The following is a 142,355-nucleotide window of genomic DNA, read 5'->3' as shown; positions in this document are numbered from 1 at the left end:
CCTGAGTTTATTCTATGAATGATCAAAGGATATGAGAATCAAGATTAATGATCTTCTAGTTTTAAGTATTACAAGGAGATAAAAGATACTTAGAGTAGTATATGTCTCTTTTCTTATTCTTTTTATCGTACTATAAAGAGGAACTAAGATTAGTAGCTTGATCTAGTTGAATCTAGACTTGGTTAGATGCATATTTGTGAAGTTGTAGCACTAGGTAGCTTAGAGAATTCTATGATTGAGATGTCGAGAATTTAGAGCTCAAGAAAGTTTGAATTGGACGGACTCAGAAAAATTTATTCTTAGCGGATGGTCCGATGCTCGATGAGTTAAACTTGCCGGAGCATTCTTGGCTCAGGTCAGATTGATGATAAGTACACCGGATGGTCCGACGATCAACAAGTTACTCTTATCGGAGCATTTTTGGCTAGAAAAAAAATTTCAAGTCGACACTGGATAGTCCGGTGTTAGAGTGAAGAGAACACAGAAGTATTTTATAGGACTTGTGCAAATTCACAAAAGATGAAGTTGAATACACCAGATGGTCTGGTGTTCAATGGGATGCAACACCGGAGCATATTCTAGGAGAATTGTTTTTTGGCACAACGGAGATGCTAATCACTGGATGGTTTGGTGTGTGGACAGCAGGAGCGTCGGAGCATTTATTAGTAGTAACGGCTAATGACAGGTGGCACAGTGTGGGCTTTGAAAATTGTACACACTGGATGATCCGATGTGTGTGAGATGGTGTACACCGGATCATCCGGCATTCACAGGAAACATGAGTGGCTATGCAACGACTAGATTTAGATCTCTAGCCTATAAATACCCCCTTATTTCGTCTTATTAAGCACTCTTGCTTACCCAGGGGAGCCTATGCACCGTGTGTGTCATCAAGAAACAAGATAGTGCACTAGAGTGATTTGCAAAGTTCTTAATTTAATATTAAGGATATAATTAGTGCATATAGAGTAGCAAGTATGCATCTAGCTATAGTTTATGCTTGATTTTGGTCAAATGAAGCTATTGACTTGTTACTCTTGATGATTGACAACACCTACCCAGATGATTAGAGGTATCTTGGTAAGCTTTTAAAGTTCTTGTGGGAGTCCTAAGAAGAGTGATGCATTTGGTTTGATGCCTGCCAATCTGGAGATGGAGAAGTGACAATTATGAGAGAGCACTTGAGTCTTGGTGGCTCAAGAGGGAGCAATATCCTTAGTGGATGCTCCAATGAGGACTAGGAGGAGTGCTCCAATGGTTCCTGATTGCTTGAGTTACTTCTATATACTGGAGGACAACTCGGTCTGGATCGCGACCCACTCTTGCTTTCTCGCTCATATAGTCATACACCTCCTCCTGATCGAAGCCGCCCCTCTCGTCCTCAATTATCATGTTATGCATTATGACACATGCGATCATAATATTGTGAAGTGTATTTTGCTTCCAAATTCTACCTAGACAGCGAATTATGGTGAACCTCGGCTGCAGGATGCCAAATGCACATTCAACATCTTTCCTTGTTGATGCTTGCATGATGGAGAAATGCACGCTCTTGTTTCCCCTTGGTGTTGAAATTGCCTTCACTATGGTCGTTCATGCGGGGTAAATTTCATCGCCTAGGTAGTAGCCTATGTCATACGTGTTACCGTAATGGTGTATGACACATGCGGCATAGTCACCTCCGTAAGCCTGCCAAAATAGTTAGAGCGGTGCAAAACATTTATGTCATTCAGATTACCGAGCACTCCAAAGAAAACATGCATATCCACAGATCGTATGACGCAACTGCCTTCAAAAGTTTGAGCGTATGACTGATATATGCGTCATGACATGCTTTCGAGCAATTTTTTCAAACCCAATGCATGTGGCCGATGCTCCCCAACATCCCGGGAACCCTCTCTGTTCACCAATGGCTAGTAGTCGAGCAGTATCCTCTGTAGTGAGAGTGTGGAGGCACTGATTGGAGAAAAGCAAGACAATAACTTCCACAAAATTTGTCAGCGCGAGCATCGCTGTGCTAGCCCTGATCCAAACATACTCGTCCACTGCGTTTGCACCGACTCCATATGTCAGTTGTTGTATGGCGACTATCATCATTTGGAGGGGGCTTAGGCCTAGCTTTCCAGTGACATCCCTCTTCTGCCGAAATCATGGGTCGTAGTCCTTCACAGCAACAGCAATTTTTAAGAACAATGGCCGACTCATCCGAAACCTTAGGGGATGACCAATTGTTACTACTCGTCAAAAGCTATAAAATGTGTTAGTATTGTAGATGGTCTCACCTGTCATGGAACAATGTATGACCATACATTGAGACATCGGAGAAGTAGTCTCGGAATAGACTAGCAGCATCTTCCTGATACCCACAGTCTATGACCGCATATCCAAGCACGGAGCCACGATGATGCGTGCGACCTTAGCTAGCAAGATCTTCCTCGATGGTGATCAACAACATCAATTCGTCATCATCGTCGAGTCTAATGAGAACGATATGAACGGATCTCCGAACATATATGAGCTCATTGTGTAAATGTGAAATACGAAGGCAATTGTGCCTACTTAGGCAGCCACCCTCTTTTATAGCTACGACAGTCTTCTTGGGCAGGCAATCCGCGTCTAGCTTCTCATGCAATCTAACAGGCATGTGCTTCCTAGCTTCCACAGGAAGAATTGTGATCATATAGATAGCAAGCATATGTTTCATAGCTTCCATGGAAAGAATTGTGCCCACGAAGCTAGTAGGGAATTGAGACGAAATTAAAGGCTATTTACGTACAAAATATATATACGGTGTATACGTATCACATATTTCAGTCGTATTATATGCATCATGATAGTTATAGAAAATGATAAAATATTAAAAGTATATTTAAAAAAATAAGAAAAAGAATACTACTAAAGTAAAAATAGGAGTGAGAAGAGAATAAAATGAAAAAAAATCATTAGATGGTCTAATAAACAAAGAGCAAGACACACACACTTCGCTTCCTCGTTTATCTCGCCTCACTCCTCTCACATTCTCTCTCCCTCGCCTTCCTGTCCTCTTCGCGAGGCGCCGACGAAGCCCGGCAGATGTTGACCCGGCTCCCCATGCCTCCTCGCCTGGTAGCCCAGTAGTCCCACTCCCGGCAGCTCGATCCTACCAGGGCGCGGTTCGGCGCTCGGATCCGGCTGTCTCGTGCCGAGGAGCCGCAGATCCGAACAAATCCCAGTCCTTCCCGGTAACCTCTTCCCTCCAGCCGCAGTTCTTTAGCTGCGTAAGAGGTTTCGCTTGCTACCTGAGCTCGCATTTGTGCAATAAGGTGCTTTAGGGTTTGTTTTGGGTTTTTTCCTCTTCCCTTCGATTCACTCGCACAGTCACAAGCGTGCATATGCTGGTTGCTCGAACTTCACCTAGCTGCATCATTAGACTCCTTGAGTGCTTGTTCTACTGTTTGTGGTTGCTGGCCACTTGCATGCGATTATTGGTGTGTTAGACGCCCAGGATCATCAGGAGCTTTGTTGCTGCTGCGGCCATGGCATTGCTGTGAGGAATCTGGAGAAAAGATGTGGAAACAGTTCCTGACCAAGCTGCCTAGGAAGTCCTCTGCCTATGGGAAGGCCGAGCACGTCTCGGGCTCCAGTCCAGGAGGCAATGCTGCCGGGAACGGGAGCACAATACGGCGCACAAGTAGCTGCCCCAGCACTGGGTCTGCCCGCTCGGCATCCAGCGTGAAGCGAATGTCCTCTGCGGTCTTCCCTTCGAGTGTGGTGGCTGGCATTGAGCCTCTTGTTTCATTCAAGGATGTCCCGAACGGGGAGAAGCAGAATCTGTTTGTCAGCAAGGTGAGCCTGTGCTGTGTTGTCTTTGATTTCTCAGACCCGAACAAGAATTTGGCGGAGAAGGATTTCAAAAGGCAGGCGTTGGTTGATCTTGTGGATTATGTGGATTCTGCAAGCTCCCGCTTCACAGAGCCAATGGTTGCTGCTTGCAGTAGGATGTTTGCCATCAACTTATTCAGGGTGTTCCCTCCCAATTACCGGTCCAGTTCATCTGGCGGTGGCGAGGGTGAAGAGGAGGAGCCAATGTTCGACCCTGCATGGCCCCATCTGCAGCTCGTGTACGACCTGCTACTGAAATTTATTGGTTCCTCATCTCTGGATGCAAAGGTAGGAAAGAAGTATTTTGACCACTCATTCATTGTGAAGCTGCTTGAGCTATTCGATTCTGAGGACCCAAGAGAAAGGGATTGCTTGAAAACAATATTGCATCGGATCTATGGAAAGTTCATGGTGCACCGTCCTATAATCCGCAAAGCAGTGAGCAATATATTCTACCACTTAGTGTTTGAAACTGATCGCCATAACGGTATTGCTGAACTGTTGGAGGTTTTTGGGAGTGTTATTAGTGGCTTTGCATTGCCACTGAAGGAAGAACACAAAATCTTTCTTTGGAGGATTCTAATTCCTTTGCACAAGCCAAAAACAGTTGGTGTGTATCTGCAGCAGTTAACCTACTGTGTGACCCAGTTTGTAGAGAAGGAACCAGAGCTTGCAAGTTCAGTGATACTTGGCTTGCTCAGATACTGGCCGATAACAAATAGCCAGAAAGAGGTAATGTTTCTGAGTGAGATTGAAGAGGTCCTGGAGGCAACCAACATGGGCGAATTCCAGAAATGCATGGTTCCGTTGTTCCGACGAATTGCTCACTGCATCAACAGTTCCCACTTCCAGGTAACTTTTTTGAATGGTCTGTCCTAAATTTTGTTGAGCCTTACCTTAGTTTTGAGAAAATGAATTGTATGTTGTGCTTTAAATTTACATTCACATGTCCATATTGTAGCCTGCATGCATTTTAGCCCTCTATTTACATAATGTGTTTTTGCCATATATGCAAAAAATGATGTACCAATGAAGAGTATACAAGTGAATGACTTACAACCACTCATTGAAGCTTTCGTCTAATTCATTTCTGACACTCCCATTGGTAAATGCCAAAGAACCAGACATCCAATTGGAACCGTTCTTGACCACAGAACAGATTTATCGTAACCACTGATTGCCCATGCATGGCTAGGTTCTTTTGAGTTTCTTGATGCGTGAAATGTATACGACTTGTAGGCAAGCGAAATGGGTTATAAATAACTGCTAATTTCAGAAAGATGTGGACAAAGGATCGTAGGCTAGCGTGCCATCGCCAATCATGACATGGATATGGGAGATATTCATAGTTGATATGATGTTTCCCCCTGTTTTAAGAAATTGAATGATGAAACTTTATGTATAGCATCAGCCATAGCAATGTGTGGTTGGTAACTGGCCATGTATGGTATGGCAAGTTTTGGCCAGATTGATGTTAAGGAAGTAAAAGTTGAATAAAATAGAAAGAAAACCAGAATGGTTAATTCAGTTATCTGGGAAACTGACCGGCTTCTGGCATTCTATTCATGGTGGCCAGATTGATGTTAAGGAAGCAAAAGCTGAATAAAATGGAAAGAAAACCAGAATCGTTAATTCAGTTAACTGGGAAAGTGACCTGTTTCTGGCATTCTATTCATGGTGGCCAGATTGATGTTAAGGAAGCAAAAGCTGAATAAAATGGAAAGAAAACCAGAATGGTTAATTCAGTTAACTGGGTAACTGACCGGTTTATGGCGTTCTATTCATGGTGGGTTCCCCCCAAAATGGAGAAATTAAAACTTCTCCACGAGAAAAAGCAAGTTCTGGCCCTGTTGTCTTGTCTATGCATGCTATTCATCATTCACTAGTTTTTTGTTCTTGTTACTTATTAGTATGTCTAGCCTTTCAAATGGTTGAGTGAACTGAACAAATTGTTTCTTTCAGGTTTCAGAACGAGCACTCTTCATGTGGAACAACGATCACATCATTAGCTTGGTTGCACAGAATCGGCAAGTGCTTGTGCCCATTGTCACTCCAGCATTGGAAGAAAATATCCACAATCACTGGAACCTTTCAGTCCTAAATCTGGCAGCTAATGTGAAGAAGATGCTGTCAGAAATGGACGAGGAGCTCTTTTCAGCCTGTCTTGCCAAGTACAAGGAGGACGAAGAGAAGCGGGTGTCGCTGGAACAGAAGCGGAGATTAGCCTGGGAGCGGCTAGAATCCGCGGCGGCTTTCCAGCCTGTGACCGGCAACACAGCCGTCCTGGTGAGTCGCTAGGCATCATCAACGAATTTTGTTGCCAGCGGAGGAGGGACTCTGCTCCTCTTCCTCCTCCCCCTTCTTGGTGAAATGGGCCAAGTGCTGAACAGCTCGTGGTCACCAGTTTCCCCTTGCTTGTTCAGTTTGTTCGTACCAGTAGTGTCGTGCTGTAAGTTTTAACTATTGCCGGATCTCTCCGCCTGTGCTATGATAAGAGGCATGCCTGATTCTTGCATCTGTGCCTGTTTTACGAGCAGTGCCCTACAGTTATTATATTCTGCCCGTGCATGTTCACATGTTAAGCTGCACTCGGAAACGGCTTCCCAGGCTAAATATCAAACCTGGAGATGATCTCATTGTACCAAACTAAATAAACATAACAATGAACGTTACTAGCTAAGTATATATGTACTGTAACGAAAATATAAATATTGGATACGAAAATATAAATATTAGATACGGTAATATCACGTATAAACTTAAAATATGGAGATGTGGATGCGTTATGATAGTGTCGTCGAATGAATATTCAAGAGTAATAACGTAGTTTGATTTTAAATAGGATTTAAAAAAGAGATTATCTACTAATTGTCTTTCTAATTTCTTCATCTATTTTTATTAGTAAAACAAATCATATTCGGTAACGAGATGGGAAGACTAGAGGGCAAGTGTGGATAGCAAAAGTAGGTAAATTATTTAAATTTTAAGGGTTTTTATTAGATGAGAGAAGAGTACAGAAAGATATAACACTGAAACTAATTTGTGTTTTATATAGTAGAAATAAAAAAAAGCCATCAGGCTAGCATTGTCATTTGCCACTGCCCTTGTCCCTCTCCTCTGCCTCTAGCAACCTCACTAGCGGTGAGTCTACCCTTCATTAAAGGTACGGTGTGCCAAAGTTCCTTATATAGCATTGAATTCCTCCACCTTTTCTCCAGCAACGTGCATGGAAGGTTAGCTTTTTCCCATATCTTTGCAGTAAGGTTGGAGAACTTCATCATCCCCTTATACGGATTGCGGTTTTGGGTCGATAGCTTCATCGTCGTTGACTACGGATTTTGTTCCAAGGTTACTGAATCTAGTGAATCAATGGAAGGTGGCGTTAGATTTAATTATTTACCTCTTTTGATGATGACATCGCCGATGTTTATTCAAAGTCTCAGAAGCATCTTGATACTGGATAAGACATTGGCTATTGTGACTATCCAAGATTGGGGTTTCTCGTTAGAGTTGTATAAGGTTTCAACCTTCTACTTCGCTTATCTACTTCATGAAGAGGTGAAGAACAAAGAAGGTTATTGAATATGAAGAAGATGATCTTGTTATATTATTTTATTCTGCAAGGACCTCTCTATAATATGAGAATGTATTTCTTCCAAATTTAATATAATTCTAGCCCTATTCGCCAAAAAAAGAATGTTACATAAAAAATAAGACCAGTGTAAAAAGCCGTGCAGCTTACACTGAGCCCAAACGAGCTTTTGCTCATAAGAACTAATGCATAGACCAATATATCGCCTGAGTAATAAATAACAAAGTAAGAAACGCTAAATGTTCCTAAATAAGAAGAAGCGTTTACAGCCAATCATGGATACAGAGGAGCCAGATAGGGGGAGTCTTCCAGTTGTAGGGGATGATCTGTAGCTGATTAAAAACCAAAAATATTCCGTTGCCGGGACTCGAACCCGGGTCTCTCGGGTGAGAGCCGAGTATCCTAACCAGCTAGACTACAACGGATATCGTGCTCCAATGTTATTTTCGTACAACACTATTTGTACCTCACTGGGATAGAAGGAGAAAGACGCGTACCTGATTGAGTGAGTGACTTCAAATGCACACTTCGCAGGTGCCACCAATTTGAAGAAGTCCATTTTACGTCCCTCGACCATCTCAAGAGTCCGATTTTCATGTTGGTTTTTGCCAGTCTTGTTTCACCTCTCAACTACCAGAACTAGTGCGAACTCAACCTTCATGGTGGTTTTTGCCAGTCTTGTTTTGTGCTGACATAGCACCACAATGTACATTACATGATTTGAGTTAACACCGACTAGGATTCCATATAAGCATACACTTGTTTACATGGCAAAAAGAGGCGGCCAACATGGCATAAAACCACCACGAAAACAAGGTTTGGAAAATTTGCACTGATTTTAATAGGCGAGGGGTGAAAGTTGAACAGTTTCACAGTTGAGGGTGAAAATTAGACTTTTGCAATAGCTGAGGGTGGTAAATCGGACTCGTTCCTTTTCTTAAATAGACTAGCTTATTGCTCGTGTGTTGCAATGGAAACACAAAGTTTGCGCAAGGCATGCCAATATTATGCAAAACAACATACCAAAAGTGGGGTGGTAACGAATATCTACAGGCCAATATAGTTAAATACCCATGCGTTGTAACAGGAGCTGAAATTTTGCATAAGGTAATATAGTTACTAAGCGTCACATTACAGTTGTAACGAAGTCTATCTTGCACCACACAATATTCATGTTTTATAAAGCACAAATAACGCGCGAGCACTTGGGCAAAGTATGGCGTTCAGACGAGCATTTTCGTTACATCTATCCCTACGAATCTCTTGGTTTATGATGCATCACAAACACCCTTTTTCGGTACGCGTTGCAAACACTTTTATGCTCATCGTCTCTGCCCATTTTGTTTCCATTTCTTCATAAAGTAAACTCGCACTAGAGGACTGAACTGACAATAATCAACAAAAAAAGATAGTGACACAATAAAAAAATTGGAAACCAATCAATTCATCACAAAGAACAACATTGAATTCATGTATGTGTCTTTTAGATCACCTGAATTTTCACACTCGTATAATATGCATAGAGATTTTCACAGCTCGCAAGAAAATGTTTATTGATTCACAACCCAACATGGAGATTTAGAACTAAATGCCCTCTAGCGTTATCTTGCTTACTTGCATTCCAAGGATTCTTTGAGGTTTCTTCAAATGAAACATATGGGCAAGTTCTACTGTGCGTGGCTGCCTTTACCTCTGCAACACAAAATGAAATGGTCAGCACCAAACAAAATGTCATGCGAGACACATATACAGCTTGTAATGATATTGTCTTCTAGGAAAAAAAAAACTTGTAATCATATGCCTTGCCAAGTTATGTAGAAGAGGGGTTTCTTTTTTTTTCACATCTGAATCTTTCCTGCCGCCAAGGAACTGAGAAGAGGAGGGTTGAGCTGTGGATTTGTGCTTACCAAGTTGGGGAACATGTTCCTGAGGGGAGTCATCCGATTTTTTTCCACCATACACTTTCATGACGCAACATATATCTGTGTGCCACTTGTGCTCGAAGGATCACAACTATCTCACCTGGCTAAAGAGGGCAACGCCCTTCTTTTCTCTTCTACAGTGCCAGTGGCCATAGATGGGATCCATTCTGCATGCGAAGTTGCAAACACAAAAGAAAATATATTTGTTAGAATAGTATAATGTGTGTGCTTCATATTTTCTTTTTAATTCAAACATGACAGTTTTTTCAAGATTGGCGAGACTTGTAGCACATTGGCCATTCTTTCTACCTATAAGCTGTCATCATCGCCTTCTCCTCCCGTGTGCCAGCAAAATCACAAAAGGAAAGGCCCGCCATTCCTTTCTCAAATATCAAATGAAGAGCCCTTTAAAAGGAAGTGACAATATTTGATTATGAAATGAACTTATGATTGTCAAATGTCAACTTCAGCTAAGTCGGATAAAAGATTAGCTTACATGTATGGATTTACGCTATCAGTTCAGTTCCTCATCCTAGCTGCAAGCTTATCAGCCATTTCTTTAATATCGGCTAGGAACTTTAGCGCGTGATAGTTTACTCTGCATCTGAGCTGGTTAATCTCCATTGGAACATTATCATACCTAAAATTGAAGCTTCATATTAGGTTTAGATTGTTCAATTCATATGGGAAGATATAATAGATTGTACAGCCTTCCTTTTACAACATCATAGAAGCTGATAGGATATTCTGAATTACAAAATTAAATGAACAGAAAATTGCCAAAATAGTTTCATTCAAAAGTTTACTTACCCCAACCTGTCAATAAATGGCTTAATAAACAGTATCTTTTTCTCTTTGATCCTCGGAAGTACATTATCAATATAAAATTGGGCAGATGCATACTTTGGGATGTTCTTCACAGTACAACTATTATAGATACATAATTCAATATGTATTATGAAAAGATGAATATTCATTCAAACAGAGTGGAAACCCCAGTGAAATAAAAGATGACTAAAATAGACTCAGTTGATCTCAAACACTCAAATTACTCTGTTAGAAGTAAATATGCACAATGGGAATTTTTTTTTTAAATAGTTGACATGAAATAAGACAAGGAAAGGTAGCAGCTAATGACAAATAAAAACAATACCAACAATATATGAGTCTCCATTTTCATTTCGCATGAAGGAAACCAACAAATAGGTGTGTTGATCTACATGTTGGTCAATCCATGTAAAAGCACATTGTTTGAAGATCCGTTTAACTGATCATGTACAATTCACTCCATCTAGTTAGATATAAAAACACAGTTTGTATGGTGATTTTAAACACTATCCATCCAATCGAACAATTAATGTGAGCATGTCACGTTTCATACATATTTTATTTTGAGAAAGAAATACATTACCATCTAAGGAAAGACTATCTCAAATCTTAAAATTAAATAAATGAACCTCAAAAAAATCAGCTAAGAATGCACGAGAAATTAAGAATGACATTGTAACAACATCAACATAGACTTAAATTTTTCCCACACCTATCAAGATGATATAACCAAAATCATAAATAAGTACTCCTCGTGACAGAAAATAGTCTAATAGTAAATTAGTAATACAAAGTTCACTGTTGACGATGTTTGCATATTGTAACATCAATTTCTAAAAGTTTGAGGTAGTTATGACAATATGTAAGCCAAAATGTAGCACCTATTTTATGCTGGTGAAAAGCTCATCTTTCTTTATGAACCAGGTTGGGATGTCTCGCATAATGCGCATATCATCCTACAAATAGTTTATAAAATGATCAACATCAAAGATATCTTCAAAATTCCTACAAAGTGTATAAATGTTCTCATAATGAAGGCAATATGGCAGAAAGCAAAACACAATGCATGTAAGGGCTAAAAAAGACAAGAACTATACAAAAAGAGAGAAAAGAAGAGGGGGGAGGCTTATACACGCAGGTAGAGCCAGGAAGAGACCATAAATCTATAGAAAATTAGAGTTCTAGTGAGTCTATAGAAATTAGAGTTCCAGTGGGCCAGATATTATAAAACTATCTAGTAAATAACAGCGAATAAATAGATGTAGAAGAAATCAAAATAGAAAACAACACTTATGCTATCTGCAGAACTGGTAAAATAAGTGTCGCGCTCATTATCTTAGCAATAGCAACATGATCACATATCTGCAGAAGCCAGAACACCAAGTATGGGAAATTAACTGATGGGTCTCTGATGTAACTGGAACTTCTTTCTTTTTTTTTCTTTTCTTTTGAGAGGAGTAGTTGAAACTCTATGCCATCTTAGAAAGCTAATAAACACAACTCAAGAAATCAACATGACCTGCTTCAGAAAGACCCTAATATGTATTAAACAACAGTTTTTTTTATAAAAACAATCAATCCTTAGTAGGTCATGGCAAACATAAGCAATCAAAAGGAATTACAAGCTTATATTGAAGTATATTGCAATTACACTTGTGCAACAAAGTTGCTAATAGGAAAAGAATTCTCAAGTAACAAAAATTGGACATAAACAGGTAGCAACAAATCTGAGCTTAGACATCAAAATACATTGCACCATCAAAGCAAATATTTAGCGCTCACGCACAGCTAGGAGAGGAAGGTTGAGAGAAACATAAGTGCATACATACATCTACGCGTTGCTGGTTTAGTCCGCCCTCAGCATGAATAAAAATATACCCAAAGGTTTGGTTCTCCCGAGGGACATATGTGTGACAAAGAAATATATATTATCATCAGTCATTAGGACCCAATCACAAAAGAAAACATATGGTAGATGATCCTTGAAGGCACATTTGATACGCATAACAAGGTGTGCATGCCTCATAAATCTGCCATCTAACATGGAACAAATTTGATAAGTTCTCAAGGAACACTGGATAATCAGATTTTAGAAAGCCAATCAAATTGCATACCACACATCATAGTCACTCCATGATGTCAAAATTTGCACAATCTAGGTTACTGACCTGACGCTAATTGGGTGCCATATGAAAAAACGATGTGTAGGACCGAAAGTGGCGACTAGAGGAGGGGTGGATAGGCGCTTCAACAATTTCTTACGAAATAGATGACCTTCTCCTATTGTTAATCACCCAATGCACCTCAAAGCTTGAGCGGAAGCAAAATACTCAAAGAGACAAAGCGAGATGAAAAGTTTCAAGGCATTATGACTCCACGGATGGAATATGAACCATATGTTCAATTCAAAAATATTCTATGTGTCTTTGTGCCCAAAAGCTCGCAACTGTGAAGATGAACAAAACGGAGACGAGATCATTAGGCAAATAAACTCTCTAAGATAATGGTCTAGAGGCCAGGAAATTCAAAACCCCATCACATATGCATGTGTATGTGAATTATATGCCTCTAGCATCAAGAAAATCAATTTCCCAAGGTGTTCAAATTACAGCTCAAAAAGGAAAAACAAAAATCAACAACAGAACACCAAAAACTTGCAAACTTGCAAGGGAACCAATAGAAGTAAACTAAAAGGAGGGGAATTTAAGCATATGCAAAAACTTAAACTTCATTACTCAAAGTGGTTAGCCCTATTTTAGACGGATTACAAAGATTTATCTCTCAAAACTCTCACCTATTACAAAGGCGAAGCACTCCTCTCCCTCTCTTCTAAAACCCTAACACAAAGCTCTCATAAGGATGGCTCAAAGGGATGGCTTCCCAACCAGCTAAACCCCTCTATTTATAGCCTAGGAAACTTGACCCCTAAGTTTCCTTGACTGTTTCTAAAATATCCCTCTCTTGTAATACATTCCTACCTACCATCAGAGGTATTTTGGTCTATTTTCTTCTCCATCCATCGGACGACTGTGATGCCTTCATGACTTAGCTTCGACTTGACGTAATCTTCACGATGATGCCACGTGCACTCCATCTGCCCACGGTTTTGTGGCCAAATCGGGAAACCGACTCGCATGCTTCTTAAGGCATGACTCACAGCTACTTGCTTTGACCTCAAGTAAGTCTTCCGATGTTGACGCGTGTCCTTCATCTTGCGATCTTGACCACCGGTAAATCTCTCTCACTCCTGATCCCTCGGACCGCCTTGTTACTTGCACCACCGGCATCCCCTTCGCTTGACTTTGTCAACACGTCACCTTCATCAACATTCATCTCTTACCTTTCTTGACCTCCACGTGTACCACTAGGATCATCCTTGACTCTGCCTGGCCTCCTTGATCGTCCAGCACCAAGCACCCTGCTTAGCCCCAATCACCCACCATCGACCATCAAGTTGCATCCATCAACTGCACACCATAAGACCAGCAAACATGCATCTCCAGAACCATATAACATCATCACATGTTAGTCCAAATCGAAATCAAGTTGAAAAAGATCAGACGTAACAAAAATGTGAACATCGGATGGTCCAGCGTTCACACCAGTGCAACACCGGACCATCCAGTGAGTACAACTCCACTGGAACCCGGTTTGCATTCCTCTTTGGAAACATTAGTCCAGTGATCACAAAATCCCAACACCAGACAATCCTATGAATACCTCAACATTTGCCTCAGAACTAAAAATCTCTGGTGATACTTTCTGGTGTTCACGCGCCCATCACCTGACCATCCGGTGAGTACATCTTCACTGACACTTAGTTTTTCAACCTCTCTAGAAATCTTTGTGTGGTGAAGTCTCCAGTGATCACCCGTGCACACACTGGACCATCCGGTGAGGCTACCGCACCAGACTTTCATATTTGCATCCTTCTCTGGAAAAATTAGTCTGGTGCTCAATCTCACCCATATCGGACCTTCCGGTGAATGAATTTATCTCTACCTCTGCGCTGAAAAGCTCTGATGCTCACATCTACCACACACTAGACTATACGGTGAGATCAAAAACCCTCACACCGGACTATCCAATGAGTGTTCCTGCACCGAGACATCGATACAAACTTCAATTCTTTTCAACTTTGGTTAGATAAAATCAACAATGCAATATATAACCAAGCATATGCTAACCAACAAAAGCCACATAAACGTCAATCACTCATCACACAAGATAAACTAAGGCACATCTCAACTTGGTTTCTCAATCTCCCCCTTAATGAGTGCACTGGCAACATCACAAAGAACAAAGGAAGGTTTGAAGATCGCACAAGAAGCTCATCCAAGTGACAAAAACTCAAAAAAGAGCAAGAACATGTCACTTGATATAAGAAGATTGCAAATGCTCGATGAGGAGAAGAGACTAGCCAAAAAAGCAAATAAAAACGCAAAATGCAAAAGATGTTATCCCTATGCTCCCCCTGATGAATGCACATGTTACATTTTCTCCCCCTTTGAGACTTGCTTTCATGATTTCTTCCCCTTTGACAATGCAAACATCAAGGATAAAATATTATGCAATGCATGAAAATGCAATCCTAATGAACTTTCACAAATATACCACAAAGCATTTGCAAGATCTAGAATTGTTAAAGAGTTACGAAACTGAGAAGGTGTAGCTCACAATTGCTTATAGGCTCAAAAAGAGACAGTGACACAAGAACATAAAGTATTACAAGCTAAACCTGAAGAATTAGTTGGCGCATTGAAGTTCACATAGCCGAATCATATTCAAAATGACCATCACATAAGCATCCACTCATGACGAGGCAATACAAGCATGAAGAACTAGCCAATTGCAACCTCAAACAAGACAAACAAGAGTTCAGGATATAGGGCTTTGCAAACACTCACATATAAACCAAGACTTAGAGAGATCAAGTGGTTAAAAAAGATTAACATTTAGAAACATTTATCTCTTTTTCAATTTATCCTCAAGTTGCCTCTTATTCAAGCAAAGTGTCGCGCGACTGGGTACGGCAAATATCTTGAGGCTTCAAAACAACCGTATTGGATCACATTTTAGCACAAGATACTTGATTTTTCATGATTATTCAATTTACACAAGATATCAAGATGGTCACAAGATCAAATTTAAGTAGTGCATTTGTGACACAAGGAACACATGTTCCCCCAAGGTTCTATCATTAGCTAAATATTTAACAAAGATAGAAAATATAGTACAATATTCCCCAATCCACTGTCTTGAACCATAAAGTCCTAGAGCAAGATATTCATCAAACTAGTCTTAACACAAGCATTGACTAAGCCTAAGCAAATATGAACATGGTGATCAAGAAAGTGGCATTTTATAGCCTACATGATTCATAAAATTGCCAAATTTCATCTAAGAAAAAGCTTAGCCCCGATCACCTGCCATCGACCGTTAAGTTGCATCCATCACCTGCACACCATAAGACCAGCAAACATGCATCTCCAGAACCATATAACATCATCACATGTTAGTCCAAAACGAAATCAAGTTGAAAAAGATCAGACGTAACAAAAATATGAACACCGGATGGTCCGGCGTTCACACTAGTGCAACATCGTACCATCCAGTGAGTACAACTCCACTGGAACCCAGTTTGCATTCCTCTATAGAAAAATTAGTCCAGTGATCACAAAATTCCAACACTAGACAATCCTGTGAACACCTCAATATTTGCCTCCGAACTAAAAAGCTCTGGTGATACTTTCCAGTGTTCACACGCCCATCACCTGACCATCCGGTGAGTAAGTCTTCACTGAAACTTAGTTTTTCAATCTCTCTGGAAATCTTTGTCTGGTGAAGTCTCCGGTGATCACCCATGCACACACAGGACCATCCGGTGAGGCTACCGCATCAGACTTTAACATTTGCACCCTTCTCTAGAAAAATTAGTTTGGTGCTCACTCTCACTCACACCAGACCTTCCGGTGAATGAATTTATCTCTGTCTCTGCGCTGAAAAGCCCCAGTGCTCACATCTACCATACACCGGACTATCCGATGAGGTCAAAAACCCTCACACTGGACTATCCGGTGAGTGCAAACTTCCTGCACTGAGACACTGATACAAACTTCAATTCTTTTCAACTTTGGTTAGACAAAATCAACAATGCAATATATAACCAAGCATATGCTAACCAACAAAAGCTACACAAATGCCAATCACTCATCACACAAGATAAACCACACATCTCAACTTGGTTTTTCACGATGCAATATATGGTATATTGTTGTCTTCAAGCACCGTCAATGGTGGACTTTCCTAAGGGCTCATCGTTGTGTCGCTCTGCGCAAGGCTTCCAGGAGGTAGTGGCAGCACGTGGATTCTCCCATGGCGAGGGGGGTTCCTTTGTCTGCACCCAAAGCAAGAATTAGTCAGACCACCTGACGCAAGCACGACTACATGAGTACCAAAATGAGTGGTGCGTGTCCTTGCAGTCATCGTCGTAGCCACTGTGGTGGCCGCAGACGAAGGGAGAGGCGAGGAAAGGGGATGACACGGCGGAGGCGTCGAAGTCGCGCTTCGCGAGGGAGTTGGACGCGCGCACTACCATCAAGTGCCATAGCTCCGCAATGGGCGCCGGGGCCGGCTGTGACATCCTGAGTTTGACATGCTAAATAGTTGCAAATTTCACTCCCAATTAAAAATTTTATGGTTAATTAAGCAAAATAAAGTCAAGAAAATGTGTGTACTTATACTAGTATGTATACATTCATATATGTTAAATGGACTAAGTATTCCAAATGCACAAAATTTATTTTTAAATAAATCCCTGCATTGAATTGGTTCATATAAATTGGTTTACGGTTTTTGTGGATCTTTTTGTGGAGAATTGAAATTGAATATTTCTCAATTTCAAATATATTCGTAGATTCTATCCGGCTTAATTCTGATTTGAATTCAAATCTTTTGATTCAAATCATCTTCAAGATCTCAAGATTCAAATCCAAATCACAATTCAAATGTCCCCATTTGAATTTATCTCAAGACCAAACTCAAATCCAAGTCCAAAAACTCCCTTTTGAAATTATCCCAAAACCCTTCTCTTTTCCTTTTTCTTTTCCCTTTCCTTTTTATCCCAGGCCGAAATTCCCCTCCCTTCTCTCCTTCTCAGCCCATCCATCCAGCCTAGCTAGCTATTCTTTCTCTCCCTTGCACGGCCCACGGCACCTGGCCCGGCCTCCTTTCCCTTTCTCTCTTTCTCCCTTTCCTCCCACGCGCTCGACCCACTCGCTCGTGCTGCCAGCCTAGATCGCTCGTGCGCCGGTTTGCCTGCCCGCTAGTGTGCCCGTGCAAGCGTGGCCGTCTGCGTGTTGGCCATCTGCCGCTCGGTCGCCCAAGCTCTCTCGTTCCTCCTCCAACGCGATGTCACGCCCCTCCAAGAAATATCGTCACGACACCCCTCTGCTCTCTCTCTCTCTCTCTTCTCTCTTCACCCATGCTCACGTCGCCCATGCCTCTACGATGCGTGACTTCCGCACCCACGCACACGTGTGGACGGCGCATCATGCCCATGCCGCGGGAAGAATGGTGGGCGTCGCTCCGCCACCTCACCATCGCACAACCAAATGCGCTACACCACCTTACTGCTCCACCTCCCTCTATAAATAGAGCCGTCCGACCCCTCTCTCTCTCTCTCTCTCTCTCTCTCTCTCTCTCTCTCTCTCTCTCTCTCTCTCTCTTTGTTTCTCCATTTTGCCACCACCACAGCACCGGCTCCATCGCCATTTTCCCCGCTGTGACCTTGTCATTGACGTTCTACCCCCACGAGCTGCCGAGGAGCACCCAGAGGACGCTACCAACCCCTTGCCACTCTCCATTGACCATAAGTCCGGCGAGAGCCTGCCCACGCCAGTAGCTGAGCCACCACCACTCCGTCGCATCATCGGCTACCATCCAGGTTCTCACCATTTCTGAGCTCGGTGAGCTTCCCGCCCCCTCGCACAACCCCCCTAGCTAGCATGTTGCCCCCCCCCCCCCAATGCTCTCTCTTAGAGCGTAGCCTCGTGCTGCCCATGTCCTTGCTCCGCCGTCGTGAAATCACTCACCGCCGGTGGGCTTGTGCCTCTACATGTGGTCCGGTTATCGTGCTGTGTAGTCCAGGGAGCCTTAGACTCCTTTTTTTCTTGCAGGGCAATTGCGCATAGACTAGAGGAGGCATTGCCCATTTTTCTTTCATCACCACCGTTTCCTCCAATCACCACCTGGTGTCATTCCCGCCGCCAGCCACCATCGATGTGCTCCTAACCAAGTTCCCCATCACCCGTAGATGTCCGGCGTTAGATTCCCACCGCGGAACCCTGGCGACAACGTGTTCCATGAGAATTCTCCAGCGCGGCTCCGCCGATTCGCTCGTCACAGCCCTGTTCGCCCGCTCGCTCCACGCGCGTGGCTGGGCCATCGTTCGCCCGAGCGACCTGGCTAAGTCAGACCACAATTCAGCTCAAACGTCATTGGCCTACCAGGCTGGCCCAGTCGCCCAAAGGCTGCACCCTAGTGGGCCGGCCCAGCTTCACAGCCCGCTAAACTGGCCAGCCCAACCCGAGTGGGCCAGTACTATGTAGCCCAGTATTATGCAGCCAAAACCTGACCCCGGCCCAATCTAAGCCCACTTCGGCCCAACTAGTAATGTTCATGTGGGTCCCACCCATGGGCCCCACTTTTGAATAGTTTAAATTTGTAATTTCCCGATTTAATTTTAGATTAAATCTTCCAGGAGTCATAACTTCTCTGTTCTAGCTCCGATTTCGGTGATTATTTCACCGAAATTTATCTAACTTCAAGATCTATATATCCGTCATAGTGTGATATACATTAGGGATAATTTGGATTTCCATTTGATATTATTTGATTCTTCCCTAGTATAGCCTGTTAATGATCGTAATCATAATTGTAGAGCTACCAGAATTTTACGAGTGCTGCGCAAGAAGCATCAAGAGTGAGGAAGATCCTGACTACAACCAAGACCTTCAACAAAACCTCGAAGAAGGCAAGTCATATCTCCTTGATCATATTGGATCTATATTTTCAAATAATCTACATGATCAACTAAAACTTAACCTATTATCGTATGTGCTATGTATTGCGCTTTTACAAACTGTTTATGGTAGTTAATCCTATCAAACACTTGCTATGCCTGAAATATCATCATTCAGAACACATATCACCCTAGGATTAACGGTTGTTATCTATATTAATGATAGATGACGTCTTGATATCTAGCATGCTTATGATTGAATACCTCTCCTCGGAGACATCGCTTTTAAAACACCTCTCCTCGAAGATAAGATTTACGGTTATCAATGATAACTCATATATCATGAATCCTTGATGGTTGTGAATTCTGTGATGGTTATGAAATCTTTAATATCATGTGGGATATGGTGTATGGTGTGTAAAACTGGATGAAAACTATTTTGGCAGGGGCAGGTGAGTAGTACTCTGGATAAGGATGCTCCCGGGGGCTTGATTCACATCTATGGTGTTCATTGCCAGAAGATATCTGCCCTGGCCGCTTAAGGACTGAATCTTGCGCCGTCATGCTTAGCCACACCCATGCAACCATGTGTTCTGAATGGGTAGGACTTGACTTTTCTTTCACCGGACTGAGTTGGGCATCATACTAGGAAGTTGAGAGTAGTGAGCAGTCAAGTGGCCATATGTCCCTCTGTTTGGAGGTTTCTAGTATCGACCTAGGCTTAAAAAGGGGACTACCATTCAAAAGATGGACTCTGGCGCTTGGGGGTAAATCTCGTAGAAAAGACCGGCAGAAAAGGTGATTGGAGAGTCTCGGTATGATTCGCTCCTTCGCTTGCAACGGTTGGAGACTGTGCATATCGCGTGGGTACAGTGTACAACCTCTGAAGAGTGTAAACCTATTCGAATAGTCGTGTCCACGGCCATAGGCATGCAAAGATATGGTCATGCTTGAATAGACTCCGGGTGCATATATCTTGATGAGTGAGTGTGTAGACTAGATATCCGTGTGATGAGGTTCCTGACTCAATCCACTAGAAGCTATGTGGTACTAGAGGTGATGATAGGGACTACGGAGTAAGGTGTAGCCCCTCCCAGGACCCAAAAATCCTCGGATATAGCTTGGCACCTGGTTTCAAACTATTTAAAATATTTTGAAGTCAATCTAGCTGATACAATTGGATACCTACATAAACTGTTTTACGCTTAAAACTAAACCGTAAAACCTTATCCTTGAATCGCCCCCTTTATACATCTATCAACATCTTGAAGTAGTACAGTGCTTGTTGAGTACCTTCTGTACTCTTGCTGTCATCCAGATGAAGAAGTTGACACAAACTTCGCTGGAGGTGAAGCCGAGAATAAAGAGTAGTCTTAAAAGCCACGTTCGCACACTTGTCGCTTGTGGATTGGGTTTTTGCTTTCCGCTGTGTTTTATTGACTGTTAGGCTAGGCTTGTAATATACAGTATGGTTTATAACATTTTATTTTCAGAACCTTAATGTTTATGCACGAAGTTTAACTGTGATACTGTAAATGTTATATTGTGTGTATCAGCTACTTAATCTAGGGACTGATATAGGAGGCATATGAGATCCTGAGAACGGGGGTCTTACACCGACGGTGGCTGTGAGGGGCGGGGCACGCGGGAATGGGAGTCACCCGCCGGCAACAGATCGAACGGGGGAGGCAGGCCTCCAGACTCCAATGGTCCGGTCTCGGGAGGGAGGCCGACACGAGCTCTCATGAATGCGGTGGAGGTGCTTGCCGGAGGAGGAAGAAGCCTGCCCGCCTCGTGCATGCGCCGCTCGTCCAACAGTCACTCCTCCGCTCGTCCAACCACCACTCCACCTCCTCCACTCGTCTAGCCGGCGGATCTGCCCACCCCAAGCTCAAGGGCCGTCGAATATGGCCGCCTCGAGCTCGGGAGATGTCGGATCTAGCCACCCCCGATGCGCGTCGTGGGACAAAAGGAGAGAGAGAGAGTAGAGGGGTACGCGACGGCGCGACTGTGTAGGGACGACTACGTGTGAGCTAGGGTAGGAGGGCACAATTGTTGCAGCAGTGGCACTAGGCGAGGGCAGGAGGGTGTGGGCGCTGGGTAGGAGGGCATGGGAGTGCGGACGAAGGGCATAGGCGTCCGAGCGGGCAAACGGGTAGAGGAATCGTTGGATCTGGTGGGCGAACAGAACACGCCTTACGGTTTTTTTAAGTAAGAGAGATAGCAAAAGTTGATATACCTGAAATTTACACGTTTAGGATATAGTTGAACTAGAGTGTGAGAAACAATAGGCCATTGGTGTTTGATTGACATAGGTTGTCTCATAAAGATCAGAGATCCCAAGCTCCACCGTAGGGTCAGGAATTCCATTTCAGCTGTACATCAGGATTCAACTGCCCCATATAGGACTCCTCTCTTCATCTATGTCAATGACCAGCAGGTGGTCTGGTTTTGAACCATTCGGTCCCTCTTTGTATAATGTGGGCAAATATGCGTGGTACGCTGGTAGGTAGCGTGATACAAAATCCATAACCTGCAAAAAAAAAAAAAATGCCACCTCTTACATTTTCGTAGATAATCAACAGCATTTGGAAAACATTAAAGTAAATGCATGTCTGGTTCAGAAGGGCTTCCAAAGAATAAGGTAAAAATGGATTGCCGAGGGAGTAGCAGATAATTTCTTGTCCAACTCTTAGGTTCAGACTTCAGAGTCTCAGGGGAATGTGATACACTAACTGTTTTGCTTTCTAGTAAATTTTGCTCAACTATTTTGATTGAACGACGAACTGTCCAGCATCAAGTTTGGTCACAATGCATAACTGTTAACTCAGAAAGAGTAATTCCTATTTCGTGGCAAGCTTCCGTTAGGCTTTGAGGGGGTCACAACTCAGAATTCACGACGCTAAAGCAATTCACTTTTCCCGACCACTAGTAATGCTCCAACAAATAATCTAACTAGGGCAACAATGGGGTTATTCTAAAGTGTGCTTTGCCAGAGAATGCACCTCCTCATTGGACATTCCAGGTTTTCCATCTGCTCTCATAGCTATCTCTGCCTGCAAATCCAAATAGCAACCTCAGAAGTTGCAATGCATTGTTTGTGACGAATTCTTTAGCACAACTTGTCAGATAATCTAGTAATGACCTGCAGCCTCCACTGGTATACACAATTGGGCTCCTTTATTTTTATAACGATCCATGACTCGATGAACCTGTCCCAAGCATCATAGTACGCTTGAAGGTTCTTGTTAACCACCTCGAGCTGAAGATAACAAAATTAGTGTCATACTATTACTGTAGCTAAAACAGCTAAATGTGGAATAAGAGGAACCATATTAGTAAATTCAAGTTGACATTGCCAATTTATCCATAACTTCTGTCCTCAAAAACTTGCCTGAGTATCCACTGCTTTCACAACTTCATTTGGCAGAGGTTTAAACCCAAGCATCCATCCTTCAAAGAGAACCACCTGTGACAGCAAAGCAGACATACAATAAGTTGAGAATCACATACTTCTGAACTCAAATGCTGCAGCTAAACAGGAGGCTACCTCTAAAGGCCCTTCAACCTCCGGCCACAGTGAAGGATCAGCCCGATCACCTCTTCCACCAAAAGCAGACTACATGGACACGTGACATGTATCATGCAGCTGCTCAACTATAAATATCAGCTAGAGGAAGGTTAACTGCAACCTTTTACCTTGTCATACCGTGGAAGCTTCATCTTCATATCTAAATGTTGTCAAAACACTAGTCAGTTCATTATACGCTATTTTACAAACAAATAATGGACGTAAAACCTTTTGCTAAAATTTTCCAAAAAGGTAAAGAAGAGTAGCCTTATGTGCAAATTATCATCAAGAAGAAACAGAAATAGTTTGAAGACGGTCCAAATACTTATTTTGAACCAGTACCTTCCTTTGTTAGTTTGATCAGTGACTCTAGTGTTTCAACTGAGAATTGGAGATCGTGGCTTCCTGCATTTCCACGGAACTGGAAAGATTTGGTCAGTCACTCTCAGTTCATCATGAAACACAGCCTAGTAGCCTACTGGAATGGAGGGAGTTCTTGTACCTCTAAAATAGAATTTCCAGGATTTCTGTCCCTCAATTCATTCTGGACATAAAAATATGCGCGTCAACCATTTTCAAAACTTATTCTCAAGAAAAGGAGACTATTTTTCAATAAAGGATTGATGATTTTTCCATATCTAATTGAAGTTCACACCTGTTCTTTTGCTGTCAAATAGAAGTCATCAATTGACAATGTAGCGGAATTCCTGTGGCACATAGAAGTTTGATTATAAAAATTCATTCGTGCGGCAGACCAGGGGCACTATGATCAGTTTTGATAAGAACAACTCACCTACCAGCAACCCGAAAAAGGTAATCAAGTGCAAAAACCAGAGTGGTCTTTCCACTGCCTTGGGGAGCGCTGACCCCAATCTGCATTGCAGAAAGATGGCTCATTTATGAAATGGGAACCGAAACGGCTAAGTTTGTTCCGACCCAGCTTGTTAAACAAAAAAACTTCTTTAACGATCCTCTTGATCCTCAAACACAATATCAGATGCGTATTTTTATTAAATGTGTCTCATCGAAAGCATATGCTTCTCTCATTTTGCTAAGGGGAGTGCAGAATCATCCACTGTGTGTGTGGTGGAAGCATAATTCAGAAGAACATGTTCTCTTGTGTCCACTGTCCAGCTGGTGGAACATGCCATAAGACTTGAGAGCTTTGGATTCTCTCCACACCAGAGGAGAAAGTTTTATGGCAGATTCACCAGTTTCTATGAGATGATGAACTACCGATGTAAGTCCATTGCCTACTTCTACTTGACATGAAAACAATTAGTACTGTTATCATCTAAGCAGATGTTGATGCAAGTGCGTACCACCAATGGCGGGATGTCATCGCCCTCGTTGTACTTGGCCCTGTGCTCGATGACCTGGTCCTCGCACCAGAGGAAGACGGGGATGTAGAAGTGGTATATCCTAGCCTTCTCGGCCTCCGACAGCTGGAGCTCGTTGAGGCGGAACAGGCGGGCCACCTGCACGCCACTGCGCAGCCACCGATCGATGGACTCGGCGATCTTCTCCTTGGTGTACCCGATCCTGTCCACCAGCGGGCCGCTGCAGATGAAGTCGTACAGGTCTTGCACGGACGAGACGAGCGCCGGGGACGACGATGGCGCTACCCGCCCGGCCCGCGGCGGGGCGGCCGCCGGGCTGTGATCCGGGCATGCCAGGAACGCTGGTCCAAAGAAACGAGAAATCTGCGTCAGTGAACATGGCAGGCTGAATCTTGTCTTATTAGAGTCTCCACTGGCTAAGCCGATCTGCGGTGAGCTGACAACCAACTGTCTCTCTTTCCTACACGCTTGGTGAAGATAGATTAGATTACCGTCCATGCAGTTGGTTCAAGAACCTGAGAAATCGAATAATCGATGGCCTAGCTAGGTGGAGTAACAGAGACCAGATCGATCTGAGGAGGACTGAGTCGGTTGAGATGCACACCAAGATGTGCTAGAATTTTTTATGTCATCGAACATTGCTCCGCTGGACGAAAATAATAAGAAAATGGTTGCCGAAGTCACACGCAGGCAAGTGCTGGTATCCAACACCAGAACGAACGAACGATCGCCTCCACACTCCACAGTCCAAGCATCCTTATCCGCCTCCCGGTAGTTGCGCAACAAGGAAAAGACGTGGCTAAAAACAGGAAACAAAAGCGGCAGACGCCGCAAAGCGCACAGACCAACACCAACCCAAACCAAACCGAGCCAAGAACGACTATTTCGACAGTACGCACGGTTGCGCAAGCGCAATTGTCCCTCCCTGGTATGCATGAAGATAAAGAGCTAGAAGCGGGAGCGGCGCGGCCAACCTTTTCTTGACGGAGCGGCGGCGGTCACAGTGAGGGAGCAGGAGGACGGCGCCCTGCGGTGGTGGTACGGTCTGGGGAGGAAGAGCGGGGGGGCGGAGGAGGAAGAGACCGCCGCGGCGGCGGCTGAGGCGGAGGGCGGCGGAGGGGCGGCGTGGAGCGGCGCCATTCTCTCTGCCCACCCCGAGGACCCAGCGATCGAGGAGGCCAGAGAAGAGACGTAGGGAGGAGGGGGCGGGCTGCGGAGGGGATTATTCCGGATTGGGCGCGGGGCGCAGGCAGCCTCTCGATGCACTGCGCGCCGCGCGGCCGGTCGCTTTCGCCGTTTCGCGTCTCTCAATTCTCTCAAACCGCACGCCCTGGCCTGGTGGTGCTGGAGCTATGGCGCACGTAGACATGGAGATGACGTGGTCGGTCTGAAAGTGTTCCCGCTTGCCTCTGGTTGGGTCGCGCCGGTCCAGCCTCCAGCGTGACTCCGTGCCAAGAAAACTGGGAAACGGCACGGCACGGCGTGATGAGTTCAATGCCGTTGTCAGCACCATAGAGCAGTGGCCGAGCCAGAAAATTTTGACAGCAAAATTCACACTACCAGCCCAACTTCGGTTTTAGTTGGACTGAAGCTACCAAAGTCCAGTTGGATAGTAGTCTATTCTCCATGTGATAACCGCCGTGGAGCCGGGCAACGGTCCAAGGTCGTCGGGCACTAGCTCCGGCTATGGCAAGGAGTAACAAGCGTCGAGTATTTTTTATTTTTCTATTTTTAATTAAAAATTTAAATAAATAGACTCCTCATGATAAGATTTGTAAGACGTCTACCCTCTAAAAGTGCTGCAGCCTTTTCACACCTTTACCGTCCTCTGAGAGTGCGGTTAGGTCCCTTGCCGCCCTCTCAGTGGGCGGTTATAGGGTCAGCCCCGCCCCCCTCCTCTGTATAAACCTAAAAAATGAGGGAAAATTCTCATTTTATTCTGGAAAAAGAGAAAGGGAGAGGAGAAGAGAGGGAGGCAGCGCGGCGAAGCCCTACTATTTTCGATCGGCGGATTTTGAAGCGCGTTTTCCGATAAATTTTTTATACTCATGTTTTTATTAGTAAGTAAAATACCATTAGATCTAGTGTTTAGCGGTATAACAATAGCTATATTAAATATGACCTAGGGTTTAGAAATGTAGAAAATGTTGATTTTGTAGTATATTGTAAATATTAATTACGACGTGGTAGGATAGTCATTAGATTTATAGTAATATTTATAGTATGGTAGTTTCGAATATCTAGATTGTATAGAATAATGATGCAAGTAATAATTATGGGTAATTAGAAAATTTATTAAGTAGACGAATAGTTAATTAGTTTAATTAGTTTAGTTTGCTTAGGGGCAAAATTAAAAAAACCTATTGTTAGCCGATAATCAGTGTCGGTAATTTTGTTATAGTTTCGATAATCAGAAATATAGTTTTTCGGTCTTAACATTGGATATATTTTCGAATATTTCCAGTGATGTTAGATAAATTATATTTTCAGATATATTATGGTGAAGGTCAAATTAGTTATGGTTCTAATGGTGTAGATCTTTCTGGGTTTTAGCATGTCGTTAAGGGACTTAGTAGAGCCAATAAGAGTACCATAGTGGATGTGTGCAAGTGGCTGATGCGTCATTTTCAACTGCATCCCCAGCAACATGATCTTAAGCTGAGAGCTATGCTAAGCCGTGCTAATCAGAGCTACTTTAGCGAGCTCGTCCCGATCAATGTGACATCTACTTTAGCGAGCTCGTCCCGATCAATGTGACATCTACTTGGAGGCAGTATGTAGATATATCATGTGACTGTGGGCTTCCTCTGATTTTGTTAGCTGAGGCGTACCAGAAGGATCCAACAGAGATAAATTCTGCGGAAGCAATAGCGGGAACAAGTTAGATAGTGGTAGATGAATCAGACCCGGTAAATGTCGAGGATAGGCAAGATGTTGGGGATATGCGTGAGATGCAACCGAGGGGTGTAGCCGATGAGGCGGAGCACATCCCTAGTATAATTGAAGAGATGGAGATGGAGGATCAAGAGCTAGAGGAAGCCATTGCCGATGAGGATTCATCCGAAGAGGAGGGAAATGCTCCTATTCCTGCAGAGTGGAGGAATCAGGAATTTTCGAAACTAGTGATTAGTGAGGCTGATCGGACACCGTTGGAGTATCATGAGAACGAGGTGTCTCAGGGTGATATGTACCTTACTAAGGAGTCTATTATTGATGCAGTTAAATTATGGTCGATGTCTCTTCAGAGGCAGTTCAAGGTTGTGAAGTCGAGTAAAAGGGAGTACGACGTGAAGTGTTTGGTGCCTGATTGTCCTTAGTGGGTGCATGCATTCAGGGGGAAGTGGGTTGACTACTGGCAATGCTCAATAGTCGGTGAACATAATTGTCACATTGAGGAAATAGAGTTCTCCCATTGAAACATGTCATCTGCTTTTGTTGCCAATATTATGTATGGGGAGATTGTGTACAACCTAAAGTATGAGCCACGATCAATAATCTGTGGTATTGAGCAAAGGTTCTAGTATATAATAAACTATACGAAGGCATGGAGGGCGAAACAGAAGGCTATTGAGATAAGGTTTGGGACATATGAAGATTCATATCACAATCTATCGCGTCAATTAGCCACAATATGTGCAAGAAACACTGGAAGTTACTATAACATCAAGCATTACCCCTTGACTGATGTGGAGTATAGCGGGAAATGAGTATTGCAACGTACTTTCTTTGCATTTGCGGCAACCATCAAAGCATTAGGCACTGTCAACCCATCATTTGCCTGGACGAGACGTTCCTCACTGGAAAGTATAAAGGATAGATATTGTCTGCAATTGTGGTCGACGGGAACAACCAAGTCCTACCACTGGGGTTTGCCTTCGTGGAGAGTGAGAACGGGGATAGCTGGTATTGGATCCTTGAGCGGGTGAAGCATGCTATCATTTTAGACCGGCCAGATGTTTGTTTGATTTATGATAGACATACGGTGTTGTTGCAAGTTTTGTTGTATGTGCAATATGGGAGTGTTCAACGGTGTGTTACAGCAAAGTAGTCCGACTTGAAGAGTAGGTGGTGCATGCGGCATATGGGTGCAAACTTTTACAGATAATTCAAAAACAAGAACTTGATGAAGCTTTTCAAAAAATTATGCAGTCAGAACCAGCAGAGAAAGTTCAATGCCCTATGAGCAAGACTAGATGAACTAACCATAAAGCAGACAGCTGAGCTACCAGTCACAGGTGATGAACCGATTGCTTTTGGACCTCTCCCAACAGATACTCCTCAGATAGTAAGGAGGTCAGGGTCAGCTATCAGGAACTTTTCGCAGTGGATACAAAATGAGCCAAAAGAAAAATGGGCTTTGATGTACGACAGTGGTGGGGCAAGGTATGGGATAATGACAACTAATCTTGCTGAGGTCTACAACTGGGTCATGCGTGGTATGAGGTCCTTCCCACTTGTTGGAATTGTATAAGATATTATGCATGAGACTTGCAGATATTTTATTGATCACTACATAGTTTCTTTGAAGGCAATGGAACATAACCATATGCTTTATGAATCGATGCTATGTGAGTACATGAAAAAGGCCACAAAGAAGACACACATGCACCACGCTAATCAAGAGGGGACTGCGGAGCATAGGTTCAGTGTCTTGTGCCGGGATAAGAGTCGTAGGGGTAGAAGACGTGAGTGGCATGTGCAAGAGTGTGTGCTTAGGACTAGCTCATGCATTTGTACATGCCAGAAGCCACAATTGCTACACAGGCCATGTACACACTTCATAGCTATATGTGCGGAGCACAATATGCTTCCCAGGCAATATGTTTCTAAGTACTTTATGAAGGATCAGATATTGTACACATGGAACCATGAGCTGTATGGCTACGGCATTGTTGATACATTTACAAGTAATCCAGGTCCCTCACGAATCTATGTGCCAGATTTCGAAAGAATGAAGAACGCACCGGAACATCGACAAACTCGCTGTATTCGAAACGATATGGATGAATCCGAGGCGGGTCCAAGGGTGAAGCGATGCAGCTAGTGCAATAAAACATGTCACACATACAAGTATTATCCGAAAAATGTACCTACTGTGTAGGTGGGGACATGACCGCGGTTTAGTGTGAATGTATTTAGCGTATCTTGCTGTTATATTTGTACGGTCTTAGCCTTAGTTACCTATGTTGCATTTGGACCTTACATTTGTATCTACATGTTGCAATATATTCATGTAAATTTTCGTGCGTGTATGTAATATGTTGTTCACGTAACTATGTGTATATTTTCATGTAACCGATTGTACATATTATTCATGTATATGTAGTTGCAATGTATATTTGGATTCAATATATATTCTTCTTGTCTACATGTTGTAATATATTCATGTACATTTGGTTTCAATGCAGATATGACGCACCCTCCGACCCCCGAGCTTCTTGACCCTGCAGTGGACAAGAGGCACCGCAGCTTCTTGTCTGTCATTCACCGGACGGAGTTAGGGGTATTCCGACCACGTGGCCCTGGGGAGCTACTTACGATCGACGATCATTGGAAGCACCGGTATGTCGCTAATTAGCTACGTATGTGCCGACTTATTTATGTATTGCATGCCCCACATTCACGTTCTATCCCAGTGGTGCAGGTTGGCAGTATCTGGACTCCTACCGCTTTGTCGTTTGATGGAGGCCCGAGCAACAGAGAACCCTGAGGCAGCGGCGAGACGAGAAGTTGCGGTGATCGCTCGCTAATCGCTGCCTTGGTTGACCGATGGAGGCCTGAGACCCATACTTTCCACCTCCCTGCAGTGAGATGGCTCCGACGTTGCAGGATGTAGCCTACCTGTTAGGCTTACTTTGCGCTGGAGCTGCCGTTAGAGTTGTCAACATGGATGCGGACTGGATGAACGTCATGCATCAACGGTTCTCCCCTGTTCAGCGGACTGACGACGCACCCCCCTACGTGCTTGAGTTCATGTCGAATCCACGAGGGCCCACGAAGAAGTGGATCCTACAGTTCCAGGTACCTTCCAATTTAACTTCCCAATTACTTTACGATTTTTCAGATATTTTACTCATCATCATTCGCATACTTGTAGCCTGCATACATGCACCCGAAGGCCATCTTGTACTCGGTCTCGAGGCACTTGGAGGTCTACCTGCTTTGGTTGTTTAGCTGGGTTATGTTCACCAGCGAACAAGGTCACTTGGTGTCGAGAACCCTTGTTATGTACGCTACGTGGATAGCGGATGCGGAGCTCGATGATGTCCCACGTTTGAGTTGGGCCTCCGCTGTTCTTGCTGTGACATATCGGGTGTTGTGCAACGCGTGCACGAAGAATAAGCCACTAACCACATTTGCTGGGTGCCTACTACTGCTGCAGTTGTGGTCTTACAAGCAGTTCGCGATAGGCCGACCAGTTGTGGGCCACTCCCCGTACCCTGAGGAATGGTACGGCAAGCCCAAGGAGGACAGACCCACCATGGCCTCGCTGTGGTGTCGACGTCGGGTACGTACATAATATTTGAATGCTTTACTTGTCACATGTTTTTGTTCTGGATTCTGACTATGTTTCTCCACAGCCGCACTGGGCGCATGAGCAGGCCCATAGCGTGTACGAGCTTTTTATGTTGCAGTTCGACCGTCTTTGTCCAGACGACGTGGTCTGGACCCCCTACAGCTACTTGTCCATCCAAGCCAATGCGTCTATGGGTCTGTCTCCGTTGTGTACCCGCGACAAAGAGTACTGGCTTATGAAGACACCACTCGTCTTCGACATCTACGTCGAGGAGTACTCACCTCACCGCGTCATGAGGCAATTCGGGCGCTACCAGTCTTTCCCCTTCGTCAACGTTCGCACGGTTCCAGGCCACGTCCACAGGTAACTAAAATCAAGTAAATAATTCATAGCATTCATTTCATTGTCAGTCTATTTAACGTGGTTGACTTGCAGGTATACACGAAATGGACAGCTAGGTGGCAACCTCTAGGCAGATCGCTTGGGGTCGTACGTCTCAGCATGATCACATGCCCTTGAGGATGTCGTGGAGAAGGCTCGTCCTTTCGACGAGCGGATCTTCGAGGAGTACTTGCGGTGGTACGTGTCACATACACGTACACGGGTCACCTTCACCATAGACATTGTCCGGCACCACGTCGCGTCGACTACGGAGGCCTACCCGAGCCATTGGGATGAGGACCCTACATTAGCGGTATGTGTAATTAACATCTCATTTAATTTGCATATAATCCCATAAGAACGACTATAAACTGAAATTCTCTTTTCTTGTTTGTTTCCACAAGCCAATATCATTTATGATATCCATAGGGACACAGCTGGAACTATGGACCGTCTCAGGCAAGGGGTGCAGCTCAGTGCGGCGGATGTAGCGGGGTTTGTCAAGCGATTTTTCGACAAGACCACGCGGGCCCTGAAGCTTACCTCTTGCCGGTCCAAAGCAGATGTCACCAGGGCTCCTCCCAGGTCGAGTGGGGTCCACGCAGAGTCGTCCAGGAGGTCTAAAGTGCAATGCCGTCCATCGGGGCCGGCACCCACACGGCCACCTGGACCATGACCTACAGGTCCGGACACAATATGTACGGATATTTCATACACACGGTATTTAGAGATATTCGTTTGTTACCGATGCATTAATTTCAAACAAATATTAGGTGCACCTACACACGTCTCGACGCTGCCACCTAGACCGAGACCAGTGCCAACACCCTCACCTCTTGCAGACCACTCAGATAATGGGCGACACTACATTGTCGTATTCAATATATTCAATAGTATATCTAATATTGTCTGTAGGTTACTACGGAGATGAGGCCGGGCCGTCTTCAGCTGCACCTCGACCGGTCCCACCACCACCGTTCGCCCCCTACTACGGCACGCATGCCTGGCCATCTACTGTTGCACCTACATACCACACAGGTACAATATTGCATTTTATACAAATACTTTCATATGCACATTTTCTGTATCTAATAAATTCATCTGTTCGTAGGCCCCTCCAGTCAGTACACATGGACGACGGCGGAACCTTCGCAGTTGTCATACCCAAGTCAGGAGGATGAGCCTGGGCCAGACCCCCCGTTCGACCTCGTGAGGGACTTCTTCCAGGGCACACCGGACTACGACGTCGTCCCGCAATCCCAACTGTCCAGTGCTCCACTTCGGACACATCACACCCAGGAGGAGGCCTCGACACCTTTGATCCATTCTAGGCCTACCAGGCAAGTTGGTCCACCCGACGCCCTGACCTACTCTAGGGGGCACGTGAGGGCCAACCAGTGGCAGCGGCACCGGGACCATGATGGTGGGAACGACCGACGTCAGCGGGGGAGACAGCAGTAGGATTGTACATTTGCTTTTGTAACTTACATATGCATCTTCGATTAGCGAACTATTCTTATATATTCGGACGTGTCTACTCTCTATGGTCTACTTACCATGTCATAACTGCATTTCTTATTCCAATGTGACCACACGCTAGTTGTATTTCTTAATCCAACGTGACCACACACTACTTTCTATCATCCTCGGCTTTGTATGAACCGTTCACGATAGACTTAGAAAAGTTTTTCTTACAAAGCTACTTATACACGAAGTGACCACTCGAAACCTCTGTCGGGAGTCTAGCTTTAGACACGAAGTGACCACACGACTCAACTTTAACCATTAAATGACAACACCTCTATCCTGGCGTAATCTGCAGACATGAAGTGACCGCATGACTCAACTTTAACCATGAAATGAAAACACATTTGTCCTTGCGCAGGCTGTAGACAAGAAGTGACCACACGGGAGAGCTTTAACCATAAATTAAATGACAACACATATATCTTGATGCATGGAATCTCTGTCCAGTATCAATGCCACAACTTTTCCATTCTTCAAGAGGGAATCCAATGCTTCAGCCCCCCGCCAAGCCCATACACCCACTCCATGCACTTGCCCTCCGCCACCATAAATAACCCCACCTTTATACATGGATACACCACTCATTTCTCATTTCTCTCAATTGTAATGTCCTCCTCAGCTCCACCAAGCCCATCCAAGAAATATTGGGAGATTTTCATCCCCTAGGGGGTCGAACTACCGATGTGCTTCTGTGGCGACCTTTGTAGGCTTCGCAAGTCCCAGGATATCTTCTACACATATGGCCTTAGCTTCTTCATGTGTGCCAACTACCAATACAGCAAGCCTCAACATGTACTATATGAGTACCCACCGGTATAGCGACAAAGATCAACCACATCTTTCCCGATTTCACGCACTGTTTTACTAATCTCTCATCTTGTTTTATTTGTTCAATCTCCTCCACCTATATGTGACTTCATTGAATGGCTCGACATTGAGCAAAATGAAGATCAGAAGCGGTGGGTCGACATGACCATGCGGTGGAGGAGGGAAGCTTACGCACGCCGGGAGTACGAGCAATAGCAAGAGGAACTACGGCTGAAGCGGCAGGAAGAAGAGCGCATAAGGAAGGCAACGCAGGACCATATCGCGGCTTAGGCCCTCGAAGCTAAGAGGGCTCGTCGCGCTAATGCGGCAGGTCCCGATGCCCTGAGAAAGGACAAATATCCTAAGTGCACTCATTAGAGAGTATCTAATGTAACCTGGCATGTTTTCACTCCCTAAGGCATGTTATGATTAGGAGAGGCACGCTATTAGATAGGTCTTTATACGTATCGTACATGCCACTTTTTTGTCGTCGTGTCTTCGTGGTCAGGGTCACATGTAATGTTTTCCACCGTATGTCCCATGTAATGTTTGTCGCCGTTTGTAACCTCATTACCGCTTAATATGCTGCGAGTGTTTCACATCTATAATTTGTTCACAAAAATTGATTTTGCATCCTCCCAATAATACGTAAACTAGTCCAAAATATCGACAAATTTACAAAGATCCATATTTTCCAAAATATCACTACTCCATTATGCCGTATTGGTCACTTTTTTACCATTTTGATCCAAAATTTGCAACATATCAATTTCAAATATTTTTCATCGAACGAATGTGCACTATTTTTAATATTGAGCAATACAAACGTAAAATAAAAAAAAATCAATTTCACCGTACCTAGGCCTACCCGCCCCCTGGGAGGGCGATTAGCCCCACCCGCCCTTTCAGAGAGTGGTAAGAGGTCCACTGCCACCGTAGGAGGGCGGTAGGTGTCTATTTTTGCAAATCTTATCGCGAGGAGTCTATTTATTTAAATTTTTAATTGAAAAATATAAAAATAAAAAAACTCACAAGCAGTCCTCGCCAACATCACAGCTCTTTCCTGAGGCTAAAGTCCCTTAACCGAGCGGAAGCATGAGATTAATCACTACACGGTCTACGCAAACGACTAGACCCACAACCTATTTTCTCGTTGGGCACCACCATCTTCTCCACCTCTGGTGGCTTGTCACCAGCATCACCCTTACAGCCGTCGACACCTCACCTTCATCGTGCCTACTTGTGGTGCAACCGCCTCTCCTTCGACCATCGATGGCCGGCGCCGCCCGCCACCACTTCCAATCTAGCCTTCACTCTAAAGCTATTGAAAGGAGCCACCATCTCGAATCTTAACCTTAACCCTAACCCAAATGCGACAAGGAAGGAGGAAGGATCCATCCGCTACCTCATGCACGAATCTTAAAGTTGAAGAGCGTGAAGACTGGGCTCGGGTGACCAATATGTAGCGATTTCCCTCTTTTGTTGGCTCAATCGATGGTCAATGAAGAATATTTTTATTTGTATATTTTTATTTTTTAATATTTATAAAAATACATATCTATTTTAAAATATTACATATTTAGCATATCGTCATCCGTTGGAAACGACACTTCTAACATGCGATGGTAGCATAGCCGTGTAATATTTTAAAATGAACATATATTTTTATAAATATTAAAAATATATAAATATATAAATAAAAAGGCCCGCGTGGACACAACCCAAACAAATCCTAAATCCCAACCACACTGACGACAGCACAGGAAGAGCGCAGAGGCAAAGATCAGACCCGGCGGCGCGGCAAGTGCCGCAGGACCAGGCGCGGCGCCCGGCCAGGGCGCGCCACGAGTGAGCACGGGCGAGGGGAGGAGTGCCGCGAGCCAGCGAGCGCGAGGAGGGCGCGGCCGTCCCTCCACGAGCGGCGCTACCGGGTTCGTCCTAAGCTACTCCCACCTGTGATCTACCCCGTGCTTCGCTACGATCCGACTAGGAGAGCTCTCGTTCAGGTGGTTCTGAATCTGTGACGCGGGACGCGCTCCACGATTGTTTGGCTGGGTCGTGCTCAGGGGCTGCTTGGTTGTGCTTGTGGTGGATGTGTGGATTAGGCTGTAGCTAATGTTGAGGTTAATTTGTTCTGTTTAACTGAATCACAGTTTGTGTGTCAAATGGTGAATGTTGAATCCGACCGACATTTTTGTACCTTAAATTCTTTCTAAATTCCAGCAGTCACATTCAGATCTTTCTTAAGACCTAGTAGTCGTGCTGAACACCATGCTTTCAATGAAAGCAGAGTTATTTCTTTCTGTGATTGATACTCCAATCCTTCTAGTTAGTTGTGATTTGTTTGCCGCGTGGTGGAGTATAGATGCTGGCTTCTTTTCCAAAACTGTTGTGGATTGACCTCGAGTCCGCCCCTTTCTGGATGTTTGTCAGCAAGTTCTAGCTGCTCGTCCTGTGGAGGCAGCACTATAAGTTAACGATAACAGATTAGTATGATACTATGATTGTCGAGACACATTCTTCTTGCATCTGGGTCCAACGATTAGCTATTGTTTCGATTACTATTGATTAATTGTTGATATTGGAAGAGTATTGCCCATGAAGTATCACTTTTTCATGGAAACATTTGAGGAAAGATAAGTTAATACATATCATTTTGTGCGCTTACTTATTACTAATCCAAATAATTAGAAACTGGTCACCTGTGGAAATATTCCCTATCCTTCCTCCTGTTCGAAATAGTATAGTTTGGGAAAACAAAGGGGCTCTGGACATAGTAATTTATTTCAATGTGGCATATACCTGTTCTTGGGCCATTCCATTTCGTTAAAAACGAAGTGAAATAACACCATTGACCTGGGAATATCAGTGGCATCACACGGAAAAGTATGATATAACCAAGTCCGAAGCCCCAACATACAAGTGTACACCTAGTAACATAGATATTCTAAACTGGAAATCCAAATGGCATTAGCATGCTTAACATGTCAAGCTTGATAATAATGTTTGAGAATCGACTTCTTTCTCTTCTAGCTTCTGATGTTTTTATGCTCATTTTATTTGCAGGCAAACGAATGGTTGATCTTATTTCAAGATATTCCTGAAGACCTATATTACAGTCATGAAGTCGTCAGACAAGCAAGAGACACTGCCAAAACCACGGCTCATTGTCCGTCTTGGCATATTCCTTGCATCTCACCACATTTTCTTCAGGTTCATTCTCATTTCTCCCATGCTGATGTCTTAATCCTTCCTTTCTCGTTCCCCCTAACTCATTCTTGACCATTTGGGGTCAGTGTTATTTGCTGTTTTGCAGGCATTATCGCGCTCCTCCTCCTCCCTTCACTTGCCAAAAACACATACCTCTCGGAGAATGCTCTTATACCTGGTAATTGAACCCCCCCGGCCTGATCCCATGAAGCATATATGCCAGCTGTTGTTTGCCACCGTGAACGGTGTGTCTGTCTGGGGGCTTTGCAGCCGGATATTCAGATTATGCATTGTAGATATTGTAAAATAATTCACTGTAGCGTTCTAAACATGATTTGTCTGAAGCAACATATCAACACTGCTAAATATCCTGGTGATTTTTGGGTGTTCAACATAGCTTTGGCCTCATTGAATTTTTCATGTACCAATGAAATACCTTAGGAAATTAAATGGCTAAGTGTAATATCATAGTGGGCTTTGAACTTTTGATCTTTTCCTGTTTGCTATCAAATAATGGAGGTGTGCCATTCATATCCACTATGGTTGCAAGAAAATTACGCACTGTACCGAGCTTGTGTAGCAGAATACCAGTGGTGTTATAACCACGCAAAGGTGGAACATATGTCAATAAATGATAATAATATACTTTTCATTTATGCCTCTCTTTTGGAACTTCTGTACTTCCACGATCTTCTCTAAAAGTAAAGCCTTTTGTATGTAGGCTCTGCCAATCCATTATTTTCCACTGAAGATGTCATCGAAGCAAACAGATTTATGAAAGGAATTGAAGCTGTGGCTAGGGACTCAAGAGGTGGAATGTATGTTGCTATTTCCTTCAGAGCTAGTGGACTTTAACATGCATCTGCATCTATGTTTGTACATATAGTTCAATTATTCAAGCCTGCTGTTGAGAGGCTTACTATGATGAAATACATGCTTACGACTGCTTCTTAGTTATACTATGAAGCATACACATAGAATCCAATTAACTTCAGTTTTTCTTTTCACAGCCAAAGATCTGAAGTTTAGTTTTTCATAAGAAACATGACTACACCGTCTTCTGCATTAAGTTAATTAGACTAAACTCACATTTTTAAGGACATGCAAATGGCAGTATGCACATGGAATAAGTGATAATAAATCAAAGAATAGGTAGTAATCCGAGGATTGTAAAGAGTAAATAGTTTTAGCTGATTTTGCTCCAATATTCATTTTTTTGTGCAATGTTACAGGGAGGCAGCAAAGTTCATAGCACAACAAATAGAACATCTGGGTGCAGAAGTGTGTTACCATAAGTTCCTCCCTCATAGCAAGCATTTTCATCCTCTGAAGTTCTTCACTTCCATGACAAATAATTTGGCAATTCAACCTAATGGCACCGACACCAATTTTGGTATAAACACTATTGGCATTATACGAGCTCCTCGGGGTGATGGGAAAGAAGCAATAGTGCTTGTTACTCCTTATAATTCTCAGAGAGTTCAGTCAAATGAACTATTGTCACTGGCCCTTGGTTTCTCTGTATTCTCCCTCTTAAGTCGAGCAGCATGGCTGTCCAAGGATATTGTGTGGCTATCCGCGGACTCACAGTTTGGAGAGTATGCTGCAGTCTCTATATGGTTAAACCAGTACCATAATCCTGTGTTTTCGAGTCATTCAGTGATATTAGATACCAAGATGCATGGTGCATACCATGTATATGATGGCAACACAGAAAAGACAGAATTTAAGGTTTTCAAACGTGCTGGAACAATGGCTGCTGCTCTCATATTTAAAGTGGGGGAAACCAGAAAATATGGTGACAGAGATAGTGTTAGGATGTATGCAGAGGCATCTAACGGACAAATGCCAAATTTGGACCTTCTGAATGTGGTACACTATTTAGCTGTTCATAGGCAAGGTTTTCTTGTGAACATTGCGGCATTTAGCTCTTTGTTAAGCTCTGCATGGCTTAGGGTTATTGCTGATTTTTTTCAAACTCTTGGGAGCGTGTTAAGAAAAATAAATCCTGACTGGAAGCTTGATGTTGCGGTCCCTGATTATGTAGAGGGGACTGCAAACCTTGCTAACTCTATGTACAACCAGGTAACTGAATTTATCATTTTCATTACACTACCTTTGTAATTCTACAATCCCTTCTTATTGGGGTTTGTCTCATGCAGGCTCTTGGAGTGCCCACAGGATCCCATGGCGCTTTTCGCGATTATCAAGTTGATGCAGTTTCCTTAGAATTTTCACCAACATTTCATGTCAGAAATGAGAATGCTAAATCTTCATTTCTTCTAAGGGGTGGAAGGTCTGTTCGTATTATGTTTAATTTTTGTTGTTACAATTGATAGGTGTCTTGTGATTGTTGATTTGTGATGGATAGTTAATGAGAGGACTATGCATAAGGTCATTGAATGTGTTTGGTAGTCAGATACAACATAACAAACACACTGTGAAGGTTGTAGCCACTCTAGGCTATGCCATTCTTGTTACTGTATTGTTTTTCGCTGATAACTAAAGCTATTTACCTTTGTCGTGCATTGAGGCATGCAACTGTTTGTAACTTTATGTCAAAACTTTACAGCAATGAGTCTTATTCTGCAAAAGTTTGTTTTTAAGGTATATATAACAACTTCTGAAGTTGTAGAATCTCAAGGAACAAATAACAGATTGGAAATAGTTCTGTTTCCGCCATGGTATTGCAAGTTATTGTAGAAAATCATTTCATGAGAGATGAATACATGTAAGAATCAAATGACAGGCAAAGATTTACTTGATTTGAGCCTGTGGACCATTTCATAGCTGCAAGATTTACTAATAATTTTAGCATATTGCAATCTTATCAATGACGTACATAGAAGTGAAGAATGAGAATACTAACATGAACTGGTAAAACTAGGAACACTAGAATGAATTGGTCTTGCCTACATTTTTTGCATAACTAAATCAACCCAATGGAACATATGTCCATGGATGGAGATGTTTATGCAAGTTTGGACTGAACTGAGCAAAGGAGCAGGATCTTATGTCTTAGGTTGCCACGGACCAATAATCTTAGCGTGTTAACAAGCTTCACTTTCATTTTTCTACAAAAGTTGCCTGCTCTGCATTTTATAGTGTGTAGTTTATGTTGGTCTCACCAGAAGTTTTTTAACATGTATGACAATTCTATCGATTCAGGCTAATTGAAGGAGTTGTGCGTTCTGTGAATAACCTGCTTGAGAAGTTCCATCAGTCATTTTTCCTGTACTTCCTTACAGCTCCAAGCAAGTTCATTTCGGTTGGTGTGTATATGATTCCGTTTGCACTGCTTGTGGCACCCCTCCCAATAGTTGCTGCCGCTCTTGCTGCTGGCAGTAAAAGCATGGAAAAATCAGCAGATAAGTCGATAGATGACAGTAAGGCAAATGGTAGTGCTGATATTCTGCAAAGCAAGGGTGGATCATGGAAATGGCTTCAAGCTGCAAAAGTATTGCTTGTTATCCAACTTTGGGCAGTTCTTGTTTCACTACTTCCATATTACATTACTCAAGTTCCCGAAGCCACACCAATACAAAGTGCACTGATTTGGGCCGTGCTCTCCATAGTTCTATTGATCACCTTGTATTTTATCTTCGGCTCACCATACTCAGCTGGTGATGAATGGAAATTACTGAAAGCCACAATGATCACTTCCATCACCATCGGTCTGGGGCTCATGTCCATCATAAATTTCGCCACTGCTCAACTTGGGGCTCTGATATTGATCCCAATGTGTTTGTTTTCTCGGCCGCTGAAGGCACACTCTGGAATGAATTTCCTTCCTCAGGCAGTACTGTTGGCTTCAAACATAACTCTTGCTGTGTTGGGTTTTCCTCCAGTTGCATTGCTGATTATAAAAGGGCTGTCCAAGGGGTCGTGGACAGTAGATGTTGGAGATTTCTGGGTGTGGATGGAGTTCTTGTGGGAATGGAGTAGCGCCACATATCTGTACCTATTTCTTGTCCATCTTCCCTGCTGGCTTCTATGTATCCATGTGTTGCTGCACCCATGCCGCCAAGCGGAATCAAAGGTGAAGCAGGAGTAGCCTGTTTGGTCTCTGAAATTTTTGGGTGGTCTATAGAACAGTGTAAACGACATTTTTGGCCTGCTGACCATTTGCTGAAAAGTTTCGAACTTATTTCCTGAGGTGTAATGGGACTGTAACATAGAAGAATTCATCACTGGTAAGAGCAACGGTTGGGAGTTGGGACAGTAACGCCTAACTACTGTAACATGGTTGCTGGAAGGCCGAAGCATTCTGGTTATCCCAGCTGCTGCAGATCTGTAGCATAGCATTCTAGAGATATGCCGTTCTGTTTATCCTCGCTTGGAAATGGGGTGAACTAGCAAATGTATCTTCAGCCTAAGCACATTTTCGCTGCAGGGCTTCCCGTACATGTGCAGCCATCTCATCGGTTTGCGCTCACATGCGTTGCAGGACCAAAGTTGGCGACCGTCTCAGGCAGGAGACCGGCCGGCGCATAAGCACAACCTGATGCAGCAACCAAGGGCCCCTTTCATCCACACAGCCCCACATGTAATACGCGCGAGATTTGAAACCTAGTCTCGGTGCAACCTTCTCGCAAGGTCTTGCGTTCGGTTGTACTGTTGTACAAAAATGATTGGACATGTCAAGAACAATATTGCTTCCACGTTAGAATGACTGGGGGCTAAACCGTGGTGATATATCCATGAAACAGTATTTGGTACCCTGAGAACAAAATGCTAAACAGGGTAGGTCTCCAAAGAAAAGCACTATCTCCGAAGTAATATCTTGCCACGTAATCCAGAGTAGACAATACATCCAGAGTTACAACTATCCTTGTCGACAAAGTTCAGTGGTACAAAATCCTGACCGTTCGAGCAGCAGCTAGCAGCTCCTTAAAGCGTTACTATCCCATCTAAAATTCTAGATCAGGCCTTGGCGCTGCAGGTCAGTGTAGGTCTTCTTGTTGTAGATGTTGCCTTCCTGATCTTCGTACTCTTCTTCCAATTCTGGCCTCCACTTAACCACCCCTTGCCGTGCTTGTATTTTCTCCCAGAGATCTTTCGCCTCCTGACAATAGAAATCAGAGATCTCATAGCAGTTCATGACAAAGCAAATGATTAAATGGAAATGTACATATACATAACACACCCCATGTTCAACATGAATTCGAACAACAATTTATGGATAGTGGATGGCATTCATCTGCATTTCATTTTATACAAGTCGAAAAGCAGATAAATCAACAAAAAGAATATTAAAACCAAGAACAAAGAAAAGAAAAGCATGGTAAAGAACGAAAACACTTTGTTAATTTGAAGCTCCAACTCCAGGGTCTATGTATCGAAACTTTAAATAAAAAAACGATATAATTTGTGCATGCTGATTTCCCTTTCCACAATCTAATTTTATTTAGTTTGGCCATGTCGATATCCCCTTCCACAACCACCATAACTAATGGCAACAGTTGGCGAGAGTACATACTTCAAGTGAAGCTAAGGTGATAAACATGTCCTATGGTACAGGCAACCCTACATTACTACTTATTCAAGATAAATAATTTTGAAAATGTGAAGCACAAGTGAAAAAAGCAAGTTCAAGCAAAAGACTGACTGACTGAGCCATGAACACTTGCAAACATCCTTTTTTAGGACTAGTATTTCCAGCATGCAGCAAGAATTATATCAACAAGACCACAGATGATGATGATGATGACGACGACGACGACGACAACATACCTGGATGGACGTGATTTCATTGAAGTTTTTAGTATTAGGAATACCAAGACATCGCATCCCGTGCTGATGACGCCACTCCTTGAAATGACGCTCATAAGCCCTTCGCCCCCAATAACTGTGGTTTCCACATATCTCACACTTAAATTCCTGATGACAAATCATAGCAGTTCAAACATGTCAGTGGTACAATACCAAATTTTATTCAAATATATAGGAATAAAGGGGTAAGGACGCCTTGATGTTCAGTTCAGGGTATTATTGAACGAGGGAAAATGCAATAACAAATGTAAACCTACAATAATTAATGCAAATACAACTAGTCAGATGCATCACACAATAAAATTTAGCATCTAGTTGGGTAAAACAGAACATTTTGTAGCTTTAAATATAGACAGTAGTATTAGCTAAAAAGAAAACACAACCCTAATTTGGTGGACAATACTCTCAAATTACAGAACATGGATAATTGGCGAATATTAATACCCCGGTGAACACTGAACACAAGATTTGATAGTCGTCATATATATAATGCTAAATTGGTTGGCACCTCCCACCAGCAAATTTATTTTGCAAAACAGAAAGACATCATAAACATGACAGAAGAACATCTTTATTAAGATGACACAAGAATGGTTAATCAGAGTCAAAAGGATTGATGGAGTGTACCCCATCTCGCCTACAAGAGGAAAAAGGCTACAGGATAAAAGCTATCTGATTAAAGAAAGTTCCCAGACATGCACTGACAAGATTAGTTACCTGCCCAAGACCATGTAGCTTGTATAGCCAGTAGGGGATAGGTTTCCCATCCCAACCCATTGGTAATTTGAGAGGGTTGTAGATTTGTTGCTCTTCATCATCACTTTCGGTATCAGCCTGTACCTCCTCCTATAAGAAAAATACATAAGCTGGTAGTTAAGAACTGGAACGGTATTTAGTATTTTACTTCCATAAAAGCAGGAGACAGGAAAGGTTCAGCCAAGTCATAGGCTCGTGAAAAAAATTGAAGAAAACAAGCGAAGAATGATATGAACAAGCTAAATGACAACATCTACATACTTTTACAACGTACTTCTACCAGGAAAAGCTAATCTGAATTCAACATTTTTAGACTCATATGGTATGAGGCTTAAATCAGTAATAAGTGTCATGTGATAGCAGTATAATCAGCACTTCCAAAAAAGTGGAAGTTACAACAAAGAATTACAAAACCATTGTAAAAAGAGAAGACATGTTAGTGGTACGGACGGTAACCTGGACACTAAAAACAAAGATGGCATAACAAGTTCTAGATTCTGGGGATATTGCAAATAACAAAAATGCCACGATTTAGGGCACATCCATACAAAGCACTCCAAAACAGAGCAGATATGACATAATTTGCTCATAAGAGAAGTACCTCTTCCCGTTCTGCTTCCATCTCTTCATAAGTCAAAGTTAGCTTCTTCTCTGCATTTTCTTTTGTCCGTACAATGACCTACATGAAGAAAAAATATTTTATGCACTGGGTTAACTGTAAAATAGACAAAAAAAAACATGTAGTGAATACTGGTAGTCCTTGTACAGTATGCAGTTTGGTTTACAAGAAAATTTTCAATACGTAACACACTAAAAATGAAATGTGATGGTACTAGACTACTAGTGACTTGGTGAGCGGAGCATACACCGTATTAACTTTCGCTATTCTTGGTAGGTAGGCAATAAAACCACAGAGCACTTGTAATATATTTCTTTTACATGTATTAAAGTTCATTAATTTTTAAAACACCGTTCCGAAGCATGAGTCTTTATGGTATGCTAATTTCTATGGTGATTACAAGACAAGTTGGGGAAGTACAAGGATGATAACATGACTGCAGTGAACACCTGCATATCGCATACATAATATATCGACGATCTTACCACCCCACAATTGCCAGTTGAGGAATAGGGTAATGCCAACATGGAACACCCACCAAAAAAAGAATGAATTCTTTATTTATAGCCAGAACCAATCCAGTCCTCCAACCAAATGTTATGATCCGACATCATAACGGGGATAAATATCTACCAGGAGGATAGCCAAGCAGCGCTGCTAGGGATGAGAGATTTAGACTATATGTGAGGAAGACTTAGAATATTGGAGGAGATATAGATTAATTCTCATTGCTTGCTTCCTAATACACAGCTATTGCCAACTATATATAGTCAGCCAACTAACAGAGTCCCAATATGAATCCAACTCTACTTATCTCCGTCCTGATTTTGAACTAAATCTAACTCTCTCCAATCTTAACTAATCCGGACTTCCTAACTTATCTCAATTTGGACTTGACTTCTAGATCTAATTTATTTCCTTCCCAATTTATCTAAGCCGATTTATCTCCTACCTTAACTCTCGCACATGACATTACACCACTCCTTTTGAGCAGCTCGTCCTCAAGCTACAGTGTGACGGCCTGGTTGTAATTCTTGAAATCCCCACGTTGACAAACAATTGTAGCACCAGCGTGAAATGTTTGAGCATGACACAACGGAAGGTGCAGGCCAGTGCATGCATGACATCCATTTCCTGAACAGATGAGGACGTTTGCGTGGTAACTGTTGATAGACACTGAAACTTGAGCCTCCTTAACATGCCCGATGCATGCCTTTGCCATCCCACGCAAGACGACATTGGAACTGGTGGATGTTTGTGGCGAGCAGCAATGGAGGTGGGCATGACGTGGCAGTGACTACTGGTAGGGTTGCCTTCAGTGAAGGTGTCGCTGCACTGGGTGATGTACCACTTTGCAGGATGCCTGACATGTTGATGGTTGTCGCCGACAAAGGCGCTGACACACTGGAGGTCGTGCCGCTGTGTAGCATCGGTGGCTGGTTGGCAGTGTCCAACGAGCGTTGTTCCACCACCGAAAGTCGAGAGGACGTGGTGGCCAACTGCTGAACCACCTCGCCTAACTGCTCCTTGGTGTCGGCTAAGGTATTATTGATGGTGGTAAAGCCCTCCTTGATCTCCTTCTGCAATCGCTCTTCCTGCGCGGGCAAGAAGCGCCTTTAATTGCTTGCTCTCAGCAACAGAAGACGTGGTCTCTGATACCAAGTTGTTATGATCAGAGATCATAACGGGGATAAACATCCGCTGGGAGGATAGCCGAGCGGCGTCAGCTGCTAGGGATGAGAGATCTAGACTATAGATGAGGAAGACGTAGAATATTAGGGGAGATATAGATTAATTCTCATTGCTTGCTTCCTAATACACAACTATGGCCAACTACATATAGCCGGCCAACTAACAGAGTCACAATATGGATCCAACTATACTTATCTCTTTCCTAATTCCGAACTGAATCTAGCTCTCTCCAATCTTAACTAAGCCGGACTCCCTAACTTATCTCAATTTGGACTTGACTTCTAATTCTAATTTATTTCCTTCCTAATTTATCTAAACCGATTTATTTCCTACCTTAACTAATTCCGAACTGAATCTAGCTCTCTCCAATCTTAACTAAGCCGGACTCCCTAACTTATCTCAATTTGGACTTGACTTCTAATTCTAATTTATTTCCTTCCTAATTTATCTAAACCGATTTATTTCCTACCTTACTTAACTCTCGCACACGACACAAATGAGATGTGCCTGGCCAAACAAATTCATATCCCATGCACAACAGACAAATCTATCATAGGAAAAAGGCCATTCCTCAAGCTAAACAAGCCTTATCTTCACACGTTTGGCTATCAAAAAATTGAAGTGGCTCACAAATATGTTTGACTGCACATTCTATTGGATTTTATGAATGAAAAATAGGCCATGCAGCTATAATGCACGCAGACACACAGAGGGAGCAAGGAAGAGCTGACCTCATCTAGCAGCTCACAAAGACGACGCATCTTCACTTCCATCAAAGCAATTTCCTTCTTCAAATCGTCCTTGAAATTGTTGCCATTTGAAGGTATGTTTGAGACAGAATTACGTGAAACTTTGGCAAAATGCTTACGGTCCAATTGTGCCAAAGGTGTATGCTGCAAAATATAGTAATCAACAATAAGTTTAAAAGAAATGATAAATAGCAAAAAAAAAAAGGTCAACTGAGTATTTGGTAGCACTAGTATTTACTAATCACCTTCAACAAGAAAAGACGCTCCGCGCGTTGTTGAACAGTACCACCACTTTTCAATCCATGAGAAGCTAAAGCCTGACACAAATGTAAATGGATCAATAGAACTCATGCAAGTCAAGTGAAGGATGACATAAGGATACAGAACAAAAGTATGTTGGGTAATAGCATTATGTGGCAAGAGCAGACCTCCTTCAACTTTTCTGGCCCAAGCTCAATAAGTTCATCAACTGTGCTATAGTAATCAAGGTCTATTTCAGACTCTTGTGGCACAGGTGATTCGCCATTGGCCCATCGTTCCCCAAACTCACTTTCCAACTGTACAAATGTAGATGTTATTGGCATGTTGATTGCTACTTATATGAGGAGATAAGCTAATATGGGTATCCAGTGATGCTATGTTATTGATCAAATTATATATTATTGTTGAACCCACAATTGGCAGATCCAAAATGAATATAACAGCGAAAATCATGATTAAAAGCAGCTTGTAAGTTAAGGAGGACCTTTTAAGTAAAAATACTACGTCATCACATCAGCCTGTGGATGCACAAAAGAAAGGCAAGATACTAGGTGAAATCAGACTGACCTTTGTAAAAATTTTCTCAGTATCTTGCAATGGCTCTGTTCGATACATAAATGATGTCAAATATTCCAAAATATGCTCCAAGTAATCTTTGTATTGCCTGTCAAATTAAAGAAAATGGAAGATAAACATTGTTATCCCACTTATAAAATTGGCAATAGATAAAATGAATGTTAGACAAGTTAAACAGCTGAGTAAATTTTGATTAATCATGAACAAATATCACTCTATGATCCCATCATTCTAGGTAATTTCCCTGCGAGTGCCTCTCACCCCCAAACCACCACCAAAGTACAAGCCTTAGAGAAAATGCATATGGCATACCTTGTAGCCTTATGGTTCTGCGTAATCTTATCCGTCTGGGAAAATGTGCCAACATATGCTGAGTACTCCATTGGAGCTCCAAACTTGGAATTTATGAACTCGTTATAAAGCTCATGCAAGTCTAGGTACCGGCCAAAAGCTTCCTATCAAAATGCAGAACCAGAACATTAGCAAACTTAAATATAACTATTACGAGAATAGTAAAACATCAACACCAACAAAGTGGTTAACATGAAACATGGATCTGGCAGGATTCAAACTACACAGCAAATAATTATCAAGTTATTGTTCATGCTCCACCGCAACACATCATTGCCTAAATCTTACCATACATACCACCGAGATCCTACAAGAGGAATCAAACAATCCTGCAGAAATTGAAGTACACGTATCACAATGGAGATACCCTCAACTTCAAGACTACTGTACCAAAAAGGAAAATGAAAGGCACTAATGGACTCCACAAAGTTTGCAGCAGACAAACTCCATTTATGATTACCTAACTTGCGCATGTTCAGATAGAGACAATAAGACGGTGTGGCCAGTTGGCTACCTGTTCTACTTTGTTTCAAAGAATTCATGAAAGAAATATCTAGATAAGCAGCAACAAATTTTAAAGACTCGAATAGCAGGGTGCCTCATTGCATGTGTATAAAGCATCTATAGTCAGGACAACTAAACGCAGGTAACAGTAATTCGGATTAAAATGGTATAGCTTAGAATAGAAAGGCACACCACATTATCTCAGGCAGGACTACAAGTTGAAAAAATGGAATGGGAGAATACCTCGCCAGTGAATTCAATAACTGGCTCCTCCTTTAGAAGCTCTTCGTAATCGCCAGTTGTACTGACGAAACGGGCAGAAGCGTTCCGCCTATGATAATCACGAATCTGCAAACATGGAACAAAATATACTTAAAACAAAAAACAAAAAATAGGATCAGAAAGAGAAGAGATTTGCATGAGGGATATTTGTTTGCTAACAGACTCAAATTCTTCAACAACAAATTAGTTTTGGTTTGCATGTCAAGGCTACAACAGGGGGGCAATGGAAACAGGGGGGCACAATAACAGGGAAACTGACCAGCATGTGGATAGTACGATTTCCATGGGTTGCTTTTGGACAGCAGAAACCTACTCCCCTCAAATATTTCTCTCTTTTTTTTGTTCAGTGTTCATTGCATAAGAATATCTATCTTGTAGTCAAATCATTTGGTTTTCCAATTTTTAATTTTTTAGCATGTATACTAGTTCTGAAGTCAATTAGTTTAGAGGGCACAACCATTGAAAAACAATAACTGTCAATACCATGCTCTTTTATTAATATTTAATACATCAACTGCAGCATCATGTGCTTAGTTAGAGTTTCGACCATTTCTATTCCATGACACGCCTATATTACCAGCATTTATATGATTTCAACACAATCATGCAAGGTGTACAAGGCTATTAACCTCTTTGAGCCTTTCATAGTACTTGCTAAACATTCCACTTTGCGTGGGCGCAGTAAGATGGGTGGAGATATCATCCTTCCTAGCATTGTCCTTGTCCTCGTAGATTTCCACCTAAACAAGAAACATGTCACATTATCAAAGTGAAATCATCGCTGATTCACCTTAAACGAAAAGCTTGACACTCACATAGGTTCTACCAACAAAAAGAGAACCTAACAAACATCTTTCAAGCTCAAATTCGGAGTTCCACAGGATTGACATGCACCAGAAAGACTGAAAGACCGATTCAACAAAATAAAGAGAAGTGGATCTCAAATTCCACAGCCTCCCGGAGCCGACCCTAAGCATTCCCACTCTCCAATTCAACAGATATGACAAATTTTGAACAATCCCAAGCCTAACCTAGCTAATGAAAACTTAAGAGGCCAAAACCTAGCAGCACATAGATCAGGCATGACAATAGGGGCTACAGCCGTAAATCAAGCGCGAACCCTAGAGAGGGAAGTGGGCGTAGGGGCGTACGAGCTTGTCGGAGGTGGATACGACGAGGTCGAGCATGTGGCGGACGCGGTGGGACTGGAAGAGGCGGTCCCGCGCATTGGCGGGGTCCCGCTGCAGCTCGCGCACAGCGAGCCGCTCCAGCCTCTCCAGATCCTCGTGAGCCGCCCGCGTCGCCTCCAGCACCGTTGACGCCATCGCCGCCCTCTCGGCTACCCCTCCTCTGGTACCCGAAGAGCCCGCGCGGCGGCGGCAGAGGGGCGGAAAGGGGTCGCGGCGATGGGGAGCTAGGGTTTTCGGGGGGCTTCGATTTCGCGGTCGAGACCGTGAGGAGGACGACGACAAGAAGTGGCGACGCCGGGGGCCGATTCGGCTTTGTCCCTCTCAGATTGGCGGTTGGTGGTATGGGCGCTGCAATGTGTACGGCTCGGATGCGATTAAGCGGTGGGTTGGGCCTCTGCGCCGGCGAAAGGCTTGGGCCGGGCAAGAAAACGTTCGAGTTTTTTCGGCCAGTTTCTTCTCAGTTCACAGCATAGAATTGGTAAACCTGGCTGGCTACTAAGCCCCGTTTGATTAGACTTTGTTTAGCTTCTTATCCTTAGAAGCCGAAAGCTCAACCAAATGGGTCGCTCTTAAAATGGCTTTTTAAAAGTTGGGGCACCTAAAAGCCGGATTTGAACTACGCGTGAGAAGCAAGCATAGGTGTGCTATTCAAATTTTTGCAGGATGTATTTTAAGAGTGGGGCTCAACTTCGAGTGAATTTACCCACAAATGATATCGTATATAAGGCTACCCTCCGCGCTCCCTTGCTCTCATCGTGCTTGCCCGATCTCGCATATCCCTGCGCTCTCGCGACGGCTGCAACCTAGGATTTCCCCACCAGTCCACCGCCGCCGACCAGCCCTCACCGGTCCGCCGTCACCGACCCACCCGCGCAGGTCCGCTGCCCCTGGCGTGGATGCCACCTCCTCCGATTGACTCCAGCATCTCCAATTGACTTTGTCCCACCTGGTCAACGCCTCCTCCTCTGTCGTCGATTCTAACAGCCAAGGTTGTTCCCGCTGCTGCTAAGCTTCGATTCACGTAGCTGCTGAGCATCTATTCACACCACCAATGTCATCCCTGCCGCTCCGAGTGTCAATTCCTTTCTGCAAGGTGTCCCTTCTATTGTACCATGCAAACTCTACAATGTATTCGATCTAGTACCTTTTCTTCATATGTTCAAATGTCTATGGTTTTTACCCCCACATTTTTGTCCCTTTATGCTTGGCTGATGTTATGAACATGCTAATGTGTGTCCCTTTTATGTGACAAAACGATGGATGGTTATCAGAGATGAAAAAGGTCAAGACATCCATTCAGCAAAGAAATCTTAATTAATTGGCTCTCGGCTAAACAAGTATTAAGCTAAGATGCTCATTGGATGTGCAAGCGGAAATGAGCTCCAGCTCCAAATGCAGTTAATGTTTTTTTTTTATTTGACACACTTATTCCCCATCTTTTTTTGTTACCTGATCATACTTGCTATTATGAATTTATCTATGTGCTTGGCTGCAAGTATTAGCTAAAAGAATTATATTTGTGTTGGATACAGCTGACCTCTAAGAGGACGTGGCATTTGAGTTACTTCTTTCATGGATATATAATTCATTACATGTGTGATAGAGCCATAAGAAGATGACAACTTTCAGTGATGAATTGTCCTCTTTCATGTATGCTAGCAAATCCATCTCTTTTTGAATGTGTCAATTACTAGATGTTGCTGCTGGGTAGTTGTGCGCAGACCTGCAATATACTCTACAAGTTGGCTGCTAGGTGGATGAAAAATCACAGCAGTTTTCAATTGGTCGTTTCTTGTTATAGTTTAGGTCACCTAATTCAGTGATCAGGAAGTGTTGCCGCTTTCTATGCAGCAAGTATAGACTCTAGAAGCACCAGATTACATACCAATTGCTGCTCCCTGTTGATAGATAACTGCTCCAATCTCAAACCCCAAAACCCTTTTACTTTTACAACATCACTATTATTGCCCTATGCTAGTGGTTCAGTTGGTGATAGATTACTTGAAATCGGTGTGTGTAGTGCAGCTGTTCAATGAGATCCTTCATCGCACTATTATGTACATCACTGCTTGTGCATTGGTCTTCAGGACTGTTATGATAATTTTTGCAATTTTGTCGACACAAACCAATATATGGGGCTATAGGCCTTGCCATGATCTGTCATGAGCCTTTTTTCCCCTGAAGATTATTAATGTTGCATGAAAATGAATGATGGTGGTAAGAAACATTATTGTTTACCTCATGACAGATAATTTCTGAATGTTAAAAAAAATCGGCTGGTACATGATTTGGCAACAGTGAGAAATTAAAATCGAGAAGTGTTGCAAGGGAGAAGGCGATGGTGCTTGCTCTGCTAAATACTTGTCTTCATGCATGCAAATAAACATTGTTATTCACATAAGGGCAGCATGGTATAAGTGAGGAATTTCTTTTTGATGTTTGTATTGAGATGGTGGACAAAAATAAAGGGAGATGTGTGTACTAACATACTGAAAATTTATATTATATGAATATTACATGTGGTTGTGTGTGTGCTCTGCTCGTATTGATCTCAGAAAAAATTATCTAAATTTGTGTCTTAGTGATCCAAGTAGCCAAGTGAGTTGGTTCAGAGATACGATATGACAAGTTCAGAAACTCACTTGTTCAGAGATGAATTGGTTCTCTTTGTGGAACTGAACAAAAGATGTGGATTTGTTGTTTTTTAGTTGAACCATTTAACTTGTACATGTTCGCATCTTTGATACGAATTGTTTTCATGAAGCAAGCAATAGTTGTTACATACTTGATATATTTTGGGACTCACAAATATTTTGAAGAATTATAGTATATAGATTATAAACTATTTACATATTCCAATAATACTACATACATGTACATACACTTTTATATATTATTTTTTATCCATAAATATTTAAAAAATCACTAAAACAATTTATATTTATAATAAAACTAAAACAATCACTAATACAACCAGTAAATATTATTAGTATTTACTAAAATAATTTACATAAACGAATACATTCACTCTATATCGTCAGTGGCATTATAAACATTGCACATTCCATTCAATTCAAAAGCTATTAGTCAGACAGAATAACCAAACGACCTATCAACTTCTCCAAAACCATCAAACAGAAACAAAGCCATAAGTCAGGAACAATTTTTGAAAAAATCCTAGCGCAACAAAACACATCATAGCCCATTTCCCCGATCACGAGTCACCACGCTTTGTCCCTTCTGTTGTACCCGAAGAGCCCGCGCGACGACGTCAGAGGGGCGGAAAGGGGTCACGGCGATGGGGAGCTAGGGTTTTGGGGGGACTTCGATTTCGCAGTCGAGGCCGTGAGGAGAATGACAACGAGAAGTGGCGACGCCGGGGGCCAATTCGGCTTTGTCCCTCTCAGATTGGCGGTTGGTGGTATGGGTGCTGCAATGTGTACGGCTCGGATGCGATTAAGTGTGGGTTGGGCCTCTGCGCCGGCGAAAGGCTTGGGCCGTGCAAGAAAACGTTCGAGTTTTCTCGGCCGGTTTCTTCGCAGTTCCCAGCACAGATTTGGGGCCCCACGTTTGGATACATAAACCTGGCTGGCTACTAAGGCCCCGTTTGGTTGGGCTTTTTTCTAGCTTCTCATCCTAGAAGTCGGAAGCTCAACCAAACCGGCCGCTCTTAAAGTGGCTTTTTAAAAGCTGGGGCACCCCAAAAGCCGGATTTGAACTACGCGTGAGAAGCAAGCATAGTTGTGCTTTTCAAGCTTTTGCAGGATGTATTTCGAGAGTGGGGCTCAAGTTCGGGTGAAATTACCCACAAATGATATCGTATATAAGGCTACCCTCTACGCTCGCTTGCTCTCATCACGCTTGCCCTATCTAGCATGTCCCTACACTCTCGCGACGGCTGCAACCTACGGTTTCCCTACCAGTCCACCGTCGCCGACTTGCCTCCACCGGTCCGCTGTCACCAACCCACCCCCGCAAGTCTGCTGCCCCTGGGCATGGATGCCACCTCCTCCCGTTGACTCCACCCTCTCCAATTGACTCCGTCCTATCTGGTCAAAAACTCCTCCTCTGTCGTCGATTCTAACAGCCAAGGTCGTTCCCGCCACTGCTAAGCTTCGATTCACGTAGCTGCTGAGCATCTATTCACACCACCAATGTCATCCCTGCCGCTCCGAGTGTCAATTCCTTTCTGCGAGGTGTCCTTTCTGTTGTAACACGCAAACTCTGCAATGTATTCGATCTAGTACCTTTTTGTCATATGTTCAAATGTCTATGGTTTTTACCCCCACATTTTTCCCTTTATGCTTGGCTGATGTTATGAACATGCTAATGTGTGTCCCTTTCATGTGACAAAATGCTGGATGGTTATCAAAGATGAAAAAGGTCAAGACATCTATTCAGCAAAGAAATCTTAATCAATTGGCTCTCGGCTGAACAAATATTAAGCTAAGATGCTCATTGGATGGGCAAGTGGAAATGAGCTCCAGCTCCAAATGCAGTTAATGTTTTTTTTATTTAACACACTTATTCCCCATATTTTTGTGTTACCTGATCATACTTGCTATTATGAATTTATCTGTGTGCTTAGCTGCAAGTATTAGCTAAAAGAATTATGTTTGTGTTGGATACAGCTGACCTCTAAGAGGAAGTGCCATTTGGGTTACTTCTTCCATGAATATATAATTCATTACGTGTGTGATAGATCCATAAGAAGACGACAACTTTCAGTGGTAAATCGCCCTCTTTCATGTATGCTAGCAAATCCATTGCTTTCTGAATGTGTCGATCACTAGATGTTGCTGCTGGGTAGTTGTGCACAGACCTGCAATATGCTCTGCAAGTTGGCTGCTGGGTGGATGAAAAATCACAGCAGTTTTCAATTGATTGTTCCTTGTTATAGTTCAGGTCACCTAATCCAGTGATCAGAAAGTGTTGCCCCTTTCTATGCGACAAGTATAGACTCTAGAAGCACCAGATTACATACCAATTGCTGCTCCCTAGTTGATAGGTAACTGCTCCAATCTCAAATCCCAAAATCCTTTTGCTTTTACAACATCACTATTGTTGCCCTATGCTAGTGGTTCAGTTGGTGATAGATTACTGAAATTGATGGTTGCATACTTGAAATCGGTGTGTAGTGCCGTTGTTCAATGAGATCCTTTATTGCTCTATTATGTACATCAACTACTTGTGCATAGATCTTCAGGACTGTTATGAGGATTTTTGCAATTTTGTCAGCACAAACCAATGTATGGGGCTATGGGTCTTGCCATGATCTGTCATGAGCCTTTTTTTCCCTGAAGATTATTAATGTTGCATGAAAATGAATAATGGTGGCGAGAAACATTCTTGTTCAGCTCATGATAGATAATTTTTTAAGATTATTAATGTTAAAAAAAAATCTACTGGTATATGATTTGGCAACCGTGAGAAATTAAATGGAGATGTGTTGCAAAGAGAAGGGGAGTGGTGCTTGCTCTGCTGAATACTTGTTTTTATGGATGCAAATAAACTTTGTTATTCACATAAGTGCAACATGGTATAAGTGAGGAATTTCTTTTTTGATGTTTGTATTGAGATGGTGGACAAAAACAAAGGGAGATGTGTGTACTATCATACTGCAAATTTATATTATCTGAATATTATGTGTGGTTGTGTGTGCTCCGCTCGTATTGATCTCAGAAAAAAATATGTGAATTTATGTGTCATGTGATCCGAGTAGCCAAATGAATTGGTTCAAAGATGCGATATGATAAGTTCAGAAACTTACTTGTTCAGATATGAATTGGTTCTCTTCATGGAACTGAACAAAAGATGTAGATTTGTTGTTTTTTAGTTGAACCATTTGACTTGTATCATGTCGCATCTTTGATACGAATTGTTTTCATGAAGCAAGCAATAGCTGTTACATATTTGATATATTTTGGGACCCACAAATATTTTGAAGAATTATAGCATATAGATTATCAACTATTTTCATGTTCCAATAATACTACACACATGTACATACACTTTATATATTATTTTTTATCCGTAAATATTAAAAACAATCACTAAAACAATTTATATTTATAATAAAACTAAAACAATCACTAATACAACCAATAAATATTATTAGTATTCACTAAAACAATTTACATAAACGAATACATTAACTCTATATCGTCAGTGGCATTACAGGTATTGCACATTCCATTCGGTTCAAAAGCTATTAGCCACACAGGATAACCAAACAGCCTATCAATTTCCCCAAAACCATCCAACATAAATAGAGCCATAAGTCAGAAATAATTTTTGAAAAAGTCTTAGCCCAACAAGACACATCATAGCCCATTTCCCGGGCACATGTCACCACGCTTTGTCCCTCCCCTACCATGGCAGCCGTCCAGCTGGTTCGTTACGTCCAGGTGCTTTAGCGCTTGCTTGCTCGGCTAAAAGCGCGTCATGCCAAGGTGCCATGCCGCCGCCCCCACGAAGCGATGCAGGAGCTAGGGTAGCTAGCTCTCTTTTCTAATGCAGCAACGATGCCACGAGCGGACGGAGCGATAGGGTGGGCCAGCACGACCACGCCCCCGACCAGCAGAAAGCGGACGACGACGCATCGGTCCGCGCGCGACGAGGACATGTACACCGTCCCTTGGGCATCGGGATGGGTCGCGGAGCCTTCCAATCCCAAGCAGTGGCCACCAGGCCATGCTGTCTCCTCCTGCACCTCCTTGCGCGTGCTCTCGTGCATCTCATTGCTTAGGGATGTGTTAGGTTTCCGTATGGTACAATTGGTTGTCATATTTATTAAAAGAATATTTATTTAGATAGTTTAAGTTGAGTTTTTATTTTGTTAATCGAAACCGAGACCGTATGAGTGGATATAAAAATTGATATTGTGATTTTTTACTCGTATAAAGATAATTTTATAATACTGATAAGCATCTACGGAGCTCCCACTGGGCACCTAGGGTGTATGTGCCACCGGCCGTGGCCCGTGTTCAGCCCTGGACACGGACCGAGTCTTAGGCTAGATCTAGCTCTGTCCCTGCTAACAAGTAAGTCCATATGTATAAGTATGTATCTATCGAGTTAAATTGAGGAGTGAACTTTGAATAAGCTTCACTCCCAAATCAAACTAAATGTATATTTTTATATTTATCAGACTAGACTAAAATAATAATAAAAATCAAATACGCTTCTTCTTAAAATTAAAGCAAATTTAGGTAACCAAACATACGCTACGGGTGTGGGATCCCGTCTGTCTTTTGTTTACTTGCTTTGACGCATGGAAAGGAGGGCATGGCAAGCAATGATGCAACGGGATGGCAGCGGAATGCATCGGGTTCCCGTGGGCGCTGCACGCTGGGTGATTGTGAATGCGCCCATTGGCGCAAGAATGCGCTGGCGTTGTCGAGTCGCGACGTCCATCCCAACGGAGGAGCACTGGAGCAGGCAGCAGGGGCGTGCTGCCTACGTGCAGGTACTGCTTGCTGCTCGGGTAAAGGTAAACGCAACAGAAACTGGGAGCTTTAGACTTGGGGATAGATAACCAAGGGGAGTGCGAGCCACGAAGCAAATAAGCAAAGGCCACCTGTCCTACCTAGGTAAACTTAAGCGTGCGTCGTTCTCGGATCTCACCTGTCGAGTAGTTAATTTGTTATGCAAGTGTATATATTATCTGGGCCAGAATACTTTTCGATGTCTTATATGGAGATCATGTTATCGCCAATTGCCATGATCGAATCCACAAAAGATGTGTCTTGAAACTTGCAAGGGATATTTGCTTTGAGGGAAAAAAAGAAGAATACAAGATTTACTGTAAGCAATTAGACATCAGAACTAATAAATACATCTCTAACGGTTTCACTTCATGAGTTTTGTTTTCTTTGTGAAAGGATACTCGTTTCTTTCAGTACTCTAACGAATTTCTTTCACGATTCTATTCACAAAGGGATTCTCTCACATTCCCTCTACTTTAAGATTCTTTTCTTTCGTTTCACGAATATTTTTGATAAAAATTATTATGAATGAAGAAAATAAAAAATAAAAAAAATAAGAAACAAAATAAAAAGAATATAATTGAAGTTGATCTAAATGGCGCACCATTTTGTCCTCGCGAGATGCGGTGAGCTTTTCTTCGGATCCAAGTCAGCAACTTTTCTATAGAGTTAACCAAATATTCGGCACGCCTACAAAGCCACGGCAAAAGCTTTGTACGTGACTGTGCTCCCGGCTAACACACTCTTTTTTTATTATAAGTTGACGCACGCATGCGCACCACTGCACACGAATACATATATAAATGGACTATTACACGTCTACAAATAATCCGTTAAAAATATTTGTGTATTCGTAAATAGTGGTCACTAAGATTTAAACCTTAATAAGTGAAGTTATATCTTCATATCTCCACCACCCAGAGGTGGTTCCCCGCTAACACGCTGATTGGCGCACAGCTTTTGATACTCGCACCCTTCTGGAACAGAAGAAATTCATATGAAAATTTCATACTTCTTGAAATTCTGGTTTGCACGGCAGCAGTTGTGAACACATCGGCGGAGGAAACTAATACTAGCATGACAAAACCATACTCGCACGTCGCACAGATGGCATCGTCCTCTGTTCAGCACTAGGAGGAATTAAAATGCCATACCAATCAGCTCTACCTCTACGTGCGTCAGTTCATGGAGAAATTAAAGTCGCCGCATGGAAACAGATTTTAGAGGAGAGCGGCGCGGCGCGGCGCGAGCAACCCGAGTGCCTTCCCAACCGTGCCTCTCTTTTTGGCACACCGATTCGTCGCAGCAGCACACGGGAAAACGCCCTTGTCCTGTCCTATGTGCGATTCATTCAAGTGTTAGATAAGTTAGGACGGAAGCCGCGCGACGCTATGCTCATCGTGTATTATGATAGAACTATATTTTTTCTATACAGAGTATAATAAAAGAACACTAATAAAATTAGTTTTGGACACCTCAAGATTTAGTTATGAATTTATCAATATTTAACACATTCACTTAATTATAGAAAAAAATGGTAGCACTTTCATGCATGCACATAATTGTAACATGTAGAAGACAGAGATACAAACCCAATAAATTTGGTTTCATATTTTTTATTTCTAGATATTTTTCTATGCATTTTAGATTATTTTAGCCGATTTATCAATACAACTAATATTCCTTTTAATATTTTTGAAATTTCCTAAAAATCAAAATATCCTAAAATACTTTTTTTACCCGAATCCATCTGGCTACAGTCTAGATCGATGAGTCTATGACCTATTGGATCGGGTCAAAATCGACCCAGGGGACGACGGTTTGACTGAGCTTTGATCGGGGAGGGCCACGCGATGATCAAGAGAGCACACCGAAGCGTACTGTGGCTCGGTCAGGGTCGGGGAGAGCTCGCAGTCCAGAGTTAGTTGGTGAGGTGGATGTTGTGCTTGACCGTCATGGAGGAAGAGAGCTGTGCGGGAGCTCCGATTGGGGAAGCGGCTCAGGAAGACGGGGATCCGGTGGAGGAGCTCGCGAGCGATCTCCTCAGCACTGAAGCACCAGAGGCCGAGTAGTGGGGAGTGGTGGCTACTATCTGGCTAGCGATTTTGTCGCTAGCGAAGGCTGAGAGCGAGGGACACATGGATGTTCATATCAATATCCTCACCTGAATCTAACAATAGTGGACGCCAAACTCCTCATAGGCTTCGAAATCCTTCCACGATAAGATATAGTATAAACACACTTTTAGTTTTAATTTAATTCCTAAATAAAACATGAGTATGCATTGATAAACTAACGTTATAATGTTGCGACAATGTAAAACGTATATGTAACAGAAGTATACATGTAACGCTAATAGGAATATCAAAATACCGCTCAGTATGACAAACATGACTAAATAAATATTGATCATAGAGAATGTAACGATCGATTTCAAGAGACGTAGAAACTCTCGTGATATCGATGCAGAATGCACTGATGAACAAGAAGTAGGCAGTGCACAGTCAATGGCGAGATCTACTCTCCCGATCGCTAGTGCACGCCAACCGTGGACCGTTTTTCCATACAGCAAAAGAATAATATTGTACGTCCTTCATCACAACCCAGCAAACCGAATGAGCATGTGTGTTCTTCTAGTCCTCTCATTCACATGCGATGGTGAGATGAGAGATACAACTCCTTTGCACTAACAATACATGACTAAAACACACTATCTCTTCACCTAATTGTCTTTGAGATTTATTAAAAATCTATAATCTTAATATTTCAAAAGCAAAAAGAGCTGCCATGTTCGCTCTCAAACCAACAAAATTGCAACATTAATTAGAAAAAAGAAAAGAATCTAGAACACTCATTGTTACGAACATCTAACAGTATAGAATTTAACCAAAGAGCCTATATCAAATACGATTAATAATAGCTAAATTCGAAACCAAAGAGTCTATATCAAATATGATTAATAAATAACTAAATTAAAAATTATAAAAAACTATTATCTTAATATTTAAGGAGAAAAATAAACCACCACGTTCGCTCTGAAGCTCACAAAATTATCATGTTAATCCAAAAAAAGAGATCTAGACCATTTATTGTTATGAACATCTAACGATCTAGATTTAACCAAAGAGCTCATATTAAATACGATTAATAAATAGCTAAATTCGAAATTAAAAAATATAAAAAATTATCAGTTTAATTTTCATACAATTTTGGAAGCGAAACATCTAAATAAAGAGTCCAAATAAAATAAAATAAATAATAATTGAAATTAGGGTTAGAATAGAAAAAAGAAAGGTGCATATCAAATATAGTCTTAGAAAAAAAAATCAAATTATTATAAAATTCAAATAACTAAATAAAGAGTTCATGTAAAATATAATTAATCAATAAAAAATTCATAATGAAAAATAATAATTGTTTTTAAAATTCTTACTAACATAATAAATTAAGAAGCACCGTATAGCTCAAGATCATCGCATAAAGCAGACAGAAAAAAGGTAAATATATTCTAATTTTGGTTGAGCTACCTACACCTAACGCATGATTTTTGCAATTGATCAAAACATATACTAAAATTGAACCAATACATACATACATAGGATTCGGTACAAATTTAGAGTATAAATAATTTTCTCTTTCACTAACATGTTTTTTATCTTTTCTAATTTTATACGTTTTGTAGCTAAATGACACTAACTAGCTCATAAAAAAACTAATTTTAATAAAAAATTATTATGATAAATTTTATAGCGATACTAGCTAAATTATTAGCATAAGACATCATACTAGTTATTCTTAAAATAAAATAGACTAGTCTCATATGGATCATCCCACCATCAAGAACCGATCGACGCGAGCCTAGCCACGACACAGAAAGAAAATCCAAAAGCAAAAGCCATGCTTGCTTCGTCTGCTCCCTAGCCGAAGTCTCCTTTAGGATTTAGTAAACTCGATCCGCGGCCGAGACGACGCCGCGCCGGTGCAAATATTTATGCGATCGATGAGGCGAGCCGACGGCGACGTAGAAGAAGGATAAAGTGAAAAGCCCTGCATCAGGGACGTTGGATCTTATGCATGCATGCATGGCTGGCTGGCTCTTGACCAATTAGAAAACTTAGCACTAGCTTAGCAAGCCAACACCAACTTGGATTTCCTATGCCCAGTGGCATGTGAGGCTGCACGCATGTGGTGTATGCATGGGAGAGTTAGGAGTTGTTGGCATGCGGGTCCGGCCGGCGCCGGCAAACCGGCTGCGAGATCCGTCCTAGTATTATTGGTTGTCATCGTGCTCTAGACGGACGGGGCAAGCCGAAGCCGCGAGGGAGTAAGGAAACAGAGCATGATGGAGAGAACATGGACTCGTTGTCTTGCTCGTTAGGAAGAAAAAGGAGGAAAGGCCTGCCTGCAAATATTACATGCTAACTCTGACTTGCCTTTGTTATTTTAACGGAGACGTTTATGGAGTGGTCATGACATGATCTGATGGGCTAGCTGCTTTCTTCTTCCTCTCTCTTCCTATTTCTTTTTCTTCAACTTGCCCTGGAATCTATGGTGCTATTCGAGCGGTACGTCAACAGATCGGAAGGTATCTCGTTTTATTAATTTGAAACCAGAAATTATTTGCCAGCTCTGGTCTTGCTGCTGGTTGGACATTTGGTTGCCTCCAAAGGATGATCTATCTAAGCCAGGAAATAAATAATAGAAAATCCGACGGTTCTGACTATTAGCACAGAAAAAATCTTCTCGGACAAAGGATTGCGTGAGAAATCAAGTTAAAATGTGTTTTGGTTTATCTATGATGAGTGATTATCTTCGGTTTTGTATGAGCTTTGATGTGATTTGAATTGATTTATGATTTTATTTGGGCATATTGATTATGGATTAACTTGAATTAGAGTTGGAGATATGTATTTGCTTGTCTCATGGTATGCAGATGATAGATGCAACTTGGTGGTCGATGATGAGATGATCATGATCAAACGGAGTATTTAGTGTCAAACGATCAAAGAGATTGGATGGATTGAACACATGAAAGTCAAGCAAAACATAGAAGGCAGATGGAGACGACGTGTTAACAAAGTCAAGCGAAGTGGATACCGGTGCAAGTGATAAGGCGGCCGAGGGATCGGGAGCGTGAGAGACTTGCTGGCAGTCATGATCATATGACGAAGTACACGCGTTAACATCGAAGAGTTTGCTTAAGGTGTAAGCAAGACGACGAGTCACGCTTTGAGAAGCGTGCAGACGGTTTTGCAATTTGACCTACAAAACGTGAGAGAACTGGAGGAGTACGTGGTACCATCATGAAGCTTGCGTCAAGACGAAGCTAAATCGTGAAGGCGTCGCAGTGGTCCGATGAATGGAGAAAAAATGAACTAAAATATCTCCGGTGGTAGGTAGGTGTGTACTATAAGAGAGGAGAATTTTGAAAAAAAAATTAGTAAACTTATGGGTTAATTTTCTTAGATCTATAAATAGAGGGATGGAACTATGAGAGCGTTTGAATCAGCCACTTGATCTCCCTTGTGCTATCTATTTGAGAGCTTAGAGCTAGGGTCTTGGATGAGAGAAGAGTAGGTGCTTAGCCTATATGATAAGTGAGAGTTTTAGGAGATAAATCTTGATAATCCGTCTAAAATATGACTAATCTCTTTAAGTAATAAAATTTATATTTTTTATATACTTGAATTCCGATTATTCTAGTTTTCCTTTTTTTTCTCTTCAAGTTTACAAGTTTTTCAGTTTTTAGTTTTTATTTTTATTTTAATTTTTTGGCTAAAATTTTAATACCTTATGAGTTTTTTTTTTTTTTTTGCTAGAAAGGTGCTGCTGAAAGGAGCTGCTGCTGGTGAAGTGGTGATATCAAGTTAAGCAATCTGAAAGCTCTCTTGATTGCTAATCACTGGCCCACGTCATGACATGTTCTTGCTCCGTGAATAATGCCCGTAAGGGTTGCCGCAGTGTTGCTTTAAGCACTGGGCTATCCTCAAATCGCAATCGCCATGTTACTGTCAGTAGGTCCACTTATCACACCGCATACTGTTCTCAAAACAGTTGCAATGCATCTTGCACCCGATAAATCCATCCTACCGAACCAAATTTGACCAATCAACATCCTAGTAGCAACACGATCAACAGTAAAGTTCAGTTGCCGCATCCATTTGGAATCTTGCTACTCCAATGGAGGCACAGGAGAAAAGAAACCGTCTTCAGGATAAAGAAGGAAGGAGCCAAAGGGTGCGTTTATTCAGGATTTTTTTTTTCTGATTCCGAGCACAGTTCAGGTTCCTGAAGATAGCAGGAAGACACTTCGATTTCAAATGCCAAGTGGGTTGCTAAGATATCAACATCTAATACATGAAAAACAGATAAAGAAATCATAATATTAATGACAGATCGTAATATTATTTGTCACTTATGTTAAAAGTGATGTGTCATTCTAGCTCAATCATAAGTGACGGATTAAGTTGTGACTCATCACTTATGACTCTTTATCAATGACGGATCATTCTAGACTAGTCATAAGTGACAGATCAAATTATGATTCATTATTAATGACTAACTCATTAGTGATGGATCATCCAAAAGAGTCATTAGTGACGTATCAAGTTTTGACACGTCACTAATAATAAGTTTTGATCTGTGAGAATAAGTGAAGGAATCTTAATTAGTCAATCATTAGATATATTAGTCAATCAGTTTGATAAAATATTAGATATATTAGCATATCAACTCTTCAGTTTTTTTTCGTAGTTCTGACATGTCTAATATCCTTCATAATATATTATTATAAATCTAGCTAGTATTAATTAAAAATAATAACTAAATAATTTACTGTATCTAATAGTAAAATCTGCGTTGATTTGCAAACCATAAAATGTGTATAGTATCCAATAGTAGAAGCAAATATCATTGTTTTTAAAGTAATTTGATTTATAGTAGTGCATTTATAAATATTTTTTATTTTTATTTTATTTTTCTCTTATTTTTTTCTCATATCACAAACACTAGAATAAGAACTATTGTATATTTCTGCTCAAGTTTGATGTAAGGGATGACAGTTATGGACATAAACGTGTGTTCTGAAAATGGTGCAGAAACTTTTAGGATGAAAACTCAATCTTTTGAAAATTCGTCAAACATGACAAAGTTGGGAGGAACCTAATGTAACTTTTTCTGTAGATATCTGTAGAATAAAAAATATCAAAATCGGAGTCTGTATGCAAAAGTTATACCTATTTAACTGAAGACACTCCGGATCAACTGGTTTATATGTATATTGTACAAAGCTCAAAAGCGACGGGTATGGCCCGTCATTTATTACATGTCAAAAGTGGTGGGTCATAAAAAGTTAAAAGGATAAAATATACTGCTCCCTTCAGAACACAAGCGGGGTGAAATGGTAAGGTGGAGACGCGCACGAGGTAGATCGTGAGTTCGATTCTCATGGTACACACATTATGAAAATAGATTGAAAAATAGCAAAAGACATATGGCGAGTGGTGATGGCTCTGAGTTGGGTTGACTCGGATGAAAAATATATTTTTTTGACTTTTTTCGTATCAAAAAGCGCAAAAATCGTTTATCATTTATAAGTAATAGGTCATAATTGTTACCCATCACTTATTATATTATAAGTTATAAGTGACGAGTTAAGTTTTGAACTATTACCAATGATCTTATTGGTGACAAGTACTTACTTGCCACTTATGACTGGTCATCAGTGACATGTTCGAGGTGATAGATGCAGAATCCATCACTCATAGCAATTATGATTCATCACTTTTGAGTTTTTTTTCACATAGTCATCAGAGCATATGGCTGAAAGAAATTAATCGAGAGAAGCGACTAAGGCCAAATAGGAGTGGATCGGAGCGTATTAGATGTTCCAAAATGAAAAAGGAGATCCAGACTTGCAGACTAAGGACTGAATAAAGTACCATGCAAAATCTTATAGTCTGTTTGGTTGGTTGAATCGATCTATATATGTATAGGTTCGTATGGGATCTGAGTAGGTTTAACTCTTCAGTTTGTTAAATTATACCATTCTCTTCAGGATAAAATGATTTAGATTTTTAAATATATCGAGAAGATGTTATACCGAATTGTACGGTAAAATCGGCCGAATGACCTATATAGGTTATGTCAACTCCGCTAATTACTTGCAGTTAGTGATGGTTAGTGACTATTAGTTATTATTAAGGATTTTTGTTAAATATTAGCTATAATTAGATGTTATTAACCATAACTGATTATTAGTGTGGGTATTTAGTGATGATTATTGATAACTTAAGTTATAATTAACTAAAATTAATAACAATTAGTACTAATTAGCATAGTTTGTTGATAGTAATAATAATAATTATTATTACTTCTATAAAATAATTAAATTATACATAGATCTAATACATAACTTTTAAGTACCTAAACATTTTCCTATATCACCACATGCATCCAACCAAATACATTCTCGTATTATCACATGTATCCAATCAAATACATTCATATATCATCTTATACAACTAACCAAATAACTTAATTATATCACCTTATTCAGAATCATCCCGTCTAAAACCATCTACTTCTATTTAACTTCATTCGACCCATCAAATACTACTTACTACTTCCATCATGGTGATTCTGTGGCCACGAGTCCACAACAATGATGCTACCCGGTTTTTCTCTATCCGACCATGCATGGGCTCGGAATTACAAATCTAAGCACGTTGAACTGGCTTCTCTACCTGTAAGGGCGTCCATCCATAATGTGTAAAAAAACAGGTAGTAGGGACTTGCTCTCGGGTAGCAGCTATTGTGGGAATTGGTAATAGTAAAAAAAGTATTCAAGTTAGCAATAATCTTGCTAGTGAGCCATAAACATTAAAAAAGATTTCTCTCTCCTCTCTATCTCTCTCCATAGCACACCCGGTTGTTGGCGTGCACTGATTTTTTATTGAACGGTGGAATCCGGCTTACTACCTCCTCTTCTCTATAAGCACGGTAGAAATTGTAACAATTAAAATTCATTTTATGTAGGGTTTACCATACTACTAGCTAGGTAATATACTGTATGATCGAGAAAGACGATTAGAGAGGAGTAAATATGTGGTTTATAAATTTCTTATTGAATAGATGGCATGCTACTTGTTCATCTAATGCTTAAAAAACGTAGAAACGAAAGCATAAATTTTAGAGAGACAAAATGAGAAAAAAGTTAAAAAACACACGAGGCTACGGACGGAATATAAACCATAGGCTCTATTCAACACCACTCCATATATATTTGAGCATAAAAGTTTAAAACTTAAACGAAGAACAAAATAAAAAGACAGTCACCGAAAGAAGCAACTCTCAAGTTCATAGTTTAGATACAAGGGGATTCAAGATCATATCAAATACATGAGTATATTAATGTTTATGCCTCTAGCAATAAAAAGAACAACTTCCTCAGATTGAAAAATTGTAGCTCAAAGACAAAAAGAAAAATCAACAAGAAAAGCCAACCAAAAAAGAAAAAACTTGCAAACTTGCAAAAGAACCAATATAGAGACTAGAAGGAGGAGAATTCAAGCATACGAAAAAATATAAACTTCATTACTCAAAGAGATCAACCCTATGTTAGATAGATTATAAGAATTTTTTTCTACAAAACTCTCATCTATTACATAGATTAAGTACTTATATTTCTCTCAACTAAAACGCTAGCACTAAGCTCTCAAATAGGTGATATAAGGAGTTCAAGTAGTTGGTTCAAACTCTCTCATACCCTCACCCCTCTATTTATAGGCGTAAGAAACTTGACTCTTAAGTTTTGTAGTTGTTACCAAAATACCTCTAATTTATAGTACACTTCTACATACTACCGAAAGTATTTTGTTTCATTTCTTGCTCTGTCCATCGAACAGTTACGATACTTTCATGACTTAGTTTTGTCTCGACGCAAGCTTTGCGATGATATCACATACTGCTCCAATCCTTCAACGGGTTTTAAGATTCAACCGTGAAACTCTCTACACGTTTTTTAAAGCGTGACTTACTATTTGCTTACACCTTAAGTAAGCGTTCTGATGCCGACATATGTAATCCGTCTTATGATCTTGACCGCCAGCAAGTCTCTCCCACTCTCGATCTTTTGGGCCACCTTATCACTTGCACCGATATCCCTTTCATTTGATTTTATTAACACGCAGTTTTTATCATTTGTTTCATGTTTTACTTGAGTTCCAAATGTACAGTTTGGATCACCTTAACTCCGCCCGACCTCCGTGTTCGTTCGGCACCAAACACCCACTTAACCCCCATCACTGTCATCAATCGCTAAATTACATCCATCACCTACACACTATAAAATAAACAAACACATTTCTTCAACTTCAACTCCGCTTAGTCTATAATCAAAATACCCAAATCAAACTCAAGCCATCTAAAACACAATAAAATAAATCGATAATTTTACCCATCACTTATTACATATAAATTAAAATATGTTTTAACTTGATTTCTGGTATGTATTACCCTTGGACTTGCCACTCATGGGCTCATGGCTACGGCGTCGGAGCAAGGGTGCAAGACTTGTCCCTCGTGATCTCCAGTGATGCGCTCTCGGCGTGTCGAGACCTCTGCTTGGCCCGCGGTATTCGAAGTTACCGCAAGACCCGGAGTGGCCGTCGCGCTGCCTCGACCGGTCCGTGCTGTTGGCCGAGGCAATCCGCCACCGCTCGACGCGGCCACCTGACACCCTCCGTGACTCTGTGAGTACTCCGCATCGCCCCTTCGCCGCGAAAGCCCAAACAGAGTGTGACGGCCGTTGTTTAGATCTTCAGCGTCAACTATAACACGCGAAAAAGAAACTACGAGTAGAGAGGAAACGTCGTTGCGAACGCCACGAGTAAACTGCGTCCAACGTAATCGGATGGACGCTGCAACTTGCTGGCGTTCTGCTTAGAAATAGAAAAGCTTGACTCTTGAATTGTGCTCAGATTTGGAATTCCGGGCGCATGCATGTTTAGGTGAGAAAAAAATCGGTGATGCTACTCCTACTTAATTCCCAGAGATTTGCATCTAAAAATGCTCGTGGCAGCAGCTGGTAGGCCATTACTCCGAGCACTTTGGCTAAAGCTTTGTGTGATGGAGAGTGTCGGGAATCACTCGGGTTCCAGGCCTGAAACTGTGAAACACATGGATGGTGATCGATTAAAGTCCAAACAGGCATCGAATCAGAGATTTCCTTATCACTGGGGATTCATAGCGACGGATCATCTACGCACCGCTTTTGGCTTTGTGGGAGGGAGGCATTTTCTCGGGGCGTTGCTTTCTTTTTTTCCACCTACCTTCGTAGGGTCGGCGTCGAACGGTAGCATGGCAAGGACCACATGTGAGATCAGATGGTCTTGTTCTTTTACATTTCCTTTTTTGTTTTATGTGACGAAAATTCCAAATACCTTTTTGCTAATGTTTGTTGTGAGATCTCATGGTTAATTTGTCATTAGTTTTGTGGGAAGATATTCTACCCAAAAATACTAGGATCGGAAACAAAAGCACGTGGGTAAACATGATATTGCCTTATAAGAAGTGGCAATGTATGATTTATACTCCCTCCCGAAAAAAATACTTGATATTTTGAATATGACATGACCTCCAATATGTATATTTGACTATTTTTTACTAGAATATTTTTATTACAAGATATTCCTATACATATGATTATCATATTTACAAACTAGATATTTTAAAAGTTATTAATAGTTAAAATTTTGAAAGTTTAATTAGATCTCGTCTAAAATATTAAGTATTTGTGACCGAATGGAATATATTTTATGAAAATTGCTCCATGCTCGACTCTAGTATGACTGGAGTGTGCACGCGTACTGTGCTCGGGACCAGGGCCAAGCTCTGTCTGTGATAGTAGATGTAGTGCTCTTTTGGTGTTTTCTTTTCTGAGATGAAATTCTCAAGGTACAATTTTTCCTAGAAGACAAGAACAAGATTATTCGGCTAAATTTTTTTGCGAGGAGATTATTGGGTTAATCCATTGATTCTACGACTTTACCATTTGGTAGTTTTTCTTTGTTTACTGCCTTTTACTTTTCTTCATTTTGATCTTTGGCTGGTGACAAAAAATTAAAATTAAAATTTCAGAGTGTTGATGGAAGATCTTTTTTTTATCGGATGTCTCCGAAGAGACGAGTGTTGATGGAAGATGACGACATGGTATCTTGCCTAGCTCGAGATTCCCACACCATGACATGTCTGCAGATCATGGAAGGCAGGTGGCATCGATTAAGCTAAATAAGCTCGAATAAAAGCGACAAACTAACAACCAAGTACTCAATGATTTAACATTGCGGTGGGTGTGCACATCAATCAATGGCTACCAACCAGATCAATCAATGGATATCTCAAACTTATGCTGTTTGTTTACGGCTAAATCAAGCTCTCAGGGCACTGTACGTTGCATGCATGCTGCATCTCTCGTACTTGGTTCGTATAAAAAATGCCAAGAAGTTTTATGTATCCAATGGAAATTTCGGAGTTCACAAAGATACAGTGCCAGCTGCCAATGAATTTTCATTCCGATCGATCTATCGCTAGACAAGAGCCGGAGCTAGCTGTGATGGCTTTTTGTTTCCCTAGTGTTAGGTGCGATACCTTGCAAACCTTTTCGATATTCTCTTGATGAGCCAATGTATATGGCTTGTGAGTTGGAGATCACCTAACATGTGATTGAGGCAGCTAGGTGGCTGAGTTGTTGCAATGAAGAAACCAAACCTACCTTTGTCAAACCTTATGTGCTCTAATTTGGTGGCAAACTTGACAGACCAAAAGTTGATAGTGCCTTCCAAATCCTTACGAGATCTAACTTTTGGTTTCCACCTACTTCCTCCGGTTGTAAAACATGTCGTTTTAGATATATAGTAATGCTTGGCTTGTCAGTGTCATTTTAATTTCTTATATTACAAATATGAGAATTAATATGTATATAATTGTCTTAAAAAAATTATAACAATATAAGTTTATTGGTTTTACAGATATTTATGACCGAAGGGGTATGCTTAAGCTCGCATGCATGATAAGGATTGCTACTATATATACCCATATACTTTTAACTAATTTAGTTAACCCATAACATTTTGACACCTAATCTTAGTCTTGACATTTATTTGTACATATTCTATTCACTGTCACAACCGTAGGTTTTATGAAAATTCTTTAATTATATGACCCACGTGTAATGCACTCGAATTTGTCTCCCCATCTTAGTCAGGATAGCGTTAGGCACCAAGCCTTTAATTTCAACTTCCACGCCTTGCTAATTGTTTTCTTTTCTGAATTCAAAAAGGAAAAGGTAAGTTATATTCGCATATCATTTTCAGCTAAAAGACGTTAACATGTTAGGTTAGATTCTGTTCCATTCGATATTTATCACTTCTCCTTATCCGGTGGTGTCCCCTGAGCAAAAACGCCTAAAGGCATGCCAGGTGCACATCGCCAAGCAACGTGGCAGGTAGAGACTCTCATCGGCTTCACCATCTGTATTTTTTTTCCTCCCCATCGAATTTCTATTTTCGGCGCATATATTACGAAATTTATATGACATATATCCACAAGGATATCTTGATAATCACGGTGGCTTATATAAGCACGAAAGGTCTGCTGGTCTTCGATCCGTAGGGGCAAGGTTGTCTCCTTTCTTCTCAGATCTCTTTCTCACCAACTTGCAGAGACGCAATGATGGGTCCGCAGGAGCATGTGAAAGGACAATATTAGGATTTCAAAGTGGGTCCATCCGTCCGTGTAGAATACAGATGGTCGGGGTAGTATAGTGCGTATCATGGGTTACCGATGGATCAAAAACTAAAAAATATGAGCTCCTTTTCTTCTCGTTCCTCCTTTCCTTTTTTCTTTCCTCTTCTTCCTTCCCCATCTCATTCTCTTCATATTCCTCTTACATGAGCAAAAATTAAAGGGGAGGAAAGCTTGGGGGCTTGAACCTCCCTTTTAGTCGCTGCCAGGGGGATAATTAGATAAATACTCTAGTTTCTATCTCTGTAATTGTTGAGGGTAAATCTTTGATAGTGATTCCGGGGTATACTGGACAGTGCGCGCGTGGACGATATTTCAAGAAACAGATGTGTGTGAGTGTGGATTAAGGGACATAAGGAGTTATACAGATTCGAAACTCCCAGAGGATAATAACCCTACATCATACGTGTGCTATAAATGATCTCAGTGGATTACAGATGATGTTTTCTCCTAGTTTCCTGTCTTTGCTTTCAAACGAGGCCCCCATCCCTTTATATAGTAGGGATGAGGAGTATTTACATGTGGATACGAACAAAAATGCCTCTACTCATCCTAATATCTAATCAAAACCATCATTATGAAGAACCAGGTGTGCCCACTTGCTCTGAGGGCAGCATGCGTTAGTTGTCGTGCGTCTAATGATATGGGACGGGATAAGGTCCTTCTGTGCCGACTCCATCCACTTGCCTAGTCGGGCTGCTGATGACGTCCCATCTGCCGTGTGCCGCCGTGCCGGTCCTGTAAAGTTCTGTCCCACAACATTTAATACTACGGGATGAGACAATGCCCTTTGACACCGACCTTGTCCACTTGTCTGGTCGGGCTCCTGACAACGTCCCATCCGTCGTGCGCCGTCGTACCGGCATGCAAAGTTCTATCCCGCATCATTTAATGCTACGGGACAGGACATGGCCCTTCGGCACCAACCCTGTCCACTTGTCTGGTTCGGCTGCTGATAATGTCTCATCCACCATGTGCCACCACATTTAATGCTACTGGATGGGATAATACCCAACTGCGTCGTCCATGACTTCGTCCTCTGGTGTTGGTGCCTGGGGAAAGAAAAACATTTGAGTGAATATTAGCGACTGCACTCTGGTCAGGTTACGTCAAATCTGGCCCTGCGACCAGTAAGGCTGATCGTGGGTGTAAGCGATGGTATAGGGAAACTGGTCGAGCGGGCACTTAGACTGGTCACTGTGGTTGCATGATGGATCAAATTTTGAAGAGTACGCGACTCTAGTTGTTAGGTCCACTGTGGAGCCCGTTTAGTTAGGTACCATTTTACTTAATACACTGACAGTCACTTACCCCCATAATTCGTATTTGATATACTAATGTTGATAGCTGCAACAACATAAGTTTTACAGGTAAAATGAATTGTTTTTAGTGAAAGAAAAGGTGGCAAAAAAGACGTAACTACAATTTTGATCCTTGCTTTTCTAATATGATATCATGGAAAGAAAATTATGATATCATGGAAATAGTTTTTGAATACATGCTTGAAATAAAATTAAATTATGATATTGTGAAAGTATTTTACAACAGACGAACCTAAACATATGATTCTCGTGTGACAGATATGATTACGCATGAGATATTATAGATTGAGCGAAAAGCTGGTGTATCGTAAGCTTCCCAAAATGTCGTTTTTTTACTGGATGGAATAATTATATTGGAAATGCTAAAATGATATATGCAACATAATGCTCCATTGTCATTAAGTTGAAAATGACGTCGCTAGATACCGGAGGACAGAGTCTAACAGCTATCCTTGGTGTTAAATTCACAATGTAGTACCATAAACATTTGGAACACAATAATTTCGCAGGGAAAAATTAATTCTTAAAAATGGGAATTTTCCCTGTGTTCTAAATAGGGCATTAACCCAGAGATTACTACAGTACGCATACGTAGATATGGATGTACTGATCATGTGTGCTACACAACCTGCATTGCTCCTACCATAGAGCTCATAATCTTGAAAGCTAAAGTATTCCATTGGGTAATCAGCACCGTGCATGATGCCATGTGGAATCTAGCAATGCATTTGCCTCGGGAACAGTGAACTTTAAAAATAAGCATGGGAATTACCAACCAATCAGCAAGTGGAGACCCTCTTTCGTAGTATCAAAATCCGCAAAGTGGTCCTCGGATCTGCTAACCCATGGTGGGAGTATCTCCTCCATATGAATGTTCACTCTTTCAAATCACCAATAAATACTCGCAATACTTTTGACATTTCTTTATTCTAACAACCTATGTTTGACATTTCAAAGTACTCCAACAACAGGAGTGACATAGTATTTTTTTTAGCTGTGTTATGGGACCAGCCTTTTAAGTGTGTTTGGTTAGAAGATAAAGTGGATGTGATAGAGTTATCTCTGTTTTTAGAGATGAGATGTTTTTTATTTGGTTGGATGTATGAGATGAGTTTCTTTTTTATTTAGTTGGAGAGACAATGACGAATAGGGCGAGAATCATCAACTAATTATATCTTTTAATTTTAAATAATGATCATTAATAATACATTAATCAATATACACTAACGCGTATTAATATTACTCTTGCCATAGTCATTACTAATTAACAATAAAAATACGCTAATTCACCCTAATCATACTTTAATTAGCTAATTAATTACTACTAATTAGTACAGCAACCCTTACGAACTCTAATCTTATAGTAATATGTACTAATTAGTAATACATCATATTAATATTTCTAATTATTTTATTAATAAACATAATTAGAAAAGGACGGCTTCATCCATTATATTAAAGAAATATTCCTTTTAAAGAATAGTCTCATTCTTACTGAATCTGAATCAAACATCATAAAAACAGAAAGACCTATCCTCTCTCATCTCCACCTCCTAAACCAAACATACCCTGCAAGCGCGGAGACTCTGCATTGTGTCAAGAGGAGGGACCTCTTCATATGAACGTGCTTAGGTACAGGAACAGCAGAGTAGAGTAGCACGAGTAGAGTAGAGTAGAGTAGTCCAGGGCAAACGCTGGCGCAGACACGAAGAGAGGGAGGAGTGCATCACGAGTGAGCACAATGCGCACCTCCCGACTCCACCATATATGACTCGCTTCTGGGGTACAGACGGACGCTTGCTCTCCCCGACCCCGAGCACTCTCGTGAAGCTTTTCATGCCAGTACTGACGTACCATGTCAGATGGCACCCTAGACCCAGGCCACCCGTGGGGACCATGCGAACATGTTCGTGAATTCTTCTATTACAAAATAAATATGAAATTTTTTGATCCCGTAAATTTGTATAGGGATAGGATGGGAGTTAGCTGTTCGTCCCTGCTATCGCTATATCTCTGATATATATATATATATATATGCTTTTTAAAATATAAATATATCAAATCTTATATTACATAAGGAAAATAATAAATTATTATTATACTTTTTTATCTAACCTACGATATTTAACTCATCTTGTATTAATTATCATCGTATATATCAATATATTACTTATTTTATACCATGAACATATTATTAATATATAGAAATGATCAGCTATGATTCTATTTTATATTCTTATTAGATACTTGATCCTTACAAAATTTCTCATAAAAATAAAAATAAAAGAAAACTTTCTGCCATAGCTAAATAAGAATAAGAACCATGAAGCTTTCCCTTGGGGATTGTCCCATTGCTATCCTTATTTCTCTCATAATTAAATATTATCTCTATTATGAAATAGATGTCGTTCTAGTTCTTATAAAAATGATAGTAATATATTAATATACATAAACTATTAAAATTTGATATATAAAAATGATAGTAATATATCTATCATGAAAAATACTTTAATTATCTAATTTATATTAATTTTTCTAAAAATAATTATTAAAAATAATAATTAAACGTACTTGTTGAAGATCATATTAAAATCTTAAACACCGGTAATAGAGAACCAGGTGTAGTTGTGTAAAGTTCCAGTAAGCACCTACCTCGCCTTAGCCTGACACGTGGGCCCTGCATGTCTGCTTTTGCATCCTGCGCACGCGTGGTTTCCAAAGCCTCCTCCCCGTCGCAGCTCTTCGCGCAAGGGATAGGGGCGGAGTAGGGGGCTAGGACACTAGCGTCGGACAAATTTAAGATTGCAGATTTTCTTCGGAAGTTTAATTAATCCAAATCCATCCATTAGAGATTTAATTAATCAGATAAGGGCGGTAAACAAGCGGCGTGGTGAACTCCGAAGCGGCTGTGGCTCTCCGCGTCGTCGTCGGCGGCGGCGGCCGCGGCGCGCCGGCCCATGCATTAGCCGTCGGATCAGGGGGTGGCCGTGGGGCCCTCGTGCCACGGGCGGCTGTCGTTTCCCAAAGTGACAGTCAGCCAGTCAGGGGTGCGCGGCGGGCTCAGCGCCGTGGACGGCACGATCCCCGTCGCTGCTGATCTGGCCGTGGGGCCGGACTGCGGCATTTCTCCTCTTTGGATTGGACTGCGACGAGGATTAGGCCATCTCTAACTATTTTTCTTTTTTCTTTCTGATTTCTCTTCCCATCTATTTCTTTTAGTTTTTTTTTATCTTAAACAACTTAAGATCAAAGAAATTTGCAAAAAGAAAGAAAAAATCTTGAGTAAAGAGAATGATCTTATGAATCTTTTTACGAAAGAAACCGTGAAGTAAACGGTTGGAACACTAAAATAAACAAGAATTACTTTATAAAAGGAACATGACTCATGAAGAGAAATAACTGAAAATAGCCTTAAACCAGATTGCAAAATTGTAATCGTCTTCATGTTATATATTGGAGGTCAAAATGATCCTTTCCTTGTTGGGGTCCCTTCGGAGAGAAGGAACCGCACACCTATCCTCCCTTTTCTTCCTCTTTGTTTGTGTTATGGTCCGTAAATTTAGACATTTGGGTACATATATTTATCACTTTATAAAACAGTGTGATTTCATAAATATTAGAAATTATAGTGTTATGAAATATTACAAGATAATTCTCTTAATACCTTTACATTCATATATCAAATCTTTTTTCCTTAGATAATTCATATATAAAATCTAAATTTTAATAGTGGATACTAGGGGAAAGAAGGGCAAGCTTTAAAAGTTTGGTGCATGTAAAAAGAACATCACTATTACTTTGGTTAGCAGAAGTAAAATACAATATTTATTTTATTTACCCACTAGAAATAATTGTTCTCAAAACGTTGTTATTACATTAAACCATACAAAACCAGAAAAATGTTTGTTGTGTTTTTTTACAACTGTAAAAATTACACATGCTAAAAATGGATACTGTGAGAGAATACTTGCTCTCAGCATCATTCTCCTCGGTGATATTTGTAATCAGTTGCAACTCCGCCATGTCATATGAGCGGTGATGTCATGGTCATCTCCTTCATAATAATGGCGTAACACTACGTAAACAATAGATAAAGATACACTACATAAGTGATAGATCGTAGTTGTGATCCATCATTAATAATAATTCATCAGTGACAGGTTATTCTAGATGAATAATTGATGATAGGTAAAAACTTAATCCGTCACCAATAACGACACGTCAGTTATGGGTTATCTTAGATCAATCATTGGTGACAGGTCTCCTAGGTCAATTATTAGTGACGAGTAAGTTATAACTCATCACTAATGACAGTATTTATAAATACTTAGTTCAGTTCTGGTAGTAGAATAGTTATGACCCTCACTTATACACTCTATGGTCCTATATGATAAAACTTGATACAACACCAGCCTACTATTGTACTGATGCTAGAATAACGTAAGGGTCATAAACTCTAAGCATTATCGAGTCAGAAGATCCATATTTCAAATTACAAGTGTATTAAAAAGCAAGTAAAAAAGTGTTTGATCTTCAATTTGACTTGTGTTTAGTTTCAAATTAAAAAATGTTTAATGAGAATCTTTGAAAGTGCTTCACATTCCTCAGAAGAAATAAATCTCGAGTTAAAATTGTTAATTCTCCGTTGGATTTGCTTTACATATCTTGCTTGAAGTGAAATATCTTGAATTCAAAGTGAAATATTTTTTATTTTTATCTTATTTTTTCTCACTTCAGTAGTACTAGAATAGAAATCATTGTATGTTTCTGCTCAAGTTTAATGTAAGGGGTGACGGCTATAGATACAAACACACGTTCAAAAAATAGTGCATAAAGTTTTGAGGGCGAGAATTCAATCTTACAGTCCGTTTTTGCCTTAAAAAATTCACCAAAACCTGACAAAGTGGGGTAGTAACGAATGTAACTTTTTCTGTACATGTCTGTAGAGTCAAAAATGTTGAATTCAAAATCGTATGCAAAAGTTATGTCTGTTTTACTGAAGGCACTCCGAATCAACTGATTTATGTGTCTATTGTACAATGAACATTAGTGACAGATCATAACTGTGACGTGTCACACTTATGACCTTTGGTAAAAAGGTTTAAAGGATATTTATCCGGCTCCCTTCAGAATGTAGACGAGGGTGAGCTGATAAGGCTGCTACACGTGCGAGAGTAGGTCACAAGTTCAATTCCCACTAAACGCAAAGTATGAAAACCTTGTGAAAATTGCAAGAAACACGTGACAAATGGTGATGGCACTGAGTTAGGTTGGCTTGGTTGAATTTTTTTACCCTTTTTTTATGTCAAAAAGCGTAAAAAACATTTATCAATCATACATGATGGGTCATATGATGGGTCAGAGTTACGACCATCACTTATAAATTTTATTAGTGACCGATCAAATTTTAACCTATCACCTATCATCAGTGACCTAATTGGTAAATGGTCCTTACCCGTCACTTATTGCTATCGGTGATGTGTTTGAGGTAACGGATATGTGACCTGTCACATATCACAGTTATTATCCATTATTATAGCATTTTTTCACACAGTGTAAAGACGACAGTCTTAGATGATTGTCTTGATCTCTTGTTATACCTCCTCCCTCCCTGACCATGACTCCTCCCCGTGTTAACCTAATCATCAGTGAGATGCAACATATTTTGCCAAATCAAGGCATCACAAAAGGCAAGGAACAAACGGGCTATGCGTGAGGTGTGTAGGAAGGAGGAAAGTCGGGATAGGAAGAGTGAGAGCTCCCCTCAAACTTCGACCATTTGAACACTACAAACCCATATATCTGACACACAAACACTTGGGTCATAATCGTCGGTGATACATCTTATCAACCTACCTACATGCAACGAAAATCTCTTCTTTATAAAACCCTTTATTCTCTTTCTATATAATAAACCCTTAAAAATAAATAATTTATCCATTTTAATTATCTACTCTCATCTTTCAGCCTCCTGCCTCATTATTGGAAACATATATAAGATTGATTTCATTAGTAAAAATAAATAAAAAAATTAACAGATAATCTTCTTATCTTTTTTTAAGATCTCATCTAAAATCAAATTGCGATATCCCTTCTGATGTATTGTATGGTGATACTCCTTGTTGGAGATCATCTCCCGCCACCCCTACCTTGAAGGGAACCGCGAAGTCTACTGGAGATACTGCGTGATAGCCATTGTGCTTTTGTTACAGGGAGTTCATCTGTCAGCGGCGAAGATCATGGAGCAACGTTGGTCGAAGGGTGTAGGCGTGCTCGCATCTTCGAGTTTCCGTACCGACGAAGACGAAGGCTCATGACCTTCAATTGACGAGCCAAGCCCGGGTTCGCAGTCCGCATTGTTTGGAGCAAGCGAAGACGCGAGCTAACCTTCGTCGGGGAGCGAAGGCTATCTGACGTGCATCCAGATGAAGGAGGCTTCGGCGCCCTTTGGAGGGATGAACCACCTCAGCACAGTGGGCCCGACTACGGTCGTCCTGAGTACTGTTGTAATTATGCGATCATGCTCATTTGTACCATAATGCCTCCGAATATTCTGGTAATGTAGCAGGTAAGGGGGTAAGATGTGTAAACGACACCTGTGGTCGTCGGGTACAGACTATAAATAGAGTCACAGTGTAACCGGAAAGGGTATAAAAAAAACTATTCCACCTCCAACACATGTCACTCTGAGAGCCCTTCGATATCTCCATATCCGAATGCCCACTTTGTCTGAGAACTCGATCCCAACACTCCTATAACAAATCTACGTCTTTACACTTTCAATTTGTACTCGATATTATCACATCTAATATTTATATTTTCGTTACAATACATAAACACTTAGCTATTTACTGTACACATGAGGGGTTGCAATCGGTAAAAATTCGCACATCAACGATCCTAAATGTGACAAGGACTCATACGAAAATACGGCAGAGATACCATCCACCGAACAACCAACAACATACTAAAATAATAAAGAAAAACAAAAAAGGGAACGAACTTTCGTGAGAAAAACAGGGGCGAAAATATAGGCAGTGGGTCCGTGGGCCGTGGGGACGCGACGCGACACGAGGAACGGAGAGCGGGGCTGGTGGGTTGGCAGGCACGGCGAGCTCCCCTGCACCCTCCGTCTATAAATGCAGGGGCGCGGAGTGCCCGCCCACCCAAACGCCCTGTACCCGGAGGAGAGGAAGGAAGGCGAGCGACGGGAGGAAGGGCAGCCAAGCCACCGCCCCGCGAGAGAGGCGGCGCCCGCCCCGCTCCCAACCCACGCCACCGATACCCGCCGCGTTCGCCGCCGGGCACGCGCGGGCTCGAGCCGCGAAATCTAGGACGCCAAACCGGGCGGGAGTCGCGGGGAGGAGATCGGGATCCGGGACACGCGCCCGCAGTCCCGCACGCGCGCTCCGGTTCCGTCCCCAGGTGGAGGGAGGCGGCTAGACGAGCGAGAGGTACCCCCACGATCCCCGGCTTGCCAGTAGGCCAGGACCCGCGAGACGCTAAAAAAACCCGACGAGATTTAGCAACTTGTTGGTTTGGTTCGGCTATCGCGTGCGTGCAAGCGTGGTTGGAGGTGTGCGCGGCCGTTTCATTGTTTTTATTTATTATTCGTTCCGTTGCTGTTCAATTCTGCGCCCGTGCGCGCGTGCGTTTATGAATCTGCTGTGTCGCGGCTGCGGTGGAGGAATCTGCGCTGCTGTGCGGGGTTTGGTAGATCTGTTCATCCCTGCGTGTGTTTCCGCTGCTGCGGCGTTTGTCTGGTAATTATTTTTCGGGAGTGCTCTGTTCCACTGCAGAATGGCACGAGCTTTTCTCTATGCTTTTGGTGGTGACATGTGGGGGAACGAGTCAGCCTTGACCTTCTTGCTTGTTTTTCCAGAGCGTTTTAAATCTTTTCCCATGATTTTGGGCTTTTCCCCCGTATGATGTGGTAGATCGGTTAATTGCTAAGCGAATACCATCTGATGCTCGTCGTTGTTTGATTGTTGCATGGCAGGTAACAGAGTGAGGCGTGCGGTTCAGCCATGTCGACAGCGCAAGGGGCGGCTTTGAAGTCGGCGCCAATGGGCGCAGGCCGTCGGGCCCGGCGAGGCCGCACCGTGGCGGCGCCGAACCGCTCCGCCTGGCAGGCCTACGGTGGCGTGTCCCTCGAGGCCGGCTGGTTCCTCGGCGGCGTGCAGCGCACCGAGGAGCGCGTCGCCCCGCGGACGCCCCGCGCGGCGGCTTGCGAAGCCGAGCTGATCAGGCCGCTTTCGAAGCTCCCGGAGAGCAGCATTGGACTCTACGACCCCTCGTTCGAGCGTGACTCGTGCGGTGTTGGGTTTGTTGCTGAGCTGTCTGGCGATTACAAACGCGAGACCGTGAGTTTCATCGACCAATAAGTACACTTACTGTAGTTACACTCTTTTGATATAGCACGTTTGGGATGCCAATTTTGCTCCCTTTTTTATCCCAGGTCAACGATGCCATCGAGATGCTTGAGAGAATGGCACACCGTGGTGCCTGCGGCTGCGAGAAGAACACTGGAGATGGTGCCGGCATCCTGGTCGCTCTGCCACATCACTTCTTCAGAGAGGCAAGCTTCTTCTCGACAGAAAAAATTAAGCAAAAGCTGTTCTTTGTGACAGAGTTATTCAAGGTGTTGCTCGGTGTTCCTGCAGGTGACAAAGGATGCTGGGTTTGAGCTACCACCACCAGGCGAGTACGCTGTTGGAATGTTCTTCATGCCAACTGATGAAAAGCGCCGTGAGAAGGGCAAAACTGAGTTTAAGAAGGTTGGTGTAACACAGTGTCATCAAATTTCGATTTAACGAGAGCCAGTGAGCAATGCAAGACTTTCATGTTAAGCTCATTTATTTGATCTATTTTATTCATGCAGGTTGCAGAATCACTGGGACATGTAGTACTTGGGTGGCGGCTGGTTCTGACTGACAACTCAGACTTGGGTGAATCTGCACTTGAGACTGAGCCAGTCATTGAGCAGGTTTTCCTTACCAAGAGTTCAAGATCGAAGGCCGAGCTTGAGCAGCAGGTCATTCCACGAGTTTACATTTTAAAGTTATAATGCACATGTGATGTATTTAGCCTTAACTGTTTCTCATCAATTATTGCAGATGTATATCCTTAGGAGGCTCTCAATCAGGTCTATCCGAGCCGCTCTGAATATCCGGCGTGGAGGAGAGAGGGATTTCTACATGTGCTCTCTATCTTCAAGGTGCTTCTCTTTTCTCACTTCAAAGTTTTTGTTTGTGCTTTTATTTCATTATGTTTTTGAGCTGAAAAGGATCAGGGAGTGTCAACTAAGATCAGTTTTTGGAAGGGAATTTTGGCAAGATTTTTCATATCGTAAAGGGGGATAATAAAAATATCCTGTCTTGCTCTTTATGATTGTAAATATGAAGCCTAAGAACTTTTCAATTGGTTTATGCTTGTGTGAGTAATTCTTATTCAATGATGTATTTCTTGTGATTTTTCTAGGACTATTGTTTACAAGGGCCAGCTTAAGCCGAGTCAACTTAAGGGCTACTACTATGCAGACCTAGGTCATGAAAATTTCATGAGTTATATGGCTCTGGTAAATACAAAATCTTGATACTCTTACACAAAAATGTCATGATCGTAGTTGGCAGATGGGAACCAATAATAGCAAGGCCGTTGTAAGATCAAGACACGCTCCCATGCAGGCATCAAACTTTAAGTTGTCTTACTGTCACTGCTCTATTCATATGCTATTTCAGTCCTGGTTCTTGATGCCTTAAAGTGAAGTATTAGAAATCTCTATTAGTTGATACCCGATAACCATGTTGCAGAGTCCAGCTGCAGTTCTGCTGTGGCCGACTGCTATGCCCGACTCTTCAGGATGTGACCTCCAATTAGGTGGTGGGAAGAAAATGTGTTTGGTTTGAGGTAGATTAGGGCTCCCAACTGTTTTGCATGAAATTCTATGCAACTGACGCTTTCTTTTTTGGTAGTGTTGGTGCTTCATTTTAAAGTTCTATTTGACATCGTAAAGCTGCAAAATATGAGTATAATTTGATTTATAAAAGCCATATATTCAAACAGGTGCACTCAAGGTTCTCCACAAACACCTTCCCTAGCTGGGACCGTGCGCAGCCAATGCGTGTTTTAGGCCATAATGGAGAGATCAATACCCTCAGAGGGAACAAGAATTGGTACTCTTGCTAAACCTTTTCCCTCTGCTGTACAATTTCTTGGTTTGATGCTCTCCATATGCTTATGTTGTTCGGATTTTATGGTTCTCAGCTGGTCTTTAAGTTCTTTGGATTTATGGCAGGATGACAGCTCGTGAGGGTCTCTTAGAATGTGAGAAGCTTGGCCTAACAAAGGAAGAATTGTCAAAAATTCTACCAATTGTGGATGCCACCTCTTCAGATTCAGGTAGGAGCCCAATGTCTGTTTCAGTGTTAATGGTATTTTTGGAATCTTATTGATTGGAAAAATGTGGATTGTAGGTGCATTTGATAATGTTCTTGAGCTTCTTGTCCGAGGTGGGCGAAGCCTGCCAGAAGCTGTGATGATGATGATCCCTGAGGCGTGGCAGAACGATGCAAACATGGAACCTGAGAAGAAAGCTCTCTACGAGTTCGTGTCAGCACTTATGGAGCCTTGGGATGGACCTGCTCTAATATCTTGTAAATATATTTAGCCCACTTTCCTTGATTGATCATACTTCTGATGGATTTACTTGATCTAACTTGGCTTTCACCTGCAGTTACCGATGGGCGTTACCTTGGAGCTACCCTGGACCGCAATGGCTTGAGGCCCGGTCGGTTTTATGTGACCCACAGTGGACGTGTGATCATGGGTAGTGAAGTTGGTGTTGTCGATGTTCCTCCTGAAGATGTGCTCAGAAAGGGTAGGCTAAACCCCGGAATGATGCTATTGGTTGATTTTGAAAACCACACTGTAGTGGACGATGAAGCTCTGAAGGCACAATACTCTAAAGCTCATCCATATGGGGAATGGCTCAAGAGACAAAAGATAAATCTCAAAGACATTGTAGAATCTGTGCCAGAAACAGATAGAGTTGCTCCAAGCGTTTCAAGCTCACTTCCAGTAAGTCCTTCACCATGCTTTAACGTCATACATGATACATCTAATTGGGCTATAACTTTGATTTAGTTACTGATGACAACTTGGGCCAAACATAAGTAACCTAGCCGTTATGATTTCTTTTACAATTTGGTGTAGCAAAAGAATGAGAACAAGGAACGTGTAGGTATCAATGGAATTTTGACCCCACTGAAGGCCTTTGGGTAAGTAAAGGTTTAGCTCTGTTTGGTTGCGTTTTCATTTTTGCTGGATAATTATTCAACTGAACAACTCCAGGTACACGGTAGAAGCCCTGGACATGTTGCTGCTGCCAATGGCTAAGGATGGAGTGGAACCTCTTGGCTCCATGGGAAATGATACACCCCTTGCAGTGATGTCGAACAGGGAGAAGTTGACTTTTGAGTACTTCAAGCAGATGTTTGCACAAGTTACAAACCCACCAATTGACCCTATTAGAGAGAAAATAGTTACATCTATGGAGTGTATGATTGGACCAGAAGGTGATTTGTTGGAAACAACTGAAAAACAATGCAACCGCCTTGCACTTAAAGGTCCTTTGATTTCTATTGATGAAATGGAGGCTATTAAAAAGATGAACTACCGTGGTTGGCAAAGCAAGGTGCTCGACATTACTTATCCGAAGAAGTCTGGAAGGAAGGGCTTGGAAGAAACTTTGGACAGAATTTGTACTGAAGCTCGTGAAGCCATACGGAAGGGTTACACTATTTTGGTTCTCTCAGATAGAGGTTAGTGAATTTAATTTACAGTAATTTATTGTTGTGTTACCACTAGGTAATGGTACCAACCACTCACAATTATTTAAACTTGCTGGCAGATTGAGTCAAATGCAATCTGCAAATTCGTTATAGTTAAAACCTCTTTACAACTTGAGTACCATCATAATTATATGCTGTTCTTTTCACTTGCACAATGTGTCCTAAAGTATATGTTGACCCTTTCCCTTTTAGCTTGAAAATAGCTCATACTTTTGTGCAATTCAATAATACCTATGACAAGTCATCAATGTTTCAAGCTTTTTAAAATCTGAAACTTAATTGTTTTGCTTAATTTCGTTATGCAGGATTTTCCTCAGGCCGTGTGGCTGCCAGTTCTCTCTTAGCAGTTGGAGCAGTACATCAACACCTTGTTGCAAATCTTGAGAGGACACGCATAGGATTGTTGGTCGAGTCAGCTGAACCTCGTGAAGTGCACCATTTCTGCACCCTGGTTGGATTTGGTGCTGATGCTATATGTCCTTATTTGGCTATTGAAGCAGTCTGGTGCTTGCAGAATGATGGGAAGATTCCTCCTAACGGTGATGGACAACCCTACTCAAAGGAAGAACTGGTGAAGAAATATTTCTATGCTTCTAACTATGGAATGATGAAAGTTCTTGCAAAGATGGGAATATCCACCCTTGCATCCTACAAAGGTGCTCAGATTTTTGAAGCTCTTGGTCTTTCTTCTGAAGTGATTGACAAGTGTTTTGAAGGTACACCTAGCAGAATTGAGGGTGCAACATTTGAAATGCTTGCACGGGATGCTCTCCGTCTTCATGAGTTGGCTTTCCCATCAAGAACCCCTCCACCTGGCAGTGCAGATGCGAAGGCCCTTCCCAACCCAGGGGACTACCACTGGAGGAAAAATGGTGAAGTCCACCTCAACGATCCACTTGCAATGGGAAAATTACAAGAAGCAGCTAGAGTCAACAGCCGGGCAGCATACAAAGAATATTCAAGGCGAATTCAGGAGCTCAACAAGACCTGTAATCTACGTGGTATGCTGAGATTTAAAGATATCAGTGATAAAATTTCTTTGGATGAGGTTGAACCAGCAAGTGAGATAGTGAAACGCTTTTGTACTGGAGCGATGAGTTATGGGTCTATTTCATTGGAAGCACATACCGCCCTTGCTATGGCCATGAACAAACTTGGAGGAAAATCTAATACAGGTATGTTGTCATCCATATCCGGCATTTGTCTAATTATCATTCTGATGAAGTCATGTAGTTTTTTGTTGGCACTTTAGCTCGAAGAAAAACCTTATCAAACAACCTTAGGAAACATCAAACTGTATTCTAATTTTTGCTAGAGTGGTATGCTGTCATTCTTTTTCCTTGGAACAATGAGTGGCATGCGGTCTATTGTTCACTATTTGAGACTGTTCTCTGCACTCAGCATTTTAGACACAATCATGTCTAAAACTGTACTTGTTGTTGCTATATTATATATTGCCTATCCGCTCTGTCTAGATAAACTTGTACCATACCTTCTGGTAACGTTTTCATCTTCCCATTGATGTCGAATGCTAGCTTTTGAAGACATATTATCCTTTATTTGTTTATTGCACGATAAATTCTTTTTCTTTTTTGTTATTATTTTTAAATGGTACATGCCTGCAATCTGATAAGAACAACTGCTATAAGGTGCTGGTGGTTAGAATTACTTGAATATACCTTTTTCTCCTAACAGCCTGCATGCAGTATTCCTTTACAATTATAAGTTTACAACCCCTTCAATTTAATTTGTGTTTTGTATTGTAGTTAAAGAAATACTGCATGCACTAATGCTAATATATCTATGCACTAATGATTATAACAGGAACTGTATTTTCTGCTCTAACACATTTTTACATCTTAACATTAAATATCCTTATTCCCAAGTCTAAAACAGCTCATTTTAACTGTGTGCCGTTTTAAATAATTCTAAAACCTGTGACTAAATGCACTAATGCTAATATATCTATGAAGGCGAGGGAGGGGAACAGCCCTCTCGTATGGAACCACTTCCTGATGGTTCAATGAATCCAAAACGAAGTGCAATCAAGCAAGTTGCTAGTGGACGATTTGGAGTTTCCAGCTATTATCTGACTAATGCAGAAGAGCTGCAGATAAAAATGGCTCAGGTACTTTGTCAACATGATGCTCTATGGAATCATTAAATGACTACACCCTATTGAAAGAACCCGTCTTCCATATTACATGTTGCAGAAATTTACCTTTCCTTATGTCTCGAGTTATATAGGGTGCCAAGCCTGGTGAAGGTGGTGAGCTTCCAGGTCACAAGGTTATTGGTGATATTGCTGTCACAAGACATTCTACAGCTGGTGTGGGGCTCATTAGCCCCCCTCCCCACCACGATATATATTCTATTGAGGATCTTGCACAACTTATACACGATCTTAAGGTAAAAATTGTCGATATTGCAATGCTGTTTTCAGTTTTCTATACCCAAGCAATCTGTGCTTGTTACTGCACAGGCTGGATTGTCTTATGAACCTGTGAAGGTTGTCTTACTAAGCTTAATAATGCATGGATCACTTGTTGTGAGGGCTACTCTTGCTACTTTCTACAAGTGAACTTGCACATATGAATTTTGATCTCCAACTTGCAGATGTTGCTCACCGATATAGTGATATTCTTGTCTATCTGCAGAATTCAAATCCTAGAGCTCGTATCAGTGTAAAACTAGTCTCTGAGGCTGGTGTGGGAGTTGTTGCTAGTGGTGTTGTAAAAGGACACGCAGACCATGTTCTTATTTCGGGCCATGATGGAGGCACAGGAGCTTCAAGATGGACAGGTATTAAGAATGCTGGACTTCCATGGGAACTTGGGTTGGCTGAGACACATCAAACTCTAGTAGCAAATGGGCTCCGTGGTCGAGCTGTTCTGCAAACAGATGGACAGTTAAAGACTGGTAGAGATGTTGCTGTTGCTTGCTTGCTTGGTGCAGAGGAATTTGGTTTCAGCACTGCCCCACTGATCACACTTGGCTGTATTATGATGCGGAAATGCCATACCAACACTTGTCCTGTTGGTATAGCTACTCAAGACCCAGTGCTTCGAGAAAAGTTTGCTGGAGAACCAGAGCATGTCATTAACTTCTTCTTCATGCTTGCTGAGGAGCTAAGAGAAATCATGGCAAATCTTGGCTTCCGCACCATTAATGAAATGGTTGGACACTCTGATATGCTTGAGGTTGATCCAGAAGTAGTGAAGAGCAATGAGAAACTTGAGAACATTGATCTCTCGTTGATCTTGAAACCGGCCGTGGAGATTCGTCCAGGTGTTGCTCAGTACTGTGTTGAGAAGCAAGATCACAGCCTTGACATGGCATTAGATAACAAACTAATAGCTTTGTCAAGAACTGCAATTGAAAAACAAATTCGTGTTTTCATTGAGACTCCAATCCATAACACCAATCGAGCAGTTGGCACTATGCTCAGTCATGAAATTACAAAACGTTATCACATGAAAGGATTGCCTGCTGGTACCATTCATGTGAAGTTCACTGGAAGTGCTGGCCAAAGTTTTGGTGCTTTTCTCTGTCCTGGAATCACTCTTGAGCTAGAAGGAGACAGCAATGATTATGTTGGTAAAGGATTATCTGGTGGAAAAATTGTTGTGTACCCACCAAGGAACAGTTCATTTAATCCAGAAGAAAATATTGTCATTGGTAATGTAGCTCTATATGGTGCTACCAAGGGAGAGGCATATTTCAATGGTATGGCAGCAGAAAGGTTTTGTGTTCGCAACTCAGGTGCTCAAGCAGTTGTTGAAGGAATTGGAGATCATGGATGCGAGTACATGACTGGAGGTACTGTGGTTATCCTTGGAAAAACAGGAAGAAATTTTGCCGCCGGGATGAGTGGAGGGATTGCTTATGTTTATGATGTCGATGGGAAATTCAGTGCCCACTGCAACCATGAGTTAGTTGATCTATATCATGTGGAGGAAGAAGATGACATTATCACATTGAAAATGATGATAGAACAACACCGACGTAACACTGAGAGTGTTGTGGCTAAAAATATACTCTCTGATTTTGATAATCTTCTTCCAAAATTTGTAAAAGTATTTCCAAGGGATTATAAGAGGGTTTTGGAGAACATGAAGGTGGAAAAAGCAGCCGCTAAGCATGCAAAGGATCCTAAGATGACAAATGGTATTTCTGTAACGACTAAGGTGAGATATGGTTTCAAGAGACAGTTCTGTTTCATTCTTCATATCGCAATTCCTTAAGCTATTATAAATAACTTTCATTGCAGCTAAAATTCCATTCTTTTTTCTTTCTTTCTGAATTTCATATTCAACAGATAGAGAAGTTAACTTCATTTGCAAATGTTTGTCCATCAGAAATAGCTATATATATTTCCATTTCTATGGAAGCTTTCATTGACTAATTAGATCAAGTTTGATGTACAGAAAGTACAACCTGACCAGACAACAAGTCGACCAACACGTGTTGCCAATGCCAAAAAGTACCGAGGTTTCATAACATATGAGCGAGAGAGTATTTCTTACCGAGACCCAAATGAGCGCGTTAAAGATTGGAACGAAGTTGCAATTGAATCAACGCCTGGCCCACTATTAAACACACAATCTGCTCGCTGTATGGACTGTGGTACTCCTTTTTGTCATCAGGTGATTTGTGTTATCTTTTATTTAATATTATAGTTCTCTTTGACTTCATCGTGGTTAAGGATGATACATTTACTTTATTCAACTGCTGAATTGAAGACAATGATTAACATTTTTACATCGTACTGAGAACAAGTTGTCACCAATAAGTTATTGTTGTTACTGTACTTCTGTGACGCAACTTGTTCGTTGCTGCTCTTTATCATAATTTGTTCAAATAACTACTGGATCGCTGCATTTATCTTAATTCAAAAAGTACTTTGTTGATAGATTAGTTATACCTTTCCGTCATGCCTCTAGAAGCCTGTGGTAGTATCTTTGTTTACTGGGTTGTGTTCTTATCCACTGAAATGCTAAGGACTTCATAACTCTTTTCGTAACATCTTTTACTTTTACAGGAAAGCTCAGGAGCTGGCTGCCCTCTTGGAAATAAGATCCCAGAATTCAATGAATTAGTTCATCAGAATAGATGGCGTGAAGCATTAGATCGACTACTTGAGACAAACAACTTCCCTGAATTTACTGGACGAGTTTGCCCTGCTCCTTGTGAGGGGTCATGTGTTCTTGGCATTATTGAAAATCCGGTGTCTATCAAAAGCATAGAATGTGCAATTATAGACAAAGGTTTTGAAGAGGGTTGGATGGTACCACGGCCTCCACTTCAAAGAACAGGGTATTTACTTTTAAATTTTTAATTATGCATCAGTTTTTTCTATATATTTTTAGTTTTTTTGAATAAATTTCACAAAACTACAACTATTTGTACCATTGTTACACAGAACTACAACTTTTGGAGTCTATTTCACAAAACTACAACTACTTCGACCCTTAGTAACAAGAAATTACAACTTTTTGACACATACGTGGTTGACAGGTGGGATCAAACCAAAAAAATTGAAGTTTTGTCTTATTAAAGGTACAAGTAGTTGTAGTTTTGTGAAATAGTTCTTAGAAATTATAGTTTTATCTTACAAAGGTACAAATAGTTGTAGATTTGTGAAATTTACTTTTTTTTTTTGCATTACTAGATAACATCTGAGTTACGCCTGTTAACAATGACTTTTTTGTTCCTATTGCAGAAAGAAGGTGGCCATTGTTGGCAGTGGACCTGCGGGTCTGGCTGCTGCGGATCAACTAAACAAAATGGGCCATTTTGTAGCTGTGTTTGAACGTGCAGACCGTATTGGAGGTCTAATGATGTATGGTGTGCCAAACATGAAGACAGACAAGATTGGCATTGTCCAACGACGTGTTAATTTAATGGCGGAAGAGGGTGTCACATTTGTGGTGAATGCCAATGTTGGGAGTGATCCTTTATACTCAATTGAACGTTTACGTTCTGAGAATGACGCAGTTATTTTGGCCTGCGGAGCAACAAAACCAAGGTAACAAATTGAAGGCACTCAAATGACTGCAACAAAACTACCACTATGAAATACTTCAGTTCAAAGTTGTGCTTGATTCTAACATTAAACGGTCCTTGATTAGGGATCTCAACATTCCTGGACGTGAGCTATCAGGAGTTCATTTTGCTATGGAATTTCTCCACGCAAATACCAAAAGTTTACTAGACAGCAACCTGGAGGATGGTAAATATGTATCCGCCCAGGGGAAAAAGGTGGTGGTTATTGGTGGAGGTGATACAGGCACAGATTGCATTGGTACATCTATTAGGCATGGTTGCAGCAGCATCATAAATCTTGAACTTCTTTCCAAACCACCAAGCAAGAGAGCTGCTGACAACCCATGGCCACAGGTAAATATCCGTCTCAGTCAATGTAATTGTTTATCAAATGATACATTTTCATATAAGGTCCATTTGTTAGAGTATTGTATATCATTATCTTTAAATTGCCGGATGCAGGAACTATATTGTTGTTTGTATATCTTTTCCAGTTTGGGAGAATTACTTATTTGTTTATTTCTCCTTTTGCCTATAGTGGCCAAGAATTTTTCGTGTTGACTATGGGCATCAGGAAGCAGCTACCAAGTTTGGGAATGATCCAAGAACTTACGAAGTCTTGACGAAGCGTTTTGTTGGCGATGAAAATGGCAAGGTGAAGGCCCTTGAGTTAGTGCGTGTAAAGTGGGAGAAAGTAGATGGAAGATTCCAATTCAAGGAAATCGAAGGATCAGAAGAGATCATTGAGGCTGATCTTGTCCTCCTAGCTATGGGATTCCTGGGTCCTGAAGCGGTTAGGCCCCCCTCCCCCCTCAAGGCTATTCTAATGCCTGTACTGTAGTGGCATTCATGAGAAAATCGCTTGAAATAACACACCATCTTGTCTTTCTGCAGACTATCGCTGAGAAACTGGGCTTGGAGAAGGACAACAGGTCAAATTTCAAAGCTCAGTTTGGAAACTTTGCGACCAGTGTTGATGGTGTTTTCGCAGCTGGGGACTGCAGACGTGGACAATCACTGGTTGTTTGGGCCATCACCGAGGGGCGGCAAGCTGCTGCAGCTGTAGACACGTACTTATCGAGGAATGATCAGAATGCCTCAGACATCACTCCCTCGGGCGCAGGTCTTGTTCAGCCGGTTGCTGCATAAATAAACCGTAATTTTACTTTTGATGATCACAGCCAATGGTTCATATTTTGATAGACAAATGGTTGGAAGTTTTGGTGGCTATCGTTTTTTCTTTCCCAGTCATCAAATGTTTTGCATGTCGAGATATGGTTTTGTAGCCTGAATAATGTACAGTATTCTCTTTGAATTAATAGATGTAAATTTGCCGGTAATATGGCCATTTATTTTCACTGGGTTTATATGCAAGTTTAACATGATCTACCATAATTATTCGTAACTTTTCTGAGTACAATAGACATCTTTGGACAGTCCGATGCTCATGGCCAGACCTGGCCAAATGGGTAGTAAATCATTTTGAGCTTTCAGCCTAGGTGTAGTTCATTTAACGTTAGTCGTGCTGTGCTAGCTCGTGGTGTGTCGGTCCAGTTAGGTCTGTTAATCAAGCGGGTCGTGATGTGTCAGTCCGAGTGCTGAGCCTTCAGTTTAGGTATAGTTCACCTAAGGTCGAGCTGAAGGTATAGTTCACCTAAGATCGAGCTGTGCTGTGTCGGCTTATGGTATGGTAAGTATAGTGGAGTCACAGCTAGACGTGGCGGCACGGGGGCGGCACGCCTCGCCGGGCCTAGCCATGCCACAGAAGCGATCATTTGCATAATTCCCTTCATTAACATGACTAATCCAAGGCGAGCCCCGCACAAGCGATCAGTTGCTCCACGCATCAGCTTCTCGGAAACTCAAAACCCCCTTCCAGAAAAGGACCGCATCACACAACAAAACGCCGCCCAGAATCCTGACCAACGCATCCGTTCCGGCCGGCCCGTCGATCGGGTCGCCAATACCACTGCCGGATCACCACATCATCCGTCGTCAAAGACTCGAATCAAATCGATGCGAAACGCGGGGAGTTCCGTCCCGTCCCGTCCTTCACGGTTCAGCCAGGTTCGATCAACAGCGCGACAGACACCGACTCTCACCCCACCCCAAGTCCATCCCCACGCGCCCGCGCCCGTACGCTCTCGGACCCCGGCTTCAGTCCGTCGACCGCAAACAGCCCCAGTCTATACGTCGCGCACGTCCTTTTTACGCGCTGTCCCGTCTGAACAAGTCCTCCCCCTTCTCCACCCTACAAAGCACGGGCGCGCACCATTTAAGCAGCCGGAACCGGAACACCACCACCCTGCCTCCGCCTCGTGCCACTCCCTAATAGCCACTCACTGGTCGGTCGTCGCTCCCGCTCCACGCACGCGCAGACATGGGAAACACCGTGCCGCCGCGCGGGACCGGGGGGAGGCGTCCCAAGAACGTCGTCGCCGAGGTGGCGGCTGCTGCGGCGCCGAGGCGCGTGCTCGTCACGCCGCGGCGGGACGACGTCGAGGAGGAGGAGGAAGTGACGCGGCCGGGGCGTCTTCGTGGAGGAGTTCCACGGGCACGTGGCGGCGGGGCTGACGACGTCAGCAGCGCCCCGTCCGGCGGGGTGGTGATGGTGAAGATCGTGATGACGAGGAAGGACGCGGAGGCGCTGGTGGCGAGGCTGAACGCGCAGAGCGCGAGGGAGCGCAAGGCCAGGATGGCCGAGCTGAAGGGCGAGCTCCGGGCCGGGGCCGGCCGCGGCGGCGCGAGCCCGGCGTCGAGCCGGGACGCGTGGAGGCCCGGGCTCGCACCGATACAGGAGAATTAATCATCGTGCGTACCACTAGTTTGAGTGACGGAGATCAGTTAGAAGCAACTTGTTAGCAAGTGTCCTGGTTGTGGACTTGTGGTTTCAGTAGTTAGGGAGTGTACATATATATGGTTGGTCGGTCACCCGGCTATGTATACATGCAGTGGAAAGAGGTGGCAACTAGTTAGATCAGCAGACATATTTTCCCCACTATTCAGACCAACGTATCCCTGATTCGTTACCAAAATGATCGAAATATAGGAGGCCTAATCGGCGATCGATTTACGGTAACAGGAAGGGGCACCCGTTGCTAGCACGCGATATAGTATACAGTTTTTTTTTAAAAAGATTCAGTATATGGCCTAGCAGGCCTATTTTTAGAACACACGTAATTGGATTTTAGACTTTTGGAACGGTAGAATCTATCCGCTGTGAACGGCAGGCGCAACGAAACTGGACAATCGGTAGTACCTCGTTGAAGCCACTTTGACAATTTACATGGGACCGTCACAATCATAGACCAGCTCAAAAGCTATCTGGATCAGATTTTCAGAGGGCAACGTGACCCTCATCCAAGACCGTTTCAGACGTAAGTAAAGAGAGAGCAAAATCAAATTGGGGAGATTTTTGACGTCCACGCCGCAACGAAGATTCACTGAATTGGTCGAAGTGATTACAGTATCTTGTGTTATTGGATACAATAGTAATTAGTTGATTACTGAGACGGGCCAGTTGTCAGGTTGCATCTATCACCTAGTGTTGCCAACGTTGGATGCCTCTTTGTCCCCAAGAAGGCGCTGGCAAAGCTAAGTCCTGCGTGCCGGCTGGTTGTCCCAAAACTCAACAATAAAACAACCTGAATGTCAGGACCTTCCTGCCATGATTCACTGCAGAATGCAATCGAGTTTGCTGACAGATCACTACTTAGAGAACCATACGTACTTCCCTTAAAATTTCAGGTGCACCTCCGACTAAACTCAAATCCGAAGCGCTTTTCTATTCTACAAGCACTACAAGAGGAAACGCTGTACCATGCCAGCAGATTGTTTGCTTCTGTAAGCACTACAAGAGGAAACGCAGTTCCATGCCAGCAGATTGTTTGATGAGATCTATTGAATCCTTCGGGCGTGGCAGCTCATGTCAATGAATTGCCCGTGTTTCTTGTGCTAAGTTAACAGCATCACTAAGCAGTAAACATATACATACACAAAAAAGAAAACTTAAACAATACATTTTTGCTTCCTTAACCATAGTACTTGTTATTTGTTACTACTACTTCTCACTTCCCCCCAGTAATGGGCTTTAATTGCGAGCAGCTTCTTGGGTAGCTTATCCAATGGGGTTGTCTTCAGAAGGAAAAGTCTGGCAGCTCGCTCCTGTAAAGTTCCACCTCATTTTAGTCCACGAGTTTGCAGCTCCATTTTGAGCTTATCCAAGCCAAGCGCCTACAAAGCAACAACAAAGTCGATGAGGTTAGCAATAAGAGCAACAGCATTCGAGGCGACATTCAGAAAGCAAGATATGGACAGAGTTCATATGGAAAAAAAAAATCAAACAAAAACCCAGACCGTTCTGTGTCTTAATAAGTGAATTAGCTGACACAGTGTTTGCCAGATTAATATAACTTGCCACGTGTATTGGAGGGCTAACTATACAAGCTCAAGAGTGCTATCTAGATTGATCTGGAACATGGAAGTAATTTGATATTTTAAGATGCGATTGGGTTCTCTCTACACAATAGTAATTTGATATTTTAAGATGCTATCTAGATTGATCTGGAACATCGAAGGGACCTAGCAATTGAAATGCTATCAAGTTCCTGTCACCCAGGCTCCGGTCTCCTTGGACGTTAGGCCTCCCTCTTGGTTGAGGGTCCACGTCCGGACCCATCTCACAGGCTCCCTTGGGCGCTGACACTCCCAACCGATCCATGCCAGTGGCCATCCAAGTTGACAGATACTTCCATGGGGAATGCAGCGCCATGTATTCAAGAAAGGCCAAATGACCTGGGCTGGTGGTGCTGTTCAACGGTCACTGGCTCATCCTCGGCTTCCGATGAGTTCCTAAATCGTCTCACGCGGCCGACCGATGGCCTCCTGAAGCAGCCGATGGTTCAGAACCGGCGCCACAGAAAGACCCCGCCTAGTACTCCCGTTCGGCGAAGCAAGCGGCTCGCACAAGCGGCCAGGGGTGCGCCGGTGCCTGCAGCAAGACAACATCTGGCAAAGATCCTTTGGAGGCTGGGTCTACTCTGGGTGGACAATCAGGTCATGAACAACTATGCCAAGCTTTTTGAGCGGCCCTTATCGCAGGATCAGGGTTGCAGCTCTTGCAACACTCTTTGGCTGGTCTGTAGCTGAGATGGAGTCGTCTCTGTTGGAAGCTCCCTCTGGGTTCGCGTGATCATCATGCTCCCTGGTCGTTTCTTAGTGTTCCCAATGAATCTCTCTAACATATTGATTTGGAATGTCTGTGGTCTTAATATGCGGGCGCGGCGAGATTCGGTTCGTGAGGTCGTTCTCTCCTCTCACGCCGACATTGTTTGTCTACAAGAAACAAGGTTGGGGCGGATCACTCTTCGTCATATTCTGTCGGCGCTTGGTATGGAATTCGATCAGTTCGTCTCTATGCCGGCTGAAGGCACCTGTGGTGGTATCCTAATTGCATGGAAGGGATCGGTCTATCGGAGTATCACATCACGAACGGGTACCTTCTCGATTTCAGTACAGTTTGCCACTGATGATGGTCCTAGCTGGTGGCTGACCCGGGTATACGGCCCCCAAGCAGACTTGTGCAAAATTCGGCTTTTACAAGAATAGGAGCTGTTCAAGCGTTGTGTGATGGGCCTTGGATGGTCGTTGGTGACTTCAACTTAATCTATATGTCGGAGGACAAGAATAAATAACCATAATATCAACCGGGCCATGATGGGGCAGTTTCGGCGGCTGTTAAATGATGTTGAGCTCCAAGAAATTCCCTTGCTTGGTCGAAATATACCTGGTCCAATGAGAGGGAGGCCCCGACGCTAGTACGGCTGTATCGTGTATTTTGCACGGCTAATTGTGACCCTCTCTTCTTGGATTGTTTATTCCAGAGCGCGGCATCATTGATATCGGATCATTGTCCGCTTATCCTTGGCCTTCGGGATAGCACAAGAGGCAAACGGAGGTTTCACTTCAAAAGTTACTGGACAAAGCTTGATGGCTTCCTTGAGGTGGTACATGTCGTTTGGGTGAAGCCAGTTGAGGAGTCCTGTCCATTTGAGTGCTTAGCAGTCAAGTTCCGAGCCTTATGCAAAGCTTTGCAATCTTGGGGCCAGCGTTCCACGGGGCACATTAAGTCACAGATTATTTGGGCTAAAGAAATCCTACATCAGTTGGAAATTGCACAAGACAACAGGCCATTATCCTTCGATGAAGCTTGGCTGTGACGTAAATTGAAGCAACATAGCCTTGGTCTCTCACGAATTGGTTGGTTGAAGGAAGGGGACGCTGACACATCCTTTTTCCACTCCCATGCTCACCATAGAAAGCGAAAAAAAATTGTGGCTAAACTCCAGGTCGACGATCAAGTGCTCACTAGACAACAACAAAAGCATCATGCAATGCTGAATTTTTACAATCGTCGTCTTGGTTCCGTTGAGGAGCCGACTGAAACCTTCAACCTTCATTCCTTCTATCAACCTCCTCATGATCTTTCAACCCTTGAGGAACCTATCACAGAGTAGGAAATCTGGGATACTATCAAGATAATGACGTAAGACAAAGCACCCGGCCCGGACGGATTTACGGGCCGCTTCTATCGCTCATGTTGGTCGATCATCAAGGATGATATAGTGGCAGCGGTGCTCGTGGTACAGCGGGGTGATTCAAGGAAACTTGGTCTATTGAATTCAGCATTCTTGACGTTGCTTCCGAAGACACTGGACACGTTGGAGGTAAAGGATTTTCAGCCGATAAGTTTGATCCACAATTTTGCTAAATTGGTGGCAAAAATTATGGCTAACAGGCTTGCTCCACAATTACCTACTTTGGTCGCTCCCAATCATGGCGCATTTATTTAAGGTCAATGGATACAATACAATTTCAGAATTTCTTGTTGGTTCAAAACACGGCAAGGTTTTTACATCACCAGAAGGAACCTAGGCTGCTACTCAAGCTTGATATATCTAAAGCTTTTGACTCAGTTTCATGGAGCTTCTTGTTGGAGATTCTCACTCATTTGGGCTTCGGGGAATGGTGGCGAAACATGCTTTGCAGCCTTCTTGCTACAGCCACTGCGCGAGTTCTTCTAAATGGCGAACCAAGAGACACCATCTTCCATCGCCGCGGCTTAAGACAAGGAGACCCCCTTCCCCGATGCTCTTCATTTTGGTAATGGATGTGCTAAATTCTCTTCTGGCTAAAGCTGCGTAGGTCGGTCTTTTGCAACCTCTATCTACAAGACAGCTCGGCCACCATGTTTCTTTGTATGCCGATGATGTGGTTCCGTTCTTAAGGCCGAACATGGAGGATTTGGAGGCTATGAAGGATATTTTGGACCGATTCGGCGCTATCTCCGACCTTAAGACCAATATTAATAAGTGCTCAGCTACGCCAATTCAGTGTGCACCCGAGGATATTGACATTGTGCGCGGTTCGATGCCTTGTGCCATTGCTGATTTTCCTTGCACTTATCTTGGCTTGCCGCTCTCAATCACAAAGCTCACCAAAGCCGCCCTACAACCTCTAGTGGACAGAGTTGCAGATCAACTCCCATGTTGGAAAGCAGCTCTTATTCATCCAGCTGGCAGAACCGTCCTTGTCAAGGCTGTGCTCATGGCCATCCCCATTTATCATCTTATTGTTCTGGACGTCCTCAAACGTGATTAAAGCTATTGATAAAATCAGACGGGCATTCTTGTGGAAAGGTCGCAAAGAAATCAATGGTGGGCATTGGCTTTTAGCGTGAAGCAAAATATGTAAACCGAAAGAGCTTGGGGGGCTGGGCATCCATAATCTCGAAGTTATCGGCTGGGCTCTGCGCCTGCGTGGCCTATGGCTACAAAGAGCCGAGCCCCATCGCCCTTGGACCATTTTTGGAGTTGCTGCTCCTGCTAACTCTTTGGCATTGTTCTCCATCATGGTGACTACGGTAGTTGGGAATGGCAACAACACCAAGTTCTGGTATGATGAATGGCTGATGGGAAAATCTCCTGCTGAAATAGCTCAAGTGCTCACCCTTGTGCCCAAACGTATTGCTAAAAGTTGGTCTGTTAAGCATGCCCTTGTTGACAATAACTGGATCGGCGACATCAGGGGTGTGTTCTCGGTCCAGTTTCTTGTGGAGTTTTTGCTTATTTGGGACCTTGTGGCAGAAGTCGGCGGGTGCCCTTGGCTTGGGCTCCCTGTTACCTTGAGTTATGTTTAGGGTCATTGCTTCTTTCTTGCGCTGTGCGCCTGTACGGTTGAGGATCTGACTTTGTTTTGTTGTTTGGTGTGAGTGCGTATGTGTTCTCTTTCTTTTTTCGGGTGCGTGTTGTACTGGGTTTTATTCCTCCTTAATATAATGACGGGCAACTCTCCTACCAGTTCGAGAAAATAAGTTCCTGAACTCCTTACCAGAAGTAGGCACTATTCTGGAAAGCAAATGTATCCTTTTAATTTATGACAAAGTCATTACTCGAGAACATACATCTTTAGTGCACAGTTATTGTGTAACAAACATTATGAATAAGTATCTGAAGTGCGAAAAATACACAACATACCTCCAATTCTGCAGCTGTGCTGTAGTTTGTCAGGTCTAATGGCTCTGATTGAGAAGATTTGTTTCCATCAGCAGATTCTTCTACTTTAGGCACCTTTGGGTCGTTTTGATTTGAAGTAGCTGAAGCTGTGTCATCCATATCTGCTTTCACTTCATCTGATTTCAGTACTACTTCTGAAGCTGCAGCAACAGTACCATTCACAGAAGTGGTCTGATCCACCATGCCTCCCTCAGGCTCCACATTACCATCTGACTCAAAATCATCACTTTCAGCTCCTGATCTCACCGTCGGTTCCATGGTCCTGAACACAATTTCCATTTTCCTCTGAATCGCTGTGCTGGGACTTTCCACCTGAGGACTCTCCTTCTGAACGCAAACCAGAAACTGAAGCCAGATCAAGCTTCTCTTCCTCACTTTTGCTGGATCCATTCGAGCAATTCCTGTCATCAAGAACTATGGATTTTGCATCTGCGCCCTCATTAGCATCCCCTTCCTCATCATCCACATCACTGTCACTATCGCTGTCGTCATGTTCTACCTTTTTCTTGCCCAACCTGCACAATTGAATTAAATAAGGCACTTCACAGCACAAACTAGAATAACAATCTCAGGCATGCTTGAGCAGTCAAATGTAACATGTTTGATTAAATTAGTTCACTGAAAACAAAGCCGACTTGCAGACACAGAAGTCTCTATGACCTCCAATCATCCCATATATAACTTAAATTTGCGGCAATCAGAACAATTAGTAAGTTTGATGTGTTAAGGTTTGTGGAACTCCAAGACATGAAACGCCTCTTACATATCAAGTTAGTCACTTAAAATAACTATTAGACAGGACGCTGGCCAAGCAAACATGTAAACTCCATAATTAACATCTGGAGGCAACAGAATAGAACAAGCTTGGCATCTAGACAACTACTTGGCATATGAAATGAGTACAAACGTTCCTGGTTAAAAATAGCTCATTTAAGCATATGACAAAGTCCAGAAGTCCTAATTTATTCCAATGAACTGCAATTGGCGAAACATGCTAAAACATTGGGTGGTACTCACCAAATCTTAAGCTTCTTGGCGTCTGCCCCAGCCGGTGGCTTAGGCGCAGTGGCCTTCCTCTTCCGAAGCGACGCACACACAGACTCCTCGACCGCATTGACGCAGATCTCAGCATCCTTGCGGTACTTCTCGAGGTACTTGTCCACGTCGGCGGCCGAGGTCCCCCCGCCGCGGCGCCCCGCCTCCTTGGCCTTCTTCTTGATGAAACCTTCGGCCAGTTTCTCGAGCTGGCGGTCCGCGGCCTCGGCCGTCCACTCCTCGAGGCGTCGCTCGGCGTTGACGTGGCGGAGGCGGCGGCCGTTGATGTCGCGGCAGGCATCGAAGTTGCTGGTCTTTTTCTGGCCGGCCTTGGAGGCAGTGCCGCGGAGGAGGGAACCGAATCCGCCCTTGCCTCCGCGGAGGCGGAGGAGAGCGGACGCGGAGGGGAACTGGCCGTCGGGGCCCAAGGCGGCGAGGACGGAGGACGGAGAGACGTCGAGGCTGCCGGTGACGAGGCGGAGGGAGGCGGAAGGAACGCGGGAGAGGGACGAGACGGCATCGAGGAGCGCAGCGCCCGAGACGGTCGGCGTGGGAACCGGAGGCAGCGGTTGCGGCCGTCGAGGAGCCGCACCAGGATCTGGTACTGGGGGGTCTCGGCCATGGCGGGCGGGCTGGTGGTGGCGCACGAAACCCTAGCTCTCGCCAACGTCGCCGAAGAGGAGAGGGAGGGAGAGAAACTTCACCAAAGAGCTACGTGGAAGATACCGCCCCCGAAAGCACCGACAGGTGGACCAGCAACTCTGCCCGGTTTCCGGTCCCACAAGTCAGTCACGTGGTGCTTTGCTGCTGCGCCGCGCGGAGTCGCCTGAGTCCGTCGGCGTCTTCTCCTGGTGGAGCCCTTCTCGGCATCGCCGCCCGCCACGCGCCATCTCCTCTCGCGGATGGAATCGCAGATACAAAGCAGCTTCGGAGCCCGCGCAGCGCGAGGCCGTTCGGTTCAGCGAGGAATCTGCCTACTGAGAGCATGATGCTCGGCGAGATGAATCCCCCGACCGGCGGCAAGGGCGGCGCGGCGGACGCGTCGCTGCCGCGGTTTAAGTGCAAGGGGTGCCACAAGGCCCTTGTTGTAGTCGGGGTCGAGTCGTTCGTCGACAAGCTCCCTGTTAAAGATGGCCAACTAAGTCGTATTTATTGGATTGGCTCAAGACACGACACTGTAGGTATGATTCAGGTATAAAGGTAGATGGGTCGGATTGATACGGTACGATTGGGCCGACACCTCATCACAGTGGGCTGGCATGGGAACGGCCCATCCCTCCTCGCACCAGCCGCCTACCCCGATGTGTGTAATCTTCTGATCATCGAACCATTCTGTGAGTTCAACAACTTTTGGATAAAATGCTCTGGTGAGCACAAATTCTTCTACATCGGATTATCTGGTGAGAACAATTTATCTGGAACGTGTCCAATTCAGTCCAAACTTTATCTCAGCTTTAGTGACTTCTTCGTGTATTACATTCATGAAACATACTAACATATATTCTTGACAAATATGTTATTCCAATGACTATATTATCATTAATTACTAAAATTATAATCACGATCTAATAAGATCATTTTCGCTATACTAAACCAAAGAAACTATAAGAGCCAACAGAAGATAGAACCGCAAACAACACTGCTCCTGAGTGGCTCGCAAGATTGATGACTTATTGCTCCATGTAAGCCTAAAGACCGACAACCGAAATGACTCGAGAGAACACCTTCGGTGATAAAGGAGATGATCCATCAAACTTAGCTAAATACTTTAAAGCAAAACGAGCACTTTAATGAATCATCGACCTATCATAAGTTCTCTTGCATCTTGCAGACATCATCGTTGACAGTGAAGGTCACGGTGGAGTACAAGGGATCATTAACCCCAACAAAAGTGAGCGCTCAGGTTCTTCAGTGGGAGTACGGAATAGGCGTAGCAGAAATGTCCGAGTTGTATTCTAGAGTCTCAGCTCTAACACGGTGGACTTCACTAAGTGCTTGTGCTATGATTGCTGAGCGGCGAAGCCTGTGTGACTGTGATTTGGAGACTATTGGCACCTGCGTGCGCTGGATATATTGGAAGTTTGAACTCAAGCACGCACGCACGTCGACTCCCAACTTTATGATGATCAAGGTGTCTTCGACGGTTCGGTTGGAGAGGCGTACACAACACACTGCAGAAGGCCATCGATTCAGGAGCAACGCGACGTGAGACGCTATTGATCTCGTTATATAGCTTGCTCCCGCCCGAGGGCCGGGCGAGACGCTAGCCGCCCCGCGCCCGGTCGTCCAGTCGTTGCGCTTGCACAGATCCGTTCGGACCTGCGACCTACCCTCGACAGGGTTGCAAATTGCTCGAGCACCACAAAAATGGCAAGTTAGTCCCCGGTCAGACTCCGCCTGCCGGCCGGCCCGGCTGCTAAAAGCTCGCACGAAAGCTAGCGCGACGCAAGACGCAAGCGAGGGCACGGCGCGCACGGTTTTCTTCCCACTTCCCCACTGTGCCACCGCCACCGCTGCGCAGCAACCACGTACAAAAACGAACGGATTTCACACATCCGTCCAGTCGTTCACAGGAGAGCGCACGCGGCGGGAGGGATCAGGGATGGATCACGATGGCGGTGCCACGCTGCGGAAGCGGGCGCTATCGGTAGACACAACGGCGGCCGCCACGGGGACGGAGCGGGACAGCAAGGCGAGCTGAGAGGCAGAGGGTGCGGCGGTCGAGGAGGAGCCGGTGAGGCGGTGAGCCCTACCGGGCGGCTGTTCCGGGAGCCGCACTTTAGCTGCCACATCGTGTCCGTCTTCGGCCTCGGCGCGCCGGTCGACCTGCCGGCCATGCGTTCCGGGGTCGCGACCACGCTCGCCCGCCACCCGCGCTTCTGCAGCGTCCAGGTAGACCGTAGTATGTTTCTTCACCGTCCATTCCATCGGGTTCGCGAATTCCTACGCTAGCTGTTCGTGATGCACAAGGGATTCGTAGGTGTGTAAGTAATGCCACATTTGGTTACTCGCTTCATTCGTACGAGCTCTTGGCCTCACGCATCTAGTTACTCTAACTAGCTCGCGTGGTTCACCGGTTCCACCAAAAACTCTCATATGTTGAAGCGGAGCATAGTGCAGCGCCAATCGAGAAAGGTCTCTTTGCGCTAAGCGAGAAAGCTAGGTCTCTTTTTACGGTTTATTCACTGATCTGAAATGGAACTTAGCATTTGTTTTTTTATTGATTCCTAGGGCTAGGTGTTCGCAGAATCAGTCTATGGGATGTAGGCTTCAGTTATTTTGGTACTTCTTCACTATCTACATCTTATTAAAAAAAATTGGAACCGGGTTTTTCACTAGCAGGTTAGTAGGCCTTTTCGAAGGCAAACAAATGGAAGTTCTCCGCATAGTCCTGGCAATGGATTGGGTCGGATCGGGGCTCCGCGGGTTTTAGACCTGGCGGGGGCGGGAGCAGGGGCGAAATTGGACCCGCGGGGGTCGCGGGTTGGGTCCCTGAAATAGGTTTGGGTCGAGTTCGGGGATAAATTATCACCCGTGGGGTTTCCATGGGGCCCGAAGCATAATGTGGCCCGTCACCGCGTCACGTCCGTGGAGGTAGCCGACAGCCCATTTACGTTGCAGCCTTGCAGGCCTGCACCGCACGCCCCACCCGCGTCATGTCCTCATCGGGTTTCGAGTCCCCGTCGGGTTTCGGGTTCCCGCGGGGTTCGGGGTCGGGTTCATTTTTGCACCCAACATGTGATTCGGGTTCGAGTCATTTTTTTATTCGGATTTCAGATCGGGTACGTTCTGACTGCACCCGGCCCCGACACACCCCGTTGCCAGGCCTATCTCCACGGGCGCTAGCGTTATCTTGTTCGCTTTTGTTAACTCAAGTCGCGCGTAGCGCCAACTTACTGATAGCCGCTAACTTACTGATAGCCATGGCCATCTTAGCTTCTTTTTTCATTACTGTTCTTCGTCTTCCTCTAGATCTTGGACCAACCAAGGCCTCTCCTAACGGGGCCTCTGCTAAACCTAGACACCTAGTTATGTCTAACTGTAGCACTTTGCGTTTGAAAAGTAAGTAGTTTGCTCGCCAGCTACTACTACTGACAACATCGTTGTCTTTTTTTCCTTATCCCGAGGTTACTAATTCTAATCAAGAAAAATTCAAGCAAAATGACCTTTATAGGTCTGTCTTTCGCTGACGGATATATAGCGGTATATATATATAGCACTGCATCTACCATTTTTTGGCAATTAGCATTATATTTAGCAGTTTAGTACTGCATCAACTTATCGTACTGCTCAAGCCAAAAATCAAGTTGCACTTGCACGCAGTATATATTGACAAAACTGGCGCTGTCTAGCTCTTCTCAAACTGTTCTCCGCGTGAAACTCGTGTCAAACTTTTTCTGCTGTATATGTGGCAGACGTATGCTAGATAACAAGGTTAGCTTCATTATTTCCTCTCAATTTTTTTTTTGTGGGAAAGGTTAGCTTCAGTGTCTGCGCGCGTTATCACGATATGAAAGTAACACACGTGGTGTCGTAGCTTCATTGAACAGTCGTCGTGAGCTTGTGAAGCTAGCGCCAATTGGTGTGTGCCGAGTTCAATCACGATGAAGCATGCCCAGCAGGGGAGGGAAACACCATACCATAAATGAGAACCGAAAGAGAAGTACCAAACTTTATACGTGTAGCATAAGTGAACTTCTACTACTATAGAAATAATTTAGTAAGATGCATTTTACAGATGTCTATTCGGAACCATTTGTGTAAAGAGTATCACGGACGGTCCTAAACTAGAACCGTCTGAAGAATGACAAGGAGTAGTTTCCTCGAAGTGGGACGCTTTAGTACAGGCGGTTCACATTTAAGAACCGTCTGTACTAGTAATACAAACGGCTCTAAAATATGACCGTCTGTACAAATAGCGTAGTCCAGACGGTTCTGAAACCGTGCGTCCCGCTTTAACACGCCCCGCCATGGCATAGTTTCGAAGGTTCCGAAACCATGTGTCCCGCTTTAACACGCCCCGCCCCTCAACGGATGGAGACGCCGTCATGCCCCGCCCCTTCTATACAGCTGTCAAACCCTAACCCTCCCCCACTCCTCCGTTCACCCCCAAATTCCCCCTCCTCATCTTCCCACCCACCGCTGCCATAGCACAACAAGGAGAAGAAGATGAGGGAGATCCTCCACATCTAGGGCGGCCAGTGCGGCAACTAGATCGGGGCCAAGTTCTGGGAGATGATCTGCGACGAGCACGACATCGACCACACCGGCAAGTACGCGGGTGACTCCGACCTCCAGCTCAAGCAGATCAATGTCTACTACAACGAGGCCAACGGGGGCCGCGTCGCCGTCCTCATGGACCTCGAGCCCGGTATCAAGGTACGTGTCTACGTGAATCCACACTGGATCTGATGGGTTTTTGCCTTACCTATTTGGTTTATGAAGCTATGTAGCTTCTAGATCTAGGGTTCATGCGGCATTGCATGTGTCCTGAGCTAGTAGATCTGAACATTTTCGCCTAGATCTAAGTGAATCATGAAATTTTTGAGCAATTGAGCGGTTAATTTTTTTGTCATTTTGTTGGGTGCTTGTAGTTTAAAGTGATTGTAGAGTTAAATGCCTAACAACCTAAATGGTTGCTCATATCTTCCTCCTTTCTACTACAGGGTTTCAGGTCTGCCACTCGCTGGGAGGAGGTACTGGTTTAGGAATGGGCACCCTGCTCATCTCCAAGATCAGGGAGGAATACCCGGACCGGATGATGTTGACATTCTCTATTCTCCTATTAGTGTTTCAAATGATATTATGGTGTCTCCAGTTTTATTTTGTGCGGATTGATTTGTACAATCGTGTTAAGTGTCAGTTGTTAGAATTGAATTAGGCGTAGTGGGTAGCAATAAACACTTGCATATTGAGATGCCTAGCTAATACCATTTCTGTTTTGATGCTGGAACTTTCAGGTTGATAACGTGAACACTACTACAGAACATGTCATATGTAGCACACTATCAGTGCCGGTTGTGCAAAATCCGCGACTAAATACGTATCAGTGCAGGTTCTTAATCTCCCGCTCGCCAAAAATAAGTGAGCCGCTAAGAACCGATACTGAAAAGGACTATCAGTACCAGTTCTAGCCACCAATCGGCACTGAAAAGGACTCTTCAGTGCCTGTTCGGACCACCAACCGGCACTGAAAACTCCGAACCCGAAAAATACAATCTCATTTTGGCTCATTTCGAGCACGTCCATCTTGAACCACATCCGCTCGTTCTCTTCATTCGTCCAGCCTTATCTCTTCGTTTGTCCAGCTCGTCCAACCTTATCTCTTCGTTCGTCCAACCACTCGTTATCTCCCAGCCTCTCTCTTCCTCTCTCTCTCCCTCTCTCTTCGCAGTTTAGGCAGCGACCATGTCTCCGTCCCCTGATCTCTCCCGCGTCCTCTCTCGTGTGCTCATTGTCTCTAGCCGCACCGTTCGCAAGAACAAGTTCATCGATTTCGTCGGTGAGTTCTCCTCCCGGTCATCTCGAGGAGGCTCCAACCTTCTTGGATTTGTTGGTAGAACTAGCTCATGGGTTGCGTTGGGCGGTAGCTGACATTTTCATGGCTCCTGCGTGTGCATTTGTCTGTCTGTGCTACAGGGGAGTACCACCTCGACCTCATCGTGGGCTACGGCGTGGTGTCGGTGATTGTGCCGTGCGTGGCTGGTGTGCACATGCTACTGGACTCGTTTGAGCCAATCCACGGCGTGCTCCTCTACGAGGGCGAGGACATTGACCCTTCTCTCTACGACGCCGACGTGGCTGGCGTGCTCTCGTCGGAGCAGCTCTAGGCCGTGAGGTGCCTGCAACCGAGCGATGCCGCCATCAACCATGAGAAGGACTCCATCGAGCTCTGCCTCTCTCTTTCACACCGCGATGAGTTGATTTGTTCTTTGTTAGTATATGGATGAGATAGTCGTTTTGATTATGTTCTTGTGTTTTAGATGAGTATATGGATTAGATGAGATGAGTTGATTTGTGCTTGTGGTTAGAGTAGCCGCGTTATCTTGTGCCGTGGCTTGCCCGGCAGTGTCCGACGGGAGCGGTGACGGGAGCAGCAGCGGGAGCGACATCCGAGCTAGCTCGATTCCGAGCTGGCTCGATGTTGCTCCCGCCACCGCCAATTCTCATTTTTTTTTATTCTCTGGAAATTCTAATAGTGCCGGGTGGTCAACTGGCACTGATAGTGGCATACTATAAGTGTCGAATAAAGAGTGCCGGTTGAAAAATCAGCACTAAAGCCGTTTTTCAACCGACACTATTATATTGTTCTATAGTAGTGGGAAGCACTGAATTGCTATTATGCTCGTGAAGACAAAAATCCTGCCATTCAGAGGCGGATATATTGGATGCTTTATCACTAAGAATTCTTTATTTTCTTCTTCTTTCGGTACTCTTTCCAGTTCCGAAAGTCGTCATATAGATTTTCTTGTGCTCTGGGTCTTTTCACTCATGGAGGAACTTATGATCATTCCATCTTCATATCCATGCAATATTTATATTCTTGTGCTATGCTATAGCTATTTGCATTAACTCATCTTTACAAGTTATTCATGTCAATGACTCGGTGCACTTGTCTTACTTTGAATTGATGATGGAATTGTGATATTCCCCTACTCAAAAAAAAAAAATTGTGATATTCCCAAGAGCTAGAAATTGTTATCTTTTTTAATTGAAGATGTCATCGTGGATCATTGTGCACGGCAACTTGTTTTGATGTTATGATTTATAGAGTATTATGCAAGGTTTTGCACATTTTTGGATTATGCAAAATGGTGCTGTAGATTATATTTCAGAAAAATTTAAAGCTTGTATTCATTAGGAGTTTCCAACTAGGTGTTGCATTTCCTGAACTAATACATTTCAAGCACCGATGATCTTATACCAGTCATAATGCACTCTTGGACTTATGGTATTATACTTGCCATTGTTATGACTTATGATGTCTTCTGCGTTGGTTATGATACGTTCTTTTATCTTGTTGAATCTCGTTGGTTAGAATGTAAATCAATTTGCTTCATGACGAGCGATCCATCTTTGCAAGGCTTATTGGATTAAATGGATAGTTAATCATTGTCACCAAGCACCAGTTCTCAAGGATTCTCAAATGTTGGGTTATTTATTTTTGCAGGTCTAGCGTGGGCCATATGGAGATCCAGGAACAACATGGTGATCGAGAGGAAGTTTCCAAACAAACCGCATGCAATCTTACACATTACTATATCGTTCGTGCAGAACTGGAGGCCCCTCCTCAAAGGAGACGATAGATTCAAGGTGGATGACGCCACTTCGAGGGCTAGGGACTGGCTGGACCGTTTCATTCCGATTGAGAGTTTACCGACTGATGTCTATGAGCTCTGAGTCCTACTTTCTCTATGTGTAATAGGATCGTTTGGCGTCTCTTGGCCCTTCCACCTTTTGTTCTGGACTTTGTTTGCACTTGTGAGACTTGTCTGGTGTGCTGGTCATCCCAGCTTGATTTTTTTTTACATCTTTGTTTTTTGTCTTAAACTCTATTTGACTTTTAATATAAACCGAGATTTTTTTCCTTAAAAAAAATGCTATTCTGCGGCAGTCCGATCGTCTACATTACCCCCGGTCAAGGTTCGCGTTACCCACCGGAGGTCGGTTACCGACCTCCGGCGGTAACCGAAAAACCGCGGTAACCGCGATTACCGGTCAAAAATTCAAAAAAATTCGGAGAAAATTCATTCGGCAAATTTTAAATTTTTGCGAAAAAATCATGTTTTTGCCCTCTCGGTAACCGAGCGGTTTGGGTCGGTTACCGAGCGGTTTGGGTCGGTTACCGAGCGATTTTCTCGTATTTTTGATTCGGTCGGTTACCGAGCGGTTTGGCTCGGTAACCGCTCGGTTTTTTCGATTTATCGAGCGGTTTTATCGAATTTCAGCGCAGTTCAACAAAAAACCTAAAAAAGGGTTCAATCTTGTAAAATCAATAACTAATTCATCCGAGCTTCAAATCAAGTGAAACAAATTTTGTTGGCTTCCTTGTAACATGATATACATGATAAAAGTATTTATACTCATAAAAAGGTTCAAAATTTTCTGTGAGAAATTTTATTTGTTAAACCAAGGTAAATGCATAGTTTACTCTTTGCTAATCCAAAAATCATGAAACTAATTTTGTTAGTCTTCTTACATGATCCTATATCTTTTAAAAATATATGAACTCATGAATTAGTTATTGTAACATGCATGATTGTGTAAATGTGTTGCGACTAGATTAATTCATAACTGACCCATCACACCTTAAAAATTAGTGAAACCACTTTCATTAGCTTATTTATATTATTATTTTTGTAGAAAAAATAATAGTAGACATGAAAAAATTAATTACAGTGATGTTTCTTAACATATTCACTTTATGCTTGTGAACTTTGTAAAAATCATAGAGAATTTAATAAAACTCTAAATAAAGTGAAATCAATTTTAAAGGTTCTCTTAAAATACGTTTTATACAAGAAAAATATGTGTTTGCATGTTACACTTTTCCTTAACGTGAGTTAATAATTGAGCCACACGCTTCAATTTTTTTCATTTTTTTCAAACTTTCTCCCTATAGAATATGATGCAAACGATATTATTTTTGAAATTTGTTTTCACAGAAGTTCTTAGAATTGTGTCTAGTTTTTTTTAAGATTTTTTTTGATTTTTTTTTTAATTTTTTTTTTCGAATTTTTTGAATTCAAATTTCGGTTACCGAGCGGTTTTTGAAATCGGACCGGACCGGGAAGGTCGGTAACCGTGATTTTTGAGCGGTTACCGACGGTTTTTTAACCCTGCCCCCGGTACCTACGGGCACGCACATGTAAGTTCTCCTGGGGCATGTACCGTGCTCGGAAAATTTTGCTCTATACGCTTCTCCAGCTGTTGTTTCATAGGACGACGCTGCTCTTGTCCCAGAAGTTCATGCATGTGCTGTCTTTCTATACGCGATTCTGAAGAATCTGCAGTGACTGTGCCCTGACTGTGCTTTAGTCGTTTTGCTTTGGGGTGTGTGCGTGCAAGCCCTGACTGTGCATTACCAGAGTTACGTGAACACTGTCAAGCTAGCCCTCTCGGTAGATGGAAAGCAGTTTCCGGATTCTCATAAGCTTCTGGACGATTTCGCCGAGTCCCTCCGGCTCATCCGGGCGGCCGCTTCGACAGAGCCAGAGGAGGCACTGGATGCTGCTTCCAGTTGAACATGGACAAATGTATATCTACGTCAACAAAATTTCCAAGGATTCTTGCTGTACTGCAATTCCAATCAGTACTGATAATCAGAGTCAAATAGCTCTCTTTGTTAAATTGTGTGACTCTGCTGGAAGTTTTTGAAAGCTTTGTGGGTTGTTTGAATTTGAAGTCTCCAGTAGCAGGTCTGAAGGAACTTTGGGTGGACTGATAATAAAGGACAAATGTGGATTTACTATAATTTGTCAACTTGGATAATGCAGCATGAAGGAAAATGAGTTTACATAAAGTACTATTTCGTATCCGCCAAAGCTCATGTTGGCTTACGCACATGGGCCACTTGTAGGTGGCGCTTTTGATAGTCGAAGCACACAACCTCCCACCGACGAAAAATGCTTCGTCGCCTTCTGAACACAGAAAATGGAGCAAAATACAGTTAGATGCTGCCTACCGACACACCCAGGGACGGAGCTTCATTGAGACCAAAGGTGGCATGGCCCGCTTTTGGTAGAGAATTTCTATATGAAACACTATTTTTCATCACATTTATATTAACCAGAACACTAAATTAACTATATATTTGAATGTGTATCTTAGATGTAGTCCTCAACTTTTCCTCTCAAGCTCCGCCACTGGACATACCGTATTGGATCCAACCAGAGTTTGCTGGGTGGTATCGAGCTGAATTTGCATACAAGATCTTTAGTTGCAACTCATTTCTTCCAGGGGCTTAAGGAAGTAATCAATATAAATGCATGCATTTAGACCCTTTAGCCTCTTTCCATTATCGAAAAAACGATCATGTTTACTCTTGCAAGTGTGAAATGCCATGTCTAAATGATGAGCGATTGACGCGATAACGGGGAATATATTGGCGGAGGTGTTGACGCTTGACAGTTTCTGGCATCTAAACAGGCCATGACTGAGGATTAAAGATCCAACCTGGCAACATGTTTCTGGGTAGTGGCGTAGTATGCGGCACTGAAATATTAGTCCTCTCTAACTGTCCTGTAATTTACTGATATCGGCCTTGTTTGGATGCGGGGAAATTCTTGTGGGAGCTTTTGAGATCAAATTTGAATTCAAACTAGATCCTAATATCTCATCCAAAAAGACCCTAAATGTTTTGGAATACATCCCGAAAGTCTACAGTACATTCAGGATATATTGGAAGGAAAAAATCACTGAAATTCTACCGGAAATTGAATGTGCTCCAGAATTCGTACCGAAATTCTTTGTTGCAAACGCCGCCAACGATCTTAATCCAGCACAAACCGCACTATAAATCGTTGGACTTTCTGAACCACAAGAAATCAAGGTAAGCACGATCCCAGAAAACTCCAACAAAGCAGAACGTGCACACACATGGATCCCCTTTTTGCCTCCTACCAGTGTGTGCTCGCGTGCTTGCTTGGTTCTAGATCCAGATCACACTTGCTCACAGGGAACAGCTGCAGCAATATCATAAGGATTGGATAATCGCAAGCTGCATCCAGGTCGCAGCTGCCACCCCTCACCAGCACTCTCCTCAGCTGCCGAGCAGCTCCAGAGTTTAGCAAGTACCAGTGGTTGGCACGTCGCAGTTGACACACAGGTGGGTGGCACTGCTTCTTCCACGGCTCCCTCCCAGGAAATGGCGCGCGCGTCCGTCATGGCGCTGCTCGCCGTCTCGGCCCTCCTCGTATCGGCGGCGACGGCACAGACCTGCGACGACGAGCTGCCGGCCCAGCTCGCCGGCAACTACTCGGGGCTCGCCTGCCGCCCCGTCTGGAACAACTTCGTGCTCCGGGTACGTCTCATCAGTGCTTCACTTCGCTTCTCCTCTGACTCCCACTAACTCACTGAATCTCCTGTCCTCCGCTCTGTCCTCGATCGCAGTACGCGCAGGACAAGAACAACGTGCTGCGGGTGGTGCTATCGACGATGTACAGCACAGGGTGGGTGGGGATGGGGTTCTCCAAGGACGGTCTCATGGTGGGCTCGAGCGCCATGGTGGGGTGGATGGGCAAGACGGGCGTCGCGCACATCAAGCAGTTCTCCCTACGCGGCAAGGCCCCCTCGCAGGTGGTCGTGGATCAGGGGTTCCTAGTCTCCAACGACCACGACCACACCGTGCTCGTGCAGCAGGCCAAGATCTACCTCGCCTTCGAGCTCAGGTTCACCGAGCCGCTCAAGCAGCAGAACGTGCTCCTCGCGTTCGGTTCCGCCATCCCCGTCAACGATCGCCTCTCCGAGCACGAGGACAAGACCTCCATCAAATTTGATTTCACCACAGGTTCCTTTGATTCTACTACCACCTGACTGATGCAAATCTCATCTTGATCCAATCGAATAGATTTGGGGGAGCTCTAGTGTGAACCACCAGTCCTTTGTTTTTCTGACAGAAAATCAGTCCATAACAAAGTGAAGTTTCAGTAGGTTTAGGCCTGAAATTATGACTCAGTAAAGTTGGGTTCTTTTTGTTAAAAACTGAAAGATAAATGGCTCTGCTTCGTGAACACAAACAGTCATAGGAACCATGAGAAATTGCGTGTGACAATTCAGTGTAATCTATTCTAGGCTTGTCAAATCAGAGAACCATAACTTTGACAAATGACGGTCTATTGAGGAATGCACTTCTGATGTGATGTCTCAATCACCAAATCATCCTTCTCCTCAAAATACTTGCTTGTTTGCAGGAAGCTCTTCAACCTCATCATCCTTCCCGGAAGGTCTGAAGAGGACTCATGGGATACTCAACTTGTTTGCGTGGGGTGTGCTCCTGCCAATCGGCGCAATTGTCGCAAGGTACTGCAGGAGATGGGACCCTCTGTGGTTCTACCTCCATGCCGGTGTCCAGTTTGTGGGTTTCATCCTTGGTCTGGCCGGCATTGTGGTTGGAGTATCATTGTACAGCCGGATCCAAGCAAACGTTCCGGCGCATAGGGGCCTCGGCATATTTGTGCTTGTGCTAGGCATCTTGCAGGTATGTGCTTTGTTCTTCCCTCTAGCTGTAATCATGTCATGTATATTTATCAAGTCAAAATCAGTTTGGTTTTTCAAAACACCGACAGGTATGTGACCAAGTGTAAATGTTGTTCAAAGAACAACGTGCACTACAAGTACCCTAAGTGTAAATGTCTGTTTATTTCATCAGATTCTAGCATTTTTCCTAAGGCCAAAGAAGGACTCCAAGTACCGCAAGTTCTGGAACTGGTACCACCATTGGGTCGGCAGGCTTGCGCTCTTCTTCGCGGCAATCAACATTGTTCTCGGAATCAAGGTCGGAGGCGCCGGTAACTCCTGGAAGATCGGATACGGTTTCAACTTGGCCATCCTTCTGATCACCATCATCACCCTGGAAGTCCTGCTGTGGACAAGATGGAAAAACAGCAGCAATTCGTCCACGACATATTAACGATGATGAATTTAGGTTCATGTGGTGGTAACTGAAGGAGGTTCATATTCTTTCAAGATTCTTGCTGTGTTTTGCTGTTGCTGTAATGTTCCTACGTGCTACAGGATCTTTTATACTAGCAAAGATCTGGAAGACTAGTAGCCTATGCATGATGGGTTGTGGTGTGCAAATGCATGATACGATCTGCGGAGGCGTGTGTGTTCAGACTTGCTTTTCCGGTGCCTTTTGGATTGTTCAGAATGGAATGATTATTTGTGCATTTCCCTTTGTGTGAATGTGAATGGCAGATGATCTGGTGTGCCGTGTGCCTGCAGGAAAACTGATTAGCACGCGAGCTGGGGAAGTCGCGGCCCACTGCCGGTCGTCCGTCCGAGTCGGGCACGCGGCGGCTGGGCCGCGCGCTCACGTACACAGGCCGGCTGGGTCGTAGGTCCGGGAGGTTTAAGTTTGGATTGAAGTTTTTTTTTTTGAGAAAGTTTGTGCTTAGAAAAATTGTCAAAAAAAAATTGTGCTTCAAAAAGTTTGTGCTAATTTTTTTTGTCTTTTAACTTTTCCTCGATAACTTTTTTTTAAAAAAAATCTCCATAACTTTTCTTTAACAACTTTTCTCGATAATTTTTATCGGTACTTTTTTTGAAAAGTTTTCTTGATAACTTATTTGGAAAAGTTTTTTTTTTCAAAAAAGTAAAGTTGCAGAGGAAGAGAACTTTCTAAAAAAAAGTTGTAAGTTAGCTTCCTAGCGCGAGGATGAATGAGTCCCGTCCGTGTGCCTGCAGCCTGACGAAGTTGCATGTTTCTCTTGGGACAAGTAAGGTATGTGCGCGAAGTTCCACAATCACGCCGAAAATAGCGATGATTTTGGTGCAGCAAGTGCCATTCAGAGTCGATGTTGGGATGATAATGGAATAAGATTATGACTCACTAGCCGTATGCGAAGCTGGTGTGCTCAGCTGACGAGCCGGCAACACGCCAACACCTGTACCAGTTATGCTTAGGTTCAAGTAGCACAGCTAGAGGCGTGCTCAGACGAGGGTTCACTAATTCATTTGACATTCGGATACTGGACCTAGCGAATTTATGAAATTCATGAATATCACAAAAACCACTCAAAATTTGGTGAGAATTCGTTTAAAATTCACTCAGTTAAATTTGTAAATTGAAAAAAAATTTATCCGAATCGACATTCGGTAACAGCTCGATTTAGACCAAAAACCTACCGTATTACACCGAAAACCGACCGCATTTTTCACATTGAACACATTTTGGACGAATTTGTCAAAAACTATTCGGTTTTACCGATTTGCGAAACGAATTTCCCGAATTGCAGTGAAGTTCAACAAAAAAAAACCAAAAAATGACTCAACCTTGTAAAATCGATAACTAATTCTTATGAACTTCAAATCAAGTTAAACAAATTTTATTGACTTCCTTGTAAGAATAAAGATATTTATACTCATAAAAAATTGAATCTTTTCTATGAGAAAATGTATTTGCTAAACCTAATTAAATGCATAGTTAATTATTTGCTAATCAAAAAATTATGAAACCAAATTTGTTAGTCTTATATGATCCTACGTCTTCTAAAATTACATGAACTCGTCAAATAGTTATTTTAACATGCATGATTGTGTAAATGTGTTCCAACTAGATTAATTCATAACTAACCCACACTTCCAAAATTAGTGAAACCACTTTTATTAGTTTACTTATACTATGCTTTATGAAGGAAAAATAACGGTAGACATGAAAATTTTAATTATAATATTGTTTCTTAACATATTCACTTTATGCTGGTGCACTTTAATAAAAACTCTAAATGAAGTAATTTTTTCAAAGATCCTCTTAAGATACGTCCTATATAAAAAAATATATGTTTACATGTCACGCTTTTACTTAATGTGATGGGCCAAATCATCATATTCATACGACTCTTTTTAGCATTTTTTTTAATTTCATCTTCAAAAAATATGATGCAAACGATATTATTTTTTTTAAAAAAAATCACAGAAGGTTTTAGAATTATCTATAGTATTTGAATTTTTTGAATTCAAATTCAAAAATTGGTTGATTTTTAAAAATAGTTCGGAGTGAATTGATCAATATTCGTAATATTCGAATGGTTTTTAATGAATTTTTTTAGCACCGACTCGGATTCGAGGCATTGCGAATTTTCATGGCCAGGAAGAGTGCCCGGTGATGCTTGCGAGACTTCAAGCGATTTGGTTGCCACCTCGCCATCCGCTTTCGCCGTGGCCGACTGGAGGAAAGAACATTCAATATTCATCGTCTCGCCATCCAGGAATATCGTCTTCTCCGCCTTTCCATTTTCCCCTCTTTTTAGAGGGCCATTTTTATGTTCTCGGAAGTAGAATATCATGCGCATTCTAGTTATACAAAGGTTGAAAATAAATTTTTATACGGTTGTATGGTCTTGAACTAACTATTAGAGTCAATAAACTTCCATTATAAAACACCATCGGAATTAGGAGAAAGAACAAACTTTAAGGGAAAAATCAACAAAGAAGCCAGAACAGTCGCCTTTGCTAAGATCAGCCACCACCCAGGTTCGATCTTGCTTAAAAAAAATATCCTGGTTCGATCTCCGGACTCTGTGATGGCACAGTACAGAGCATGGCCGGAGAGAGAAAAATCCAAAAATAGATAACAAACGTTATTATATTTACTAAAATAGATAACATATCGATGTATTTATAAATCTAGTACATGTATTCGATATCTTAAATATCGAAAAATCGATTCTGGTACCTGAGGCACTGAAGACTCCTATATTCGACACCTCCAGCTCTGCTCACATCGTGTCGTGTCGCTGCTTTCAATGCGCTTGATCACGTCGTGTCATGTCACGCAGCTCTCCCCCATGTTAATTAGTTAGCCCCCGCACTATCGTGCTTCGCTATAAGATGAGATGAGCAGCGCGAGCCACAGCGCGAGCAGAAAGGAGATGAGCAACGCGAGCAAGGAAGAAGAGGAGAGGAGAAGCAGCAGCGCAGCGCGTGGAGAGAAGAAGAGGAGAGGAGAAGCAGCAGCGCGATGAGAGGAGAATCAGTCCAAGACGAGGAGCAGCAGTAGCACGAGTTACAGTAAATACTTAAATTATGTATTTAATTAATATTTGCAGGAATAATAGTAATTAGAGTAAGAAGATTATTTAATACGTTTAATTACATTTTTTTCAATTATTTGCTTAATTTCATTATATGAATTTGATTATTTGCTTAGTCAGTATAATAATAATTAGCGTGAATTTATATAATAGTAATTAATGTGAATTTGTATAATAGTAACTAGCATAAATTCGTATAAGAGTAATTATTTGTTTAGTTAGAGTAAGTAGATTGTATAATAGTAATTAGCATGAATTTGATTAGTTAGTGTAATTAGATTATTTAATTAATTTAATAACATGATTGCCTTAGTTGTGGCACTTTGTGCTAGTGGTGGGATAAGGTGGTGGCCTAGTACATGTATGCTCTTTATAGGTGTAACTACTTAGATTATTTAATTAGTATTTTAATTCAATATAAGAACTCTTGCCTTCAGTTAAAGAAAAGAAGTAGGTATGAAATCAAATAGAGCAATGTTTTTAGTGTCTTGTACTCATCTTAGACTAGTCCTTTTCTCTTTTCACCTCACTCAGCGTAAAAAAAAATCTATGAATAGATTAATAGTGCATTGTCAAATGTGAGTATTGAAATTTTGCTAAGAACTATAGATATAATAGTATTCACCGTAAAAAAGAGATGATCACCCGAGTTGAGAGTAGCATGCTGATGCTTCTGACTTCTGGAAGAGTAAATATGGTATAAAGAAACCTAGCAAAACTAGCTTTTATAATAGTTTTGAAGTCAATATATAATGAGATTGAATATTTGGTCAATATAACTTTCATGTTAGTTTAATTAATATTTTAATTTAATATTTAATATTAATTATTTCATTTGAATTCAATATTGATGATTTAATTAGCATGATTAATTACTTAAATATTTAGCGTTGTTAAGTATAGCACTATTTAATTTGCATTATTAATTAATTTATTATTTATCGAGAGGAGTAATTAGTTATGTATCATACATATATCTAAATAGTTATTTTATTAGACGTACCTTTGTTTAGCATATATGGTGTGATTTTTCATATTTATTATGAAGAATGTCTCGTAGTTTTGCACAGGAGACTTGTAATAATTCAGAATTATCAGCACTTAGAGAGTTCGGTTAAGGTAACTAATAACATGTTATGAGCCTTTTACGTGTGAACCAGTAATCACATATTATTGTTGTCGGAGGATAAACTCCACAAGCGGGGATTCGGAGGGACCCCTTTGAGATTCGACCGGAGGGATGATTCTGAATCTACCTCGTACGTGAAATAAATGAGAGTAAATGAGATGCAGGCGGGATGGACGATCAGATGCTAGAGAAAATAAATGCTCAGTGGATTTTAGACAAGTTCAGGTCGCACGGAGCGTAATACCCTACTCTTGTGTGTATGCTATAAATGCTCAAGAAATGCCTCTCTAAGGATCTCTTGTGTTACAAGGATTTTTTTGTCTAAGTCTAGAGCTTCGGTCTACGCGAGCCTCTGCTCCTTTGTGCTTCTTGAACTTACCTTGGTCCTGAAGAACTCGTTCTGCCTTTTTCTACCTGTTCTTCTCCGGGGAGCCCGCCCCTTCTTATACCCCGTCGGGGTGGCCTAGCGTACCCAGAAAGGAGGGCGCGAGGTCCAAGGCACCATAAATGGAAAGCATCCATCATGGGCTGCAACTTGACGTTACGGGGGCTTAAAAACGCGCTCCCGTCCGGTCCTGTCGTCATCATGCGGCCTTCCAGCAGATGCAGTAGGGAGGGTCCACCGGGCAGCCACCGAGCAACCCCGCGTGCCCGGCCGGTCAGAGCAATCCTGACATAGCAGAGCGGCAGGCGATATGCCTCGAGCCCTGCGACGATATCCAGAGACGTGCCGGATGACACGCGATGGGACCCACCGCATTAAATGTCCCCACGCCTGGCAGGGATTGACAGAGGCGTGGGGGGCGTGGTTGGAAGTGACAGGCCACGCTCCCTCTTAAATGCAGCATCGGACCTCTCACCAATTGACACCTCACTGCTGAGCCCTTGTGGGGTCCATCGGTAAGGGGCTTCTCAAGTCCTCGGGGAACTCTGGGTGCTCGGGGACTATTGTTCATAGCCTCGAGCACTCTCTCCCGGATATGCCTTTTCTCAGTCCTCGGTGAACTCGGGTACTCGGGGACCACTGTTCATAGCACCAAGCTCCATCTCCCGGAACTTGTACTTCTCGGGTCCTCGGGGAACTCGGGTACTCGGGGACCACTGTTCATGGCCCCGAGCATCCTCTCCCAGAACTTGGTCTTCTCGGACCTCGAGGAGATAATCCCCGAGGGAGGGCGCCACGTGGCACTCTGCTGTCCTGACCTCGGGACTCGGGGACCCCTGGTTTCCATGTCACCGACAGCAGCCCCCGGGCCCATTGGCAGGCAATGACCTAGAGACTCGGGGACCCCTGGTTCCCATGTCACCTATCCTAAAGGGTGTGCAGCTACGGTTTGTTCCAAACAGTTTGGTCGTTGTTCATACGTTGTTCGAGATGAGAAGGAATAACACATGAGCTTTGTACTCATGCAAGATATTAGAGGAGAACTTTGATATGGGGTGTACTTAAATATAGTGCCATGACTGGTGCAAGGTGATACAATGACTATCGTGGAAGGATCAGGCTAGCAGGTGATACATGAAGATGATAGAGGGCATGTCAGGGAGTGCAGTTTCGGTAGAGAGGGAGCTAGAGTAGACCCTTCTAAGATAGATGTATGATGCATGAATGATGAATCTGGTGGTAGCGGAGATGAAGAAGTTGCTGACAACGATGACTCGATGCCTACAATCTAGTACTTTCGTGGTGCTGGGCTCCTAGATTGTGCCATCATTGAGTGTAGCACATTATCTATCTGGGATACCAGAATAGCGACATCCAAGTCGGGCAACAGTTTTGTAACAGGGGGGAGGTCATCCACTTTATTAGCAACTATGTTGTAATGACAAGGAGGGATCACAAGTGCACCCGATCTAATCCTACGGAGTATGAGATCAGGTGTATCAAGCACCCGAATTGTCCTTACTTCATACGAGCACATATGCCAAAATATGAGAACTATTTTATGATCAGTAGACACATCCCACATATATACATTGAAGAGGCTATTAGTAATGTGAGCCACGATGTTGATGCGAGGTTTATAGCCCAACTCCTCATCACTCTTGTTGGTACGGATATTTATTTATCGCCAAAATCCATTATGGAGGAGGTGCAGACTAAGACGGGTATGCTGATCAATTACCACACCGTATGGAGAGCGAAGCAGAAAGCGGTGAAGATGCTATTTGGAAGCTTTGAGGAGTCTTACAACTATGCTTTGAGGGTGTGCGAACTGGACTTAGGGCCCTCTTGCACGAGCAGCGTCAACGTATCTCAGAGTGTACGAATTGGCTGACCATCCTTCTGTTTAGGTTTCTCTAAAAGGCAAAGAACGATAGTGATGTTGCCCGACAGTATGCATTCCACATTCAGGTTCGTAATTTCCTATGTACTCATCCTACTTATCTTTTTTTCATTGTTTGAATGTTCCTCCTTTGTGTTAGATATTCTTGGAAGACGCACAGTTGATCAACAAAGACATCACAAACTTCTTGGTGATATATATGCTCTTCGGCGGGGGTATCATGCCTAGTTCGCGAAGAAGATGACGACAGTCAACGAACCTAAGGGATACAGAGGTTCCCTCTACTACTCATCTAGAAAATAATAAGGACGATTAGGATATTGATTTCATGCCCCCAATACCTCGACGTTCCAGCAGCAATACATGAGAAGGTTCAATTATCACTACAAGAGGACGTTCACGCACCACATCGAGATGGCATACAACCGACAAGGAGATAGGACATGCTACTACCGTGATAGCTCAAGATGATGATGACAACGATGATTTTAAACCACAACAACTCCTCCCTCTGAGGCCTCCATCTTCGAAGGACATTGATGACCTAAAAATAATGATGGATTTACTAGTACCCATCCTTACAACTTTCTATTACCACCTCGGAGATGATAAACATCTTACCATGATAGCATTGACTGGTATAGCTGGTATTCTTCCACTAATTTGTGCCACCACTTTCCTCCGCCATCTTGAGATGATCTGAGTAGTCAACATCTATGCACTATGAACTATGCAAATGGCAGGCATGACTATTTATTTTGTTTACGAACTATTTATGAACTATTTTATCTAATCAATGTGATGATAAGTTTATTATATTAACGTACTATCCAAGCACAATTCTTTCCAACATATGAAAGGTATTTGTGAACTCAGGCTTTAGACATACCAATGTATCACGAGCACCTCATGGACTAACATTAATTGCAACTCTAAAATCAATAATATGATTGTATGAAACGTTCAACCTCGGGCTGTGCTTGCTTTAGGATGAATGCTTAAAACAGGCTTTGACTTTGGATTAAGATCAAAGCAATAGATGTTACTTTTACACCCACTAAAAATCAACAGTTTTCATAGGGAATACTTTTATAGGATTCTATACCTCCATGCAAAGTCAATAATAACTCATTGCTGAACTTTTGCAGAATAAAATGACCACACCAAGCAATAATTTTTATAAGGAATCTCTACCAAGTATCAATTCCACAATTTTTTCAGCTTTCATAGAGAATCCTATGCTCCAGCCCCCAGCTAAGCTCATGCACTCAGTCCATGCACCAGCCCGCAGCTACCATAAATAACGTCACCCTCGTCAATGGATTATCCAGGCTTGGTGAATATCGGATTATTTTTTATTATTCTCATTGGATTATCCAGTGTAGCACCGGACTAATTTTATATGAGCACCAGATTATTCGGTCAGACAAATTTAGCAGAATAGCGTTATGTATTTTAGGCATAACTTTTCGCTCCGAACTCCGATTTTGATGATCTTTAGCTCTATGGAAAGCTTGTGAAGATCTGTACAAGATTATATAGAAATCTATCCTATTTGATCACATCAAAATTAATGAAATAAGTCCAATTCATTCCTCTCTTTGTTCCAGCTTCGGTGACTTCTCTTTTGTTACATCCATAGGACTTACTAAAGCATATACTCGATAAACATATTAATCTTATTGATTATATTATTATTAGTCACTAAAATCACATATATACTCTAAAGATATTTTACTATAATATTTTTAAAGACACACTAGGTGATAATGAATTCATTGGAGAGGTGGGGCCATTCTACTCAGGTCCTAGGGGCATGAGGCGCGAACAGTCGCATGGGAACAAATGAGATGGTGCAAAAGAAATACTTGCGCGTATGGAATGGCTTCCGTCTCTATATTTGTTTTACAAAAGGTCAATTTACTGAGAAGAAATTTCATGCCCATGGACTTGCAAGTTATGGATTAATGCTAGATATGTAGTGTTATACGGCGTAGCCAAATTGTTGGAAAAATTACTTGGTTTGATAGCAATATATATATTTGAACATGCACTTGTTTTTACTATACAACTATAGTGATTTTGTTACGAAATATAGTATGTAGTATAGACCCTCTTCTATTTCTTCAATTAATTAGATATTCTTTTATATTAAGAGAAATCCATCCCAGCCACAGAAATTTGAGACCAAATTAACGTGGCACGTTGTCAATTATGGATACAGTTTCAGAATTGAGGAACTACAGAGAGCCCATTCTCCTATGTCTGTTTCAGCACAGAGAATTAGTAGAAAATGATGCCTTTTAGTACCATTGGTTCGTTTGTATCTATTTATATAGATAAAACTAATTGAAGATATTCCAATAAATTATGGCATAATGTACATTGTTTTTTTAAAAAAATTTCCCTTTAAGAATTATATTTGGCACGCAGGTCTTGCTAGATCTTTTACATTCATCTTTGTTAATTTTCCGATCTCATGTAACACATTGAATCCAATCTTTGCTCAATTGCCACCCTAGAAAAAAAGGCCTCTAGGCCAACATGTTTTTGTATGCAATTGTAACTAAATAGTAATTGGGTCCCCTTTAGAACATGGAACTTTTTTAAAAAGAAAAATCTTGGACATTGAACTGACATATGTAACATTTCTGCATTCAAAACCAACCCCAAACTAGCAAAATGAGACCAAAAGGTCGTGATATTAGATAAGATAATCCATCACCCTGCCTCACTATAGCCACCAAGCATTAAACAAGAGATCTTGGACCACGATGATTGATATTAGAGGATAAAAACCGTATAACAATATTAATTTTGAATCAACATGGTTATACTCCGTATCAAAATTGTGTTCCATATCAGTACTTTATATCTGACTATATTCGAACCGATGTTTTTAGTCTTTTAAGACCATGTAGAAGATCTCAAATTTGGTTGCACAACATGGTACAAGCAAAAGTGAAAAAGAAAGGTACGGTGTCAGAGTTTCTTATGGAAGCTGCCATGGTGCGGCCATAGCTGTGACTATGGTAAAGCGTGTGAGAGGTTAGCTTTTTTCCATCTTCTTGTAGTAGGGTTGAATAACTTCATTATCTTATAACTTCATTGCTGTCAGTTATGATTTTTTTCTTCTTCTAGGCTATTGGATCCAATAAATTTGTAGAAGGTGACGTTAGATTTGATTTGATAATTTACCTCTTTCAACGAGGACACTAATGATGTTTATTTATTGTCTCAGATATGTCTTTTTTAGAGAGTAACATACACTTTACATTAAATTAGGATAGATGTTGAATCACAATCTACTGCTGAAGAAATACAATCAGGAACCAAGTCCGGCCGGAGCATACAGGCGCTCGGCTCGAAACTAGCACCTAAAACAGCTAAAACATGTGTTGCCTTGTTACCGGAGCTAGGGTCATACATCAAGTTATAACACAAGAAATTACAAAGCAGTTGAAACTTTGTTTCCTTGAGTATTATGCCTATTGTCGACATATCAAATCAGTACTTGTCTCAGAACAGATGCGTCTTGGTTGTGGATTCAAAATGTTGGCTATTATGGCTATCAAGGATGTATATAACAAACGACTCCCCATAAGTATGAGTCTAAAAGAACACCATAAGTATGAAATATGTTTTCTACCCCCGACTCCCCCCCCCCTCCCCCTCCCCACTTCTCCAAAACTTTTCAATTCTGTTCAAATAATCATGTGGGCACCTTGCAAAACCAGGTTAAGAAGTTCTATAAACAAGAACTGAAAGTTCAGGGGTTATATCGACTTTTTCCAAAATAAAAACTTCCATACACTAACAAAATGTCATAGAAGCAAAGATATCAACATTACAAAAAAAAAATGACCAGTAGATGTAGCGTATTTCTTAAGGAATTTGCTTAGAGCTTTCTTTGATCGCACATATCAAGATGTCTAGGACTTGGAGTTCAACATCCATTGAGCTCATTTAAAAAAAAAAATCTATTGAGCTTTAACTCATACTAGTAACCATGCATGTACGACAAGTACGCGCAACTTTTATATACGCACGTAAATGTACTCCATATTCAGTACATTGTATGGAAGCCACATATCTAAAAACCAAACAATATGTATAATGCACCAAACATCCAACAAACAAAATGAACATCGTATGCATATATGTGACAAGATAAGAAAAAAAAAATAGAGATGCAATTTGAATGTTAGTTTGTGTAACAATCAACTAAGCTGCAACTAAATAGGTTGTATTTTATTGCAAACTTTAATATATGTATCCTAGGCAACGAACTACAATGACTGTTCATCTATGATACATATGCATGCATATTTTAAACAAGCTTTAAATACAGGTGCCAAAAGAACCCATCTACCTTATTAAAGAACAAACAATCTCATGTCTAGGCATTTTTTATAAAGTTACAGTCTTGTAAGCATCTTTCACAAGGAGAATATTATGTTAAAGCCATCTGTTATGAGCACCCACCTGAAAATAAGATCATGTTCATTAGCCAACTGAGCTTTAGATGATTAAAATTGGTAGAATGTATTCTTATATAGTCATTGGAAAGTAAATTTCACTATCTTTGAAGCATTTCAGTGAGCATGTCATACACCGTAGATCATATAATTCTGACATCCATGCTCCACTTTGCATGCACAAGATTCTATTTCCAACATTGATTATAATATCTCCTTGTAAAAGGCACCCTGTCATTATTGATTAAGTGCATCACATGCACATAGTTTATGTAAACCCAGAGGACAAGGTCTATAAATTTAAGATGATGTGACTATGCAGCTCTAGTTTTCTCTACACATGTACTATTATGTGATCTAATAACAAGATGGAAAAAAAAGTAATTTGAACAAGTGTTATGTTTTTAAAAAAAAAATTTAACATAGAGGACATCTACCTTATCTAACAATGAATGACTCCTTATTAAAATTCTCAACAATTTTCAAAAATAAAAAGCAAACTAATTGAAAATAAATGTGTATCTCTATAGGAAATTAAAACAAACACATGGTGGGCTGTTCAAAAAGTTTCATCCGCGAGAAGCATTTTAACAAACATGTTCCCATCATGTTACTATTCATATCAAAGTTGACACAAGTTAGTGACAAAACAAATCTAGTATCATGCCCGTGTGGCAACAAAGAATTGTGAGCTCTTTGCTAGAGATGACTCTTAAGACAAATGATCTGAATATTTCATCAAACTTTGAAGAATCTAAGACATTCGAACCTTTTGCTTTCTAAATAATAACCAATCTTGGTAAATGTGACTTGAAGGCAAACCAAGTCTATGACGTTAAATGTTGCTGGTAGACTTCTCGAGCTCGCAATCATATTACATATTATGTTTAGAAGGAAGATTTTGCATACAAGAATCAAAGCCGTACTATATAATTATTGCAACTTAGGATAAGGAGTAATAGCTTGTTTGTTTGTAGCTTGCTATAAGTATGACAGCAAGAAAAGATGTACATTTTTCGTGACCGGAAGGACTAATATGTATTTTTATTGGACTTGAACAGGCAGAGGTTGAATTGCCAGCTTCAATGATTTTGTACAAAAAATCTAAAACACTACAAACTTGAAAAAATAATCCATTAGCATGTGTAACCCATTGCATCTGTAGTAGTGTTGGTCTCTAATACTCTGGAGGTTGAATTGCAAGGACGTGATGTATGAGCTATAACAGATTTACCTCAATCTTCAGAGTAACCAAACAATAGTTCAGCATGAACAACTCAACAAATTTACCTCATTTAACCTTCAGAGTAATCAACCATACCAATACCATGGACCAACAACTCATAGGGACACCAGTCACATACACAAAGTTATACATGTCTCAGATGTAAATACAACAATAGAACTAAAAGTAACCTCCGCATATATGGACGGACATCTAATTTGATCTGCAGAAACTGTACATAGGTTAGAACAAGATATTTGGTGTAATACAATATTCGCTCTAATCAATAGTTTAAGACTTTAGGCTCCTTATTAAGTAACAGTTTCAAATAAAAGAGTAACGGTTTTAAATAATATCCTGGTGTAAAATGCTAGATAAAGTTACCTGGTGAGTAAGAGCATAGGCCATGGCTCGCTCAAGATTAGCTACTGCTTCCTACCTCTTTAGAAGTTTTGCTTGGATGTCTTCCACAGACCCAATACTATCACACTAGCTATCTTGCAAATCGAGTAAGATGATGATGCAAGTTCAAAAATGAGGCCAATCACTTGATTGGCATGCCAATTATCCTAACAAAAAGCATTGTAGGTCTTTATAGTAGGCAAGCTACCAATTTCAGTCATCATGTTGAAAGCGATGTAGGCTTCCTGCATACCGAAAACATCACCAATAAAGCATTTCATTAGAAAGAGGATATCTTAGGGTCATGCTTTCAATATTTGGTTCATATGGTCGTATCCTGACCTCATACATAGCCGCATGGCCAAGAGCTTCAACCAGGACAGTGTAAGTCTTTGCAGTAGGCACCATTGCTTCTCTGGTCATATAATCAATAACTTCTCTTGCATCCTCATGGAGCCCACCACGACTGCATGCAGCCATGACACCTTCATAGGTCCCCATATCAGGCTCTACCCCTATCTGAAGCATATCATGGAAGAGTTCTGCCACCTCCTTGAAGAAGCCACCATCCCCGAATACAAGGAAAAGCACATTATATGTGGCCGTGTTTGGCAGTACAACCGCTCTCATATCACGGAAGGGCTCGCGCACACCATCAAATGACCCCTGCCTCCTGTAGAGGTCGAGCAGGACACGGTATGTGGCAGCCGTCGACACACAGCCATCAACCTGTATCTACTGCAGCACGGCTACCACTTCAGCCATGGCGCCGACATGTGTGTGTGCCTCCATGAGCCCTAGATACATGGAGGAATCCGGTGAGTGCCCTGTGGTAACCGTTTTAGAGAATAGTTCGACTACGCGGGATAGGTTACCGGCACTGGCAAAGGCATCCACATGTGACGATTAGATACATTGTTTGGAGAGACGCCAACCTCGAGCATGGTGCGAAGCAGCATTTCAGACTGATCGACGAGAGAGTGCATGGCGGTGGCGGCGAGGAGTGTGTTGTAGGTGATGAGGTAGGGGCGCACGGTGGAGGGCATGTCATGCCGCATCTCAACAAGGAGGCGAAGGAGCATGTCGAACAGTATGAGCGGGTTGGTGGCGCGGGCGCAGGCAGCAAGCATGGTGTTGTAGGTGGCGGTGGTGGGTGCGACCCCCGCGGCCTTCATCTGGCCGAGTAAGGCTCGGGCCTCCTCGTGCAGCGTGTTGCATGCGGGCTGTGATGAGGGAGGTGTTGGAGAGCATGGTGCGAGACTTGGCGGGGAGGTCATGGAAGACCTCGAGGCACTTCTCGAACAACGCGGGGCCTTGGTGCTCGAGCACGCCAATGATGATGGTATGGATGTGCTTGTCGGGGCGGCACCACGACTGGCACTGCATGTACTTGAAGAGCCGGAGCAAGCGCTGCCAGTCCCCGTGGTGGTGGGAGAACTCGCGGTACACCGCAGTGAAGTCTTGCAGCGTGAGCCGGTGTTGCGTTGTCTCGAGACAACACGCAATGGAGCCTCGCGACGGCAAGTTGCTCAATAGGTCGATCAGCAACTCCACCTCGTACGAGCTCCTGCCCCAACCCATCCACCGCAGTCGCAGGCACCAACTCATCCCTTCTCACGAAGGTGTACGGAGAAGCACACATCGCGGTAGACGCCCATATGCCAGAATAGCACCGCCGCGCTACCCACAGCCACCGCTCGGGCGCTGGCGCCCTGATCCACCCCATCGTTGTCGGATCCATCCGCCCCGCTCGCCGTCGTCCTGATCGAGTACCACCCCATCCGGATCTACGCCACCCCATCTCATACTGACCGTAGCGATATGTGATTGGAGGTGTACGGTGAAGCACACGCCGCGGTAGGCGCCCATCTGCCAGAATAATGCCGCTGGTGCCCTAATTCACCCCACCACTATCGGATCCATCCTCCCGCTTGCTGTCATCTCGATCGAGCGCCACCCTATCCAAATCCGCATCGCCCCGTCTCACGCCGGTCGTAGCGATATGTGATTGGAGGGAGAGAGTGAACGGGGAGGAGGAATGTCGGCCGGAGGAGGGCGTTGGTGTGGCAGCAGCACGAGGACCAAGCAAGCGTCGATTGGGTGGCGCCTCGAGCTCAACCGCGGATGGGTGGGGGTGGAGGGTGAGCATAGGGAAGCGGTGAGGAGGGGGCGAGCGTCGCAGTATAGGGGCAATGTGTGGGGGTGGGTTGCACTGATTCTGTTGTGGGCGGGTCAAGATAGAAAGATAGAAAAATAGACGCATTGCGGTTTAGGGGTGAGGGACCATTGGATTCCATTCGTAGGGGTTGGATGGGATGCTTGACATTAAACGCATTCGCGTCTTTATAGTTTAGATTAGTCAAATAACAATCGGTTACCTAATTTTAGGTTCAAAAGTGAATTCACACAATTCTTTCTAATTTTCAACCTTCTTGGTAATGCAGATCGTATATACTACACACTCAGTTAGTCATTCAGCAAAACAATAAGAACATCAATGCTTTCTCCAACAGAATTTGTTTTCGTGAGATTCATTTAATCCAAACTCCAAATTCGTTTAATCCAAATCTAGCACGGGCAGTTAAGTGAGTCTTTGGCTCCCCTCTCCTGCTACAACACAAAGCGGCGATCGAAAAGGCCATCTCGGCGAAGGAGCTCTCCAGCGTCGAGTTCTTTGGTTCCCCTCCCCTCCAGCGTCATCTACGGTGCTAGAGGGGGAGAGGAACCGAGTCTTGGTGGCTAGAGTGTAGATTAGTCTCTATTTTTAGCTAGATCTAGGATAGGTAGTTTAGGTTCCCTCCGGGGGATGAGGTCGTTGGAGTTTGGTTGTCTCATTCGGCCTTCTCCGGCGGTAATGTCACTGCTGACGCGAGATGTGGTTGGCTTCGACGCGGTCCTCTCCAGTAGGGTCGTGAGGTTAGTCTTTTCTTATTCCGACAGCAACCAAAAATCTTGGTCGCATATGGGTTTTTCCTAGTGTTTTACTCTTGCTTCCCCTGTGTTGGAATTTTGTTCCGGATCGCCGGCAGCGAGCTGATAGTTGCGGATGCGTCTCTGGGCCGGGTGGTGGCGCCAATCTCTCTTCCTCTATCTTCGCTGGCTAGCAGGTGGTCAATGTTCTTTCAGAGCACTAGATGCATCCAGGTGGATATTTGAGGTGTTGGTTCATGCGATGATTTTGAAGGTTTGGAGCCTCTTGTCGACTTGGGTAGGTGGATCAAGCTTTGGCTTGGGCGCCTTTGTGCGGCGACGGCAATTGGAGTTCGTGAAGAAGACGACCATACGGTGCTTCAATGTCTTCTTTTGTAATTATAGGGTCTTTCTTGCAAAATGTTCCTACCGGAGAATGGGTTGTAGTGGACCTTCATATAATTTTAACCTTTTCCAGGGTCTGGGTCTGTTCTGTAAAACCAAAGATGTAAGCACTATCCTTTTAAACTAATATAATCTTGACTTCCAGCCCCTTCAAAAAAATCCAAATCCGGACAAGCCCGGCCTTCTTGACAGTCCCGGTTCCCGGATCCAAAGCCGGGCTGTGCCGGTCACCACAACCCACAACCAATATGCAAGCGCCGCCTCACGTGCCGGTGCCGCCGGCCGGCTGACCCCAACGCCCCCGTCAGTCCCGGACGTTTCAGGTGACGGGTCGCATCCACCGTACACGCACGCGACCAACCCGATCCTGTCCGTTCGTTTAAAACCATCAACGTGACGCATTCACCGTCGGCGTACACCGTCCGTGTATGTGTGTAACGCGCCGGTGGCTGTTAGCTCACTTAAGACCAGGGTCACTGACATGGCGGGCAATCGTAGACGTTGGGCCCACCTATCATGGCTAATTTTGCGTGCGTTTTTGGTGGCGTCGTCTGGAAACCGATCTCCATTCCAGTGTCTTGCAGGTCAAGAGAGGGGCCGCTCGGTACGTTCGGATCTTCGGGCTGCACGTACGTAACACCCCCGGAATTCTCCCGCTAATCACCGAAACTGCCACGCTCCGCGCGGGGTAGTTTGGGGAATAGCGAAGTGGTGGGAGAACGGTGAATAGCTAAGCGTCCTCGAGGGCGGAACGGGTAGAGCGTAAAAGATGAAGCCACTATTTGGACCCCCAGTGCTGCTTCCCACGCCATTGCTGCCCTCTCTTCTCTTCTCTTCTCTTCCTCCTCCTTCACTTCCTCCCTCTGTTCTTCTCAGAATTTTCCTTGTGAATTTCCTGCCGGTTTCCGACTTTTTATGTGTTCCTTGTACTGAGACGTAGACGAGGGGGGAGAAGAGAGTGATTGGCGAGCGGTGGGAGAAGGAAGACGAGACGGCTGCGGCGGCCGACGGCCATTTTTGATGCGTGGCTCCGTCGAGGTCCACGCGATTGGCAGAGACGTCGCGTTGCCGAGCCCCCTGAGACTCAGATCCCCTCCGGCATTGGACATGATGAGGTAGCCGGCAGATCCCGGGCTCTCGCTTCTGTGTCTCTTGTTCTTCTGGTTCATCGTTTGTTCTATGGCTGTTCGCGTGCCAAATCGAAGTGTGCCCTGTTTTTCATCTTGTTTGCGTTTGTTTCTCCTTTGGTTTCTGGTTTCGGCTTCTATTCTGCTTCGGTTGGTTTCTGGTTTCGGCTTCTCTTCCGCTTCGGTTAGTGATGGATTTGGTTGGCTCGCCGCCGGCCGGAGCTGTCCGGCCTTGTCAAATTTCTGGCCTCTGTGTCTCTGCCTTGTTCATCCGCCTCATGTTTCCGCTCTCTGTCGTTTTGGTTTTTGGATTCCATGCTCTTGTTGCGGTTTAGTTGATCTGTACTCCTACATCTCCATGCCGGTTTCGCCAATTCGAGCGGCCGTGCCGACTCTCCTGACTCGATGTTCTTCATCTCCGCGTTTCGCAGGCTTCTGCTCGCAACAATCCAATGTTTTTTTTCTGGTCGTCTCCCAAATTCCTTGGTTTCCTCCGCTTTTCCGGTTGTTTCAGACTGGATAACAAACCATCTCTTGTTTGTTTCTTCGGATTTGCGCCCTTCTATTCACTTCTGGTGGAGACGACCACTCGTAGTTCACGCCACCGGAGTAACTTTTCTCTCTCTTTCGTGGTCGCCTTCTCTTCCTAGTTCCGATTTTGTTGTGTTCTCCCGTTCGCGCTCGCGTTACTTGGGTTTCAACGAGCTGTTCTTGTTACAATTTTGCGGTCTCGTTATGGTCTCTCGTTTTGGGTAATCGAACTTGCGAGGCGATCGATCTGTTTGATTCCTCCTTTCACCAGCCGCTCCAAGCGAGCAAGCGAATTGTTACTTGCATTTTGCAGTGGATTTCCTGGTCCGATCAAATCGCTAATACATGCCTCTTGATTCGATGCAGGTACCAAAGGCTCAGCCCGGACTGCCTCCCGCTCGGCAACGGCGGCGGCGCCGTTGCCCGGAAACCTGCGTCGAGATCCTCCTTCAAGGACGACGACGCCCCGGCCGTGGCCACGGACGGCTCACGCCTCGCCTCCTACCTCGCGGCCTCCCCGCTCGAGTCCAAGCCGCTTCGCGCACGCGCGCCGCCGCCTCTCGCATCGGCCGGCCGGAGCCCGGCGCGCGACCACGCGCACCACCACCCCTCCGACTCCTCCGACACTGCCTCCCCGAGCTCGACTGGCGCGAGCGGCGGCGGCGGCGGCGGCGGCGGCGACGTGCTGCTGCAGTGGGGGCACAACAAGCGGTCGCGCTGCCGGCGCGACTCGGCCGCCGCAGCGCCGTCAGCGCAGCGCCGGCAGCCCGGTGTCGGCGTGAAGATCCAACGGCGCGCGTCAGCGCCGGCAGAGAAGCTCATGCCGCCGCCGCCGCTCGCCGCCGGGTCGTACACGCGGGGGTCCAACCTGAGATCCGCCTCCTCCTTCCCGTCCCGGGCCTCGGCATCCGGAGACGCTCGCCACGGCAGCCACCACCCGCCCCACCACCGCAGGTAACGACCGACCGACGCGCCCTCCACTACGTCTCGCTTCGTATCTTGCGCGTTCTCCTCTTACCTCGGCAACATTTTTCTGTTTCCGCTTTTACCCCCGGCGGAAACTTCTCCCACGATCCCATCGCACGAGTCGTGGTTGCGCTCTTTGGGTGGGATCGTGCCTTCGCGGTGGTGTTATTTATTCGATTGGTTTTTTTGGTCCTCGGGTTCGGGTCTCTTTGGTTTTGGTGAGCTGCACCGCCGCATCTTTCAGCACCGTAAGGAGAGTTGGATGGAAGATTCCTTCTCCTCGTTTCCTCTCCTCGCATCATTTCCCTTTTGTTTTTTGAAATTTTTGAAGTAGGTTTGATCCCGGATATTTTAGTACTGATTTGATCCGGATCATTTCATCTTTTAGCTAATTTTCGTGGTATTTATTTGTTTTTATTAATTTTCTGGGGAAAGTAGTGCGCCTGGATCTGCGGTGGTGCGGTGAGGTGGTGGTAAGCTTACCCTCCTTGGATATTGGATATATGGCGAGAAAGCAGTAGCCGAATTTGTTACACATTTTTGCATGATGCATGGGTCCCCTATCAATATTTCCATATCCTCACAAATCATGGTTGTACTAGTTGTTTACAAGTGATTTCGGCTGATTGTTTTGGTTAAATTTGGTGGATTTTTCGGTATTGGGACGATGATGATGGTATGAATTGCACAAAATCAAGAGGGAAAGGTAGTAGTAGTAGTAACAGGTAGGGTGGATGGTTTATAAATATATGCACGTCTCAAACATCCCATCCATCCTTTCTAGGTAGGCATCAACAGCAAGAGCAGCAGCAGCTCTGCTTTGGTTTTTGCTTTTGCTCGTATTTCCATCCACTCCATCCTAGTACTAGAACCAATCCACCACCCTACCCACCGGGTACCCACCCTTCTTTCCCTCTACCCTTTGCCTCAACTTGCCAACCACCGCATCATCGCCACCACCACCACCGCAATCTCATCATCATCATTAAAATCCTGTTCTCCTTTCCTTTGGTGGCATGATCAGGTCCGTCGAGGAGCGATCGGGCGGCGGGCAGAAGCGGTCGTCGCCGGACAAGGCGCACAAGTCCGCCATGGACGCCATACTGCACATGGAGTCCAAGAACCACCACCACCACCACGACTCGCCGTTGACCGCCAACGGCGCTGTCGCCGGCGAGAAGCTGGGCGTGGAGCGGTTCGAGCTGCCGCGGATCTACATCTCGCTGTCGCGCAAGGAGAAGGAGGACGACTTCTTGGCCATGAAGGGCACCAAGCTGCCCCAGCGGCCCAAGAAGAGGGCCAAGCTTGTGGACAAGACCCTCCAAGTATGCCGCTGCAAACCACCTGAGCTTGATCAGATCCGATCCATTGCGATCTGTTTTGATCACAAAACTTACATGTGCTCGCTTGCTTTTTGTTGTGTTTTGTGTGTGTGCAGTATGTCTTCCCTGGGATGTGGCTGTCAGATTTGACGAAAGGCCGGTATGAGGTCCGGGAGAAGAAATGCGTGAAGAAGGTATAATGCCCCTTCGCGCTTGACGTTTTCAGTTCATGTAGCTTATTAGCGACAATAATCTTTTTTCAACTTTCTGTGTCGTGTGGCTGAAAGAAAATAAAAGAAAAGAAAAGAAACGAAGATGAAAATTGCTAAGAATTAGGGCATGGGGTTCGGTGCGAACAAATGCAAAATAAAGCCGAAAAGCGGGTGGAATTAGTTGCCCCTTTCTTTTCGGGCTGGGGCCCATGACCCCTCACGTGGGGCCCATGACCCCTCACGTGGGGCCCATGACCCGTGATGCTTCCTGTCCTTACTGACGACGGCACTAGTTTATTTGCTCTGGTTTTATTTCTGTGGAACAAGCGATCTGGCGTTGCCCTTAACCTGAGGAGTCTTCTGGGTTTAGCTTCACTTATCTAGTTATCCGTGATCCCATGTCTTCTTTGCCAAGCAAAGCAATACGCACGCAAGAACACTACGTACAAACAGTTCCTTGTGAACCACAAGTAAGAGAGAGGTCATAGGGAGAAGTTTGCTTCATGTAATCTGCTCGTATTGGGCCCAGCTGTCAGCTGATGGTTTATCATTGTTGGCAAAACAGGGTTCTCTGAGTTGGAGTCACTGCCACGTGGGTCCCTGGGAAAGGGTTAATATGGACACATGTATCTGTCGCTTGTTAGGACCACATGATAGGGGCCCGGATAGAGCTTGGAACCATAACCATCGAAAAAGGAAAAAGAATAGCTATCTTTGGATCAGCTTGTTTGTTCCCCGTTTTTATTCTCATGGGATGGGATTTTTCGCTCACCACGCTATGTAGTGTAAATGGCAAATGGCAACGTACGTATTCGTCAATAGCAAATGGCAAGGACCTGTTCGAATCTTGTAACGTGAACTCTGATTGTTTAGTTGAGCAATAAAAGTTGTAAACATCGAAGATGTGGTTAGGTCGTGCTGGGGGTGTTACAAAAAATAGAATACTACGTACGAACATGCACCTGACCAGAGCACCACTGACTTACAAAACCTACCAACTTATGTTTCTGCAATCTGCATAATCTCGGCATGCTCTAACTGAAAATCTCCGTGTATGTGGAATGCAGAAGCGAAGAGGGCTGAAAGGGATGGAGAGCATGGACAGCGACTCAGAGTGACGGTCAAGTGAGACGGCAAAAGTAGCAATAAGATGGAGATGCGGTCATGGGTGAAGAGGAAGAAGAAAGACCAGCAGCTATCCAACGGGAGAGGGCGGCCAGAAGCGGTTGTATTTTTGGGGTGAAAGGTTTCCCGTTGCGTTCTCTCTCCGCGAGGCCGTTTTCTTGTGAGCTGCGGCTGTTTGTTTGAACGTTCCGTGGTGACTTGTGCAGAGTTGTTCACCAATTCCCTCATCACGACCCATTCATCTATATCACACAGAGTCCGCCACCTCTGAAGGTTAAACCTAGGAGAAGAAAAGGTTTTTTATTAGATAGGAGAAGAGTAGAGGAAGAAAAGGTGATGTGAGAATCAACTTGTGTTTTAGAGTAGAAATCTGAAACTTGGAATGCGATTCCGTCGAGTTGGTCGTGACGCTGAACAAACTGAACGAGTAGATTCTTATTTTACTAAACGTGAAATGTGACTAGCAGCCGCCAGCAGAACCATTGCTGCGATCGGCTGGGCTTGCCTGAACGATATGGCCCTGGCCCATTAGTTGTGTGCAAATACTCTTGACTAGTGGAGAGGGACCGTTCCAGAGGCGACTCGAGCGAGCGACTCCGGAGGCAAATAAGACGACGCGGTGGGATCCTCGGCCGGCTCCCTCGTCTTGACGGCCAGCTGGCGTCGGAGGTTGAGGGTGGCTAGGTCTCTTTTATGGGTTAGTAGTTTGTAGTTTGTTTTCTTTCTAGGTTAGTTTAGTTTTTTTTTATTTAGTGAGGGATTCATTGATGCTTTTGTCCTCATTAGATCCTCAGCTGTAAAGGAATCTACGGGATTCTTTTGTTCTCTGATTCGCTAGTTTACCATGTTGGTTTTTAGTTGTATCATTGTTTCTACTTGTTTCAAAAGAGAGAGATGTATCATACCCCGTTTGATAGGGTTGTACGGTATGTTTATCATTTTAATAGCGCTTTGCGCTGTTCATGGTGGCTTAAAAAAGTTAATGGCCTTCATCGGCCCTACCTCATCGGTAGGGGAAGTATTGGCGTCGGCTTCTTCGGTCCAGCTTGGAAGCAGCATTCGGAGTAGCTTAGGGGTGTTAGTGTCCGGAACCTGTGGTTGTTTTGCTTTTTATTTTGCAGGTTTCTAGATATACTGTGTTTGTGCTTAATCGAATAAAATCATCCCTTCTTAAAAAAAAGACTAGGGATAGCAACCTGAACATGTGGGTACCATGCTTGATAGGCGCGAGTATGGGTTTGTGTTTTTGCTTACATGCATAGACCCATAAAATAGTGGGTTAGACACCGATTTTATAATCTGCTCACGGCTATTCACGGATCTATTCGATAAACAATATTGGTCTAATACTCCCTAACCTAGCCCATTTATCTGGCTTTTCTTCAATAACACCCTCTGGTTGTGCTGCATAGCCTTTCTTTTACACAGTTAGGTTGGATTAGGCTTGGTGTTGGTGAACGAGACGTGCCTTGCCCAGTTGCTCGTACCTCACCGTGCTAGTTATTGGTCCAGGAGCCTTCCATGCCTTCGCCAATGCCTCCCCTCCCCCTTCCCATGGTGTCTAGGGATCTCCGTAGGCTGCTCGACGGTGCCTGTCAGAGGCGGTGTTCCTCTTCCCACCTTTGAAGCTCCTCAACCTGCCGTTTGTATTTCTATTCTCGTCGCTGACGTTACTTATGATGCACCTGATATGTCTCCTACCTCTGTCGTGTTTCCTCCATCCCGAGTTTGTACATCTCTTTGATTTCGGCCTCTCTAATCCATCCCTAATTGTACGACGACCTTACCATATCGATCCATTGCTTGAAGAAATAAAGCTATCTTTGATAAATCTGGTGTAAGGACTCTAGTTCAGAATATGAAATTAGAAGGTGCGAAAAAGTGGGAATGGGAACATACTATGTAATTAGGGTCTATTCTAGGACACTGGAAGAACCTCTGGCCAAATGTCTCTATATCGAATGACATTGCCATCTGAGCTCAGTTACCACACCAGCACAACGAACGCTCATGCCAATGTGGCACTCCAAGGGATTATTTCTCCATGAATGCATGGTACTCTAGTAAGATGTGGCAACCCAATTTCGCATTAGTAATTTAATAGTGAGTAAAATAAATAACAAAAATATTAATGAAGCAATCATACGGAAGTAGTTAAATAGGACTTAGAATTAATTTAAGGTCATCTAAACATATAAGAGCTCAGGCTCAAGTCAATATCTTTTTGTGTTTTCTCGCCCCATTTTTATTTTTCCTTTGGGCCGAGCCCACTCTTTCTCCCCGTCTTTCCTTTCTTCTTTTTAATTTAGATAGGATGGTTGTTTGAAGTCCTCAGTCGCGATGCTAGTGGAGGACTGAAGATGAAAAAAATTAAATAAATCGGATGTACGATACAAACAAAGTAGGATAATATATGTAAAATATCTGATACAAAGTAATCCTAAATTCATCACTGCTTAGGGACGATCCCTCTAAGCGTCTCAGGTCTCGACGCCTTACGGTCATATGCTCTCACGTGGTCCGCTGAGTTCTGACTGAAATCCTGACAAGTCTACCCCATTCGGATCATAAACTATATCTAATTCTCCGAAAAAAATCTTAAAATCCAACTTGTTTGACATACCTATTCACGATCGAAAAAACCCCATTATTTCAGCCTATAACAACTAAATCCATAAAATAATACTGAACTCTAAAATATTGTAATAGTACTTAGATCTAAAATAACAGTACATAAAAGCATATTTCTGCAAATTTCTAAATCAGGTGTATATTTCTATAAGTTTTTAAATTAAAATATATATAAATAAATAGGTAAAAATCTAAAATTAGACAACATACCTGAGTGTATTTGTTAAAATAGACAACATGTAGTCGTATTTATTAATTTAGCATCTGTATCCGACACACGGTGTACCGAAAATATTTTCGATACACCGTGTACCAAAAAGCTATTTTCAGCACACGGTGTGCCAAATACGACACTGTTGCCTGTATGCGGCACATCGTGTGCCGAAAATGGACTGTATTCGGCACACGGTGTGCCGAAAATGACTTTTTTTTGGTACACGGTCATGTTGTTACCGAAAAAGTATTTTTCGGCACACGGTGTGCCTAATATGGTGCCGAATACGGCACTGTTGTCCATATTAGACACACCGTGTGTCGAATACAGTATATTTTTGGCACACGATGTGTTAAATACGGGCAACAGTGCCGTATTCGGTACACCATGTACCGAAAATAATTTTTTCGGTACACGATGTACCGAAAATCTATTTTCGATACACCGTGTGCCGAATACAGATGTTAAATTAATAAATACGACTATATATTGTCTATTTCGGCAAAAATATTCATATATATATTGTCTAATTTTAGATTTTTGCCAAATAAATAAAGTTGGTACTATGCTACTTGTGACTTACGAGTTCCGACTGAATAAAAAATGCCAAACGCTTGCCGTGACCTCGTGGTGGCTGAGATCTCGATGAGCCTGACTAGATAAGTGAAATTGGATCATTGGATGCGGGGTTTATTCTAGGATCTTGACCTGGATGGATGATACCGACCCTGCGGTGAGTCTAATGATACCGGGAAGTCTTCCATGGAAGGCGAGGAAGGCAACGACAGCGATTGGGAGTCTTATGGCACAAGGCCAAATTGCTCCCCGTCTGTCTCTCTCTTTGGAAGCTGTAAGCCTGTAACTGGTGCAATCAGGCGGGAGACGGGGAACAACGGAGCAGGCGTCGATTAAACAAGTGAGCTAGTTTTCCCCCCAACTTGTTCCATCTTTCTTCCTCCAAATTACAGTACGGTGCTAGTGAGGAAGAGGTGTCCCCAAACCAGAGAACAGCCCTATGATCATATCTGCCTGTGGGCGAGCTTGGAAGTGCTCTAGCCCGTGGCTCCCTGGCTGTACAACTACAACCCGGATCTCCTGACGTAAAATGTTACGGTGACTTCATCGCTCACGTATGAGTCCAGCTCTATATGTTAGCGACGCGTGCGAAGTCAGGAATTCTCGTCCCAGCCCCCGCACCCTGTGCCTGATTCGTGGGCGCAGCGGGTCAGGCTCCTGTGCTAAGCAGGTGACGCATCGTCGGTAGAGGAAGCGTCGGCGCATCAGAAGAAAAGTCTCGGCCGCACGTTCACCTCAGCTAATCCGAAGCAGTGGATCCGCGCGTGTGCTGGGTCGTCTCCGAAGCTGCTTTGCTTAAGCCTCCGGGCGAAGTGCGCATGCGGCGTGCACGCAAAGGATGGCGACATGCGGCCTAGCTAGTTTCGCCTTCACTCGTCCTGCAGCCTACAAGAAGGCCCGTCATTCGCGTCCGGTCTCCGGTGCTCGATGATTTGCGACCCTTTCGAGTCGATTCGACGGGCCCGTGAAGTCGATTGATCTCGTCTTTTGGTTTCAATCTGCTGGATCGAGCAGGAAATCGCCACGAAAAAAAAAAAGAGTGTTTGCAGCAGCTGCACATACGAGCGGTGAGCCGTGAGCGCTAGTATATCAGGCGCATCTGCGGCAGGGAAGAAGAATACTAGCTAGCCCGACACGGGACGAGGCAGGCAGCAAGCGGCAATGCGGCGGCGTGATGCATGCGTGGTGGCTTTCATCTGTTCGTCCAGACTATAGCAAAGCATGGACGGACCAAGCCGGCGATGACGAAAGTTACAAGGTGCGAGTATCATTCAGAGGACGCAAATAGAATCAGCTCCGTACGACCTAACTTTGGTGCTAGTTAACCCTTGTGTCAACCTTCCTTTTAGAGAATGCTCCTGTTACCCAACAACTCCATTTCTTAAAAAAAAAAAAATGGTTTCTTGGGGCCGTCAGCTTATCGTCATGCTCTGGTTGGGATTTTTCTCTGCAACTCTAACGGTTGTTGCGAGTGATGGATACTGGAAGAAGCAGTGGGACTTTGTTAAAGCGGGGAGGGTATCTAAACTTGCCGGCTTTTGAAAATAGTAAGCGTAATTAATAATATTGTGATGGATTCAAATACATGAAATCAATAACATTACAACGAGAGTCAAAATTTTGAACAAACTATAGTGTATAAGTTTACGATAACTTATTATATAAATGGTGTGGCTCCACCAAGTTAAAAAATTGTATTAACACCTATGAATGCTCACATTTCTAGATAAGTCTAAGCATGATGTTAAGGCATTTTCAAACAACACGACACATCATAAATTTTCAAAAATGAAAAAGAGCTAGCGTAAATCTAATGGACGCAAGCAATGCTGCTCAAAATAAATTGGAGAAAACAAATCACACCTTTATTTGCTGTCTCAGTGCATTGACAGTGAGCTGACTGAACACGAGACACATTGCTTATGACCGCATGTAGTAGCGGATGAAGTCATTGCTCCTGGTTGACATAAAGAACACCAATATCATGAACAGATCATCACACCTATCATTCAGTTTTTTTTCTAATTACATGTGTTCAGGGTAAACATAATTTCTTAAAAAGTGCTGCAAGTGCAACCACATTCAAAGTATCATTCTCTACAATTAAAGCACTTCATCAAACATATTTTGGGCAAGTTAGTGTGCTAGTGGCTAGTGCATTGCACAAACCTGCAGCTTTGACCAAACAATTCCAAGAAAATACGCACAAACCTGAAGCCATATAGATACATAAACCTATATCTGAAAAGTAGTACATAATAGAACCCAAGGTACAAAGGCTGAAGGGAATAAACTAAACCATTGTCTTCTTAATTTAGATTAGCTACGATGGTACCTTAAATTGACATAGATTTATCATATCCTCCATGAATTCGAGGTGTGTCAGCATAATTATCACCTGTATTAACATCAGTCATCGCTTGATGATAAAAGAGAAAATAAATTGGAGGGATAGGGATATATATGTGTACCCAAATTTCATCTTGGACACTGTAGGCTCCACTGCTATGTAGCTGCGGTGTGCAACAGTTGTTGGATGCGGCATTTCACCAAGCAGTAGAGGGCATTCTCAGAAATCAACTTAGTACAAATTGAGTTAGGTAGATCTACATACATCTTGGAAAATAAATCCAACGAGCATATATTAAACCATCTCAAGAAAAATAAATTCAAAAGAAATACTGTATGATATCTAGAGAGAGAGAGAGAGAGAAATAAATAACAAACCAAATCCCTGAGAAGAAATCTTGCAGTGTCCACTGGCCGTGCGCCATTTTAGTTTTCCACCCGCGTATGGGAGCGTGACGGGAATGGGTGCCTGTCTAGTGAGCGCTAGGGCAAGAGACAACGGGCTGCGGTCTGCAGACGCCGTGAGGAGTGTTCATGCCACCGTATGATGCCCACCATTTGCTTCGTAGATTGCTCAAGGTGGGACGCGAAGGCCGGCATGGAAGACGTGGCGTTGAGAGGTGCCCACACGCTGATCCGCGGAGGTGGCAATAAGCCATACACGAAGGTGCTCGACATTAAGTAGGTGGGCGTGAGCAGATCTTGGAGGTGGCCGGCATTGAGTAGGTTGCAATGAGTTGATCCAAGGAGGCGGTCGGGGATGATTCGTTGTACTCACCTTTGAACTTCACCTCCGTGTCGTCCCCTTCATCGGCGGGGTGCACGGTGGCGATATGAGCGTCAACCTCTCAGTCGTGGCCGCCTCATCGCTTGTCGAGATCCGAGGCATCGTGCGGCGGCTCAAAGCGATTGTCACAAGTGAACTGTGCGTCGATTGAAATGAAAAGAGATGAATTAACAGATAGAAGGAAACATATAGTATGAAATGCAAATAATAAGTGGTTGATAGTATTTTTGCAAGAAAAATAAGGCTCAACTTTATACAGTAGCCGTTTAATCAACGTGGGTAGACAGTGAAGATCGTCCTAATCTATCATAGCTGGTAAATTATATAAGAGTATAGACCACTAACTCTCCTCGTTTCCGGTACTCGTCTTTCATTTGCATACGCCTTCCACTTTCCTTCATCGCTCTTGAACCTGCCCATGGCAACAATCAGTACTCCTCTGCTCTTGGTTTCCTGATGAGGTTGATCTAGAAGAGATCCCCATGCTGTGACTATAGATCTTGGTTTACAGGGTTTCAGCTTTCAGTTTTGCCTTAGATCTAGTATTTATAAGTTAATATATAGTGGTTTAAGTATTTATTTTCAATTTAAAATGTAAATAATATGGTTCACTTAAACATCTCTAGTATACCCTCAACTTCAGTTTTATAATTTTTTACAACTAGAAATACTTTGTTTTAAAAATTCTTAAAGCAAGCTCTGTCAAATATAGGTAGCCGAGGAGGGGACAAGGGCACGTGCCCCTCTTGGCAATTGGCATGATCTCGCAGGGAAGGCGAGTGCGGACATCCGGTGGTTTGTCCACAAGCCACGCTGCCTGAGTTGCTGCCTGTTACTTCCAATCATTGGACTTGCGCGACTCTGAAGCACCCAAACTGAGCAGCATATCAGAAACGCCGCAAGTCTAATCGCCCCGTCGAATGCGTCCCCGCAAGAACCGTGTGCATCGCCGCTGCTTCCGTGCCTCGTCGTCTCCTGGTACCGATGCATTTTGAAGCGTTGAACCATTCTCCGTTTTTGTTTTCAGGATTGAAGAGAAACAGAGCACAAAGCACACTTACGAGACTAGTGAAGTGTTAACACCCCTTATCCTGGGGTTAAACTCAGGATAAGTCTCACAATCATAGTGCATGAGCCTGCACTTAGTATTGTTCTTTGTTTTCCCTAGAGCAATTTTGGCGCAATGATGAATGAAAAGGGCCGTGGAAGCACACAGAAAATGCACAGCCAAATTTCCACGACTTGGATCCATGGAGGTGCTTCAGTTCTAGCGGAAGAGCCTAGGAACAGATCGCCGTGGGATCTTGCCTTCAAGCTTCAATCTTCTGTACGCTTCCCTGATGTGGCAAGGCCTAATGGGTCCAGAATCCTTTCTCTCAGTCATAACTATTCTGGCTGCAATACACACAATCGAATTGTTAAACAACACAACGACCAAGGATGCCAGCCTGGCAAATTTTATTAACAAAGAGCTGGT

The 142,355-nt window shown here is 43.1% G+C and overlaps 10 protein-coding genes, 1 non-coding gene and 3 pseudogenes across 13 annotated transcripts in view; 7 read left to right on the top strand and 7 right to left on the bottom strand.

The window, feature by feature from the left end:
- Positions 1-2,980: 2,980 nt before the first annotated feature.
- Positions 2,981-6,429, top strand: LOC133918179 (serine/threonine protein phosphatase 2A 57 kDa regulatory subunit B' kappa isoform-like). The gene is made up of 2 exons (XM_062361923.1): positions 2,981-4,713; positions 5,824-6,429. Exons 1-2 carry the CDS (start codon positions 3,547-3,549, stop codon positions 6,157-6,159), a joined length of 1,503 nt encoding a protein of 500 aa, XP_062217907.1. The 5' UTR covers positions 2,981-3,546; the 3' UTR covers positions 6,160-6,429.
- A 1,376-nt stretch (positions 6,430-7,805) lies between these two features.
- Positions 7,806-7,878, bottom strand: TRNAE-CUC (transfer RNA glutamic acid (anticodon CUC)). Its single transcript has one exon. It is a non-coding gene; the product is annotated as a tRNA-Glu (tRNA).
- Positions 7,879-9,139: 1,261 nt separating this feature from the next.
- On the bottom strand, positions 9,140-16,846 carry LOC133884640 (protein PECTIC ARABINOGALACTAN SYNTHESIS-RELATED-like; annotated as a pseudogene).
- A 4,615-nt stretch (positions 16,847-21,461) lies between these two features.
- Positions 21,462-25,384, bottom strand: LOC133918165 (D-glycerate 3-kinase, chloroplastic-like). Of its 2 annotated transcripts, XM_062361904.1 has the most exons (12): positions 25,111-25,377; positions 24,119-24,477; positions 23,590-23,669; positions 23,452-23,503; positions 23,299-23,340; positions 23,139-23,217; positions 22,925-22,956; positions 22,776-22,844; positions 22,620-22,694; positions 22,371-22,487; positions 22,231-22,281; positions 21,462-21,758 (listed from the first exon to the last, which is right to left on the bottom strand). In XM_062361904.1, the coding sequence occupies exons 1-12, from the start codon at positions 25,274-25,276 to the stop codon at positions 21,615-21,617; spliced, it is 1,266 nt and encodes a 421-aa protein (XP_062217888.1). In that variant the 5' UTR covers positions 25,277-25,377; the 3' UTR covers positions 21,462-21,614. The 2 variants fall into 2 exon arrangements, with proteins under 2 accessions (XP_062217888.1, XP_062217896.1); XM_062361912.1 differs by lacking the exons at positions 22,231-22,281; positions 22,371-22,487 and having other exon boundaries at positions 25,111-25,384.
- A 9,709-nt stretch (positions 25,385-35,093) lies between these two features.
- Positions 35,094-40,982, top strand: LOC133918146 (GPI transamidase component gaa1-like). The gene is made up of 7 exons (XM_062361883.1): positions 35,094-35,299; positions 36,435-36,581; positions 36,665-36,756; positions 37,300-37,396; positions 37,811-38,663; positions 38,741-38,874; positions 39,747-40,982. Exons 2-7 carry the CDS (start codon positions 36,490-36,492, stop codon positions 40,630-40,632), a joined length of 2,154 nt encoding a protein of 717 aa, XP_062217867.1. The 5' UTR covers positions 35,094-35,299; positions 36,435-36,489; the 3' UTR covers positions 40,633-40,982.
- Positions 40,983-41,326: 344 nt separating this feature from the next.
- Positions 41,327-49,661, bottom strand: LOC133918156 (splicing factor SF3a60 homolog). The gene is made up of 12 exons (XM_062361892.1): positions 49,292-49,661; positions 48,770-48,880; positions 48,102-48,206; positions 47,316-47,458; positions 46,995-47,091; positions 46,595-46,723; positions 46,412-46,483; positions 46,149-46,310; positions 43,708-43,785; positions 43,068-43,196; positions 42,312-42,458; positions 41,327-41,643 (listed from the first exon to the last, which is right to left on the bottom strand). Exons 1-12 carry the CDS (start codon positions 49,463-49,465, stop codon positions 41,497-41,499), a joined length of 1,494 nt encoding a protein of 497 aa, XP_062217876.1. The 5' UTR covers positions 49,466-49,661; the 3' UTR covers positions 41,327-41,496.
- A 29,433-nt stretch (positions 49,662-79,094) lies between these two features.
- LOC133918129 (glutamate synthase 1 [NADH], chloroplastic) lies at positions 79,095-91,197 on the top strand. Of its 2 annotated transcripts, XM_062361871.1 has the most exons (23): positions 79,095-79,396; positions 79,942-80,305; positions 80,401-80,520; positions 80,606-80,719; positions 80,824-80,976; positions 81,059-81,159; positions 81,423-81,519; positions 82,008-82,117; positions 82,240-82,343; positions 82,418-82,597; positions 82,678-83,021; positions 83,157-83,221; positions 83,295-83,764; positions 84,100-84,969; positions 85,768-85,922; positions 86,042-86,203; positions 86,452-87,981; positions 88,222-88,440; positions 88,836-89,110; positions 89,517-89,822; positions 89,926-90,193; positions 90,378-90,632; positions 90,734-91,197. In XM_062361871.1, exons 2-23 carry the CDS (start codon positions 79,970-79,972, stop codon positions 90,986-90,988), a joined length of 6,489 nt encoding a protein of 2,162 aa, XP_062217855.1. In that variant the 5' UTR covers positions 79,095-79,396; positions 79,942-79,969; the 3' UTR covers positions 90,989-91,197. The 2 variants fall into 2 exon arrangements, with proteins under 2 accessions (XP_062217855.1, XP_062217860.1); XM_062361876.1 differs by lacking the exons at positions 79,095-79,396; positions 79,942-80,305; positions 80,401-80,520; ... (2 more) ...; positions 81,059-81,159; positions 81,423-81,519 and adding exons at positions 81,534-81,642; positions 81,755-81,851.
- Positions 91,198-92,114: 917 nt separating this feature from the next.
- On the top strand, positions 92,115-92,844 carry LOC133918117 (uncharacterized). The gene has a single exon (XM_062361864.1). It carries the CDS (start codon positions 92,220-92,222, stop codon positions 92,643-92,645), a length of 426 nt encoding a protein of 141 aa, XP_062217848.1. The 5' UTR covers positions 92,115-92,219; the 3' UTR covers positions 92,646-92,844.
- Positions 92,845-93,722: 878 nt separating this feature from the next.
- On the bottom strand, positions 93,723-100,536 carry LOC133918107 (uncharacterized; annotated as a pseudogene).
- A 5,159-nt stretch (positions 100,537-105,695) lies between these two features.
- LOC133889257 (putative glutamine amidotransferase GAT1_2.1) lies at positions 105,696-108,023 on the top strand. The gene is made up of 2 exons (XM_062329764.1): positions 105,696-105,949; positions 106,087-108,023. Exons 1-2 carry the CDS (start codon positions 105,856-105,858, stop codon positions 106,275-106,277), a joined length of 285 nt encoding a protein of 94 aa, XP_062185748.1. The 5' UTR covers positions 105,696-105,855; the 3' UTR covers positions 106,278-108,023.
- Positions 108,024-110,991: 2,968 nt separating this feature from the next.
- Positions 110,992-113,344, top strand: LOC133918096 (cytochrome b561 and DOMON domain-containing protein At3g61750-like). The gene is made up of 4 exons (XM_062361849.1): positions 110,992-111,469; positions 111,559-111,955; positions 112,359-112,645; positions 112,817-113,344. Exons 1-4 carry the CDS (start codon positions 111,314-111,316, stop codon positions 113,075-113,077), a joined length of 1,101 nt encoding a protein of 366 aa, XP_062217833.1. The 5' UTR covers positions 110,992-111,313; the 3' UTR covers positions 113,078-113,344.
- A 12,546-nt stretch (positions 113,345-125,890) lies between these two features.
- LOC133884636 (pentatricopeptide repeat-containing protein At1g74850, chloroplastic-like) lies at positions 125,891-127,304 on the bottom strand (annotated as a pseudogene).
- A 2,537-nt stretch (positions 127,305-129,841) lies between these two features.
- Positions 129,842-134,769, top strand: LOC133918085 (uncharacterized). Its single transcript, XM_062361844.1, has 5 exons — positions 129,842-130,153; positions 131,063-131,650; positions 132,687-132,987; positions 133,101-133,178; positions 134,264-134,769. The coding sequence occupies exons 1-5, from the start codon at positions 130,059-130,061 to the stop codon at positions 134,312-134,314; spliced, it is 1,113 nt and encodes a 370-aa protein (XP_062217828.1). The 5' UTR covers positions 129,842-130,058; the 3' UTR covers positions 134,315-134,769.
- Positions 134,770-141,947: 7,178 nt separating this feature from the next.
- LOC133918075 (transcription initiation factor TFIID subunit 11) overlaps positions 141,948-142,355 on the bottom strand; it is a 2,858-nt gene continuing 2,450 nt past the window's right edge. Inside the window, exon 4 of the mRNA XM_062361838.1 lies at positions 141,948-142,269. Within this exon, the coding sequence (XP_062217822.1) occupies positions 142,146-142,269 (124 nt within the window). The 3' untranslated portion in view covers positions 141,948-142,145. The remainder of the gene's footprint in view (positions 142,270-142,355) is intronic.

This window comes from Phragmites australis, chromosome 1, assembly GCF_958298935.1.
Source record: "Phragmites australis chromosome 1, lpPhrAust1.1, whole genome shotgun sequence".
Lineage (NCBI taxonomy): Eukaryota > Viridiplantae > Streptophyta > Magnoliopsida > Poales > Poaceae > Phragmites > Phragmites australis.
The sequence above is the reverse complement of the archived record's forward strand: the minus strand, read 5'-3'. Positions and strand labels throughout refer to the sequence as shown.

Excerpts from the sequence above, each read along its gene's own strand:
- LOC133918179 (XM_062361923.1), top strand. The coding sequence starts at position 3,547 with ATGTGGAAACAGTTCCTGACCAAGCTGCCTAGGAAGTCCTCTGCCTAT. Across the intron at positions 4,714-5,823 it reads TCAACAGTTCCCACTTCCAG|GTTTCAGAACGAGCACTCTT; the intron begins GTAACTTTTTTG and ends TGTTTCTTTCAG.
- LOC133918165 (XM_062361904.1), bottom strand. The coding sequence starts at position 25,276 with ATGGCGCCGCTCCACGCCGCCCCTCCGCCGCCCTCCGCCTCAGCCGCC. Across the intron at positions 23,341-23,451 it reads ATTTGACAGCAAAAGAACAG|AATGAATTGAGGGACAGAAA; the intron begins GTGTGAACTTCA and ends TTTTATGTCCAG. Across the intron at positions 22,957-23,138 it reads GATCAAACTAACAAAGGAAG|ATATGAAGATGAAGCTTCCA; the intron begins GTACTGGTTCAA and ends GACAACATTTAG.
- LOC133918146 (XM_062361883.1), top strand. The coding sequence starts at position 36,490 with ATGAAGTCGTCAGACAAGCAAGAGACACTGCCAAAACCACGGCTCATT. Across the intron at positions 36,582-36,664 it reads TCTCACCACATTTTCTTCAG|TGTTATTTGCTGTTTTGCAG; the intron begins GTTCATTCTCAT and ends ATTTGGGGTCAG. Across the intron at positions 36,757-37,299 it reads GGAGAATGCTCTTATACCTG|GCTCTGCCAATCCATTATTT; the intron begins GTAATTGAACCC and ends TTTTGTATGTAG.
- LOC133918156 (XM_062361892.1), bottom strand. The coding sequence starts at position 49,465 with ATGGCGTCAACGGTGCTGGAGGCGACGCGGGCGGCTCACGAGGATCTG. Across the intron at positions 42,459-43,067 it reads AGCTACATGGTCTTGGGCAG|GAATTTAAGTGTGAGATATG; the intron begins GTAACTAATCTT and ends ATTTGTCATCAG. Across the intron at positions 41,644-42,311 it reads ATGAAATCACGTCCATCCAG|GAGGCGAAAGATCTCTGGGA; the intron begins GTATGTTGTCGT and ends TTCTATTGTCAG.
- LOC133918129 (XM_062361871.1), top strand. The coding sequence starts at position 79,970 with ATGTCGACAGCGCAAGGGGCGGCTTTGAAGTCGGCGCCAATGGGCGCA. Across the intron at positions 83,222-83,294 it reads ACCCCACTGAAGGCCTTTGG|GTACACGGTAGAAGCCCTGG; the intron begins GTAAGTAAAGGT and ends GAACAACTCCAG. Across the intron at positions 87,982-88,221 it reads GTATTTCTGTAACGACTAAG|AAAGTACAACCTGACCAGAC; the intron begins GTGAGATATGGT and ends TTTGATGTACAG.
- LOC133918117 (XM_062361864.1), top strand. The coding sequence starts at position 92,220 with ATGGGAAACACCGTGCCGCCGCGCGGGACCGGGGGGAGGCGTCCCAAG.
- LOC133889257 (XM_062329764.1), top strand. The coding sequence starts at position 105,856 with ATGTCTCCGTCCCCTGATCTCTCCCGCGTCCTCTCTCGTGTGCTCATT. Across the intron at positions 105,950-106,086 it reads CAAGTTCATCGATTTCGTCG|GGGAGTACCACCTCGACCTC; the intron begins GTGAGTTCTCCT and ends TCTGTGCTACAG.
- LOC133918096 (XM_062361849.1), top strand. The coding sequence starts at position 111,314 with ATGGCGCGCGCGTCCGTCATGGCGCTGCTCGCCGTCTCGGCCCTCCTC. Across the intron at positions 111,956-112,358 it reads CAAATTTGATTTCACCACAG|GAAGCTCTTCAACCTCATCA; the intron begins GTTCCTTTGATT and ends GCTTGTTTGCAG. Across the intron at positions 112,646-112,816 it reads TTGTGCTAGGCATCTTGCAG|ATTCTAGCATTTTTCCTAAG; the intron begins GTATGTGCTTTG and ends TTATTTCATCAG.
- LOC133918085 (XM_062361844.1), top strand. The coding sequence starts at position 130,059 with ATGCGTGGCTCCGTCGAGGTCCACGCGATTGGCAGAGACGTCGCGTTG. Across the intron at positions 131,651-132,686 it reads CACCCGCCCCACCACCGCAG|GTCCGTCGAGGAGCGATCGG; the intron begins GTAACGACCGAC and ends TGGCATGATCAG. Across the intron at positions 133,179-134,263 it reads AGAAGAAATGCGTGAAGAAG|AAGCGAAGAGGGCTGAAAGG; the intron begins GTATAATGCCCC and ends TGTGGAATGCAG.